Source organism: Tamandua tetradactyla, chromosome 4 (genome assembly GCF_023851605.1).
Source record: "Tamandua tetradactyla isolate mTamTet1 chromosome 4, mTamTet1.pri, whole genome shotgun sequence".
NCBI classification, from domain to species: domain Eukaryota; kingdom Metazoa; phylum Chordata; class Mammalia; order Pilosa; family Myrmecophagidae; genus Tamandua; species Tamandua tetradactyla.
This window is the reverse complement of record NC_135330.1, coordinates 193,204,663-193,348,356: the sequence shown is the minus strand read 5'-3', so window position 1 is coordinate 193,348,356 and position 143,694 is coordinate 193,204,663. Positions and strand designations below refer to the sequence as shown.

Here is a 143,694-nt window from a genome sequence, read left to right as displayed (position 1 = left end):
TAGTTTACTGGATTCCTTTAAAAGAAGAAGTATTTTAGAGAAATCTTCAGAACACCACAGAACCACAAAGCAGTGAGTCCACCAGCTAGCAGCCTTTGGAGATGAAGAAGGAAAATGCCTCCTGAGGATCTTCATGAAACAAGAGGCCTGGAGAGAAAGCCAGCAGATGCCACCATGTTTGCCATGTGCTCTTCCAGCTCAGAGAGAAATGCTAAACATCATCGGCCTGCTTGAACCAAGGTATCTTTCCCTGGACATCTTAGAGTGGACATTTCTATAGACTTGTTTTAATTTGGACAATTTCCTGGCCTTAGAACTGTAAACTAGCAACTTATTAAATTCTCCTTTTTAAAAGCCATTCTGTTTCTGGTATATTGCATTCTGGCAACTAGCAAACTAGAACACTCATCATCACTGATTTCCTTCTTTCATTTCTTCTCCAGATAAAGAGTGATGGATGGGATAGTTTATGAACTGTGAGTGCATCTTCACCACTTGTTTGACCCACCTCTCCTATAAGTAGCCTGTCTGCTCTTCTTTAAGGTGCAAGAACACTTTGGAACCCCAGCCAATAGGCTCACCATGGTCAGCTCAAACAGTGAAGAAACTCCCAGAAGAAGACTGCCAGGCACATTGTTCATCATCATTGTGTTTTGTGATTGCAACCACTTTCTCTGCATCAAGTAGGCATAATAAAAGTGGGCACAAAATTGCCCCATCATGGACATGTGTGTACCAGACTGAAGTGCCTCCATACATTCTTTGGTGCCAGATTTGGCCGTGGCTCACAGTGGCCTTGGTCATGCCAAGGACAGTGTCCACCAGAGTAAAGATATGTTCTGGGGATTGGGAATGATGTCAGTTTTCCCTTACAACTGTGCAACTCAGAAGGGCCCATTAGGATCTCACAGAAAATCTTGTCCAAGTCATCAGAAGCATTAGAGAGCAACTCCTGAAGGAAAATTTCTTGTTGAATAGAAGGTGTTGATAATGAAAGACATGAGTTGTACAATCTCTGCCTGGAGGGCAAAAGTCCCCATCTCCTCCTCTCATGGTGTACTTCCTCAGGCATCTCAAAGGAAACAAGCTGCAGATATCACAGAGCACAACAGGCTGGGACCAAGTAAGGCTTGCATGTGGCAGGAAGGCTGCACAAGGGTGAGTCAAGATTCCCCTTGGATCTGAGTTAAGCAAGTGTGTAGGGTAAGATTCTGAGAGGAAGTCAGTTTTCTTGTTTGTTTTTTTAATTTTTTACTTTTTTTAAACATAACAACATACAAACACGAACATTCTTACCATATGATCATTCCATTCTTGGTATATGATCAAAAACTCACAATGTCATTGCCATGATCATTTCTTAGAACATTTGCATCAATTCAGAAAAAGAAAAAAACTCATACATACCATAACCCTTACCCCTCCCTCTCATTGACTGATAATATTTCCTTCTACCCAGTATATTTTAGCCTTTGTTTTCCCCTGTTTTTTTCTATACCCCTTACCACTTCTTTTCATTGATCACTAGCATTTCAATCTTCTAAATTTATTTTAACATTTGTTCCCCCCATTATTTATTTTTAATCCATATGTTTTACTCATCTGCCCATACCATAGATAGAAGGAGCATCAGGCACAAGATTTTCAAAATCACATAGTCACATTGCAAAAGCTGTATCATTATACATGCATTTTCAAGAAACATGGCTACTAGAACACAGCTCTGCATTTTCAGGCACTTCCCTCCACCCTCGAGGAAGTCAGTTTTGACAGTCATATACAAGACACTAATCAGCATTTGTGGGCTCAGACATTTTCTTAAAAGCTATTGCATACATACTAATTTAACTTGTATGGTCAGTTTATTTGAACATAATGACGGAATCTTGAATAGGGCGTAAGATCTTATTGGTTTGTACAGGTTAGTGTGATGCCTGATACATCACAGAATAATTTGGACAGAGAATAAAAAAGAATTTGTAAAGCCCCCTTGGGGGACTGGGGAGAAGGAGGAAATATTTAACTTCCCCATCTAGGGAATTCCTGATACTCTGGCAAGCATTGGAGACAATGAATTTAATAGGCTGAGCCCTTGGGCCTTGCCCCTTTGAAACTTATTCCTGCAAAGGAGAAGCTAAGCCTACTTATAATTAAGGCTAAGGGTCTCCCCCAGAGAATCTTTTTGTTGCTCAGATGTGGCTTTTCTCTCTAAACCAATTTGGCAGGTGAACCCGTTGCCCTCCCATGTGGAACATGAATCCCGGGAGTGTAAATCTCCTGGGATTGAAAAAAATCTGCTTAATCAGAAGTGGGGAGAGAGAAATGAGATAAAATAAAGTTTCAGTGTCTGAGAGAGTTCAAATAGAGTTGAGAGGTTATTCTGGAGGTTATTCTTATGCATTATCCCTTTTTTAGTTTTTAGTGTATTAGAATAGCTAGAAGGAAATACCTGAAACTGTTGAACTGTAATCCAGTAGCCTTGATTCTTGAAGACAATTGTATAACTATATAGCTTTTACAGTGTGTAATTGTGTAAACCTTGTATCTGATGCTCTCTTTATCCAGGGTATGGACATGAGTAAAATAATAATATTAATAATAAGGACAATAAATAAATAAATAATGGGGGTGCATAAGGGGTAAAAACAAAAATTGCATAGATTGCAATATTAGTTGTCAATGAGAGAGAGAGGTAAGGGGTTTGAGTAGTATAATGTTTTCTTATTTCTTTTTCAAGATTGACGCAAATGTTCCAAAAATGATTATGGTAATAAATACACAACTATGCGGTGATATTGTGAACCATTGATTGTATACTTTGGATAGACTGTATGGTACGTGAAGGTATCTCAATAAAAATATTTTTTAAAAAAAGCTAATGCATACAGCTAGAACAATTGTCTCTTTACCATACAATTCTAATAGGATCGTATGTACTTAGTAACATTAAGTGCCGCAGTTTATAAGGGATGCCAAAACAATGTACAACAATCTGGGTGGCTTGAAACAACAGGAACTTATTCTTTCAATTCCAGAAGCTAGAAATCTGAAATCAAAGTGTTGGCAAGGTCATGCACCCTCTAAACCCTGGAGAGGAGAAACCTTCCTTGCCTCTTATAGCTTCTGGTGTTTCCAACAATCCCTGGCACTTCTTTGCCTGCAACTGCAGTTCTTCAATCTCTACCTCTGTGTCCTGTGGTCTTCTCTTCTGTCTGTCTGTGTTTCCAAATTTCCCCCTTCTAATAAGGACACCAATTGCACTGGATTAGGCTACCTGTAATACAGTTAGGCTTCATCTTAACTACTCATATCAACAAAGACCCTATTTCACATTCATCGGACCACAAGTTAGACCTTGAACATATATTTTTGGGGGACACAATTCAACCCATAACACTAGGCAAAGAAAATAAATGTTTATTGCATTAACTTATGTGGTACCATTAATAAATGACAATTTTTAAAAATCGAAGTTTGTAAGAGAAAAACCTATAATGTGGTTCTTCTCGGTAGGAATATGCTAAAAAAATAAAAATAAAAAATAAAATTAAAAAGTGTAGTTACTAAAATACTAGCCCATAGCTGTCCCCAAGAACATCTCCTCAATTCTCTACTCAGGTTTCCTGAGACCTAGCTCGCAGGAGGATGTGAGGAGAGTGAAAAAAACATTCAGTCAGCTGAGAAGAGGATAAAAGTGGTGTCAGGTTTTGGCTGCCAGCAACCCTGCATTTGGAGGTCTAATGCCCTGACAAGAGGTAGATCTACTATGAAGCTAATGAAGTTTAGCTGGCACAGAACCTGGTTAAGACTACTTTTCTCTTTTCATTCAGGCTTCCCTTTGTGGTGGATGATGTTGGGCATGTTGAGTTGGGGATGTATTCATTTAGTTTAGGTCTAGTGGGATATGGTGATGGGATTCCCAGTCATATCCATGATTAGTGAAGTCACTGCTAGTCACCCAGGCATAGCAATGTGCTTCTAGAAACACTCCTACCTCCCAATTCCAACTCACCATGAACCATGACCTACAGGCTCAGGCCTCCAGGTCATGTTGCAACTAAGAGCATGTGGCTTTTGCATAGTAGAGAAGAAGCAAGATATGAAATGTACAAAGCCAGAACCTAGCCTGTGGGAAATTCTTCCAAACAACAGATAAAACTGTAAATTAGAGGCTTTGTTTTTCACCAGTGTCTGGTCACAATGGAAGTCCTCTCCTGTCAAGAGATAACGTTCAGTGATCCTGAATATACAATTATAAACACACCATTCTTAAAAAAAAAAAAAGAAAGAATGGCACAAAACAATTTATCGGAATTTCTGTGTTTGGAGGGCAAAACCAGCAGCTGCTCTACAGACAGTGACCATATCCTTGTGTGAAGTCATATGTTTTATGCATCCCAATGATTGGAATGTAGTTTAGCATGTCTAACATCTTCTCCTGTGAAAGCCTGGTGGCGCAAGACAAATGACATGCAAAATTGGCACCCAGGTAGTGAAATGGCCCTGAAATCTTACAGCTCACAGATGAAAGAAAATCAGTAGACATTTCCCCAAATTTGACAACATCCTAAAATTTACATGGTAAAACTAATCATGAATTTGTGATGCAGAAATTTTTTTTAATTTATAAAACATATTAAGATAATGCCATTTGAAAGACTAAATATGTTTCTATTCTCTTTGACAACCAGAATTTTACAAAATCATTGTCATGAGAAGAGGTGATAAAAAATTATGCAGGTATAAAAAGTAGATAGAAAGTAATATAAAGGTATATCAGACAGTTAATTAAAGTACATTATTTGTCTTGATTTTATGACATCGTAGTATTTGTCAGTTTCAGAAAATCTGTAATTTGTTGTGATTTCTTTTCCAATTCTAAATAAATATTTACTTCTGTGCCTAAGTTTATATTTATAATGTTGTATTATTTTTCTTAAAGACTCTGAAATTGTGTATGATTCAGGTTCCCCAAAAACGTGGCTCTGACAGCAAGGGACAAAATACCCCAGGACCTTTGGTTCAGGATTCACTTGAAAAGCAGATACAGATATACATTCAGAATGAATAAATAAATAAAATAACAAACCCATGAGAAGGGAAACCCTCTTGCTGCTGTAGCACTATGTTCAGGAGAGGCGTTTCTAGCAGAGTGCACATGTATACTTGCATGTATTCCAGGCTCTCTTCTCTTTTCATTCCGCTCCATCTTCCTAGGTGAGCTCACCAAGTCACATGGCTTCAAATCCCATCTCCAGGCTAATGACTCCCAGGGTTATGTCTCCAGCCCACACTTCTTTTTGGACTCCAAGATATGTATGTCCAAAGCCTCCCCAATGTAATCATTCAAATTTTCACAAACATCACAAACTTAACATGTCTCAAACTGACCTCCCACTATTTCCCCAAACTTTGTCATCGCTCATCTTAATTAAGGGCATCTCCAAACACCCAGTTTCTTAAAACAGAAATATGAGAGTCATCCCAAGCACCTCTCCATTTTTCCTGACTCCTTTCATTTTATCTTCAAAATACATCCACTCTTTGCTCTTGACCTCTACTCTCATGAACTTTGTCCAAATCATCTCTCTCCTCGACTGTTGCATTAGCTTCTTACTTTGTCTTCTGCAATTTTTGGAGCTGTAAGTGGACTGATGGATGAAGAATCAGAGTGTGACCTGCCCAAGGTTATATAGCTTGCGAATAGCACAGCCAGGACAGGGAACCAGATCTTCTAATAATTGTCATGTCAGTGATTTTTTTCACTAGGAGGAGGGGAGAGAGCGTGGAATTGTAAATGCTAAGTAAGCTAATAAAAATCTTTTAGGAGGGTAAGCCATGGTGGCTCAGCAGGCAGAGTTCTTGCCTGCCATGCCAGAGATCCGGGTTTGGTTCCTGCAGCTTGCCCATGCGAAAAAAAAAAAAAAAATCCTTTAGGATATTTATAATATTCTTACCCTATTATATTTCAAGTTTTGAAGTCTCTTTAGCAGCCATTTACTTTTCAAAGGAAGAACTATTCCACTATTATTGTATAATAATTGAGCATTTTAATGTTTTTAAATTACCTATAGGAATATATATCAACTTTATTCATATTATGTTAGAATATCTTTCTATTCAAAAATTACTATGTGGATTGGATTACAAAATTTTATTAAATCTAAAGTGCCATTGATTATAAAATACACTGTTACTTTATGTAATGCTAAGTAAAAAAACTGTCTTCTGGTTTTTTTGAATTTTTATTTTATATTCATTGAAAGAGCTCTTTAAGACTCAGAAATAGATTTTTTTCCTTAGGAATACATTTTTTAAAACTTACCTATCACTCTTGGCACACCTAAAAGGGAAATGTAAGCAAAACTAACTGATTGACTTTTTTCCTAAAATTTCTTCAGTTCTCTCCAACGCTCCTGAATCATTTTGTGACACCAGGTTGTCAATGTTTGTGTCTTTCCACATAGCCCTTCTTAAGACAAACTCTGGGAGTTTCTTCTAAGCCACTGATACCCATTCTGCACCTTTTTTGTTTTGTTTTCAGTGGCTTACAATAACAACAATCCGTGATTTCTCCAGTCTACAGGGCGGCATCAGCGGGTGGTTGTCCTGCCCCCAGTGGCACCCGCTGGGACTAGTACCCGGCTGGCTACGCGGGCGAGGGGGCTGGAGAAGGGGGCTGGGGTGGGGGCTGGGGAGGGCGCTGGGGAGGGGGGCTGGGGAGGGGGTCTGGGGAGGGGGTCCAAGGAAACTAGCGAATACCCCGCGTTGCTCCTCCAGGGCCGCCCCCGCCGAGTTTCCTCTCATCTTTCCGCAGACTATTCGGCGCTGCTGCGGCGCCTGGCAGTTCCTTCCAGCAAGGAGCAGAGCCCCCGGCCCCCCCGGGCAGGCCCAGAACCCACCCGGGGGCTCCTGGCTGCGTCCCACGGAGAAGCGCGGCCCGGGCAGCTCAGAGGCCGGAGCGAGGAGCGCTCGCCCACCCCCGGCCGGAGCAGCCCCGCGCTGCGTGCTTTTGACGCTTAACCTTTTTTGGGGGTGGGGGGCTCTTAAACTTTTTGAAGTGATTACCAGGCTTTCAGGCAACCACAAATCAATTTAGATTTTTTTTAAAGGAAAAATGTTTTTCTCAGCTTATTTAATGTGAACCCTCAATCAACAAATCAACAAGCATGTTCCTCAGGGAGTAAATAAATTGCTTTCTGAAGTCTGAAAAAAGTCAGAGATGAAAACTGCCTAATTATAAGGTAAGGGACCAGGGGCTAATGGGGAGCTGCTATGTTGAGGGACAAGAAGTTTGGAGCTAATAATACTATGACACTTCCATCCTCAGCTTTCAGGACCAGCTCAGACCTTTGGTCTTCAGTTAGGAAGAAAGGAAGGAAGGAAGGGAGGGAGGGGAGGAGGGTGGGAAAGTAAAATGGCAAGGAGGAAGGAAGCAAGGAGGGGAGGGAGTGGGGAGGAAGGAAGGGAAGAAGGAAGGAAAAGAAAAAAACAGAAAGTGAGGAAGAAGGAAAAGGACCAGAGAGAGAGAGAGAGAGATGAGGAAAGGAAGAAAAAAAGGCCATTACATTTTGTAAGCCGTAACTGTGTTTTATTTTGGAGACTCAGCCTAAGCTGGCCATGGTGCTACCAATTCTTGTCTAGTCCCTTCCCCCATTACCACAATGACAGAAATAGCTTTAGCTTCACAAAAGTAATTTTAACTGATAAGATGAACATTCTGTACTTCCCTATTGTACCCTCCCTCAAGTACCCAGAAATAGCGTGTGTTTACTATCAGCTTTTTACAATCTTTCAAGAAGAACACTGCCCCCCCTTCCGCCCCCAGTCTAAAATGCAAATTTCTGATCTATTTCACTGGGACTATGGAGAATTGAATATGTGTGTGGGGAAAAAATCTGTATGATTTTAGAATTATGCAAAATTATTGTAGTAATTTTTTTATTTATTAATTTAAAAAATTTAACGACAAACGAACAAAAACATTCTTGAGATATGATCATTCCGTTCTATATATATAATCAGTAATTCACGATATCATCACATAGTTACATATTCATCATCATGATCACGTCTTAGAACATTTGCATCAATTCATGAAAAGAAAAAGACAACAGAAAAAGAAATAAAATGAAAACAGAAAAAAAAAAGATTATACATGCCATATCCCGTACCCCCCTTTCATTGATCACTAGCATTTCAAACTCAATTTATTTTAACATTTGTTCCCCTTATTATTTATTTTTTTTCCATATGTTCTGCTCATCTGTTGACAAGGTAGATAAAAAGAGCATCAGACACAGGTTTTCACAATCACACAGTCACATTGTGAAAGCTGTATTATTCAACCATCATCAAGAAACATGGCTACTGGAACCCAGCTCTACATTTTCAGACAGTTCCCTCCAGCCTCCCCATTACATCTTGAATAACAAGGTGATATTATTGTAGTAATTTTTTGATGTGAAGGTAATAGTGGCTAAAATGTTTCAGAAAAAACACTTGCCATTTTGACAATGAAGATTTTTTTTTCCATCCATGTTTCATTATGCACTTTGATTTTTATCCCCATGTCCATTAGTGGAGAATTTAAATCCCCAAATTATTACATGAGTTTAAAACATAGACAAATATGTGTCATCGAAGAGTTTAAAGATTTCAGAGGGGGACTCCCTGATGATTCAGAGTTAAAATTCCACTAGGTAGAGTCTTCAGGGCACTGTTTTAAGTAAAACCACATATTTACATAATACTGAAAATACTCTGATTGTTACAAGCTGGTACAAACAATTCTTTTTCTGGAAGAAATTTCCGGCAGCCTTTTGGTTTAACTCCTGGCTGATTTGACTGGTGATATAATGTTGCAAAATTAATTCATTTGGCAACCATTTGTTGAAATGCTTACTTAGTTTATTAAAGCTGCACTCTCCAAAACAGCAGCCACCAGCCACATGTGGCTGCTGGCATTTCAAATGTGGTAAGCGTGACTGGGACTTGACAATTTAAATTTATTTATTTTAATTAATTGAAATTTAGACTTAAAACCTGATAACTCAATTCAGTTATTGGAAAACTTTTAAGTATGTTGGAACAATCTGGGTATACAAATCTACTTTTTCAACCCCAAATTTTCCAAGTTGTAAATATCATTGAAGCACTTAAAATAATAATTTAGCATCCAAATTGTGAAGCACTGTTAGTGTAAGATACCCATTGGATTTTGAAGACTTGGTACCAAAGAAAACCAGTATGAAATAGCTCAATAATTTTAATATTGATTACATATTGAAAGGATAATATATTGGTATTTTGGTTAAATATATTATTAAAAATAATTTCGCCTGTTTCTTTTGACCTTTTAAAAATATGACTACTAGAAAATTTAAAATTATATATGTGGCTTGCAATTACATTTTATTGGACAGGGCTGTGCTGGAGACTGGAGCAGATTTGAAGATGATTTCACCTCTTCCTTGATCACAAGAAGTCAACAACGTCAATTTTAGTTAGCTCTGGACCAGTGGTTTCAACCTCTTCTTTAGCCATCAGTTATAGCAAGCATCTAAGCCAGCATCACAAGCATGTGCCATTGGGCCTAAAAATGGAAGTGGGAATGAATCAGCAAAAGTGCATCCATCCTACCAAAAAGGTCCACCCAAAGGAAATTGTGTATTGATGGTAGAATAAAAACAATTTTTATGTATGATCCCTAGTAAATTCTCATTGCTCTTGTTTCTGTTCAGCACATTACAACCTTTTCTCCTTTCATAGAATTTAATGATTTCCTACATTGACCAGAGTTCCATAAGTTTCTCAATTCATTTATTGAAGTTTGCATACAGGGTAAAGAAAGGGGGAGTGTATACATTATCTACAGCTGCTTAACGAATTACCCCCAAACTTAGCAGTTTAAAACAACGAACATCCATCACCTCTGTTTTCATGGGCGTGGTTTGGTTGGGTGCCTCTGGCTCAGGGTCTCCCTCGAGGCTTCAGTCAAAGCCAGGACTAAAGTCACCCTGAGGCTTGACCAGGGGCATGTGGCCGGTGGCAGACTTCATGTCCTCAGTGGCCACTGGCCGGAAACATCAGTCCCTTGGCACATGGGACGGTCAGCCACGTGGCAGCTGACTTCCATCAGATCACGTGAACGAGAGTGAGTGAGAGGACAAACAAGGAGTCACCTCCTTTTGTAACCTAATCAGAAGTGACATCTCACCACTTTGTCATGTTCTATTTGGTAAAAGCGAGTCTCTGGGTCCAGCCCACACTGAAGGGGAGGGGATTGCACGAGGTGTGAGTGCCAGGAGGTGGGGCTCCTAGAGGGACATCTGAAAGACTGTCACAGGGGGAAGTTAGTTGTGAATCATTTTACCTTTAGCCAAAACTGGCAAATGATCCCTTCAATAACTGAGGCTAACTTCAAGCACAAAAAGTCAGTGAATGCAGGTGACTTGTTGTTTCATTATTAACCATAAATCTGGAACTGTAATCAAATGTTTGCATATTTTTATATATTTTATTGTAACCCTAACTGATTTAAGACATTTGGTTATTGTTTGCCAGAATACTATACTTTCCAGTATTAAGTTCATTATTTAAGGGGAAAACAAAATATATGAAATCTGACCCATCCCCTTAAATCCTAAAAACATCAGAAAAATTCTTTGAAACTGGTAATTTTACATTTCCATAGTCAGCGGTGCTCAGGAGTGGTTTTAATACTGGACAAATAGATCATTCATCACCCTTAAGGACTTTCTCATGTTACTGGCAAGGTTGAAATGTGAAAACTTGTGTTTTTTTGTAGCACGAAAACTTGTGCTTTTCTGACAATGGCACCCAATTCCCATTTCAAATTAAAGCCCGCAGATAAAATTGATCCCCCTTCTTTCATTTAACTAACTTCATCTCTCAGTCTACCCCAACAGGAGTCCTTCACCTCCTCCTGACTCATCCACTGTGCTCTCCCTGCAGAGCCATCACACAGCATTCTGCCTGGTAATGGAGCCTTCAGATTTCCCTCTATCAAACCATGTAGTGCTCTCTCCTTCCTTAAAAAGTCAGCTGAAGCTCACCTTCCAAGCTAACCCCAGCAGATTTTTAATCTCACAGATTGTACTAGATTTACACGAAGGTGCAGACCATGGAGGGATGGGAGTTGCTACCATATCGGTGTGCTGAAATCTAAGATTCCAAAGGGAGAGGATTTTCAGAGTGTAACCATGGGAATGGACTGGTGGATTGTGATCAGAGTTGTTGGCAGCCAGGCTGTCCGTGTTGTCTGAGACTAGACAGTTTGATGGGCTCATCATGATGAGCCTTGCATGGGGAGGTGCAGATGAATGATGTGAGGAGCTAGGTGGGGGTCTGTTTTAGTTTCTCGGCTGCTAAAACAGATACCATGCAATGGGTTGGCTTAACAATTTAAGGAATCTGTTGGCTCATGGTTTCAGAGACCGGAATAGGCTCGCTCCCTCCTGGGGTTGCTATCTTCTGGCTGAACGGCAATCTTTGGGGACCCTTGGTTTTTTGGCCACATGGCAATGCACGTGGCAGCATCTTCTCCCTTCTCCTCTGGGTTCCATTGACTTTTATTTGTTTGTTTTTGTTTTAATATTTTTATTATAAACAATGAACTGACATGTCAACATTCTTGACATACAATCATTCTTTTTTTTAATTTTTAAATTTTATTTTTTTAAATACCAAAAAACACCAAACAAACGCAAACATTCCTATTTTGATCATTCCGTTCTACATATATAATCAGTAATTCACAATATCATCACATAGTTGTATATTCATCATCCTAATCACTGCTTGGAACATTTGTATCTATTCAGAAAAAGAAATAAAACGAAAACAGAAAAAATAAACACACCATACCCCTTACCCCTCCCTTTCATTGATCACTAGCATTTCAAACTCAATTTATTTTAACATTTGTTCCCCCTATTATTTATTTTTATTCCATATGTTCTACTTGTCTGTTGATAAGGTAGATAAAAGGCTCCATTGACTTTTAGCCTCCAGTTGCTCCCTGTGGCTTCTCTCTCTGTGCCCTTCTCTGCAAGGCCTTCAGTAATAGGATTAAGACCTATTAATCCTGAGTCAGATGGGCCACACCTTCACTGAAGTAACCTCATTAAAAGGTCCTGTTTACAGTGAGTTAAGATAGAAAACATATTTTTCCAGGGTACATAACTCCAAGTCACCACAAGAGGCCACAGCCCCTCAACTCGAGTCAGGAAATGAAAAGTTGTATAAGAGCTTACAGTTAGAACGTGGGGCCGTGCCTAAGGGAATACATGAAGTACCAGATTTTAATAAAACACATGGTTTGAAGAAGTGACCAACCCAATAAAGACTTGCCTACATGACTTATCCTGAGAGGCATACCCGGGTTCTCACCTCCTGGTGCCAAATGCATAATCTATCATCCTGAATACAGGTAGCATTTTTCCATCCTGAGCTTCTCTTAGGAACACACAGAAACTCGCAACTCTGAGGACATAGAAAAATAAACTTTGGGATGATAAAAAAAAAAATCTACACTAAATCACAATGTTAATATTTTTATACAGTCTAATACATTTGTAACCGTTATGTTTTTTGTGTTTTGTTCATTATTTGAGGTATTTGATATGTCTAAGAGAATCTGACAGATTTATGCTTATAAGTAAAACACTTAGAAAGATTTAACTAATTAAGTTTATAATCAAAGCATTTAGGAGAATCTGATTGGTAAATCTACAAGTTTTATCTAATTATGCATGCAAATACTATTTAAATGCTGAGGAACTTTGATTAGATTTAATTAGGTGTTTGAAGTACTAAAGGTGAATAAATCTACTCAATGTGTAACTACAGTTTGCAATCTCTAAGTGATTTTGGTAAGAGATGTTAAATGTTAAGAGATGCTAAAAATTTAATAACTTATTCGATGATTGAATATTAATGAAAAAATCTAGTAAAATTAGCATTTTAGTTGCAAAACAATCATACTAGATTTATAAATAAAATAACAAGATCTGTAAGTTATTTTGATCTCCCCCAAAAAAGACCCCTCCCCTGCAAAAAGACCAACCTGCCCCCAAAATATCTTCTTACCAGTTTGCTGCAGTGATTGAAATTCCTCCATTGAATTCTCCCCTTAGAGCACTGTCTCCAACCAATTCACTCTTAAACTCTATTCATTCCCAGAAATGGCAAAATGATGATTGCTGTTGAAATTGAATGATGGATGCATGTATCATTATATTGTATACCTAATTTTGCATATGTTTGAAGTTTTCTATAAAGTTTTTTAAAACCCTGCCAAAAAGAAAAATTCAACCAGTCATGCAGCAAAATATTTATTGATTTATGAGCACGTGCTATATGCCAGTCCATGTTAAGGTGTGAACAAAAATTGGGGTATGGGTGGAATGTGGGTGTGAGTGAAACAAACATACAGACTAAGATTTGCAGCTCAGAGCTACAAACAGAGATGAACTTAACTCGTAGTTGGGATGGGTTGGGAGAGGGGCAGTGATAGAATATTCATGGTCAGAAAAGGACAATGCTTGAGACAAATCTAAATGGAATTTAGAGTTAGCCAGGCAGATCAGAAGGGACAAGAGAAATGGGGAAGGACACAGGGAGAAGCCAGAAGTCACTGGGAAACCAGAAGAAAAAGGAGAAGACAGCGCCTTGTGAAGTAAGGCAGGGATAAAGTCAAGGAATCCCAAGGATGGCCGGCAGTCAGACTGAATGTTAGACTTTGTGGAGAAAGCATCATCTTGCTGATGCCTCGATTTGTACTCCTCTAGCCTCAACACTGTGAGCCAATAAATTCCCATTGTTTAAGCCAATCCATTGTGCAGTGTTTGTCATAGCAGCCTGGCAAGCTGATACACCCATCAACCATCTACCCATCTGCCTCAGCTTATCCATTGATGACTTCTGTCTAAATCAGCCACCTCTGTGATGGTGGCCAAATGGTGACATGATAGCATGGAATGGCCATCATCATAAACTTTATTGAAAAGAAGCAATAGGATCAGACTGTGTTTTAGAGAGCTCATTATAGTAGCAGTGTGAAGGGGACAGTGAGGGTGGCAGTTAAGAATTGTGAGGGCGATTGGAGTTGGGGTAGAATGGAAGGGAGGGAACTTATTTAGAGAAATGTGGGCTCCAGCTCCTAATCTAGACCTGGTCACAAGTTGAATGTGGAAACGTAAGAGGAAACGTCACAACACGGCGGATACTTGCCAGGGTTAGCATGCTTCAGGGGAAGCACATTTTAGTCATTTTAAAACTGGGCGTGGGAAGGCCTTGATTCTCGCCCCTACAAAACTTACTCCTGCAAAGGAAAAGCTAAGCCTACTTATGATAATGTCTAAGAGTCACCCCCGGAGAACCTCTTGTTGCTCAGATGTGGCCTCTCTCTCTAAGCCAATTCGGCAGGTGAACTCGCCTCCCTCTCCTGCCGCGGTCCAGCCGCAGCAGAGGGAACGGGCTTGAAGGTGTGGAGGGTCATCGGCGCGAGAAGAACACCAAGAGCCAGCTTAGAGAATTTTCCTCTGAGAAGAGTTGCTTAGATTTATTTTTGCTTAACTGATTTTATACCCTTATTTTTGGCAAGGAAACAGGTATCACAGGATCATGGTTGTGTCATGGCTTACGTTTTAGGTAAAGTTACAGGTTCAGGGAAGCAAAGCGAAAGTACACGTTCTGATTTTCTTAGGAAAATTTACACAAGATTTCAATAGCAGCAAGATATTGGCTTAAACCGCAGACATTGTGTTTGCAGTTTTCTGAGTTTAGACTTTCTTTTCCTATTATTCTACAGGTGAGGCAATATGTCAAGACCTATTTTAATCTGGTTAAAGGTTAGCTTGTTTTGATTAAAAGGTTACATTGTTTACTTAGATTTTTTATTGTTTCATAGCAATGGACCGGTGCCGTGGTGGGGAGTAAATTTCTAGGATGGCTCAATGCAGGGTTTTTTAATTGTAAGTGTTTACTTTCTATGGGGTACTTTTCTGTGACTTGTTCTAAAAGCACTTCTGCCTGCTGCATCTGCAGCATGACTTGCTTAATGGGGGCGTCCCAACCTAATTTTTCCCAAACAGTCATTAATAAAGTTTTGCAATTTGTACAATTTGTATCATTTTTTCCAATTCTTTTGCTTTCTGACTCGTTTTGATATAATGCTTGGAGCACAACCAGCAACAAGAAACACACAATTAGTGTCGTTAATCCCAGTATTTTTCTATTACACCATTTTATGCCTCGTCCTCTTTTGGGGCGTTGAAGGCCTTGCCACCGCCCTTCCTTCCAGGGAACCGTGTCAAACCGGGGAGGAAAAAGAGGACGCGGCACTCTCCTCAAGGAGGACATGACTCCCAGAGGTGTAAATCTCCCAGGCAACGTGGGACAGGACTCCCAGGGATGAGCTGGGCCCTGGCATCATGGGAGTGAGAAAGCTTTCTTGACCACAAGAGGGAAGAGAGAAATGAGACAAAATAAAGTTTCAGTGGCTGAGAGATTTCAAATAGAGTTGAGAGGTCTTTCTAGAGGTTATTCTTATGCAGTATATAGATATTCCTTTTCAGTTGGTGTGTGTGTGTGTGTGTACTGGAGTGGCTAGAAGGAAATACCTGAAACTGTTGAACTGTATCCAGTAGCTTTGATTCTTGAGAACAATTGTATAACTATATAGCTTTTACTGTTTGTTCTAGTTTGCTAGTTGCCGGAATGCAATATACCAGAAATGGAATGGCTTTTAACAAGGGGAATTTAATAAGTTGCTAGTTTACAGTTCTAAGGCCGAGAAAATGTCCCAATTAAACAAGTCTATAGACTGTCCAAATTAAGGCATCTGGAGAAAGATACCTTGGTTCAAGAAGGCCGACAACATTCAATGTTTCTCTCTCAGCTGGGAGGGCACATGGCAACATGGCGGCATCTGCTGGCTTCCTCCTGGCTCTACCACAAGGGACTCTCTCCAAAATGTTTCCTCTTTTAAAGGATTCCAGCAAGCAACTCCACTTCAGTGGGTGGAGACATACCTCCATGGAAATCATCTAATCAAAATTACCTTTTGTGGGTCACATCCTCATGGGAACAATCAAAATGCTCCCACCCAGCAATATTGAATGAGGATCAAAGGGCATGGTTTTCCTGGGGTCCACCACAGATTCAGACTGGCACACTGTTTGACCACGTGATTTTGAAAACTTTGTGGCTGGCATTCCCTTTATTTAGTGTATGGACAGATGAGTTAAAAACTAAGGATAAAAAATAAATAAATAATTGGGGAGAGATAAAGGATATGGGATGTTTGGGGTGTTCTTTTTCCATTTTCAGTTTTATTCTTATATATCTTTTTTGGAGTACTAAAAATGTTCAAAAATTGATTGTGGTGATAAACGCACAACTATATGATGATACTGAAACCTCTATACACTTTGGATGGTTATATGGTATGCAAATATATCTCAATAAAATTGCATTTTAAAAAAAATGGTGTAGAGTTGGTGAGAAAGGTATCAACTGTAGGTAGAGAACCTGGAATCTTTGGTGTACAGGGCACTGGGCAGGGGTGAGAGCAGGAGGAAGGCTGAATGGAGAGGGAGACAGAGATGAGAGTTTAACTCACTAAAGCACCAACATTTCCGGGAGAAGAGGGGATGGAGCCAGCCAAGAAGACTGAGAAGGTCTGGCCAAGAAGACTGAGAAGGTCTAATCAGAGAGGCAGGAGGACAGCTAGGAGAGGATGGTTATGCTAATAACACGTTAGCAGGTTAGCTAGCTACCACCTAAGAGAATGTGCAAGAATGGTAAGGCTTTGCAAGGGGGTGGAGGAAAGCAGGGAAAGAGAAGTTTTAAAAAGCCCCAAAGACAATGACAATTAAATGCAAGACATCATCCTGGGCTGTATCTAATAATGGAAGAGAAAATACCCAAAAGGACATTATTAGGACACGTGAAAAAAATTGGAGTATAGAATGTATGCTTTGAATCAATGTTACATTTTTTTTTAACACAATACCTGCACTTTATGTGGTTACAAAAGCAAATATCTTTCTTCTTAGGAGCAAAGCTTCCATTTAATACACCGAAGCATTAAGTGCTTGACAAAGATGAAGTATGCAGCCTACTCTCAAATGTTTAGAAAGTAGATAGACAAATAAGTCGGGACATAGCTTGACTGACGGACAGAATTTGGACAATGTGGAAAAATGTTAAAAGTTGGTAAATCTGGGTAACTGTGCAGGGGGTATGTTGGAGTTCTTTGTCTTATTTTGTATTATTTCTTTCAACTCTCCTGTGAGTTTGAAATTATCTCCAAATAGAATGTCTTATAAAAAGCCCAGAGGCAAGTGCCTGGGAATGTGGAGCTGTGTTCCAGCGGCCGTGGTTCTTGAAGACGGCTGTGTGGTGATGCAGCTTTCTCAGTGTGACCATGTGATTGTGGGGCCTTGTGTCTGATGCTCCTTTTGTCTGCGGTGTGGACAGATGAGAGAAACGTGTGGATCGGAGGTGAATAAATAATAAGGGGAACAAATGTTGGAGTAAATTCAGTGGATTGAAATGCTAGTGATCAACGAAAGGGAGTGGTAAGGGGCATAGAAAAGAAATAGGGGAAACAAAGGCCAAAATGTATTGGGTAGATGGAAGTGCTGGCGGTCGGGGAGGGGGAAGGGTGGGGGTACAGTATGTGCAATTTTTTTTTTCTTTTTCTGGAGTCATGCGGATGTTCTGGGAAGTGACTGGTGATGCGTGTACAGCTATGTGATGATGTTGTGAGTTACTGATTATATACCAAGAATGGAATGATCGTATGGTAAGAATGTTCGTGTTTGTATGTTGTCAGGTTTTAAAAAAATTTTTTTTAATTAAAAAAAAAAAAAAGCCCAGAGGTGATGAAAATGTTTTGGCAGTGGATGGTGAAGACGGTGGCACAATATTGTGCCTGTAATCAATAGCACAGCATTGCACACATGGGAGTGGTTAAAATGGGCAAGTTTGTTGGGTTTGTGTTGCTACAATTAAAATTTTGTTGTTTAAGTCTTACGTGTTCAAGAAGCAGCCCCAAGATGGGAGTGAACAGGTTTGGGTAAGAAGCACTTGAAATTGACGGCTCCTTAAGGTTTCCTTGTCCTGCATCAGCTCCTGGGTCCCACGCTTGTTCCACTTGGCCACCTCTCAGACCGCAGTGTCGTTTTCCTTTCCTCCCTCACGACCTGGACCTGTTCTTCTCGGCTCTCCCCACCCCCCACCCAACCAGGACACAACATGTTACCAGCTTTCTTATTATCTTGTTACCAAACCCAAACCCATTTTTATATGCTTAAATACTGAATTCAACAGACACTACAAGAAAAACAAAGCGAATAACACAACAAAAAAATGAGAGAAATGGGGCCTCAAGATCTCTGAGACAGTCCCTTGTTCCTTATGTCCCCTCTACGTGTACGTACGTGTCAGTGGGCTCTCAGTCCCCTCTCCAAAGCCCCTTGGGATGCCCCCAAGGTTGAGAGCCACCAGCCTAGTAAACCTTAAGGAGCCGTCGATTTCAAGTGCTTCTTATCCAAACCTGTTCACTCCCATCTTGGGGCTGCTGCTTGAACACGTAAGAGGGTGAGTTTAGAGGGTGAGTTTCCTTAGTTAGGTTGGGTCCTAACTATTCCTTTTTTAAACACAAGGTTGTTTCTGTCACTGAATTTTGCACAACGTTCAGGTTTCTTTTCTAAGTTTTAACAAAACCTATTTATTGAGATGTAATTCGCACACCGTAAAATGCACAATTCAGTGGTTATAGTATAAGTTTAAAAATTTTCATCATCTCAAAAAAGAAACAGCTGACCCATAGGAGTCGTTCCCCACTCCCCACCTGCCCTAAGAAATCACTAATCTACTTTCTGTATCTATTGATGGCATATTCTGGCCATTTTATCTAACAGTGTTCTAGTTTGCTAACTGCCGGAATGCAATATACCAGAAACGGAATGGCTTTTAACAAAGGGAATTTAATAAGTTGCTAGTTTACAGTTCTAAGGCCGAGAAAATGTCCCAATTAAAACAAGTATATAGAAATGTCCAATTTAAGGCATCCAAGGAAAGATACCTTGGTTCAAGAAGGCAGACGACATTCAATGTTTCTCTCTCAGCTGGAAGGGCACATGGCGAACATGGCAGTATCTGTTGGCTTTCTCCTAGCTCTACAAAAAAAGGAACTCTCTTCAAAATGTTTCCTCTTTTAAAGGATTCCAGCAAGCAACTCCACTTCAGTGAGTGGAGACACACCTCCATGGAAATCATCTAATCAAAAGTTACCACCCACAATTGAGTGGATCACATCTTCATGGAAACAATCAAAATGCTCCCATCCAGCAATATTGAATGAGGATCAAAGGCCATGGTTTTTCTGGGGTCCACCACAGATTCAGACCAGTCAGTACAAACGGAACCATTTAATATGTGGTCATTGTGTCTGGATTATTTCACTTAACACAATGTTTCAGCATTCATCCTTGTAGCATGTATCATTGCTTTTTATTGCCAAATAATATTCCATCATGTGGATATATCACATTTGGTTTATACATTCATAAATTAACATTTGGGTTGTTTCCAGATTGAAGCTACCATAAATATAATTATAATGCTGCTAAGAACATGCATATACACATTTCTGTGTGGACATTGCTTTCAATTCTGTCAGATACATACCTAGGAGTGGAAATGCTGGGAACGCTATGCTTAACATTTTGAGGAACTGCCACACTGTTTTCCCAAGTGGCTGCACCACTTGACATTCCCACCTTCAGTGTCTGAGGATTCCAATTTCTCCACATCCTCACCAACATTTGTTATCATTATCTTTTTGATTCTCAGTTTCTTTCAATCAGTGCTCTCCGCTCTTCTCTCTGGATGGGGTATTGGCCCCAGTAGGCATGCAGCATCCTCTAGTGCTTTTGAGACCTGTGGAAAAGAAAAGCAAGTCCCATTCTAGTGGCTGGAAATCCACTGCCAGGCTTAGTGACACTTTCTTGAAGTCCTTCTCCCTCGCTGGGCTCCACATCAGTCTCTGTCCCCCTTTAAGGTCTTGGCTTCTCAAATCCTTTCCCCCTTTTCTGGAGACAGGCCCTTAGTGTCACTTCTGGTCTTCCTTTAAGTGGGAAAGGGTCTGACCGCTCTCTCAGTCCCCTCCGAAGGCCCACTATTTCTAGTCCATCTGTCCGAAGGATGTTGATTAGCTGGGTGTTAAAGACTTATTTTGCTGAAACGCCACCCCTTCATTTCATTTTGTTTATTGTTATTATTTTCTATGTTGTTGCTAATTGAATTTATGATTTCTTCCTTGAACCAAAAATTATTCAGCGGAATGTTTATCTCCAAGATTTTGAATTCAAATGTATATTCATTTCTGACGTTACTGCTTTGTGATCAGAGGGCACGGCATATACTTTCTTGGGATTTATTTATGTGAACTAGTGATGATCGATATTTGTACAGGGCCATAGAAGTCAAAAAAGAAGATGCTTTCTCTATGTGTAGGACTTAAATTTTATGTAGCTGTGCTCATTTTTTTCTTGTTCAAATCCTCTAAGTTCTTAGTTATTTTTGACCATTTAAGAGGGGCTTAGTGGCCTGTATAACAGGTGCCACCATCGTCAAAATCTGTCTTCTTTTCACAAACCCAGTCTCCTTCTCTCATTAGACTTCTTTGGGATGGGAATGATGCCAAATCTATGGGGCTGTCACAAGGATCAAATGAGATAATAATTATAAAGTGAGTATTACAATATTTGGCACATCATAGGCACTCAAATGGTGACAATTATTATAATGAGCATGGTGTTATAGAAAACGGGGCGGGGGGGGACTGAAATCTCCTAAATTCATTCCAATGTGCAGCCAAGGTTGAGAACCACCAGCCAAGAGTCAGCCACCGGGGCCTGAACTTGCGGGCCAATCTGGCTGCTGTTGGGACTTGAGGATTCGCTCCCAGACCCACAGAGCTCTAAGCCAAAAGACATCAGTATCAAGTCACTGAGCACCCAGAAGCAGCAGAGTCCCCAACATGGTTGCCCAACCAAGCACGGGAGAGGAGAGGACGGGAAAGGAAGTATAGAGCAGCTGCCCGTAAGCCATTTTCTCAGCTTTGCTCCCTCTATTAAAGATGGACTGTGAGTAAAATATAAATAATGAACATCCTGCTGATCAGGCAACCTAAATTATTATTCTCTTTCTTAGCATCCGAGCAACTGTTACTTCCTAGGGTGAAAGGAAACATTGACCTGTCAGTACATTACAAAGGGTAGACTTTAACAGGAATGCATACATAGTTGGATGGCTTCTAGAAAAACAAGAGTTCAAGAAGAGTATTGTTGCTTGAAAGAACTTTTTTAAACGTATTTTTCATAAATTATATCTGGGGTAAAAACTGAAGCAACTGGTTATCCTTTTCTTTCACATACGCCCACTTATGCTGCAAGTCTGTCCTGTCTGAATTACCAGCAGAACTAAGAATCACTTTACCACCCAGCAGAAAAAACTGCAAGTGAAACCTTACATACGTATATTTCAGATGCATTTACTTATTAAAAAAACAAGAAACTGTTGAGCTGATTTGGCTATAAAATAATCTTGTTGAATAATATAATCTCTTGGAAATCATGAGATACTATGAATCTGATGGCCAATATCAGAGGTGATAATGTAACTGATTAAGCAGACAGCAATAACTTGTCTGCTGATTATTCTGAAACATTCAAGCAATAGCTCTATAGCGTCTACATATAGCATATTTTAACATTGTAAAGTTTGGCAATGATTAAAGCAATATGTGTGCAAATGAAAATCAAGATTCTCTTTTATATGGCTTATACTGTTCATCAGAACATGATGGTTGTGTATTGAGTGTTAAAAATTAGATGTATATTTTTATCCATTGTTCTTTACTTATAAGCACCTTAAAATAACAATAATGTACTCTTTGGTAATGATTCAGTGTTGATATTAGTTATTATTCATATCTGACCTACTGTAGATGTTCTTTCTTGATGACATTTTAATGCAATTTTATTGAGATATATATTTATCATATGATCATCAAAATTGTACAATCAGTGGTTCACAGTATCATCATATAGCTGTGCATTCATTAATTGATTTTTGAACATTTTCATTATTCAAAAGGAGAATAAAAGTAAAACTAAAAATAAAAAAGATCTCTCAAACATTCCATCCCCCACTTCCCTCTATTACTTATTTATTATCTTTTCTTTTCCTTACTCCTCTGTCCATACACTGGGTAAAGAGAGTGCAATCACAAGGTTTTCACAATCACACGGTCACACCTTAAAAGCTCTGTTGTTGTTCAATCACCTGATGACATTTTACTTGGAAAAAAATGAAAACAAAGCAGAGGCTTTGGCTGCAATTCCATCTCCACCTCTGACCAGCTGAAAGGTCTTGGGAAGGTCACCTGAGAACCCTGAGCCTCAGCTTTCTAATGGAGAAACCAGTCCCATTTCACTCTTAAGGCCACAACAGAGACATGCTGCCTTTCAGTCTTTTGGGTACACATATATACAATTTTTTAAAAATCTAACAATGGTTGTTTTAGTTTCTTAGCCACTAAAACAAAAATCATACAGTAGGTTGGCTAAACAACAGGAATTTTTTGGCTCATGATTTCAGAGGCTAGAAGGCTTGCTTCCTCCCAGGGTCAGTACCTTCTGGCTGGCTGGCAATCTTTAGGGTTCCTTGGCTTTTCCAGCATATGGCAATGCACATGGCAGCACCTTCTCCTTTCTCTTCCAGGTTCCCTTGACTTCTTGGTTCTTCAGCGTCTGACTTTCCTTCTGCTTATAAAGGACTCAAACAATCTGATTAAAGCCCAACCTGATTCAGTGGGGATCACAGCTTAACTGAATAACCCCTAAGAGATCTTATTTCCAAAGGGCCCACATCCACCAGAATGGCAACCAAGATGAAGAACACGTCCCACCTGGAGCACGCAATCCAACCCACTACAGGGGTCATTCCATATAGTTTTGTAGCCTGCTTTTTTACCTTCAATTCTTTGAGAGCATAAATTTCAATGGCTCTTATTTTTTAGTTCACTTCTAGAAGTTACCTGTGTTTTATTTCTTAATCAAAACAAAATATCAGATTGAAATCTATTTAATATAACAATCAACACCTAATCTACGGAAGAATAACATGGTTTCATTTCTAGGTCCTGAGTTGTGGCCAAGAACTCTAAGGAGGTGATTATTTCAAAATCATCTTTGACATTAACAAATTTCTGCTGCTGGAGTTTTGCAGTTCACTGGTGTGCATCATGGGAACAGTTTCCAGAGTTATGCTGTCACCATGTCATTTAGGTGGGTTAGTAAAATGACAGTAAGGGGCAGCTGATGGGGTTTAAAGGAGGACAGTTATCTTCCACACAGTCGGGATAACTGAACTAACCCATTATTTCAAACTCTTTTTTTTCCCAAAATCTTTTTATTGTGGAAATTTTGAAAGAAAAGTTTAATGAGTGTCTACGTAACTATCACCCAGGTGCAATATTTACTCACACCTGGTCAATTTTGTTTCCTCCACTCACATCCCCTACCTCAAATTATTTTGAAGAAAATTTCAGACTTCATATAAGTTTTAGTAGCTTTACTGAGCTCTAACTTTATGCCATATAAGGTCAGCTATTTAGCATACAATTCAATGGTTTTTAGTATATCTACAGAGTTGTGCAACCATTGCCATAATCCAACTTTATAATATTTTCATCAGTCCAAAAAGAAGCCCTATCATTCCCTCTTTCCCTCTCAACCTCCCTATTTCATATCATTTTATCTGTGACTATTTCATGTGTCTCTAAAAGACAGGAATTATTTTAAAGAATACAAACCACCATATCACATGTAAAACATTTTCAACAACAATTACTTAATATCAAAGATAAAATCAGTGATCATTTTCCTGATTAGCATATAATTTTTCTTCCACTTTACCTGAATGAGGATCTAAATAAATTCCTTATACTGCACAATGAAATTGCTTGCTGTATCTCTCAGGTTCTTTTCATCTACAGGTTACTCGTCCATCTTGCTCACTCTGTCTTTTCTTCCTTACAAAAAGAAGAAACCAGGCTATCCTATAAAGTTTCCCAGGGTCTGGAATTTTCTGATCGTACCCGATGGTGGTGTTTAATACGTGTTGTCACTGTCCCATGTATTTCTGGTCAATTGGTCGTTGGGGCTGGGATCTCAGCCAATTCAGGTGCTCTCTGTTCACTTTGCTAAGACTACTTCCTAGGTGGAGGTAGTGCGTCAAACTTCCTTTTAAATTTTCTTTAATTGAGAAATATATCATATATAAAAGTAATTATACAGTTAAAGAGTAGAAATAAAATGAACATTCAGTACCCACCACACAGGTTAAAAAACAATAGGGTATTGCTAGTATCTTAGAAATCCCGGTTTTCCTCCCTCATGAAATCTCCTCTCTCTATGCTGTATTAGATTTATCCTGACTTTTGTGGTAAAGTCATTTTACTTTCTTTATAGTTAATCCCTTATGAATGTATTCTTGGGAAGACTATTGTGTAACAAATGTACCACACTATTGCTATGTATTAATGATAGAGTAGTATATGGGAACTGTAGTTTATGCATGATTTTCCTATAACCCTACAAGTTCTCTAATAAAAAAAAGAGAGAATATTGTTTGGCTCTGCCTTTTGGTCTATTATTCTATGAGTTGCTTTTCCCCCTTCAACATTACATTTTTGAGATGCATCACATTATTTCTGATTAACTGTAGTTTATTTCATTTCATTATTATATAGTAACCTATATGATTATACTATAGTTTATCCTTTTGTTGGTGGCTATTTAGATAGTCCAATTTTTTTATATTACAAACAATAATGCTATGAACATTCTTGTACCTGATTCCTGGGCCATGTGTATAAGAGTTTCTCTAGGGTGTATCTAGAAGTGAAATTGCTGGGTTTGTGCATGTTCAATGTTACTAAGTAATGACACAGTACTTTTCAAAATTGCCTGTACCAATTTGGACTCCCAGCAACTGTGGGTGAGAATTCCTGTTGTTCCATATTCTCGCCAACACTTGGCATTGTCCTATTTCGCAAATCAGTGGATTCAAAGTCCCTATTAATAAAAAAATGTATAAAATTGTATTATATCATTGATATTTCAACTAAATTCACAAGAATCCTATTCAAATATGTTTTTCTTTTCCCTTATTTTTCAGAAAGAGAAAGCTTTGTATTTTACAAATATTAAAGTATTTTGCCTGTGAATTGTCATTGAAAATATGTCACAATTTTTTAAAAGAGGAGAGAGATTGTGTAATTTATGGGTTGAAAACATGATATCAAGATATCCATAACAAATGACCACTTACCCAAAGTTATATAACAGCTTAGCCATATGGTGCTAAGAATTTAGATAAAATACATCCTTTGTTGGGCTATCACAAACACTCCATTCAACCCCAAAACTCTTTTCTCTTCTGACTTCTCTTTTTTCTCATTCCTGCTAGTTGCTTCTTGCCCCTTTAGAAGCCCCTTTATAATAGGCTTCATACCATGAACTCTGGAACTCAAATTTTACAATTGGGTTGCACAACTGGCTGTGTAACTAGAGCAAATCAACTAACTACTGTAAGCCTACATTCCTTTATTTTTAAAAACAGAAACAACAGTATCTTCCTTAGAGTCTTGCTGTGATGAATAAATTCGATATCATATTAGATCCAACTCGGCACAATTCAAAGAATGATGGGCATTATCTCACCTTCTAAATTTTAGCCTAAACCTCATATTCCAAAATATTTCAGTCTATAAAATTTGCTCTTCATAGAATTATTTTGATCCATCAATTTTCAGGGGGAAATTAAGTGTCCACGGAAACCATTCTTAATTTCTCCTTTTCACCATCCCATCTCATTGAGATTTCCACTTGTGTCAAAGATTCTTTGAAAAGTAATATCTTTATAATTTTGTGTCCTGACCAACGTGCCACCTAGGCTGATATTTTGCTGACTTAAAATCATCAGTTTCCTCTTCAGCTTACAACTATCCGGCTTTAAATAAAGGGTAATGCATTACATTTGGGCATCAGAAAGTTCCCAAGCTCTATTTCCTTCCCATTGCCAGCCTGCTTTATTGCTTTATCCCATCTCACACTCACCTGAGGCCTCCTTCCTCCAGGTCAGTTTCTGACCTGAGGCGGACATTTTTCATGTTTCTAACTGTCATGCCCTAGGAAGGGAAATTATTGCAACATAGACTACAAATGACTCCACGACCAAGAATGAACACTGTCAAATATCATGCTTTATTAGAAAATGATTAAAATAATCAAGGGCATAGAATTGCTAGAGCTGGAGGGGACATTAGAAGCGACCTGGTCTGACCCCTTCATTTTACAGGGGAGTGAACTGGGCCTTGGAGAGATGAGCTGGCAAGTTAGGGGAAGAACCAGAACATATGCCCAGGTTCTTCCACTCTTCAAATGAGAGCAAAGGAAATGCATTTCAGTTCAAAACGTTATGTGATGAAGAACAAGAACTACAGACTGGATGATTCAAAACATCCTCAATTTTAGCCTGGGATGCAGGTCTGTGTGTTCTGTTTTGTTTTCACCGCTGCTTTTTAACCTCCCTACTTGCCTTGGCTGACACAGAAACCGAGGGCGTTTTTCCTGATCTGACTGGGCACCGGCACCCAAGGAGCTGGAGAGGGACTCAAAAAACACCAATCCACAGTTGGGATCCAGGAAGCGCGGGACGAGACCCTCCGGCTCCACGTGGGCCAGAGTCGCCGGTGCGAGGCGCGGCTTTAGCGCCCTTCGCGCGGCCTCGGAGACCCCGGCGCGCAAGGGGGACGGGTCCTGGCTCCCAGCTGTCTCCACGCTCCCGACCCAGAACTAGGGCGCTGGGGACTCCCGGGGTGGGGCTGCCAGGCTGCTCATTCCAGGCCTCCCTGCCTCCGCCGGAGCCGCGGAGCCCGTGGAACTTCCCCGGCGGGATCGCGCCCAGGCTCCCCCGCCGCAATCGGGGAGCCCCGGGCGCCGCCAGGCTTCGGCTGCGGACCGCCGCGGGCACGTGGGCTCGGCCGCAGCGCTGCTCCGGGCACCCGCTCCCAGGCTCGGCCCAACCTCCCCGGCTCCTACCTCGGCTCCTGCCCGCGGGGAGAGGGTTCCTCCCCCTTCCACTTTGCACCAGTTACAAGGGGATCTGCGGTCGGTGACGCGCGTCCTTCGGCGAGCCACCTGCAGCGCGGGGCGCGCGAGGCCGGGCGGCATCGCAGGCTGGGCCGGTGGCGGCCTGGGGACCCCGGGCTCTGGAGGCCATGCCGGCGTGGGCGCAGCGCCGCGGCCACCTCCCGCTGCTCGGTAAGCCCCTAGCCCGGCCCGGGCCGCAGCCCCTCCCGCGCCCACCCCTCTCGGTGGGATCCCTCGCGCGCGCCTCTCTCCTCGCGCGCTCCCTCGCTCCTCCCCTCGGCCTCTCCATGCATGGTCTCCCCGCCCTTGCCCTGTCGGGCTCCCGGCAGTCTTCCAGGACTTGCCCTCCGCCCCTGCCTCTCCGCTCCGGTCGCTCCGCCGGCCCCGGCCGTGGTCTCCGGCGGGTGGTCTCGGGCGGGTGGCCTCGCCCAGGCACTGGCTGCGCGCGGTCGCCGGGGCAGCGCCTCCCCCCCCCCCCACCCCGGGGAGCCGGCGAGCGCGGCCCTCGAGATGGGTGCCCTGGGGGTGCCAGCCGACCCCAGGCTACTGCAGACTCCTGGGCGGCGCCTTCGACTCTTCTTTTGCTGTTCTGATTTGTGGGGTGTGCCCTGACGGGAATGCGTGCCGGCTTTCGCTCCCAAAGCGATTCATCCCAAATAGCAGCCCCCTCCCCACCCAGCCCCCCGACCCCCCTTCGCTGGCATCAGCGAATAGTCGCTTTGGGAATGTTATGCAAATAAGAATTAATAGATTAAAATGTTCGCAGTTCTCTCGTCCCTACGCTTGCTCTTTTGATCCTGGCATTAAAACCTCAAGGGGTTTTCAAGGACTCAGAGGACAGTTCCCAAAGAATCTGCTCGGCAGAATAGTTTTTACTGGGGAAAAAAAAAAATCCCCTTCGAATCCAGATCGTGTCAGGTTTCTACTTGGAAAGATGAGAGGGTTGATTCCAGTTGGGGTGAAGGGAGAATTGTGGACCGCGGGAACCTCGGGGCTCTGGCTGGTCCCGCAACCGTGAGCCGGCCCACATCACCGCAGGCCTCTGGGCCGCCGCGGTCGAGGCGCGGGTCCCGCAGCGTCTCCTCCGGCTCCAGGTTCCTCTTAGTGCAATTTAAAGAAAGCCTCTGTGGCAAACAGAAAATATTTGCGATATAGACATGCTGGAATTATTTCCAAAAGCTTCTGTTGCAAATAGCTCAAAAATAAAAAGTAAGGAGCATAAACAAGGGGTGGAAAAACAAAGAGTTTTAAAATTTCTTGAAGATTTCTCTTTAGTTGATAAATACGTAAATTTAAAATGTATAGTAAAATATGTTCTTAGATTCTTTTACTAAGGCAAAAGTCACTAGCTGGCTGTTTTGTATGCACTTTTCAGCAGCCCACAGAAGCTTTCTAGAAGTATAAAACTCAGCACACGCGACTCTTTAAACCGCACTGAGTTCTTTAATCTGTAGGAAGCAGCTCGGAAATTCCTACATCTTTCCAGATTTTTCTAACGAGATGTCATTGGCATACAGTTAATATGCACACATCTTCAGGGTACAATGCCATTTGTTTTTATGTGATGTAGGTATCCACTTGCCCGTGCTGCAGCAAGATACACAACAGTTCTGACTTTGTCCCCCTCATGGACAACCCCTTCGAAAGTAGCCACTCTTCTGACCTCTCTCATCATCTATGAGTTTTGCCTATTTGGGGACTTATGCAAAAGGGACCATTGTGCAGTCTTTTATGTCCGGTTTCCTTTGCTCAATGTTGTGATTATGAGATTTGACCATGTTGTCTGTGGGCTTTTTGTTTTTTTAATTCTGGGTGTTATTCCTTAATGTGAATGCACTACACTATTTATCCATTCTATTGTTGGGGAGCATTTAAATTGTCCAGTTTTGTGAAATTATGAATAACACTGCTGTGAACATTTTTTACATGTTTTTTTCTTTTTCTTTTTTTTTTTTTTGACAACATAAACACCCATTTCTGTTAGATTTATACCCAGGAGTAGAATTCCTGAGTCCTAGGAAAAACACATATTCTGTTTTAGTAGATATTGGAAAATAGTTTTCCAAAGTGGTTGTACCAATTTACATTCCTGCCAATGGAATGTAGTGAGAAATTAAGAGTGAAGACTTTGAAATGTTTTAAAACTTTAAATCCTTGAATTATGAAGTGCTAACCCCATTTCCCTTATATTATAAGCTTCACCTTTTATTAATAACATGACACTTTTTAAGTGCCATTTGAAGAAGGAGAACACACTCCATGGCCTTATCTCCATTGTGCTCTGATACTGGGCAGATGGTGGAATATTTGAATATTTTAATAACTGTCTTACTATCTATTTCATTAGTGTCAGAAAACTCTTGCCCAAGGCCCTGAGCTACATAATGTAGCAGCTGTCCTTTGCCCTCGTTGCTTATTTTACTCTATTTGCCTTCTTGTGTACTGCTAGCCTGATGGAAGGGATTAGGAGGAGGTAGAGAGAAGGGATTCTAAGCAAAGATTGTTTTGATTGAATGGCACACCAGATCTGGGGATCTGATGTTCAAGTCTGCTCCCATTTTAAAAGTCTAGCTCTGGTTTTTACACCCTACAGGTGTAGATTGGCCATTCGGTTCTTCTAGGTACTTTACATCCATCAATAATTAGTTAGGTTTAGATGAGAACTACTTGCCATCCAACGGAGATCCAATGAAGAATGGATCTGCTTTTACTCATTGTGAAGTCAGTCTTAGGTATCAGGAAAAATCTTTTTGTTGAATATGCCTCTTGTTCAACTGAAAAACAATCAGGTAATGAGACATTAAATGTCTGGAGGAGGAAGACAACTTGTCTTCCCCAAAGATTTTAGATAACAAATATGATGAAGAACAAGAATGAGGAAGAATAAAAAAAAATTTTTTTTTATTTAACAAGCATTTATCAATAACTATTTCTGTGCTTGGTATGAGAAGTACAAAGATGAAAGAGATGGGGTAGGGGAGCGTAAGTATAAATAGCTAATCCCATTCTATTTCAGAAATGAGTGGTCATTGCTTTTCTCTAAGAAAAGCATTTTAGCAAGATGCTTCCTTTTAGTTAGTGAAACCTTCCAATGCAGCTCTTATGATCATTAAATATCTGCAAATGAAAACATAGTAGGCTTTGATGAAAGAAGCTTCACCCAGGTCTGAATAGAAATCTTAAGTCACCCCTGCCACGCCCCCCCAAAAAAATCCTAGTTAAACATGAATATACTGTATTTGATGCTTGTGGAAAGAAAATTGTTCTTCCATTTAAAATAAAATGAATGGACTACTCTAGAGTATAACTGTGGCTATTCTATAGGTCTTGGGAAGATACAATTTTCTAAAAGCCTCTGAACAAATTTGTTGACTACATTTGATGCCCACAGAACATGCTGACTTGCTAGAGAAGCCGCTTCCTCAGTTTCTCCACAGTTCTCTGTGTTTCTCTCATCTTGTCGTTTTCCTGTGAAACTCAGACAGCTGTGTCCCAGGCGCCCCTCTCACTGTGTTCAGGATTACCATCTAGCTAACTCCCCACCAGAGAGTACATTAAACTTAATCTCAGAACTACTGTATTTTATGATTTTTCTTGACCTTGAAGACAATAGGAGTAAGTATGTAGAGAGAAGAAATTAAAGTGCTGGATAATTAACTTAACCCCTTGATAATTTGCTTAACATGGTCTTGTAATGATTACAATGTGACTGAGTAATGATTTGGGCTTTATTTGCTCTGAAACAGCAGATTCCTGCAAATCTTAGAGGAGGGGGAATAACTGTCCAAGAACTTTTGGGTTTCATCAGGCTGCTTTGTGATCTTAAGATTATTTTCCCAAGAGTACCCAAAAGTATTAGCCACATCTCAATTAGGTAGACATGGTCATATGGCTGCAGGTTTTCCCATCTCTCTGAGCCTTACACGTAGGAATTTAATTACCCTTGATCAGTGCCTTCCGTGGCTGCACAATCAGTGGCCCTAAAGTGATGAAAGCTGTTGTGGAATTCACTGATAATTGTTAGTATGAACAACTTCTCTTCTCTGGGTACCAACACATCTGAAGGAAATTTAAAAATAATATAAATTGCACCACAGTGTTTTTTTGTGGCTAGAGGAATTGCACAAGATCTCAAAAGAGGAACTGTTGTTATTTACTAGGTTAAGCAGTAAAATATTTCTTTCCACTGCTGTCATTATAAGGGCAATTGGTAGCCAAGAGTCCTTCACAGAATTATTTACAGTCTACGCTAAAACAGGATATTGTCATTTTTTTCTTTAAAAATATTATGTTCATTAAATTCAATATGCAGATACTTTGCTATTTGAATGATGAGTTTCCTAATGTTAGTTATTCTGTCCTGGAGGCAGTGCAGATAGTTTAAATATAAGAACAAGCCAGTCAGTTGGGAAATATATTTTCTTTTTTTTTTTTTTTTAGTAATTAAAGAAAAAAAGAAATTAACACAACATTTAGAAATCATTCCATTCTACATATGCAATCAGTAATTCTTAACATCATCACATAGATGCATGATCATCATTTCTTAGTACATTTGCATTGGTTTAGGAAAAGAACTAGCAAAACAACAGAAAAAGATATAGAATGTTAATATAGAGAAAAAAATAAAAATAATAATAATAATAAAAGACACAAACAAACTAAAAAAAGCTATAGCTCAGATGCAGCTTCATTCAGTGTTTTAACATAATTACATTATATTAGGTGTTATTGTGCTGTCCATTTTTGAGTTTTTGTATCTAGTCCTGTTGCACAGTCTGTATCCCTTCAGCTCCAATTACCCATTATCTTACCCTGTTTCTAACTCCTGCTGGCCTCTGTTACCAATGACATATTCCAAGTTTATTTTCGAATGTCCATTCACATCAGTGGGACCATACAGTATTTGTCCTTTAGTTTTTGGCTAGACTCACTCAGCATAATGTTCTCTAGGTCCATCCATGTTGTTACATGCTTCATAAGTTTATTCTGTCTTAAAGCTGCATAAAAAATATTCCATCATATGTATATACCACAGTTTGTTTAGCCACTCGTATGTTGATGGACATTTTGGCTGTTTCCATCTCTTTGCAATTGTAAATAACGCTGCTATAAACATTGGTGTGCAAATGTCCATTTGTGTCTTTGCCCTTAAGTCTTTTGAGTAGATACCTAGCAATGGTATTGCTGGGTCGTATGGCAATTCTATATTCAGTTTTTTGAGGAACCGCCAAACTGCCTTCCACAGTGGTTGCACCATTTGACATTCCCACCAACAGTGGATAAGTGTGCCTCTTTCTCCGCATCCTCTCCAGCACTTGTCATTTTCTGTTTTGTTGATAATGGCCGTTCTGGTGGGTGTAAGATGATATCTCATTGTGGTTTTGATTTGCATTTCTCTAATGGCCAGGGACATTGAGCATCTCTTCATGCGCCTTTTGGCCATTTGTATTTCCTCTTCTGAGAGGTGTCTGTTCAAGTCTTTTTCCCATTTTATAATTGGGTTGGCTGTCTTTTTGTTGTTGAGTTGAACAATCTCTTTATAAATTCTGGATACTAGACCTTTATCTGATATGTCGTTTCCAAATATTGTCTCCCATTGTGTAGGCTGTCTTTCTACTTTCTTGATGAAGTTCTTTAATGCACAAAAGTGTTTAATTTTGAGGAGCTCCCATTTATTTATTTCTTTCTTCAGTGCTCTTGCTTTAGGTTTAAGGTCCATAAAACCGCCTCTAATTGTAAGTTTCATAAGATATCTCCCTACATTTTCCTCTAACTGTTTTATGGTCTTAGACCTAATGTTTAGATCTTTGATCCATTTTGAGTTAACTTTTGTATAGGGTGTGAGATACGGGTCCTCTTTCATTCTTTTGCATATGGATATCCAGTTCTCTAGGCACCATTTATTGCAGAGACTGTTCTGTCCCAGGTGAGTTGGCTTGACTGTCTTACCAAAGATCAAATGTCCATAGATGAGAGGGTCTATATCTGAGCACTCTATTCGATTCCATTGGTCGATATATCTATCTTTATGCCAATACCATGCTGTTTTGACCACTGTGGCTTCATAATATGCCTTAAAGTCCGGCAGTGTGAGACCCCCAGCTTCATTTTTTTTCCTCAAGATACTTTTAGCAATTCGGAGCACCCTGCCCTTCCAGATAAGTTTGCTTATTGGTTTTTCTAATTCTGAAAAATAAGTTGTTGGGATTTTGATTGGTATTGCATTGAATCTGTAAATCAATTTAGGTAGGATTGGCATCTTAACTATATTTAGTCTTCTAATCCATGAACACGGTATGCCCTTCCATCTATTTAGGTCTTCTGTGATTTCTTTTAACAGTTTTTTGTAGTTTTCTTTGTATAGGTTTTTTGTCTCTTTAGTTAAATTTATTCCTAGGTATTTTATTCTTTTAGTTGCAATTGTAAATGGGATTCGTTTCTTGATTTCCCCCTCAGCTTGTTCATTGCTAGTGTATAGAAATGCTACAGATTTTTTAATGTTGATCTTGTAACCTGCTACTTTGCTGTACTCATTTATTAGCTCTAGTAGTTTTGTTGTGGATTTTTCCGGGTTTTCGACGTATAATATCATATCGTCTGCATACAGTGATAGTTTTACTTCTTCCTTTCCAATTTTGATGCCTTGTATTTCTTTTTCTTGTCTAATTGCTCTGACTAGAACCTCCAACACGATGTTGAATAATAGTGGTGATAATGGACATCCTTGTCTTGTTCCTGATCTTAGGGGGAAAGTTTTCAATTTTTCCCCATTGAGGATGATATTAGCTGTGGGTTTTTCATATATTCCCTCTATCATTTTAAGGAAGTTCCCCTGTATTTCTATCTTTTGAAGTGTTTTCAACAGGAAAGGATGTTGAATCTTGTCACATGCCTTCTCTGCATCAATTGAGATGATCATGTGATTTTTCTGCTTTGATTTGTTGATGTGGTGTATTACATTAATTGTTTTTCTTATGTTGAACCATCCTTGCATACCTGGGATGAATCCTACTTGTTCATGATGTATAATTCTTTTAATGTGTTGTTGGATTTGATTTGCTAGAATTTTGTTGAAGATTTTTGCATCTATATTCATTAGAGAGATTGGTTTGTAGTTTTCTTTTTTTGTAATATCTTTGCCTGGTTTTGGTATGAGGGTGATGTTGGCTTCATAGAATGAATTAGGTAGCTTTCCCTCCACTTCAATTTTTTTGAAGAGTTTGAGGAGAGTTGGTACTAATTCTTTCTGGAATGTTTGGTAGAATTCACATGTGAAGCCGTCTGGTCCTGGACTTTTCTTTTTAGGAAGCTTTTGAATGACTGATTCAATTTCTTTACTTGTGATTGGTTTGTTGAGGTCATCTATTTCCTCTTGAGTCAAAGTTGGTTGTTCATGTCTTTCCAGGAACCCATCCATTTCATCTAAATTGTTGTATTTATTAGCGTAAAGTTGTTCATAGTATCCTGTTATTACCTCCTTTATTTCTGTGAGGTCAGTGGTTATGTCTCCTCTTCCATTTCTGATCTTATTTATTTGCATCCTCTCTCTTCTTCTTTTTGTCAATCTTGCTAAGGGCCCATCAATCTTATTGATTTTCTCATAGAACCAACTTCTGGTCTTATTGATTTTCTCTATTGTTTTCATGTTTTCAATTTCATTTATTTCTGCTCTAATCTTTGTTATTTCTTTCCTTTTGCTTGCTTTGGGATTAGTTTGCTGTTCTTTCTCCAGTTCTTCCAAGTGGACGGTTAATTCCTGCATTTTTGCCTTTTCTTCTTTTCTGATATAGGCATTTAGGGCAATAAATTTCCCTCTTAGCACTGCCTTTGCTGCGCCCCATAGGTTTTGATATGTTGTGTTTTCGTTTTCATTCACCTCGAGATATTTACTAATTTCTCTTGCAATTTCTTCCTTGACCCACTCGTTGTTTAAGAGTGTGTTGTTGAGCCTCCATGTATTTGTGAATTTTCTGGCACTCCGCCTATTATTGATTTCCAACTTCATTCCTTTATGATCTGAGAAAGTGTTGTGTATGATTTCAATCTTTTTAAATTTGGAAATATATGTTCTTAACACAAGCAGGGAATTTCTCTGCACTTAGGTTTCCTCATTTGGAAAGAAAAAATTAGTAAGTGTTATCTTACTCCTTGAGCAAATAGTACCTGAAAGCACAACTTTGCAGTAAGAGGGGAATGTGAAAGCCCAAAGAGATCATTAAGATTTGGAGTCATAGGATTTCTTTTCCTCCCTTGTTTCCTCCTTCCTTTCCTTCTTCCTTCCTTCCTTTCTTGGGCATTTTTCAGTACTGTCTATGTCCAGGATCTGTGTTAAATGCTGAATAATACATGGTACCTGCCATCACACAGCTCACCGTATAATACTTAGAGTATAGGTGGGAAAAAGTCAGGGACATAAAAGGAAAAATGTAATGAATTATGGAAATCTGCGCACACTCTAACCTAGGCTGAGATAATAAGGCAAGCCTTCCAGGAGGCGATGATGCCAGAGCCATGACTGGGAAAGTAAGTAAGAACTGACAGGGAAAAAAAGGAATTGTAAGTATATCCCAGGCAAGTAAGACAGCAAAGATAAAGGTACAGTGGTGAGAAACATGGAGTAGATGGAAAACTATAATTCCATTCCTGGTTGCCTGAGTGTAATGTGTAAAGCCACCAAAATTAGAGAAACTATCATTTAAATAGTTGTAACCCAGAAAAATATTTTAAAGGCTGCTCAATGGATAGATTTATTTTTAGTTTTGTTATAGTAAAATTATATAGCATAAATTTGCCATTTTAATCATTTTAAGTGTACAGTTCAGTGGCGTTGATTCACAATGTTGTTCAGACATCACTAACACCCATTTCCAAAATTTTTTCATTACCCAAACAGAAACTCTATTCTAATTATCAGCCTCTGATAACCTTTAATCTACTTTCTGTCTCTATGAATTTGCTTATTCTAGGTCTTTCATATAAGTGTAATCATATATGCTTTTTTAAAAATCCATTCAGCTAGTCTCTGCCTTTTAAGTGGGGAGTTTAATCCATTTACGTTAAAGTAACTACTAATAATGCACTTGGCTCGAGTCCACCTTTTGACAATTGTGAATAATGCCACTATGAACACTGATGCGTAGCTATTTGTTTGAGATCCTGCTTTCACTTTTGGGGGGTATATACTTAGTAGTGGGATTGCCAGGTTATATGGTAGCTCCATACTTAGCCTTTAGAGGAACTGCCAAGCTGTCTTCCACAGTGGCTGCATGATTTTACATTGCCACCAGCAATGAATGAGTGTTCTTATTTCTTCACATGTTCTCCAACATTTGTTATTTTCTCTTTTGCTAGTAGCAGCAATTCTAATGGTGTGAAATGCTATCTCATTATGGTTTTGATTTGCATTTCTCCAGTGCCCAGTGATGTTAAGCATCTTTTTCTGTGCTTTCAGGCCATTTGTATGTTTTTTGCCCATTTTTTAGTTAGGTTATTTATAGTTAAATTGAAGGATTTCTTTATATATTCTGGATATTCAACTTTTATCAGACATGTGGTTTCCAAATATTTTCTCCCATTGTATAGGTTATTGTTCTACTTTCATGATAAACTACTTTGAGGCACAAACATTTTGAATTTGGGGCCTATTTATCTAGTTTTTTCTTTCATTGCTTGTGCTTTGGGTGTAAAGGCTAAGGTCCGGAAGATGCTTCTCTACATATTCTTCTAGGAGTTTGATAGTTCTAGCTTTTATATAAGGTCTTTGATCCATTTTGAGTTGATTTTTTTTATATATGGTGTGAAGTAGGGGTCCTCCTTCCTTTTTTGAAAATGGAGATCCAGTTTTCCAAGCACCATTTGTTGAAGAACCAGTTCTTTCCCAATTGAAGTCATCTTTGCCACATTGTCAAAATCAGTGGACCCTAAATGTGAAGTTTGATTTCTGACCTCTCAGTTCAATTCCATTAGTCTATAAGTCTGTACCTGTGCCAGTACCATGCTTTTTTGATTACTGTGGCTTTGTAATTGTAATAGGTTTTAAGATCAGGAAGTGTGAGTCTTTTTCTTTCTTCTTCTTTTTCATTCTTCTTTTTCAGTATGGCTTTAGCTGTTCACAGCTGCTTACCTTTCCATATAAATATGATGTCATGAGTGGCTTTTCAATTTCTGCAAAGAAGGTTGTTGGAATTTTGATTGGAATTACATTGAATCTGTGAATTGCTTTGGATAGTATTGACAATTTAACTACATTTCGTCTTCCAATTCATGAGAGTGGAATGTCCTTCCACTTATTTAAGTCTTTGATTTCTTTAGCAATGTTCTGTAGTTTTCTGTGTACAAGTTCTTTATGTCCTTGGTTGGATTTATTCTTAGATATTTGATCCTTTTAGTTGCTATTATGAAGGGAATTTTTTTCTTGATTTCTTTTTCTGATTATTCATTGCTTGTGGATATAAACACTAGATTTTTGGGTGTTGATCTTGTACCCCACCACTTTGCTGAATTCACTTATTAGCTCAAGGGGCTTTGTTGTAGACTTTTTGAGGTTTTCTGTATATAAGATCATATCATCTGCAAATAGGGAAAATCTTACTACTTCCATGTAAACTTGGAGGGCTTTTATTTACTTTTCTTTCCTAATTGCTCTGGCAATGACTTCCAGTACAATGTTCAATGACAGTGGTGTCAGTGGGCATTATTGTCTTGTCCTCATCATAGAGGGAAAGCATTCAGTCTTTCACAATTAAGTAGGATGTTACCTGTGGGCTTTTAATACATGCCCTCTATCATGTTAAGGACGTTTCCTTCTTATTCCTATTGTTATAAGAGTTTTTATCGTGAAGAGGTGCCAGATTTTATCAAATGCCTTTTCTGCATTAATTGAGATGATCATCTCTTTTTTCCCTTAATTCTGTTATGTGGCATTTGTATTACACTAATTTATTTTCTTATGTTGAACTAACCTTGCATGCCAGGATTAAATCCCACTTGATCATGGTGCATAATTCTTTTAAAATACTGTTGGAATTGTTTTCTTAATATTTTGTTGAGGATTTCTTCATTCCACTGAGGTCAGAGTTTCTTTTTTTGTAGTATCTTTAGCTGACTTTGGTATGGGCCTTATAGAATGAATTAGGGAGTGCTCCCTCCACTTTAATTTTTTGAAAGAATTTGAGCAGAATTGGAATTAAGTCTTCTTGGAATGTTTGGTATAATTACCCTATAGTACCATCTTGCCCTGGGCTTTTCTTTGTTGGGATGTTTTTGATTATTGTTTCAATCTCTTTAGTAGTAATTGGCTTGTTGAGATCTTCTTGAGTCAATGTAGGTAGTTTATGTGTTTCTAAGAATTTGTCCATTTCATCTAGGTTATCCAATTTACTGGTATACAGTTGTCCGTAATATTCTCTATAGTCCTTTTTATTTTAGCAGAGTTGGTAGTAATTCCCCGTTTTCATTTTTGTTTTCGTTACTTGCATCCTGTCTTTTTCTTTGCCAGTCTGGCTAAAAATCTGTCAATTTTATTGATCTTTTCAAAGAATGAGCTTTTGATTTTGTTGATTCCCTCTATTGTTTTTTTGCTCTCAGTTTCATTTATCTCCGCTCTAATTTTTATTTCCTTCCTTCTGCTCCTGTTGGATTTACTTTGCTCTTCTTTCTCTAGTTCTTCCTGTTTTGAGGTTAGGTGTCAGATTTGAAGTCTTTCTTCTTTTTAATTATAAGCATTTAGAACCATAAATTTCCCTCTCAGCACTAACCTTTGCTGCATCCCATACATTTTGGTACATTACATTTTCATTTTTCTCAAGATATTTTCTAATTTGTTTTTCATTTTTCTAACTTTTTGTCATGGGCAGGCACTGGGAATCGAACCCGGGTCTCCAGCATGGCAGGCAAGAACTCTGCCTGCTGAGCCACCATGGCCCACCCTCTATTTTGCATTTAACTTCCTCTTTAACCCATTGTTTGTTTATGAGTATGTTTTATAATTTCCACATACTTGTGAATTTTCACTTTCTCCCTCTGCATTGCTTTCTATCTTCATTCCACTGAGGTAAGAGAAACTACAGTGTATAATTTCAATATTTTTTAATTTGTTAAGCTTGTTTTGTGACCCAAAATATGGTCTGTCTTGGAGAATGATCCATGTATACTTGAGAAGACTGTGTATTCTGTTTTTGTTGGGTGAAATAGTCTATATATGTCTCTTAGATCTAGTTGATTTAGAGTATTCTTCAAGTCTTGTAATTCTTTATTGATCTTCTGACTATATGTTCTATCCAATATTGACAGTGGTATATCAAAGTCTCCTTTCTACTTTTTGTTTGTTTGTTTGTTTTTTGTTGTTGTTGTTGTTTTGGCTTTTAAAAAGGGGAATTTAATAAGTTGCTGGTTTATAGTTCTAAGGCCGAGAAAATGTCCCAATTAAAACAAGTGTATAGAAATGTCCAATCATAGGCATCCAGGGAAAGACACCTTGGTTCAAGAAGGCCGATGAAGTTCAGGGTTTCTCTCTCAAGTGAGAAGGCACATGGTGAACACAGTCAGGGCTTCTCTCTCAGCTGGAAGGGCACATGGCGAATACGGCGTCATCTGCTACTCTCCTGGCTTCTGGTTTCATGAAGCTCCCCAGGAGGCATTTTCCTTCTTCATCTCCAAAGGTCGCTGGCTGGTGGACTCTCTGCTCCGTGGTGCTGCAGCATTCTCTGCTCTCTCTGAGTCTCCTCCTTTCTGCTTTTTTTGCCCTTCACTTCTGTTAATCCCTACTCTTGTATTTTTCCTTTTTTTTTATGTACCATAGTGAGTTTGTTCTCATTTCAATCAGGATATATTTTCCATCTGTTCTCTTTGTGGTTACCATGTGGCTAAAATTTAACATCTTAAATATATCAATCATATTTGGCTCAATGCCGACCTAACTTCAGTATCATGCACATTTATTTTCCTATATCCCTCTGTTCTCCTACCATTTTTGTTTACTTGTCAGCACTTACATCTTTGTACATTATATGTCCAAAAACATAGATTTATCATTACTTTTCATGCATTTGTGTTTTGGCATTGTAGAAATTAAGAAGTAGAGTTACATACCAAACAACATACTATAATAATACTGGCATTTATAAGTACCCAAATAGTTGCTGCTGGTCTTAATTTCTTTATTATGCTTTGAACCACTCACTGTCCAGTGTCCTTTCCTTTTAGCCTGAAGAACTTCCTGTAGTATTGCTAACAGGGCAAGACTGTTGGTGGTGGACTCCCTCAGCTTTTTTTTTTTCCCCCTCTTCTTCTTTTTTTTTTTTTATTAATTAAAGAAAAAAAAAGAAATTAACCCAACATTTACAAATCATTCCATTCTACATATGCAATCAGTAATTCTTAATATCATCACATAGATGCATGATCATTGTTTCTTAGTACATTTGCATCGATTTAGAAGAAGAGCTAGCAAAACAACAGAAAAAGATATAGAATGTTAATATAGAGAAAAAATAATAATAATAATAGTACAAAAAAAAGGCAAACAAACAAACAGACAGACAAAAAAAAAAAACCCTATAGCTCAGATGCAGCTTCATTCAGTGTTTTAACATGATTACTTTACAATTAGGTATTATTGTGCTGTCCATTTTTGAGTTTTTGTATCTAGTCCTGTTGCACAGTCTGTATCCCTTCAGCTCCAATCACCCATTATCTTACCCTGTTTCTAACTCCTGCTGGACTCTGTTACCAATGATATATTCCAAGTTTATTCTCGAATGTCAATTCACATCAGTGGGACCATACAGTATTTCTCCTTTAGTTTTTGGCTGGACTCACTCAGCATAATGTTCTCTAGGTCCATCCATGTTATTACATGCTTCATAAGTTTATTCTGTCTTAAAGCTGCATAATATTCCATCGTATGTATATACCACAGTTTGTTTAGCCACTCTTCTGTTGATGGACATTTTGGCTGTTTCCACCTCTTTGCAGTTGTAAATAACGCTGCTATAAACATTGGTGTGCAAATGTCCATTTGTGTCTTTGCCCTTAAGTCCTTTGAGTAGATACCCAGCAATGGTATTGCTGGGTCGTGTGGCAATTCTATATTCAGCTTTTTGAGGAACCGCCAAACTGCCTTCCACAGTGGTTGCACCATTTGACATTCCCACCAACAGTGGATAAGTGTGCCTCTTTCTCCGCATCCTCTCCAGCACTTGTCATTTTCTGTTTTGTTGATAATGGCCATTCTGGTGGGTGTGAGATGATATCTCATTGTGGTTTTGATTTGCATTTCTCTAATGGCCAGGGACATTGAGCATCTCTTCATGTGCCTTTTGGCCATTTGTATTTCCTCTTCTGATAGGTGTCTGTTCAAGTCTTTTTCCCATTTTGTAATTGGGTTGGCTGTCTTTTTGTTGTTGAGTTGGACAATCTCTTTATAAATTCTGGATACTAGATCTTTATCTGATATGTCATTTCCAAATATTGTCTCCCATTGTGTAGGCTCCCTCAGCTTTTGTTTAATAAGAATATCTTAATCTCTCCCTCACTTTTTTTTTGCATAGACAGGCACCGGGAACCGAACCCGGGTCTCTGACATGGCAGGCGAGAACTCTGCCTGCTGACCCACCGTGGCCCGCCCTCTCCCCACTTTATCGGATATAAAATTCTTGGCTAGGCAGTTGTTTTCTTTCAGCACTTCCAGTATTTCAGTCCACTGCCTTCTTGCCTCCCTGGTTCTGATGAGAAATCGGCACTCAGTCTAATCGGGGCTCCCTTGTATGTAACACATTGCTTTTCTCTTGGAGCTTTCAGAATTCTCTGTTTGTCCTTTGCCTTCAATAGTGTGATAAATTGAATGCACTTAGCAGGATGTACTTTTCTTCATGTTACCCTGTGCTTCTGGATGTGCATATTCATGTCTTTTGCTAAGTTTGGGAAGTTCTCTGTCATTATTTCTTTGGATAATCCTCCTGCCACTTTCCCTTTCTTCTCCTTCTGGGAATCCCATAGTGCATATACTGTTGCACTTGATGGTGTCCCAGAGGTTTCTCAGGCTCTTTATGCTTTTAATAATTCTTTTTACTTTCTGCTCCTCAGTTGACTCATTTCAAGTGTCTTGTCTTCAAGTTCACTGACTCTCTTCTGCCAGCACCACTCTGCTCTTGAAACCCTCCTGGGGATGTTTCATTTCAGTTATGGTGCTACTCAACTCCAGTAGTTCTGTTTGGTTCCTTTTAAAATTTCTATCCCTTTACTAAGACTCTCATATTACACCTTCGTTGTTTTCCTGATAGCCTTTTATTTATTTTATGTATTTTTTTCCTTCTTTTTTTTTAAGGTATTATTTAGTATATCCACATTCTCATCTTCTTTGTTGGTATTTTCTGGATTTTTATCCCCTTTCTTTGGATGGACCATCATTTCCTACTGCTTGTTGCACACTATACATTTTAATATTTTAAAAGGTTTACTCTGGGATTTATTCCCTGAGATGTCTGTTCCTTGGTTTTCTAACCTGGCAGAGATTTTCTTGAGCTTTAACTCTTCTTTCTAGAAGGTCTGCCCAAGGCAAACACAGTATGCAGGGTTTTCTCTTTCTGGTCCTCTGTCTCGTCCTGGGCTTTTGCTTGGTAATTGTCCTGTTTACAGGAGTTTGGTTGCCCCCTCTGCTTCCCAGGGACAGACCTCTCACTCCAGGGCATTTGAAGCTGGCAGGCCTTTGTCCCAGATTGTCCACCTCTATAGCTTTCATACTTTTTCCATTGTTTCACACTGCTTTTACCTGGAGGGCAAATTCTGAGAGGAGGGCACATTGGAGGGGACTTTCCTAGATCAGTCTTTCCCAGCCCAGACACGGCCAGGGACCCAGGAGGGGGTGCAGATCAGCTGCAGAGCACTCTGGGCGGTCAGCATGGGCTCCGAGAGCTTCTCTAACGGCTCCTCAAAGCTGAGCTTTCCTGGCCTCCCAGCAAGTGCCTGCCCAGCTCACTGTCCCATGCGGCCCTGAGGAAGTGCAGGGTCTCCAGGTCTCCACTGCCACCACCCCTGTCTGGAGTGAATCAAAACAACAGCGGCTGCTGCCTTTGTCCAGGTGGGTGAAAACAATGGCTGTCACCGCTGTCAGAGGCAGGTGAAGACAGTAGCTGCCATCAGAGCCAGGCCCCCAGCAATCTGAATTCACTAATCAGAAGTCATGGCCAGCCATCAGCTGTGCCCACCCCTGGTCTTGGGGTAGGAAGATTTGGATGTGAACTAGCCAGGGCTGGGCCCCATGGTGCCCTGCCATGTGGAGAGAGTAAGTTACTGTTCTTCACTGCCATTTATTGGCCCCTCCCTCCTGTTCTTCCCTGGATGCTGAACGGTATTATTCTGGTCTCCAGAATTTCAGAACCACTATTTTAAACAGTTTCTGCCTATTTAATAGCTATTTTGGTAGAAGGACTGAGTCCTAGAGCTCCCTACTCTGCCATTTTCCCACAACCCCCTGCACACTATTCTTTTTAATATTTTAAAGATTCAATTCTGGGATTTGGTCCCTGAGCTGTCTGTTCCTTGAATATGTATATAACTGAGTGATGTGATGGAGATTTCCTTGAGTGCCAGGAGACAATGAAAACTAATAAACCAATGCAAGCAACACCTTCCACAGTCCAGGTAAATCAGCCTGGCTTTGGGTGGGCCTCTCCTTCAGACTTAATCCTCCCAGCAGCTCCTGTCAGCTGGAGGTGAATGTAAAGGGCACGGTCCTCTCTGTCCTTTTGGAGTCTGTGTCTCATCCTGGGCTTGTGCTTGCTTTTTGCCTTAAGAAGTCCCCCAGTTACACGTTTTTGCCCTTTCTTCTCCTATGAAATGTACTTTTCCCCCAGCAGGGTGCCCTACTGTATGACTTAAGCAGGTAATCCTTTGCCTGCTTTGGAATAATTATTTCTTAAACAGCTTTAGGTGTCTCCAGATGCATTTTCCTGCAGGGCAAGTTCTAGGAAGACAAGGTAGTGATGGGTTTTCTGGTTCAGTCTTTCAGGCTGCACCTGATAGATTGGCAGTGACATAGAGGGCCTCTAATATTTGTACAGGGGGCCCTCTACTCCCTTGTGAACAGGGAAAGGGCCTCACAATATGAGTGCAGGCTGGTCCCGTACCACACTGGGGGCGGGGCAGTGGAGAGGCCAAAAAGGGTAGCACAAGCTTCGCCTTTCACTTTATAAACATGCATTATCTTGATTCAGCACTGGCCCAGCTACTGCAACCCATTAACGGCTTTCTGGGTTACTAGGAAAATTGCTCTGCCAATTTTTGCTAGTTGTTCAAAGATTCTGTGGGGAAACAGCACCCTGGAGTATCTTACACAACCATCTTGGTCAACCCTGGTTAATTTATTTTTGACAAATATATGGAAGCTATTCATTATAGAAATCATAGTCTTTTCAAGAAATGGTGCTGTAACAATTGGATATTACAGGCAAATATATTCATATGCATAGTTTTGATCCATAGCTCACCCTATCTGCAGAAGTTAACTCAAAATGTGGTTTATAGATGGTACCAAAAGCATGAGCAATAAAAGAAAAAATAGACAAATTGGACTTGACTGAAATTAAAAACCTTTGTGTATTAAAGGACATTACCAAGAAAGTGAAAAGACAGAACAGAATGGGAAGAAAATATTTGGAAATCATATATCTAATAAGGATTTAATATCCAAAAAATATAAGGCACTCCTACAATTTAACAACAGAAAGACAAACCCAATTAAAAATTGGGCAATGGACTTGAATAGACGTTTCTCAAAAGATGATATACAGATTGCCAAGAAGTATGTGAGAAGATGCTCAACATCATTAGCCACTAGGGAATGCAAATCAAAACCACCATGAGACACCATTTCACACCCACAAAGATGGCTCTTACTAAAAAGTGAAAAATAACAAGTGTTGGCATGGATGCGAGGAAATAGGAACCTGCATGCCTTGCTGTTAGGGATGTAAAATGGTGCAGCTGCTGTGGAAACGTTTGGCAGTCCCTCAGAAAGTTAAATGTAGAATTACCACATGACCTGGCAATTCCATTTTTAGGTATTTTCCCCAAAGAATTGAAACCAGGGACTCAAGGAGATATTTTATGCCAGTGTTAGCACCTTCGCAGCCTTATTCACAATGGCCAAAAGGTGAAAGCTACCCAAATGTCCATCAGTGGATGAGTAGATAAGCAGAATGTGATGTATCCATACACGGAATATTATTCATAAACCGAAATGAAGTTCTGACACATTACAACATGTGTGAATCTTAAAGATGTTGTATTGAGTAAATAGGCCAGACCCCAAATAAGACAGACAGTATGATTTCACTTACATGAATTACCCAGAAAAAACAAATATAGAGAGACAGAGAGTGGATTACAGGTTACCAGTGCCTGGATGGGGGGTGGGAATGGAGAGTTATTGCTTGTTGGGTGCAGAGTTTCTGTTAGGGATGATGAGAAAGCTTTGATAATAGATTGTGGTGTCGGTAGCACAATGTTGTGAATGTAATTAATACCACTGAGTGGAACACCTGACAGTGACTAAAATGGCAAATTTTGTGTCATATCTATGTTACCGCAATAAAGCAACAACAACAAAAATAGATTGTGGCTATATGTAAAACCTAAAACTGTAGAACTTACAGGGGAAAACCTCACTGACGTTGAGGTGGGCAAATAGTTTTCGGATATATTGCCAAAAAGCATGATCCATAAAAGGAAAATTGGTGCGTTGGACATCTTTAAGATTAAGAAATTGTGATCTTCAAAAACTAGCCATACATTGCCTGAGCTCTGTGGGCTCCAGGCAGGCTCTGCCAGCTCGAGGACAACTCTGCCCTCACATCTCCTGGTTTCTGGTGGCTCCAGGCATGCCTTGGCTTGTTGCTGCATCACTCCAGTCTCTGCCTCCACCTTCACATGGCCTCTCTGGGATGTCTTTGAATTCTCTTCTCTTCGTTCTCTTCAAGGACTCTTGTCACTGGATTTAGGGCCCTTCTGGGTGATCCAGGATGTCCTCATCTCTCAAGATCCTTAATTCATTATGTCTGTATTGATGCTTTCCCCAAACAAGGCCACATTCACAGGGTCCAGGTATTAGGACATTGTTCTAGTTTGCTTAGCTTTTGGAATGCAAAATAACTGAAACAGAATGGCTTTTGAAAGGGAGAATTTAAAGTGTTGCTAGTTCTATTGTCCCAATTAAAGCAAGTCTGTGGAAAGGTTCAATCTAAGGCATCCAGGGAAAGATACCTTGGTTCCAGAGGCCGATGAAGTTCAGGGTTTCTCTCTCATCTGGAAAGGCACATGGTGAACCCAGTCAGGGCTTCTCTCTCAGCTGGAAGGGCACATGGCGAATATGGCATCATCTGCTAGTTTCATGAAGCTCCCTAGGAGGCGTTTTCTTTCTTCATCTCCAAAGGTCGCTGGCTGGTGGACTCTCTGCTTCTCTGCTCTCTCGGAATCTCCCATTTTCCAATATGTTTCCTCTTTCATAGAACTCCAGTAAATCAATAAAGACCCACCCAAATGGGTGGAGACCTGTCATCACCTAATCTAGTTTAACAGCCACACCTTTATGAAATGGGATTTTGATTGAAACTTGGCTTTTCTAGGGGGCATGCATCCTTTCAAACCAGCACATTCCACCTTCTGGCCCCTTAAAAAAACGTTTCTCCCATATACAAAATATATTAATTCCATAGCAATATCAAAAATCCTTAAACCATTTCAAAAGCAATACAAATGAAATACAAAGTTAGAAACAGTACAAACTCCTATCAAAGTTAGTTACAGGCATGGTCTGTTCTAAGGCAAAGTTCTCTGGCTCTGGATCTTTGAAAACTTATAACAAGTTATTTGCTGCCAACATACAAAGGAGGACCAGTCATGGAATACATATACGCATTTCCATAGGAAGGAAAGAACACAGGGGTCACTGGACCCATACAATTTCAAAAACCCGCAGGGCAAAGTCCATTAGATTTCAAAGTCTGAGAATCATTTATCCTTGGGGCTTCTGAAAGCGGCAGTCCCACCCTTTCCAATTGCCTACACGGAGGCCTGCCTCTCTCTGAACACAACCTTGGGGGAATTTGGGGAGACCACCTTTTTCTCGGCTCCACTCTCTCCAAGCATTGGGGCTGCACCCGGGCTCCCCGCCATCTCCTGGGCACACACTCAACCCCTCCATGTGGTGGCAGCCAGGCTCTCCCCAAACCCCAAGGGAGATGCTTCACCCTTTCCAAGGCCTGAGACGGCATGACTCTTCCACTGCAATGAGGTGGAAGGCCCATCCTCTGCCTTCGGGGCAAACTCACCCTCTCCACGGGCTTGGGTGGGTCACTCTCCTGGCCTGAGGCTTCCTGACTTCATTCCTGACTTCAGACCTCAGCCTCCATGATTTTGCCTCTGAAGTTATTTTTCCTCCAATGTGTCCTTTCTCTGAACCCCCCAGTCTAGACTAGGAGCAGCTCTGTTTATACAGGTCCCACAGCACTCTCGTTGGCTTTCTAGGCAGTAGCCTTGGATGCCCATCAGACATAAGGAGTTTCCACAAATTCTTCCTGGATAACTCCATGTCCAATCCTGGCTTTCTCTGGAATGGCTGACTGGTCCCACATCTGGTCAAATCTTCACTTGGAGCACTATTCTCTGGGGTCTCCCTTCCTGGAAGCCCAGAATTTTCCCAGACATCAATTTCTGGTTTCTTTGTACTAAAGAGTTCAGTTTTCAGCTTATCTCTCTCTGTTGCATTTCGCTCTAAGCTGTGAGGAGAAACCAGGCTATACTTTCCACATTTAATTTGGAGATCTCTTCTGCTAAGTATCCAAGTTCATGGCTTTTAAAATCTATCTTCCAACCAAAGCCACTAGTCAATTTTGCCAGATTATCTGCCATTTTAAAGCAAGGATTGCCTTCCTTCCAGTCTGTAATGACACATATCTCATTTCTGTCCAAGACTTTATCAGAAATGTCTTTAGAGTCCACATTTCTACCAACAGTCTCTTCAAAGCATTCTAGGCCTTCTCTATCAAGCTTCTCACATCTCTTCCAGATTCTTCCCCTTATCCATTTAAAAAGCCGTTCCAACATGTTTGATATTTGCAAGTCACAACAGCAACACCCCGCTCTCCAGTGCCAAAATCTGTTCTAGTTTGCTAGCTGCCAGAACGCAATATACCAGAAACAAATGGCTGTTAAAAGGGGGAATTTAATGAGTTGCTAGTTTACAGTTCTAAGGCCAAGGAAATGTCCCAATTGAAACAAGCCATAGAAATGTCCAATCTAAGGCAGAAATGGACATTAATTTGGGGGGACCACCATTCAACTCACTACAAGATATCGTGTAAGCACCTGAAAGGAAGCTAAACATTGTTAGTCAGTATGGAAATGCAAATAAAAACCACAATGAGATTCTGCAAGGCAACTATTAGAATGTCTAAAATTTAGATGCGTCATCATACCAAGTGACAACGATGTGGCACAAACAGTTTCCATTCACCGCTGATGGGCGGGAGAAGCTCTTTGGAAAACAGTGTGACATTTATTGAAAAGTTAAACGTGTTCCTACAGTATGACCCACGCTTTCCACTCCTAGGGAAGTGAAAGCATATGCCTGCACAAAGACGTTTATGAAAGTTCATGACATTTTTATTCGTAAGAGCTCAAAACTGGAAACACCCCAAATGTCCATGAACAGGTGAATGGCTTAAAATACTGTGTTGTATTTATAATCAAATACTGCTCAACAATTAAAAAGAATGAACTACTGTTATTTACTACAGCATGGATAAATCTTAAGAAAATGATGAGTAAAAAAAAGCCAAACAAAAAAGAATTTATATGATTTGATTCCATTTGCACAAAAGTCTAGAAAGTTTAGACTAATTTATAGTGACAGAAACAGGTCAGAATTTTCTTGGGCATTGGAGAGTGGGTGGGAGGGAGGGATCATAAAGGGGCCTGAGTAGCTTTTGGAGGTGATGGGTAAGTCCTCTGCTTGATCTTGTGATGGTTTCACGGGTATAAATATATTGTTGAAATTTATAAAATTGTGCACTTAAAATACATTCAGTGATCGACATTCGAGAATAAACTTGGAATATGTCATTGGTAACAGAGTCCAGCAGGAGTTAGAAACAGGGTAAGATAATGGGTAATTGGAGCTGAAGGGATACAGACTGTGCAACAGGATTAGATACAAAAACTCAAAAATGGACAGCACAATAATACCTAATTGTAAAGTAATCATGTTAAAACACTGAATGAAGCTGCATCTGAGCTATAGGTTTTTGTTTTTTTTGTTATTTTTTTTTTACTATTATTATTACTTTTATTTTTTTTCTGTAGTGCATAATCTAATTCAACCTATCTGTATAGCTCATTTGAACAATTCAAACACAGGGAGGACAGAATATGAAAGAGGTCCTTTAATCCTGTATAGATTATTGTAATACCTGAATACATCTTACAGTATATTAAGCAAATAATAAGTTTTGTCAAAGTCCCCTGAGTGATGGGAGAAATATGGAACTATTAAACCTTGCCATCAGGGAATCCCCTAATACTCTGTCAAACTTTAGGGATACCCAAATCAATAGGCCATGCCCTCGATCATGAGGCTTCCTCTTTGTGAAGCTTATGTGGGTAGCAGAGAAGCTTAAACTACCTATAGGCATGCCTAAGAGTTACTTCTGGAGGACCTCTTTTGTTGCTCAGATGTGGCCTCAGTCTCTCTAAGCCCAACTCTGCAAAGTGGAATCATTGCCTTCCCCCCTACATAGGACATGACATCCAGGAGTGAAAGTCTCTCTGGTGGCATGGGAGATGACTCCCAGGGATGAATCCAGACCTGGCACCGTGATGATCAACAATTCCATCCTGACCAAAAGGAGGGAAAGAAGTGTAATTAATAAAGTTTCAGGGGCAAAGAGAGTTCAAATAGAGTGGAGAGACTACTCTGGAGGTTGCTCTTATGCAAACTTCATGTAGACCTTGCTACCTGTCATAACCTGCCAACCCCCAACCAGGATCATTCCAGCCAATCCTAAGGAACACCTAGGGCAATATATAAAATTCCACAAGGGTTCCAGGCACTGGAGTAACTTTCCAGAAACCTACCACCTCCAGATGTGTCCCTGGTCCAGATAAGTCCTGAAACCTAGCCCAGCCTCTCCAGAACATCAGATAGTTCCATCACCCTACCATGTATTAGTGACAAATCCTTCCAATAGCAAAAATTTAGAAATGCTGTAGCCCAAGCACCCCTAAAGAGAGGGATGGAAAGATCAAAGATGATGGTGGAGTTGTACAGAAAAGATAGGATTTAACAAATGAATATGAATGCTGAATCATTACATTGATCTCTTTTAATCTCCAGTATTTTAGAGCAGTTAGAAGTAAAAACCTAAAATTGTGAAATTGTATCCCATGTCAAGGTCTGAAATATGTTCTACAACTAGCTGTGTTGCAGTGCTTTGAAATTTATAGCTTTTTTGTATATATGTTATTTTTCACAAAAAAGAGGGGAAAAAAAGTCAATTGTGATGATAAAAAAAATATTTAAGGGCGGGCCACGGTGGCTCAGCAGGCAGAGTGCTCACCTGCCATGCCAGAGGACCCGGGTTCAATTGCCCATGTTAAAAATATATATATATATATATATTTAAGCCCTCTGGCTGCCTATATTCTGGAGCAGCTAGATGGAAAAATATGAAAGGATCGTATGGTAGCTGATGACAAACTCTGGGATCTGTCCTGTAACTACTTGTTGAAGAGTGCTTTGAAAACTATTGCTTTTTTCTTTCTTTGCTTTGTATATATGTTAATACTATACAATAAAAAAAAGTTAAAAATAAAAATAAGTAAGTAAATAAAAAAAAAAAAATCCAGGGAATATGTCTTAATATCAGTTTCCATAGCTGCGCTACTGAGGTTTTGAAGCAGGATGCAATTGTTTCAGATTAACATGGTACAAAGATAGCGTTTACCTCCCACCCATCTCTACCAATATTCCATTCAAATGCCGGTGCAGAAATTTTTAAGACTACATAAATACATAAAGAAAGAAGGAAAGAGAAAATAACAAAATTTTGAAAACTAGAAAGCAGAAGAAAAAAGCTGAGTCATGACCTGGAGATTGGGAATGCTGAAAGCAACTTGAGTTGTACCGCAGGTTCCCGGGAGCACACATATTGCCGGCACCAGCTCCCGCATCACAGCAGCAGGTAAAAGAGAAGGAAGTCTGCAGACGGTCGGCAGGTCACCCTGCACGCGCAGAGTTTGTGGTTAGCATTAAGTGCCTCATTCTTATACTTAGCACACTGTCAAGGATCACCAGCCATTTGAGGAAAACACCCAAATAAGAGGAGGACAGGGAAGGAATCAGAGGAATAATCCAAGAACATTCCCCCAGACGGAAGGAAATGAGTTTCTAGATTGAAAAAGCCACTGAATCCTCCAACACGATGGATGGAAATAGACTCTCACCAAGGCACATAATTTTTAAAATTTAGGGCACTGGTTACAAAGAAAGGCTTTTCTCTGAAAAATCAATTCCTCAGTCATAGTGGCCTCATTTTCAACGCTCAATGGCCACATGTGGTGAATGGCTAATGGGAGCTAGCACAGATAAAGCACATTTCCACCACTGCAGAGCATTCCTTTGGACAGCCTCCCCATGCACCTCTATTTCTGATTTATAGTAAGAGTTACCTTTTCTGAAATTACGTTTCCTACATACTTTAGTGTTGGCCACTTTCTCTTGACTTCATTTCTTTTCATTGAAGATGGATACATATTCTCTTTTTTAAGGTGTACATGTATCAACATCATTGTTTCTGTTTTATTTTGCAGCTGTTTTTTCAGCAGTGATATTTGGGAGTCTTACAAATCAAGATCTGCCTGCAATCAAGTGTGTCTTAATCAATCATAAGAATAATGATGCAGCTGTGGGCGTATCATCGTATCTCACGGTAAAATAATATTAAAATATGGATTGTGATAGTTTTAGGATTTAGGTTTAAGTCCCATGGTTACTACAAATAAAATATTGGATATTATGCAGTTTCATAGAGATAGAAATTAGAATACTGATTGCGTCCCTAATTTCCAACTGCCTCCTGGAAATCAATTTTCCAGTTGCATATTAATATCCATGGATGAAATTAATTTCCTTTCTACTTCCCTGAGTCTACCCCTATTCTCATATGAGCAGATTTCTCTTCATGGCCTTGCCTACTTCCCAGGTCTGAGAGCTCCACATGCTGTTGGACTACTTACTTCCCCTCCCTCAGTTCCCAGGTCTTGTCAATTCCCTCTCCTGAGGATTTCTCGTATACCCACTTCATATTCTCCAGTCTCACTGCCCAAATTCAAGCCCTAGATAACTCCCCATCATGCAGTAACATCCCGAGTGACCTTTTCCTCCCATGGCCCAGCTCAGCGATGGCAGCCAGCCCAGCCCTCCTGCAGCGCGGCTCTGACGCTTCACTGCTCTGGGCAGAACCTCGGTGGCTCCCATCCAGACCCCTGCCCAACTTACTAACTAAAAAGTCATGCTCAGCTCTGCACTCTGTTCTACAGCCAATTGTTGCATGCTTTGAAATTTATTGCTCTTTTGTATATATGTTATTTTTTACAATAAAGCCATGCTCAGAAAAGATTTACTCCCTACTCATCCCTATTCCCAAGTTTCCGCCCCCTTCCCACCTATCTCCTGGATTTGAGTTTATTATTCCTGTATTTCTTTTGCACAAATGTGCAGATACATGTATATTTTCTTAAATCCCCTTCTTTCTTATAGGAAGTGTTGCACACTTGAAAGTAGATGTGTTATGCACTAAACTTTTTTCGCTTAGCTCTCTATCCAGGAAATCATTCCAAATCAGTTCATAGAGGTCACCTCATCTGTTTTCCCAGCTGTATAGTACTCCACTGTGTGGTTGTTCCATAGTTTATGAATAAACCATAGTTTATTCAACCAGGCAAGTAGAGTGCTTCCAATATTTTGCAATTCATTGTTGGAGGTATTTATCTAGAAGTGGGATTGCTGGCTCAAAGGCGAGTGCATACGTTACTTTATTAGGTATTGCCAAATTCCCCTCGTATTCTCACCAACAAAATCTGCTATCAGACATTTTCATTTTTGCCAGTCTAATAGATGAGAAGTGGAATCTCAGTTTTGTTCTCATTTATAGTTCCCTGATTATAAGTGAGTTTGAGAGCCATTTTAAATTTTTTTGTGAGATGTTTATTCATTTGTTTTTCCCATTTGTCTACTGGGTATTTGTTCCTCTATCCCTCAGTTTTTAAGACTTCTTTATATTTTATAGATATTAGCCATTTATCTTGGCATGTGCTGTGAATATTTTCTCTTTCTTTAGCAGTTGTTTTTTTTACTTCGCTTCATACCCATCTTTTAACATTCAGTTTTATTGCTGCCCATCAATGATACATTCACAAAATTCCCAGCTGGCAGTTGCCTATCTTTCTTCCAAAGTCCTAGTGCACTTCATTTTTTACATTTCAAATAATGGGTATCTTTTTATGGGGAACATTGCATTTCAGCTTGTGCCTTCGTCGTTTCTTCCTGTGAGACTCAAAACTCTCTAGGATCAGTATCTTTTCTTTCTACCCCTATTGTTCCCAGCTGAGTGTCTACCACTGTGGTAGTTAGGTTCAGGGCTCAACTTGGCCAGGTGAAGGTGCCTAGATCTATTGCTGTGAACATGAGCCAATGGTACATGAACCTCATCTGTTGCTGATTACATCTGCAGTCGGCAAGGAGGCGTGCCTGCTGCAATGAATGATGTTTGATTTAATTGGCTAGATGCTTAAATGAGAGAGCGCAACGTAGCACAGCCCAAGCAGCTCAGCATTCCTCATCTCAGCACTCGCAGCTCAGCCCAGGCCTTTGGAGATGCAGAAAGAAATCACCCAGGGGAAAGTTGTTGGAACTCAGAGGCCTGGAGAGAAGGCCAGCAGAGATCACTCTGTGCCTTCCCGTGTAAGAAAGAACCTCAGTGGAAAATGAGCTGCCTTTCCTCTGAAGAACTATACATTTTTGCTAAATAAATCCCCTTTTATTAAAAGCCAGTCTATCTCTGGTGTGTTGCACTCTGGCAGCTTTGGCAGACTAAAACAACCACTTATGAGTACTGAATGTGAACATAGCAGATATTTGCTGAACAAGTGAATAAATAAAAAACAGAAATATGGCTATGACCAAAAGTGCTGCCCCAGAGGGGTGTGTGTGTGTGTGTGTTGCACCCTTCTTGCTCACACATATTGGGGAGGTAGGAGGTCAGGGGTCCAGCCACAGAAGTAGCCACCACACCCTCCCCTCAATAGAGCTCAGCTATTTAAAGTAGGTAGGGAATGTGGTGGTAACAATGAGCCTGTGGGGACATCTGCCCAGCAAATAATTGTGTGATTCTTTTTTTTTTTTTGATTCCCTCTGACAGATGCCAACTTATAGCAAACCCTTCACATACCAATAATCATAAAAATTATTTGCCTATGTATTATGAATTTCATAATTATAGTCTGTGAAGCATTTTAGAAACATAGCCTGAAGTTATTTATCTTTTCTTTAGGGAATCATGATTCATATCGTTTTTAGTCACTGATATGTTCTCAGTGGTTTACAATGTGCTTGGGTGTCGGGTATGGTATGTAAAAGTACAGGCATCAATAACAGCTGCAGCTAAAGAAGAGGACACCCTGAACATGCAGCTGCAGCAACTTCATGTGATGCTCTCTGCAATGTAGGTGCCGGAGTCCACAGAGGACCTTGGGTGCTCGCTGCAGCCTGAGAGTGCGGGGGCGGTCTACGAAGCAGCTAAGGTGGAAGTCGACATTTCTGCATCCATTACCCTGCAAGCGACGGTCAGCGTCCCCGGGAACATTTCCTGCCTCTGGGTCTTTAAGCACAGCCCACTAAGCTGCCAGCCAAGCTTTGATGGACAAAACAGGTAAGCAAGGGGGTTGTGCAGTGCAAGGATTTCTGGTAGAATACCAAAATGCCATGTACTGTGGTTCACTTGGAATTTCCTTTCAAGTTTCTCACCATGCCTGATGCAACTCTTATCTCAAATGAAATAAGGAACTGAAAATGTAGGCAGAACCTAAGAAGGTAGGGAGCGCCTGGCAAAGTGTAAAACAAAAGTAGTAGAAATAATGTTTGGGATTTTTAAGGAGTCTTGATTTTTAATCGGATGTCATATTGAAGATGAGATTTCCATGTCAATTTTAGTTCAAATGGTAAGAAGCGTCTTTCTGGAAATGCTTGGGGAAAGAACATTTGACTTTATCTGTTTTGTTTCACTATAGGATGAGCAGAATTGCAATGGTAGGCGGTAATAGCATACTGTTTTAGTAAAAAATTGATCAGTATGTGGGGAACATTAGTCTCATAATCCAAAAAACATTTCTTAGCCAAAATATGTGGATAATGTTTGAGCCTGATTGCTGCCTCCTGCTGAGCTCACCCTAAAGGGGAGACCAGGGAGGGGTGGAAAGCAGGGGACACAGGCCATTTACATCGCCGTGTAATGATTCTAAGCTCCCTTTCTCTAATTCTTGGGGAAGTTCCGGTACCCCATTGCAGAGGGAAGCCATTGTCTTTGCAAAAACCATGAATCGATGGCCTCCAGAACTGAAAGGACTGATCTTGGGGACCATCTCCGAGAATCACTTACGTCATTTGTATTTGTATCTGTTTCTTTAGAGTCAAACAAATTCAAGTAATTTTCAGGAGAGTGGCTATAATTTTGGAGTTTCATTCTCAATCTTGGAGCGTGGTTGGTCATTCCTTTCTTCTTTGGAGACTGTATCCCTCGCTCCTGTTTGCAGTTGCTTTTATATTGAGGTTAAACCAAATCGCTCTACTACTCAGAATTTTGGCTTAATGAAATGTCCCTAGGATCATATTAAATTTTATGCCACAGCAGTTCTCACCAGATCAAGACCAAAATCAGAGTAGAAAAGTAGGGTTCTTTCACCCCAAAAGAGTTTACCTTTGTAACAAGCAGCCCTGTTTGTGAGCTAAAGTGGTAGTCCGTGTGGGTTAGTGAACTTAGTGCCAAAGCATTTTTAGCTGCTTTTTTTTGCAGCAGAGATTCACAGAAATTTATATCCAAACTTTGATTCATAAACAGAGCAGTTGAACACCTCAACTTTGGTAACTGTCTCGTCGTTTTGCATGGTGTGCACAGGAGTTCACAGGTGACCCCAGGAGGGAGGTGGTTCCATGAAACACATCACCAAAATAGCTGCAGAAGAAAATCACATATATGTATGATATATAAATATATAAATTTATGTATCATATATATACACAACTAATTCACTGCCGTATGAATGCAAGCACATATACTACAGCTGTGCTGCCCAGTGCTCTGATGCCTCCTTTCTCACCTTTGCATGCTCATTTGTATGGTGCTGCCAGGGTTCCTGTTAAAATACAGATTCTGGCTCAATAGATTGGGGTGAGACCCCCAAAATTTGCAGTTTTATCAACTCCCAGGTGATACTGCCAGTGATGGCCCACATTTTGAGTAGGAAATGTCCACAAGTCAGAAAACATATAAACCCAACATTTCTCAACAAACTACTAGAGATTATGTTTCCCATGAATGAGAATGGGCATCAGTGAAGACATATCAAAGTCATCTCCTCGAGGAGATCACCATGGTAACTGTGACTTCATAGGAAAAGGCCTCGTGTCAGATTCGGCTTGAATTCTTCCTTTTAGGGTGCGGGAGGCAGCAAAGGACCTTCCCTGAGACAAGCCGAGGAGTGCACAACTGGGGGGCGGCCCCGGCCTGGGAAGGGAACGGGACGCTGCGGTGCGGGGCTGGGGGGCGCCTTGTTGCTGAGAAGAAGGACATGCTGGCCCCCGAGGCTGGCGCCCTCTGGGGGACTGTCTCTTCCAGGGGGCTAGGGGCCAGGCGAGGGCCCCGGGACGGGAACCACTCACTGTCAACGTGGGGATGGTGACAAGCCAGGGGTCAGACCAAAACTGGCCGGGCTGAGTGCTGAGCCCAGGGGCCCCTGCAGAGATCCCCCGGGGAGCCGCCCAGCCAGCCTCTCACTCCCTGTGAAACCTTATGTTGTCAGTTTCACACGTTTTCCAAAACAACAGGTTCTCTTCCCTGTTTTGCAGGGGAGTTGTTTCCATGGTCATTTTGAAAATGACAGAAACCGAAGCTGGAGAATACCTCCTTTTTATCCAGAGCGAAGCCACCAATTACACGATATTGTTTACAGTGAGTATAAGAAGTAAGTTCAGCTCGCTGCAAGGCGTTTGCAGTATCCCAAAGGAGTTGTTTAGAATCCATTAGCTTCTTTTTAAAATATAGTTTTGTATTGTGATAACATATATACAGTATAACAGTTGCCGTTTTAACCACTCTCAAGTTTATAATTACATTTACAACGTTGTGCTACCTTCGCCACCATCCGTGACCAAAATTTCCCATCAGCAGAAACTCTGTTCCCGTTAAACATGAGCTCCCCAGTTCCTACCCCCACCCCAGCCCCTGGTAACCCATATTCTAGTTTCTGACTCTATGAATTTGCTTGTTCAACTTATTTCCTATCGGTGCGGTCATACAATATATGCCCTTTGCAGTCTGGCTTGTTTCCCTCAACACTGTGTTCTGAAGTTCTCCCCTGCTGCAGGCACACATCCTTCCTACGGGTGGGAAATAATCCATTGTGGTACGTGCCATATTTTGTTTATCCAGGCACCTCCAGATGGACACTTGGGTCGCTTCCCCTTTTTGGCTCTTGTGAATAATGCTGCTGTGAACACTGGTGTACAAGTATCTGTTCAAGTCCCTGCTTTCAGTTCTTTGGGGCATGTATCTAGACGTGGGATTGCCGAGTCATATGGTAGTTCTAAACTTAACTTTCTGAGGAACTGTCAGTAGCGCCAGAATCCAATAGCTTTACCAGCCACTCTAGACACACCATGAGCGTTCCCCTGGTTGGATTCACTTTAACCATCCATAAAATCTGCTGAGAATCTCTGATATGACCTGTGGGCTCTCAGCACGACAGTGCCATTCAGAACTCGAGACACCCTCTATTCAGGACCTCCGTTTTTCAGTGACAGATGACTGGAGATGGGAACTTAATCTAAGCGGGAAACCTTGAATCAGAAGACCTGGGTTCTGACTCTGGGTCTGATACTCCCGCCTGGGGCAGGTAGCACAAGCTCCCTGAGCCTCAGTTTCCTTATCTGTAATGGGGATACAACTACACACCTTGTGGGATTGTAGGGTCTCAGCACTATACAGAACTTTTGGAGATGATGAGAATATTCCTTGTCTATGCTATGCCACAAGTGACTGTTGAACACTTGAAATGTGGCCAATGCAAATGAGGAACTGAAATGTAAATGTTACTTGATTTTAATTAAGTAAAAGGTAAATGTGAATAGGCGCATGTTGCCAGTGGTGCCATTTAGAACAGTACAGGGTTATAGGGATGCCAGGTCACTGTGGGAACTGTAAAAACAAAGTGACACTCTTAACCAGAGAGGCATCTGTGCAGGTGGCAAAACTGCCCCCTGCCTGTGTTTCTGGCTCCTGCCCACTTCATCCTGATCACGTATGGAACTGGCACTTGCACAGATTGAGCCCCATCCCTGAATGCGCTGTGTCACCTGCAACGGCTTAACAGGGACTACAGAGAGGTCCTCCTGAGCTGGGGGCCAAGGCAGTTCTCGGAAATCTCTGGGCTTATGCAATTTTAAATTAGGTTCCCTGGCTGCACATTAGCCAACCTTTCAGGCTCTCCTCTTCCTCTGGGGCTCAGGGTGTGTGCATGCAGCGCCCAGAAGTGCTGGGGGTTAGGGCAACCCCAGGGACCTCTTTTCCTGGGGATGTTCCAGGCAAGCTGCCCCAGATCACATGGCTCTCCTGTATTTGAATAGGTAAAAAATGGACACTCCGGCAACGATGGAAATCTGTACACTAGAAACAGGTTTCAACCCGTGTGTCCGCTCTCTGCACCTCGCTCCACGGGCTGTGGTATGTGAATGTGTGGTCTGGCAGCCAAAGCTATTAAAAGCAGAAAGCACGGGGGCGTGTGAATTGCCAGGCGTGTCCTCTTACTGGGGTGAGAGGTGGGTGGTAAGGTTCTAAAGTCAGCCCACATGGCAAAACCAGGGGGATTCAAAACCGGTTCTGAAAAGTCTTTCAGTTACTGTGAAATTAATAGGATCCGCGCTCTAGAAGCTCGAAAGCCAAGAACTGCTTTTGTTGCTCTTTGATTTTGATGTTTCCCCTTCTCACCCCGCCTCCCTGCCTGTTATAGGACCGTAAGTACATGTTCCAGAAAGGTCCTTTCTTTCCTTCCTTCTTTCTTTCCTTCTGATTGAATTTCTGTAAGATAAGTGGGCATCAGCTGTGTCTCTATGATAATGTATCGAGCATATCCCTCTTCCAGCTAAGATTTACAACGTAAGAATAAAACAGTTATCCTTCAAGTAGCTTGCAACATTTTTAGCATTGGGCTGGATTGTGGGATCAAAAAACAAGTCTTGTGATAGGGGACGTGGCAAAGTCAGTGTGACGAAGGGCAGAGGGTTTGGTTGGCCACAACCTCAGTGTTATCCTACAGTACGGCATGGTCGCTAACAAACAGTAAATTTGAACTTTGGTGGTGTTAATAGAAATGTGATGTTTAAATTAAGAAAGTTAATATCAGTTTCTTATTTTCAGTTCTACATTTTTCAGATTAATATTGACCAAACAGAGTAACCAGCATATTGAAGAACTTGGAATTCATTAAATTATGTGCAGTTGAAGGAATTGGGAACGTTTAGCACAGAGAAAGAAATATTTTGAGGAGAGAAGATTGATTGGAGTGTTATCTGAGGAATTCTTCTGAGACATGAGTCAGGAAACCTGGGCTAACTAGTTGAAGTACCCTGAATGCTAATTTTCTGATCTGACTGCCGTTTCTGATTTTAAACGTTGGAGTTTTCATGTGGAAGCAGACCTAGACATTAAAAAACAAAAAATTTCTCTAGAGGGTGGAATTGGGACCAGCCATTAAAAATTATAGGAAGTGAAAGTAAACAGCACGAAGTGGGAAAAGCTACTTGCCATGTATATAATTAACCAAGGATGAGTAGTCGTGATGTGTGAGCACTTCTGCAGATCAATAAAAAGAAACAGAAAAATGAACAAAAGACGTGAGCAGGCATTTTATCTTCAGAATAAGAAACCTAAATGGTCAAGAAACATGTTTAAAAAATGTGCAAGCTCATTAATAATCAGAGAAATGGAAATGCCATTTTATACCCACTTGACTGGCAAAAGTTGAGTCTTGGGGAATACATAAAGCAATGGGGAACTCGCCTATCCTGCGGTTTAAGTGTAAATTAGTGGAACCACTTTGGAAAGCAACTTGTCATCATGTGTAACGCTGAATATGTTCATACCATATAAATCAGCAGTTCCATACGTAGGTATTAGAGAAGTCACTATGCATATGCCTCAGTAGACAAGAGCAGAATGCTCACAGCACCGCTTTTGATAATACAAAAAGATTGGAAACAGCCCAAGTGTCCACTGCAAAAAAATAAAAAGAGAGAAAATAGATTGAAATGTATTCACTGGTGGAATACCATATAACAGAAGAAAATGAATGAGCTACAGCCACATGCAAAACCATGGATGAATGATAAAAACAAGCCATCGAAAGAAAAATGCACACACTACACACAATAGACACCTAGAGAGCTCAGAGAGGTGAGGTGCACAAACGTAGATTCAACCCTAGGCATTACTATTCCAGCTTTTAGGTGGGATGTGAGTTGGTGGGTGTTTTTATTATTATGCTTCAAATTTTACAGTTCATATATTCTTTTGTTTGTATATCAAACATTGCATAATATTTTTTAACAAAATGTACTATAAGGAGGAAGATTGGAATTCAGTGTGAGGAAATTTTCTTGCAAACAAGGTTGAAAAATAGAATGCTCTTCCTCGGGGTGTAGATAACTCCCTCCCTGGATGGGGCCAAGCAGAAGGAGAAAGTTGCTGTGTGGGGCAGAGCTGAGAGTGGAGGTCGGGGTGGGTGAGAGGGGGAAGGTCCAGGTGTGAGTGGAAAGGTAAATGAAACAAACTCTAAATTCTGTTCTACCCTCCTTTGTATCCGCATTTCTAAATCTCAATATATTTTAGCCTAATTCTATATAAAATCATGGAAAGAAAGCTGGATTTTTAACTATATCCTATTGCTAGTTTTCTTTTTCTTGTATGTATCAGTATTTATATTTTCACTTGCCTTCACTCCACTTACTTTAGTTGTCAGAAGATTTGTGCAATACCCGAAGAAATTAACCAAGAGAATAAATATGAAAGTTGGAGTTTCAGGAGAGTTGAATTTAATGGGTGGGGGAGACAGAAGACATTGCTATGATATAAAGTATTAACTTTTCTTAGTGAGATAGAATTCTCTTTTGGGGGGGGCTGTCAAAAGAATTATTTTTTAAGAATATCAAGAATTCAACTTGGGGATATTTAATATATTTAAATATTACAATGTTAATAATTTATGGTGTTTTAGATACACTGCTCTATACATTAAGAAGACCTTACTTTAGAAAAATGGAAAATGAGGACGCGCTGGTCTGCATATCTGAGAGCATTCCAGAACCAACTGTGGAATGGGTATTTTGTGATTCCCAGAGTGAAAGGTATGACCTGAGAAAAGATCACTGCTATTATTATTTTACTTTTTCATCTTTTCTAATATAGTTGACATCATATTGCATGTAAAATTTAATTTATTCCCTTTAAACAGGACGCTTTGGCTCCTTAGACTTCAGGAGTGACTAATAGGGGTTCCCGTGGGGAGCGGGGTTTGGAATGCCTGAAATATTATCTCACGCGGAAGCAAGGTCTTCCTTGAGCTTGTACTATGCAGATAAACCTGTTTTTAAAGCTATAGGACTGTTTCCTCCTTGAGCATCTCGTTGGGGGTTAAAAATTCATTATGAATAAATGTTTAATTTGTGATCATTCTGTTAATTCTTGAAAAAAGGATATAGAATCTAGAGCGAGACCACCCGGGTTTGAACCTTGGCTTCCCTGCTAGCTGTGTGGCCTTAAGCAAGTTACTTAACCTATCTGTGCCGCATCAGAAGAATGGGAATGATAAGAATACTGAGTTTGGGGTGGGCCACGGTGGCTCAGCAGGTAAGAATGCTTGCCTGCCAAGCCTGAGGACCTGGGTTCGGTTCCTGGTGCCTTCCCATGTAAAGAAAAAAAAGAATACTGAGTTTATAGGATTGTTATGAGGATTTAATGAACTGATATATGTAAAGCACATAGAACAGTGCCTGGCAGATTATACAATAAAATCTGAAATCTTTGCTTTTGTTATTCATGATTGCCACAGCCAGGTTCTCACAGAGCAAGAATTCATACATTTTGAACTCAAGTTTATCGAACTTTAAAAAAAAAAAAAAATAGGTCTAAAGAGAAGCAGAAAAAAGTAAAAAAGTTACCAAATGATATGACTATGATCTCAAATTTTAGAAGAAAAAGAAATTACATGTAGATATATATGTAATGTGTACAAAGGAATAAAAAAAGATTGGAAAGATAAACTCTAAAATGATAGCTATTGTTATCTCAGGGTGGTAGGAATTTGGGTGATTTAAAATCCTTCTCTTTGGGTTGTCCTGTATATTCCAAATTTTCTACACTGAACCCAATTAGTATTGCCTTGTACTAAGAAAAAACTAATCAAAGGAATGATGTGGAAACCGAAAAAGGATACACTTGATTCAAGTGATATGTAGACAAAGCAGAGCGAGTGAATCTATACAGACCACCAAACCATTATCTGTTCTGGCAAAGGTAATGGGGACACTCATGGGGAACCAAAGCTGGGGTAGAACCTTCTCCCTCCCGAGTGATGCCACCTGTACTCTGCCTGGTACAGGAACTCTGTGACTTTCCTGACTGAGGCTCTCCCCTCGCCCTGGAGAGCCTTTTCTGTGCTTCAGAGCAAGAGATACCTACCTTCTTAAGCAGTATTAAAACCCAGCCATACTTTTCCTCTTCTCTCTCTTTTTGCTTCTCTTTTCCCCCTTTTCTTTCTCCTTTCTTATGAAAAAAAAAGGAAAAGAAAAGAAAAAGGATCACCAAACAAAAAATTTTTGAAGTTTTATTGTGTGACTCTCTCCGGTATTACTTTAACTAATTGAGATAACGAGCACAGCAGCTGGTTCCCTAAAGAACCCTTTGTTGAAACCATAGATTTAGATTTTTTGCCTGTTGACCTGCTTTTTCCTGGGCCCCCTAACTTTGTTCTCGGAAACATTCATTTATACTTTTGTAATTTGATAATGTGTTTAGTCAAATCGCTCTTCTTTTCCTAATGCAGCTGTAAGGAAGAAGGTCCAGCTGTTGTTAAAAAGGAAGAAAAGGTACTTCATGAATTATTCGGAACAGACATTAGGTGCTGTGCAAGAAATGAATTGGGCAAGGAATGTACCAAGCTGTTTACCATAGGTAAAATCATAATATGATGTGCTTTTATTTTAAGTGACTATTATTTAGAAACTCTCTAGTTAGGTAGTCCTTCAACTCCAGACATTCTGTTCTTTTATACCATTTAAAATGCAATGTGAATTCTGCAAATGCTGATTTCTTCATAAGTAGATTCCTTTACTAATGTGGGTTTTTTTTTAGATCATGTCAAAATCTTGTTCTTCAAAATGTTTGGAATATGCTTTGCAATGAGGAAAAATCACTTTTTCTCTTCTTGGGATGTTTTCATCTTCTAGATCTAAATAAAACTGCTCCGACAACACTGCCCCAATTATTTCTCAAAGTGGGGGAGCCATTATGGATCAGATGCAAAGCGGTGTATGTAAACCACAGATTCGGGCTCTCCTGGGAAATAGGAAACAAATCCCTCAAGGAGGTAATGCGCCCAGGTTGTATTCCAGTGATGCAGAACAATGAAATAATATGGTTGAAGCCATTCCATTCACAGTTTGTTTTGTTAAAATCTAGGGGAGCTCCTTTGAGATGAGTACCTATTCCACAGACAGAACCATGATACGGATTCTGTTTGCTTTTGTATCGTCAGTGGGAAGAAATGATACTGGATATTACACCTGCTCCTCCTCAGAGCATCCCAGTAAATCAGCTCTGGTTACCATCGTAGGTAATGCTGGCTGCTAATGCAATCTTTATCCACGTGTTTTAGTTGCTTTGCTCGGTCACATGAGGTATTAGTGCGAATCCCAATCTCAATATAATGTCAGTGTCAAAGCGCTGCAAATGACACTGAGTTAGAATAGATTTCCTAATATGAACTGCCGAGTGCCTTCCTTTCCCAGTGAAGCTGGGCCCAAGGGAACAAGCTGTCTGTGCACTTGCCACGTTGTCATCGATTTTCTGCTCTGATAGACTGTAGGTTTCTTAGGGACAGGAGCCATCCCTTATATCCTGTTACCTCCAAAGCCTGACGTCCAGCAGGTGCTTCATAAATACCTGCTGTTCTGAGAGCCAAAGGAGAAGGCTGTGGCAATGACTGAGAAAGCTGTCCAACCCCTTAGATGAATTGCAATGTGTGTGGATTTGAAAATAGCCAAAGCTAGGTCATCTCAAATTATGTGACATCCTCAGCCAGGACAAAATGCTGAGAAATACAGCAATTCACTTGGCGAACAAGAAGGAAGTGTTCTCTCAGGGAAGCCTGTGAATATTGCTGGCCAGATTTGCTTTTTTATCTTGGGTTTATTTTATGTGGGACCCGTCACTGGGACTGACGTGGTCTAGCTGAGAGCAGGGGCTTCTAAACTCTCCCAGTAGACTCCTAGTGTGTACTTGGCCTGGCATGGGGGAGCCCTTGAACTCCTTGAAATTGTCTGCAAAATTTGTGAGTCTACTTTCGCATTTCTCTGGGAAGAGCGTCCATTGCTGGCATCCAATTCGTAGAGGAACATTCACCAAACTGGTGTGAGCTTGGCTTACAACACCTGAGGATAAGAATCCTGTGTTTTGGGTTGGACTCTCAAATTGGACCTGCAGCCTGTCCACCTCTGAGTTTTCCTGCATGAAATTCATAAATTAAGATTTATCATCTCAATGTATTGTCATATTAGTCTCATGTAATTTGTAAATGTGTATTTTTTGTTTGTTTGTTTCACAGAAAGGGGATTTATAAATGGTTCCAGTTCAAATGAAGATTATGAAATTGACCAGTCTGAAGAGTTTTGCTTTTCTGTTAGGTTTAAAGCATACCCACAGACCAAATGTACATGGACATTTTTTCAAAAATCATTTCCCTGTGAACAAAAGGGTCTTGAGGATGGATACAGGTGAGCGGATAAACGGTACCTAAGGCTTATGGCCATTTTTAGCACAATTCTCCCTCCTGCCTGTCCTGGAGAAGCCCAGTTTTGTAGTTAAGAAAGAGGATTCACTTAGGAAGAGATCTGGATGTTCTTGGGTTGAAATGGAAGAGTAGAGAGCAGAGAACAGATGAAAGGACACAGGTTGCAGACGTATAATCAATTCCAGTAGTAAAACCTACAACACGAAAAGCGAAAAGCGGAAAGAGTCCTGTGAGTGTGAGCCTGGGGCTGTGGCGTTTCTGAGCCACAGACACTTCCTATTTGAGAGTTCTGCCCTGCAGGGCACTGCCTCCCCTTAGCACAGGAAGTAAAACTCCTTCAAAACAGGAAAGCAGTACCTTGGGGGTATTGATTTATGTTCATAGGTCTTGGCCAGGGCTGTCCAACAGGACAGACCCGCCAGCTATGGCCGTGAGTACGTGACAGCTGCAAGGGGGACACACACATTGGGTTTCAAAGACCTGGGGTGAAAAAGAAAGTGTAAAATAGTAATACTATTTATATTGATTATATAGTGCAATGAGCGTCTTTGGGATGTACTGGTTAAGTTAAATCTATAATCGAAGTGAATTTTACCTTTCTTATATGGCTAACTAGATATTTGTAACTGAGGTAGGTGGCTTGCCTCAGTGGCTCCCGCTGTGTTTTGTTGGACACTGTGGTTTAGGGGAAGAATGAAAGTTGGCTGTTTTCCCCTTGATTCATCTTGGGGTTGGTTTCATGATTCTGGCGCGATTCCTTACACCCCAAAGTGACCCTGTAACTGACCCTTGTTCACTATTTTTCAAAGACGCGTCAGACAGGATTTGCATGAAACTGTCTTCCCTTCTTGCTGCAAACCCCTGAAGTTCAAAGTGTTCAGGTCATTAGGAAAGCAGCCTTCGGGCCGGCGCTCCTTAGAGCAGCATTTCTCAGCAGCGCACATTGGGGCTAGAATGTCCTTCACCTTGGATCATCCTGTCCTGTGCATTGCTGGAGGGCTAGCAACTCCCCTGCCTCCACCCTCCAGATGCCAGTAGCAACCTCCCCCCACACTCCTGTCTGAGGGGGGCAGTACCAAGTCTGGTACTGCCAGGCTGAGGCACACAGCCCTGTTGGAGCACCCTGCAAGCCCTGGAGAAGCACCCTGCAAGCCCTGGAGGCGCATCTGGCAAGCCCTGTTGGAGCACCCTGCAAGCCCTGGAGGAGCGCCCTGCAAGCCCTGGAGGAGCGCCCTGCAAGCCCTGGAGGAGTGCCCTGCCAGCCCTGGAGGAGCACCCTGCAAGCCCTGGAGGAGCGCCTTGCAAGCCCTGGAGGCGCGCCCTGCAGGCTGCAGCTTAGCCGGCATTATCAGACTGAAAACAGAAGGTCCGGGGCTCAGCCCTTCCCTCCCCAGGTGAACTGACCGCCGCAGCCCACGGTCCCACAGGACAGCAGCAGTGTCCCGGCCCCTGCCTTCCTCCGGTTGTGCCCAGGCGTCACATAAGCTCTTAGCATTATGGGATGCTCTTTCAAACCCGACTCAGAGAGATAAATGCTCACTTCAGTGTAGTTCAACACACATCCCTTTACTCTCTCCTTGATGGCTTTGACGCTGTTGAAGTGAATGGGATCATGTCTCTTTCTTCCCCACCCCCACATTGACCAGGCGTGCTCCGGGGCCAGAGGGCATCTGGGGAGCTCAGTGGCACTGTGCAGGTGACAGGACCTTTTGAGATTTTTCAGAATAGCTGGCTAGAGGCTCATGTCTCTGGCCACGGGCAGTCTAAAGGACCAGTTACTTTGGTTCCATTCCAGGGCTGCAGTCCTCACTCCTTACCCGAAGCAGTTCTCCCATAAAGGTAGAAAGATGAATCCACTAGGGCAGACCCTGGCTGCTGTAGTGTTCTGGACCTCTCTCATTCATGCTTCCCTGTTCGGAGCATTACCTCTTTGTACGTGGAATCTCACCAGTGGGTTTATAAGCTCACTCAGGACAGGTGCGGTACCATTTCTCTATGTACAACACTTTGTTCAGTAAATGTTGATTTAATCAACAAATGAGTTCATCATCACCCCTGGAAGGCAACTCAAAGTGCACAGCTTAGGCCAAAGAGAAACCATTCACATCCACTTTGCACGAGAAGAAATACGTACACAGCACTTACCGCAACATCCCATAATAAGGGTTTATTTTGTTTAAGAAGTTCTGAAGAGCTGCAATGCTTGCTGGTGATGATGATGGTGGAGCAGGTATTAAGGTATTTCTTTGCCTTAATACCAAATGCAAAGAAAAGATAGAGTCTCTTTCTTCATGCAAAAGATGCTCAACATATTGAACAGAAAATGGACAACAAAAAATTTGAGCATCCTTCCAAGGACCCTAAATGTCCACTTTCTCTCACATGGGTTCTGCACTGAAATGGAAGATAGCAGTCTAAATAATCTGAGTTCCTTTCCAATTTTTAATACCAAAAAAATGTCAAACTTACTAATAAGCCAAAAGGAGAGCACAGCAAGCATCTTTTTACTCACTGCCTAAGTTCAACAATTGAATCTAACTAAATTTTGTTTGCAAGGTACAGTATTTTAAACATGAGATGATTTATAGGTGAAATGACATGAGTTTGGTTTTCTTTTTTTTTTTTAACATGTAGCCAAAAGCTCTGTGTAATAATACTACTCTTGAAAAAGCTTGGTGTGGTCACAGTGTGCATGCCAGAAGCCAAAGCTTCCCCACCTTCACAGCTTCATTTCTCCAATTTACTTCCCCAATGTCACACTCAAGTTTTTGGGGACTTGCCTTTGTGTGTTTACAATTTTATCAATTTTTAATTCTCCAAACGTCCTGTTTTCCTGGTCTTATTAGTTTGCAGGGTCTTTCACTTGCTAATTGGCATAATTTCCTCTCTTTGCAGACTTCATCATAAAGACCAAGTCTCGCTAAGCTTTTCCCAGTTTTGTGTTACAAAAGCTTCTTAGAGTGTTAACATTTATTTAGCAATTTCTTCTAAGATGCTCTCTTTGGTCTTGTCCAATCCTCCTATTTTCCTTTTCCCTGGACTATTTCGCTCTCTGACCCTGTGAACCTAAGTTCTGCCCGTCACAGACACCTACAGCCTCTGGGGTGAGATGCTCCTTCTCAGGAGCAGACAAGGGAGCAGCTTTATCGGATCTGATGGAGGATACATGATGACGAAGCTTATTGAGTCCATTGGGGAGCTTTTTTGTTTTTTCCTGCAGGAGATGAGCCTTGAGCAAATACAGAAAGAAAGGGAAAGATGTGAAATACCAGAGCCCCCAAACGAATCCTGGACCCTTTTGCTCTTGCTGCTGGTGAGGACTTTCCAGAGTCATTCCTTTTCTTCCAGAGGCCCCACTCAGTGGGAAGTTACTGACCACATCACCAAGAATGAAAGAAACTTCTTGGAGTGCTTACTCTGTGCAGGCAATTGCTATAGATTATCTCATGGAGTCCTCATTTTATGAATAAGGAAACTGAGGCTAAGTTACTTGCCAGATCACATCGGGTAAAGTAAAAACACTTCATTCACTCCTTTGTTTTCTGAAATTGCCCTTTTTAGAAAAAAAATTGGAAATAACACCCTAGAGCTAACACTGCACACTTTTTCTGTGTTCCCACCATGCATGGTTTATTTAAATATAAAAATATTGATTTTTTTTTTGTACACAAACATGAAATTGTGGCATTTGTTACCTGATCATTCACTTAAAAATACATCATGAGTGTCTTTCCATGTTAATAGGTATATATTTTCATTATCATTTTAATGGCTGCATAGTATTCTACTTTTTAAGATAATTTGTTTTAACTTAATACTGTTGGGAGAATTTACTTTAGGGTTTTTGTCCTTTTGTATCATCCATTTTATTTTAATGTGATTTCCTCACTTACTATATACCCCAGAGTAAGGCCTCTAAGTTTCTTTTTTATTCAGAATGATCACTGAACTAACAAAATGATCATTAGATTAACTAAGGATAGTAGAATACATACATTGTGTCTATTATGTGCTTTATGTGTAAGTGTCCTCTTATTTAAAAAAATTCTCCAACAACCATGTGAGGTAGATACGATTATTATCTTCATTTCACAGAGAAGGAAACTGAGGTCAGAGAGGTTTTTAAGTTGTGCAAGGTCATGCTCCTAGGAGATTGCAGAGTTGAGACTCTGGCAGAGACAGTCTGTCTCCAAAACCTGCGTTTGTAACCATGTCACTATCCTACCTCATGACACCATTTCAAGTTTCAAAAGTTTGAAATTCTCAAACCCGGTGTCTAAGAGGAATACACGTGAGCTCTTTGGCTCTCCAGAAATCTCCGTGGCGTCTCGCAAGCCAGGCCTCCTTAGCCCTGTGGCCCTGGCGGTCACATCCACCCTGGCTGGTCTGTGCCCCCAGAAGGAAGTAAGCAGCCAGCCTGCTGTTATGCAGAATAATATAAAGCCATTGCCCCTCTTCCCCTCGCACTATGTTTACCTAACTCAGGACAGGAGTGTGAACAGATCCGATTCAGCTTCAGCCAGGCAAATCCAGTACCCCCAAATCCTCAGGGTCTGAGGGAGGTACTGGCACCCTTGCCTCCCGCTCGGGTGTCTTTTCAAGCTGCGTAAAGCCACTTTCTCTGCCAGCTTTCTATTCTCCTGTTTCAGAAGCACTCAGCTTTCCCAACGCATGCTTTATTATTTTCTGCATTCCGATTTGTCTTTGATCTTCACTTGCTCTTTGGAGTAAAGCATTCTTTGCTTTATAGTCGAATCGTTCCCTGAGCCTGCTGTTTACTCGATTCCTCCCCTCTAGATGCTATGTAGTAAAAAATGACCTGCATTTTGATTGTCCAGAGGAGAAAGCACTTTTCATAGTCGTTAACGAGAATGCTTCTTCTTAGTCACCAAGATACGACTTCACTATAAACTCAGATTTCCTGGTCTCCTGTCTAATGCCAGCTGTCCAGTTTTAGAGAAATCCTAGGGGAGAGATGAAGCTTTGAATCTCCTGGTCACCTAATTGGCTAGAACCCTTGGATGCCCCTGGGGGCGTCCAGCAAGGCGCTGGTTGCTGGCCTGGGGTTAACTGCCATGAACTGGAGGGAAAGCCACGTACAGCAACCCAGATGCTGTGCCCATGCTATTTCTGAGCCCAGTTTCCTTCCTGGAACATGCTTAGAAGAGGGAAAGCATTTCAGGTGCTGGCTTGTCTAAACCATGGCAAACCACGTTCCATTAAAGCCAGCACAAAGGATAGAGGAGAGAAGAGTTGACGGAGCATTTTGTTTTGGTCTGCGAGATGATAAATAGTTGCAATTATAATTTATTTTTCCACCAAATCGACAGGTGCTTTTGGCTAGCTCCCTGCCTCACTGAGCCAACTGTTTCTTTTCTTCTTCCTTTTCACTAGCCACTGCACAGCGAAAATCACAATTTCCCTTTTGGATGCTCAGATCTTTCTTTTCTTGGACCATCTAGTCTGCCTTCCTCGTGTCTGGAAAGCACAGATGACTGTACTTGTTCTTCTTCTCCCTAGGGTTGTAATCTGGCTTTTCCCCAGTCTTTCTCTCCCTTCCACTTCACCAGCCATTTCCTTCTTGCTCAGAAATAGGTCAGGATAAAAAATCCCCCCTTCTTTTTTTGTTTTTTCTTCTTCAGCCTTCTTGTTAACAAAGCAAATTTAAAAATAGGTTAAACACTCAGCTTTTGACTATGAAACTTTTGGTAGGTCAGAGAAATGCATTCTCCCCTCACTGTACACACTCAGAATTATCTTTTAGCAAAGGACTTAAGGGCACAGGGCATCGGTGTCGGATAAGCATGGGTTCAAACCCCCTTGTGTGGTTTGAATATTTGGGATCATACGGAATTTTCTTCTTGTCTTCATCGTCCATATTTGATCCAGGACCTGCTGCTTCCTTTATCCTCGTGTCTCTTGGGTTTGATTTTTCCTCTCCTTTCCCATTTTCTCTACCTTAGACAGCGCTCTCATCTTTTCATGCTCTGAGCCACTCGGAACTTTTACTTCTCCTCCCGCAGCTCTTACCATACCATACCGTGCCTGCTTGTTCACTTGGCCGCCACTACTACCAAACTAAATTCTGGAACAGCAACCCTATCTATCCAACTCACCTTTGTACCACTAGTTCCTCCCCAAACAGGCTTTATTGTTCACAGCTGAGTGAATGTGCGAACTCCTGGATTACTACAACTACCTCCAGATCTCCCTCCAATAAACTTTATCCCACTACCATCAGGTTAATCTGGAATACTGCTTTCATCACAGTACTCTCCTGCAGAGATCTAAATGATTATCCTTGTCTTTCAAGGTCCTTGGGGAGTTGAGCCCACATTTTCCATTTAACCCTCTTTCCTACTCCTTCCCAGCATGCACCTCTGCTGTGGCTATGAAAGCCTCAAGGCTCCTCTCCATTGCCAACCTACGAATTCCAGTCGCCATGTCTCAATTCCAGTCGCCATGTCTCAAGTCATGCTGTTGCCTCCTTCTTGGATGACGTTTATTTTGTTCTTTCATTAACACCATCTCATCCTCAAAGTTTGAGCTCAAGTCCCACTTCTTTATGAAGCCCTTTGATCTTTTCTTATCTACGCTGAAATCTGCTTCTCTGATTTTCTACTGAGCTTCAGTTCCATGCTCTTATGTAACTGGACTGTAATATCTTCAGGACAGGAGCCACATTTTATGGGTCTTTTGCTTCCTACACAGGTCCGAGATTAGGGCTGACCCCCCACCCAGCAATTCCTGCCCCTGCGTGGCCATTTTCTTTATTTCAAGTTGGCTATAAAGAGATGGCTTGATTAAATATCTACTGACCAAACCTTAGATTTTCTTATTCTGACTTAAGGGCAATTTAAAAAAAAAAAAAAGCATTTTAGTCTTCCATGCAGGAGACCCGGGTTTGATTCCCTGACCGTGCACCCCCTAAAAAGAGCATTTTAGACTATTTCAAACTTGCAGGACAGTAGCAAAAATAACATAAACCCCATAAACAGAAGTCCAGCATACCCTCACCACCACTCCTCCCGAATATCCAGATGCACCAATTTTAGCAGTTTCTCAACTTTGCGGTATCATTTATTCTGTCTGTCCATCTAGCAGTCCGTTATCTAGCCATCATGTATCTAATTTTTTTAACATCTGAAAGCAGGTCGTTCATATCATACTCTGTGAACACATAATGCTTCCATGTACATTTGCTATGAATAAGGATATTCACTTATGTCATTATCAAGTTCAAGAAATTTAACATTGATATAAAGCTTGCATTCTATATTCCAAGTTGTTCTTATGTCCTAATAATGTCCTTTTGAGCTTTTTCTCCTCCATTCTTAGATCCCATCCAGGATCATGGGTTACATGTGTCATCTACTAGTTTCTTTTAATTGTGAAAGCATATAGACAACATAAATCTCCCATCCCAACCCCTCCCAACTGAATCATTCAGTGAATCAGTCACATTCACCATGTGGCAGTGCCCCTGCCACCTTCCATTACCAGAACTTTCCCTTCACCCCAAACAGAAACTCTGTAATCATTTTGCATTAACTCCCCACTTCCCCTGCTCCTTACCCCTAGAAACCTATACTCTACTTTTGTCTTGATGAATTCGCATGTTCTCTGATATTTTTCTTTGTGCTTACATAGTAATTTAAATTTAAAACCCTAAATCTGTAACAATCTCATTTGGTTTGATACCAAATTAACTTTAGTCACATGCATAAACTATATTCCTGTATCCCTCCATCTTCCCACCTTTACGTAGTTCCTTTCACAAATGACTTACTTTTACACTTTGAGTTCAAATCATTGATTTATTATTACATTTTATGCTTTTGCCCTTTAGATCCTGTAGGAATTAAAAAGTGGAGTTACAAATGAAAAATACAATATTACTGGTATTTATATTTACCCACATCGTTTTCTTTACTGGAGATCTTTACTTCTTCATGTGGCTTAGATCATATGTCTAGAGTCCTTTCCTTTCAACCTCCAGAAATCCCTTAGCAGATCCTATAGGGAAGGTCTAGTGGTGATGAATTCCCTCAGCTTTTTGTTTATCTAGGAATGTCTTAATTTCTCCCTCATTTTTGAAAGACCATTTTGCTAGATATAAAATTCTTGGGTGGCTGTTTTTTGCTTTGACCCCTTTAAATATGTCATCCCATTGCCTTCTTGCCTCTGTGATTTCTGATAAGAATTTGACACTTAATCTTATTGAGGTTCCCTTGTTCACGACATGTAGCTTCTTTCTTGCAACTTAAAGAATTCTTTCTTTATCTTAGGCTTTCAACAATTTGATTATAGTATGTAGCAGCATGGGTCTATTTGGATTTATTCTGTTTGGAACTCGTTGAGTGTCTTGGATATATATTTTCATGTATTTTGTTAAATTTGGGAAGTTTTCAGCCATTGTTTCTTTGAATATTCTCTCTACCCTTTTCCCTTTTTCTTCTTCTTCTGAGATTCCCATAACATATATTGGTACTCTTGATAGTATCTCACAGCTTATTCATAAAGACTCTTCCACTGTTCTTCATTCTTTCCTCTTTCTGCAGCTCAGACTGGATGATTTCAATTGTCTTAACTTAAAGTTCACTGATTCTTTCTTCTACTAGTTCCAGTCTCCTGTTGAACCCTGCAAAGGAATTTAAAATTTCTGTTACTGTGGTCTTCAGCTCTGTCTGGTGTCTTTTCATACTTTCCATTTCTTTATTGATACTCCCTTTGTCTTCATCTACAGTTTCCCTGATTTCCCCTAGTTCTTTGTGTTTCCCTTTAGCTCTTTGAGCATGTTTTGCACCATTTTTAAAAAGTCTTTGTCTGCTTATGCCCCACATTTGGTCTTCCTCTTTGACAGTTTATAATGCTTTAGTCTTCATTGCCTGGACCATCAATTCCTATTTCTTTCTTTCTTTTTTTCTTTTTTTTTGTAGTCTTTTTGTTGACTCCTGGACATTTTGATATTTTAATGTGTCATCAGTGGAATGCGGACTGTGAGGCAGCTGTCCTTAGACCTGTATCCACTTAGTGCTATGACAGAGCTGTCCTTCACTGACAGGAGCAAACAAACAAACAGAAAAGGAAGAAAACAAAACACCTTTCTCAGTCTTTGCCTTCCCTCAGAGTTTATCCATTTCAATGTGTTTAGAAAATAGCTTCAAGCCAAACTGTCCTTTCTGTACATGTGTCTTCTCTTGGGCATGGGCATTTGAACCTAGGAATTCACCTGTTTACTTGGATATGAATGTCCCCTCTCCCTGGGAAGCAGTTTCCTCACAGTCCTGGGCATTGCGCTGTATGTCCAATAAGCTGAAATCCCTTGCCCTGGGCAGTCATGTCCTGCCTCCTCCCCACAGCATTCTGTAGGAGAACCCTAGGAGCTGCCTTCTACATGTGCAACAAGTGTCCTGGCTTAGTCCTTTAGGCTGCCACCAGTCAGATTGTGCCAGACATGCATACCCCCAGTATGTACGCGAGGATCACTCTGTTCCCTCTGGTTTCAGGACCAGAGACCTTCACTGGGCGTGCAGGCTGGCTCGGTGCCAAGCTGGTGAGGGGAGGGTGGAAGGCTCAGCCAGGGCACTGTGAGCTCCATCCGCTTTTATTTATTTATTTTGTATGCTGTATGGCAGGGTCACTTTTCATTATTTTTCCGTGTGCATATCCCATTATTGAAGCACCATTTCTTGAGTTTTTTGTTTGTTTGTTTGTTTTAGTTGGTTTTGCTTGTTTTTTTTGTTTATTTGGGAAGTGCATGGACCGGAAATCAAACCCAGGTCTCCCGCATGGCAGGTGAGAATTCTACCACTGAACTACGCTCACACCCCCAAGATCCATCTACTTTTAAGCAGTCTTTTTCTTGATTCCACTTGCTCTGTTTCTTCAAGCCTTTAGCTGTTTTCTGGAGCTGTAAGAATGATGGTTCTCCCAGTTCTTCCTGGTTGTTGAAAGCTTCTGGGGATAGACAGAGCCTAGAAGCTTCTCACTCTGCCATCTTAATTGGGGCTCTCTCTCTGGGAAATTTCTTTCCTTTCTCCAATATTTGAATGTTGGGTGTATTAAGACATATCCAGTAGCTCCTTTGCTCCCCATCTCTCCTACAATATCCAGCATCTCATATACCTGGCAGGCATGGTGGATGCTCCTCAATATCAAATTACCCCCATGTCAAAATGTGTACAATGTTTGATGAACACTGCAAGTATATACTTGAGCCTGCTGAGACCATGCAAAGAATTCCATATAAACTTGGTGGGTTTGAGCCCCCATCACTTTCAGTTGCAATGTAAATCAAGGGTTTGTCATAGTTCCTGCCTTGGAGCAATGTCAGAGAACAATCCTGTTAGGAAGCAGTTAAGGGCTCGTCCACCTGAAGGCAGACCAGTCTGGAAAGTAACGAACAGTAGGATCAGGAATTCCCTTGTCCCTATGAGGATTCCTGGCCTTGGTCAGAGTTTCTCAAACTCAAGTGTGCATGTGAATTCCATGGAGGTCATCTTTAAAAAAATTTTTTTTTATTGAGTAACATTATATGTACACAAAGCAAAGAGAGAAAAAAGCAATGCTTTCAAAGCATGCTTCAACAAGTAATTACAGGACAGATTCCAGAGTCATCTCAGATTTTTCCTTCTAGCTGCTCCAAAACACTGGAGGCTAGAAAGTATATTAATACAGTGATTCAGCAGCCATATTTATTTGTTAAATCCCATTTTCTCTGTTATTCCTCCTTCTTCTTCTTTAATCCTTCTCCCAATCTATAGGAATTTTTGGGCAATGCCTATTCTGACTTTTTCATGTGGAGAAGGGGTGTCCACAGTAAAGGATGGGGGAATGTAGTTAATTGATAATCCTGGAGAGGCTGGTCCTTCTGAGTTTCAGGATTTATCTGACCTAGGAACCCTTCGGGAATTGTATATTCCAGAAAAGCAAACCTAGTGCATGAAACCTTTATAGAGTCTCAGTTCAAGCCCTAGGTGTTCTTAAGAGTCAACAGGAGTGATGTTGGTTGGGATTTAGCAAACCATGGCAATTAGCACTATCTAACTGAAGCTTGCTTAAGAACAGCCTCCAGAATAGCCTTCTGACTGCATCTGATCTCTCTTGGCCACTGATGCCTTATTTATTACACTTCTCTTCTTCCTTTTGGTCAAGAAGTTGTTGTTAATCTCAGGGTACCAGGGCCAGACTCATCCCTGGGAGTCATACCCTGTGTTGTCAGGGAGATTTTCACCCCGAATGGCTTGTTTCACATAGTGAGGAGGGCAAAGATTTTCCTTGCGGAGTTGGGCTTAGAGAGAGAGAGGCCACATCTGATCAACAAAAGAGGCTTCCTGGAAGCAACTCTTAGGCCTTATTATGGTCTTAGCTTCTCTCTTACGGAAATAAGTTTCATTAGGGCAAGCCTCAAAATCCAGGGCTTGGCCTATTTTATTGAGAGTCCCCAATGGTTGAGTGGTGGGTTAGGTTCAGGTGTCAACTTGGCCAGGTGAAGGTGCCTAGTTCTGATGCTGTGGACATGAGCCAATGGTAATGAACCTCATCTGTTGCTGATTGCATCTGCGCTTGGCTAGGAGGCTTGCCTGCTGCAGTGAATGATGTTTGACTTAATTGGCTGGTGCTTAAATGAGAGAGCGCAATGTAGCACAGCCCAAGCAGCTCAGCATACTTCATCTCAGCACTCACAGCTCAGCCCAGGCCTTTGGAGATGCAGAAAGAAATCACCCCGGAAAGTTGTTGGAACCCAGAGGCCTGGAGAGAAGGCCAGTAGAGACCATTCTGTTCCTTCCCACGTAAGAAAGAACCTCAGTTGAAAGTTGCCTGCCTTTCCTCTGAAGATCTAACAAAATAAATCCCCTTTTATTAAAAGCCAATCTGCCTCTGGTGTGTTGCATTCCAGCTGCTACAAACTAGAACAAGTGGGTACCCAGGTTTCCTTTCAGATCCTCAAGAAACTCTACCAATACTTTTTAATTATCAGCCCACCATAGTCTGAGATGTATCCTGGTGTTATATTAAGCTATAGAGAATTCAAGGTCTCCTTCCCATTCTGGACCCCAGGAGTTTGAGTTGTTTAAATGAGCTATACAGAGAGGTTGATTTAGGTTGTGTGCTGCAGAAAAGTTAGGTTCTAGACATAATAAACTTCTCTGCCTTTGATCTCATACAGTAGTTAAAGGTTTAGAGTACAAATACACTATATCATCTTTTACTTTGCATTCTCATTTGCCTTAGACCCAGCAGGATTAGCTTTGTTTTAAACTGTAATTGAGGCCTGATCTCTTTTTTGGCGACTAACTGTTCATGGAGGTCATCTTTAAATGAAGATTTAAAAGAAGGTTTGAGGTGGGCCTGAAGTTTTGTATTTATCACAGCTCCCAGGTGATATCGATGCATGGGCCATGCTTTGACACCTTCTTGTCCCTTGAATTTTGACGAGTAGAGAGCATCTCAAGGAAAACTTCCCCCATCCCCCATGCACACTGTCATTCATTTTACCATCTCCTGTAAGAATCTGGCTAAATCTGTCTTTAATTATTTTTCAAACAGCATGTCTACGTTTTGCAATCACAAATACCAGCCAGGAGAATATATATTCCATGCAGAAAATGATGATGCCCAGTTCACAAAAATGTTTACGCTGAATATAAGAAGTAAGTTGCCTTGTCAAAAAAATTTAATTTTTATCTTATGACTCCTTAATTCTTTATTAACCATGGCAGAGAGAACCAAGGAATGGCTCAGCAAGAATACAACAAAACTATTTTCAAATGCTTAAGTGTTTTGAAATTATACTGTCATGCCTACTGGCTTCAGTTACTTTTCTCTCTTCCTGTTTTTACCCTCAGAAGCTAAGAGACTTGGTTCATGTACTTCACTGTTGTGTCTTTATTGACTTTCATACTTTGAGAGTTCATGTTAAGGAAAGGCCAAAAGTCATATTACTTTCCGTTTATTTGTTTTAATCTTTTAAATTTATCTAGTATACGAGTTGAGAGTACATCTCACTCAGCCTTTTGCAGATAGCTTCTCCTGAAGCTAAGAATCATTTTGAAGTTTGCCAACAGAAGCATTCTATGCCTCAGCTTCTTCGAGGGAAAGCCTCACCATGGAGAAGGGACAGGTTCAGCACACAGGTGTTAGGCTGCCTCCAGTAAGCTCAGAGTCCATTAAAGAAGGTTGCATGAAAAGAGGGAAAAATGGAGCAGTCGAGGAATGATGGGAGAGGGCATGAGTGCAGGATCCTCCCAGAAACCCAGACTACCCTTGAGTAAATGGACAGCCTGTCCTGGGAGCCAACTTTGAAACTCTTCCCTACAAAGTACTGTCCGATGTGGGCTCATTTTCCATGTTGTTCCCTGCAGGGAAACCTTATGTGCTGACGGAGACATCTGTGAATCAGGCTTCTTGTTCCTCTGAGGGATACCCATTGCCATCTTGGACCTGGAGGAAGTGTTCAGACAAGTCTCTCAAGTAATAAAGATACTGGCTTTTCTTATGACCCAAGGATAGGAAACTCACACTCTCCCTGACACATTGACTCTTCTTCAGGAACACAATTTAACAAGGAATGATAAAGATTTTAAATGCATACCTTCTGAATCAGCCATCATTCTTAACGGTCATAGATTATTTCTGATGACTTAGAGTAAAGGAACCTCTCTGAGAGAAACCCAAACATCCCATCTGTTTCAGCCCCTCTTATCTAACATCTCTCTGTCTGCCATCGCTTTTCAGCTGCACAGAAGAAATCACAGAAGGAGTTTGGAATGAAAAGACTAATGGGCAATTATTTGGCCAGTGGATCTCCAGCAGCACCCTCAACTTGAGCGCGGCGGTCAGGGGGTTCCTGGTGAAGTGCTGTGCATACAATTCCCTCGGCTCATCCTGCAAAACCATCCTTCTAAACTCCTCAGGTATGCAGCACGCAGCTACGAAGCAGCCCCTTGGGAATTCCCCACTGAGTAGTTAGTCCCTGTTGCTGACTTATATTTGGGGGATTTTACGAGAGAAAGTGGGCCCAAGATATGAGAAAGGAATGTGTTTTGAGTCAAATGAGAATCCCCACGGACATATACTGTTCTGTAGTTTAGGAACAAAGTAAAGTTCTATGTATGGGATTATGACTCATGCATTACAACAGCGTCATTAGAACCATAAACCCACAGTGACATGAGCATCAACCAAAATATCAAATTCTAGAGTAACCGATAAAGTTATTTGGTGACTCTATCATTTTTCCTTTCAATTAATCTTCTTATTTGCCTCTAACCTGCTGTTTTATAATTCTTAGTTTGTTTCTTAGAACCCTCTTAAAGTAAACAATTCTGAAACCTAGCTGCCCACATTAGTAGTTTACAATCTCCAGCCTCCCAAAACTAACTTCATTTCATGTGATATCTTCTCAGAGGAGACACAGATTTCTTTTTAATATGACTTGTGTATGCTGTGTATTTAAATAGATGCGTATCTTAGAACACTAGTAGATGAGTTTTGAAAGTGTGTTTAGAATCATTTAAAGTTTTCCAGGGAAGAAACAGGTTTTCAATCTGTCCTTTATATGAACATCGCCTAATATTCTGTGGGCAGTGGAGAGAGGTAATGGCTACTCAAACGGGATGGGAGAGACTACGCCGTGCCAGCCTTCTGCTTACCCTATCAAACCAGTGACCTTGGTCACTACTTAGTGACTCTCTTTTGTTCCAGGCCCTTTCCCTTTCATCCAGGACAACCTGTCTTTCTATGCAACAATTGGACTTTGTCTTCCCTTCATCACTGTTTTAACCATGCTAATTTGTCACAAGTACCGAAAGGTAAAAGCAAATGTAAAAATTCACCATCCTTTCACTGCTCTGCAGAACTGCCTATTCTTAACTCATTATTTCTTCTCTGAAGCAACTGAGGTATGAGAGCCAGATGCAAATGGTCCAGGTGACTGGCTCACTGGATAAGGAGTACTACTACATTGATTTCCGAGAATTTGAGTATGATCTCAAATGGGAATTTCCAAGAGAAAATTTAGAATTCGGTAAGAATCAAAGGTTGCGAATATTGCCGTAGCATTTCCTTTCTGTTGGGAAATCTTGAAAGGGAACTCACGCACTCACCGTTTGTGTTGCAGGGAAAGTACTAGGATCGGGTGCTTTTGGAAAAGTTATGAATGCCACAACTTACGGAATTAGTAAAACAGGAGTCTCAATTCAGGTGGCAGTCAAAATGCTGAAAGGTACGTAAAGTGGAATCATGCCAACAAAGATGCCCAAAGTTGGGCAGCTCAGTCTCCCACTTGCTTCTTCTCCCCTTTCCCATCATTTTTATGGTGATTGCTTGCCATGCTTTAAAGTTAAAAAGGGAACTGGCTGGGTTAGTATTAATCAAGCGGTGAATACAAAATAACTTCCTCTTCTCTTTTCTTTTGGTTTTTATCAGTTTCGTTGTTTGGGTATATATTTGCTGCAGGCAGATGTTGTTTCTTACATTATTGACACAGTGTGAGTAGAAGAGCAAATTGGAGCTTTCTGTATCGTCACTTCTCGCTCATTGCCCCATCCACTCCACTCTGGCATCCACCCTCATCAGTCATTGCACTTAACTGGCTCTTGCTAAGGTGACCAGTGATCTTCAATGGACTAGGCCAATGGGCATTTTCAGTTCTCATGTTACTTGATTTTTCAGTGTAAATCAACACTGTAGACTACCCTCTCCATCTAGAATTCCTTTTTTCCTTCGCTTTCCATATCACCATATTCTTCTCATTTTCCTCCTACCTCTCTGTTTCTCAGACCTTCGCTAGCTCATTGTCTTCTACCTAGCTTTTTGTGTGAAGTTCCTGAAAGCTTGCTCTTGGGTCTCCTTCCATTGCCACTCCATCTGCTCATCATAGGCGGCCATGCCATGGCTTCATTCTATGCAGCAGTGATTCTCATGATGATGGCCTTTTCCTAGCTTCAGGGCCATAGGTCCAAATGCTTAGATCTCTCAAAAATCCCTTTAGTTCAGCTTATCCAAAGTCAACTCCAAAAACCCAGGCCCTTGACCTGCTGCATCTCTTAGTGAGTGGTAACTAGTACCAATGATCAGTGACATTCCACACATTTGAGCAAACCAGAAACCTAGGACTCATTCTTGAGACAGTCATTTCTCTAACACCCCTCTATTGAAGCCATAAATGTTCTTATCAGTTTTCCTCCTAAGTGTCTCTTAAATCCAGCCTTTTCCCTCTATTTCTATCACTGCCACCCTAGTCAAATCTCTTTCCTGAACTGCAACAGTAGCCTCCTGTCTTAGTTTCCCAGCTGCTAAAGCAAATACCCTACAGTGAGTTAGCTTAAACAGTGGGAATTTATCGGCTCACAGTTTGGAGTCTAAAAGTCCAAAATCAACACGTCATCAAGGGGAAGCTTTCTCCCCAAAGACTGACATTCTGGGGCTAGCTGCCTGGGTTCCTCGGTCCTTGGCTGTCCCATCATGTAGCAATGCTCATGGCAATGTCTTCTCCTTTCTCTTCCAGGTTCCCTTAACTTCAAGCTTCTACTCCTCCCCGTGGCTTTCTCTCTCTGTGTCTGAATTTCCCTCTGCTTATCAAGGACTCCAGTAGTGGCTGAGAGAGTTCAAATAGATTCTAGAGGCTACTCTGGAGGTCACCCTTACATAAGCTTCAGTTAGACGTTGCTACCTGTCATAACTTCCCAAACCCCACCAAAACCATTCCTGCTGGCCCTAAAGAACACCTAGGGTATTATATATGAGTCTACAGAAGTTCTATGCATGAAGGTTACTTTCCATAAACCTACAACCTCCAGATAAGTCCTGAAGTGCAGAGGGCCCAGCCTCTCCAGAACATCAACTACTTCTATCCTCCTATCGCATATTATCAACAGCCCCTTCCAACATGAAAAAGTTAGAATGGGCATAGCCCAAATACCCCTAAAGAGTGGGGGAAAGCTCAAAGGTGATGGTGGAGTTATACAGAGAAGGTCGGGTTTAACAAATGAGTATGAGTGCTGAGTCATTATATTGATATTTCTTTGAATCTCCAGTGTCTTGGAGCAGCTAGTAGTAAAAACCTAAAATTGTGAAACTGTAAACCGTACCAAACTCTGAAATCTGTTCAATAGCTAATTGTTTGGTGTACTTTGAAATTTATTGCTTTTTTGTATATATGTTATTTTTCACAAAAAGGAAAAAAAGTCTGTGACGGCAGATGCACAGCTACATGATGATATTGTGAACTATGAACTGTACACTTTGGATGATTACTTGGCCTGTGAATATATAATATCTATCAAATTAAAAATGCTAGAAGAAAAATAAGGGCTCTGGCAATCACGTTAAAGCCCAACCTGATTCCTGATTCAATTAAGCCACACCCTAGCAAACAGTCCATCTGCCGAAGGTCCTATTTACCATGAGTTCACACCCCCAGGCGTGGATTAAGATTAAGAACATGTTTGTCTGGGGTACATAATTCAACCCACCATGCCTCTCAAGCTGGTAGCCTACATCTACTCTTACCTCCGTTCGGATTCTCTATACTGAGACCCAAGCAAAGGTTATGAAATGTAACCATTTTCCTACTTAAAATTTCCAGTGGCTCTCAGATACTCTAAAATGTCGTGCGCAGCCCCGTGTGACGTGGTCGCCACTCCCCGCACCCGCACCCCAGCATGCCAGCACCAGCTCCTGATCACCGTGCTGCCGCCCTACCTCAGGGCCTTTGCACAGCTGATCCTCTGCCTCCCCTCCCCCTTTCCCTTAAATATCTCCTACCCTTCCTTCGGGCCCCAGGGAAGACTTCTCTGACCCCACAGGTGAGCTGAGCCCCTTGAGCTATGTGGTCTTAGCTCCCTGTGAGCTCTTTCCCATGGAGTTTGTCCCAGTTACAATGACATACTTGTTTAATTATTGAATCACTGTCTCATCTGCTGAATTAGTCTCAAGCCTCCTGGGGTGGGCTCCTTGTGTGCTTTGCTGCACTCTTCTTCCTCCACCTTTTCCTCTTTGGTTATGTCGGCCTGGAATGTTCTCCTTCTTCCTCTCCACACTGGTCTCTCACCTCCGAGACCCTATTTTTGCTTCAGGTACCCACCCAGAAAGTGGGTGCCCTTCCCCCACCCCCTCCCAAGCCCGCTCCTGTGGTCCCCCCGTGCCCCCCCACTCATTTGCACATTGCACTTACTGCATCCTTACTGATGCACTTGTCGCCCTCTTCCAGGAGACTGTAAGCTCTGGAAGACAATTCTGGGTCTAGTTTGCCATTCATTCCCCAATGCCTGATGCATTGCTTTATACACAGGAAGCACTCAATAAATACTCATTGAATGAATAAACGAAAGAGATAATGGTATATGAAAGTGCTTTGAAAAGTTAAACACAGTATAAAATATAAGCTATTACTTTTACTCATGGGCATCAGAACATGGACCATTGAAATCCGTGAGACTATAAAAATTTGAAGCAAACAGAGACATCAGGTACTAGCGGGTGCCAGTGTACACAGAGGAGTGACCGCTGCCCAGGCAGGATCACGGCAATGAGGAGACCCCATGGCGTGGCTTCCTGGGGCCGCCGTACCACAGACCGGGGTGTTTCCAACAACAGGAATTTAGCCTCGCAGTTCCAGAGGCCGGAGTCCAAAGCCAAGGTGTTGGCAGGGCCAGCCCCCCCTGAATCTTCTGGGGACGAGCCTGGGCCCTGCCTCTGTCCTGCTTTTGGAAGTGGCCAGCGACCCCTGGTGGTCCTTGGCTTGTGGCAGCATCGCCCAACCTCTGCGTCTGTCTTCACTTCTTTCTGTGTGTCTGTCCGTGTCTCCTCTCCCTTCTAAGGATGTGAGTCCGAATGGATTGAGGTCCCACCTACTCCAGTTTATCCTCATGACAACTTAACTGATTCCGTGTGCAGTGGCTCTGTACTCCTTAAGGTCACATTCACAGGTACCAGGGGTTACGACTTCAGCCTGTCTTTTTGGGGGGTTGTTTAACCGCTAACGCCCTGAGCGCTCACACAAGTCAAAAACCGATGGCATCCACACTCGGGAAAAGCCACCATAAAGGGTAAGATGGCTTCGGTCAAAGAGTGTGACTTGAAAATCTAATCAAGTCTTGATTGAAGGTAAAGAAAAGTGATTGTCCTGTAAAAAGAAGGGATGTGTTAACAGAGGGTGGGCGTCTAGTGCCTGAAGCCTGAAGTGGGAAGTCCACAGGCCCCACCTTGCCCTGGGGTGCTCTGACCTCTGGCACATCAGCTTCAAAGACACAAGCCCTTGACGTGCAGCAGTGATTACCCTTGACCCTGGCCCACCATGACCCTGAGCGAGATCACAAATTCGGTTGGCCAAGCTCCCTAGACTTCTCTTCAGGGAGGACGCACTGGCCCTCGGAGCCTGCTTACCCTTCTCACTGTCGTTTAGTGAGCCTCTTGACAACGTGGTTTGCGGGGCTTGGTTCTCTGGGCCCCTCCCTGCTGGACTTAGTGACAATGAAGCTTCTAGACCCACCGAGCTGGGGCGGCGAAGCCTTGCTGTCCCTCCCGTGGCTCACCAGGGCCACAGCAGATCCAAGTGTCAAAAAACGTGTCGCTCTTCAACCTCTCTGTTAACTTCTTCTGTAAAGGAAAATTGTGTATTTTTACCTCTCAGTTTCTCACTTTGTATAATTTAGAATCTGAATAAAGAAGAACTCTGAACTGAGGAATAACAATTTTTTCAGTCATAGAAAATTCCTATTTTCCTTTAGTTTTTCATGGTTTTATGCTCTTCCCTTAACAGAAAAGGCAGACAGTTCTGAAAAAGAGGCTCTCATGTCGGAACTCAAAATGATGATTCACCTTGGGAACCATGAGAATATTGTCAACCTGCTGGGGGCGTGTACGCTGTCAGGTAATGTGTTCCCACTAAAAACGCCTGATCAGGGCGGTGCGATGGTGGCTCAGTGGCAAAATGAGTCACTGCCATGCCAGAGACCTGGGTTCGATTCCCGGTGTCTGCCCGTGCAAAAAAGAAAAAAGAAAAATATCCCATCAAACACATTTTAGCCCGAGGACATTTGTTGTCATTTTATCTCGTTTCTCATCTCAGTGGGCCCTAAGGCCCACGTGGAATTAGACAGCGAGCGCTGCATCCTACAGACAGCTCAACAGAAAGATGCCTGTACTGCACCTGTGTCACTGGCTATGCACTTCCTCCACCCCACCCAAAGGCAGCCGCGCTGCAAGGGCGCATTGTGGTGTCTGATGCGACCTGTTCAGATGTGCTCTTCCCCAGAGGAGCCACCTTCATGCGGGGGTGAGAAGGGCCACAGAGCTTGGGCACTGCCCCACCCGGGCTGTATTCAAATGCGACAAAGCCGAAGCTGGGTTTCAAATGTCATTTTCCCCCAGTTCTCTGGGGCGTGCTTTCAGATCCTTTCTCTTCTGCCTAGAAATGCCCAAACGACATGCCTGGGGTCATTCTTTCCATAGAGCACTATGCATGGCGTCCTGGGACAGTCCGCCTGGAGCTGGCTTAAAAACACAAGAAAAAGAGGAAGTGCATCTAAGGGGTGCTCGGGGATCTGCTTCTCCTTTCTCAGGCAAACCCCAGGTCTGCAAACTGGAGAATCCCAGTGGCCAGTGGTTATCGGTGAGGGCTACGTCTACAGTAAGGGCCAAAGCGGAAGGCAAAATGATGCCCCTTTCCAAAGGAGTTTGGGTAAAAAGCTGAAATGGAATTTAAAATATGACAAAAGTACTTTTCCAAAGCCAAGGAGAACTGAGCTCTCCTACAGGGTACTGACGATCACACAGACTTGGGAAGAAAGTTATTTGGTATTTGTGTGCCTAAGATTAAAATTTATCTATTTCAGGACCAATTTATTTGATTTTTGAGTATTGCTGCCATGGCGATCTTCTCAACTACCTAAGAAGTAAAAGAGAAAAATTTCACAAGACATGGACAGAGATTTTCAAGGAACACAATTTCAGCTTTTACCCCACTTTCCAATCACATCCAAACTCCAGGTAAACAGCTGCACCAAGGTTTCGTGATGACACATTATAGAACACAGGCTAATGTGATGGCTCAACATCCCCCACACTCACTAGGTTTTAAAAGTTGCAATCCAGCGTCAGTGGTCGGTGGATCTAGAGTCCTAGAGAAGTCACTTATCATTGCTATGGTTTCCTTGTTGGTTTTGAAAGTAAGACCTTTCCTTTTCCTAAAGCGCTGGTACTATAGCTGAGCCAACCTCTCTCCACCTGTGCCTAAATCACACCTTGGACACATATTAGGTTTTGGGGAAAGTGCGCTATTAACTCTTTCAGGCCTCCTGATTAGCACAAAGCCCTTGACTTATTCAGAGGGAGTAGCTCGGACCCTGGGAATATGGTACAAAATGGTTCTAACCCACTCAGTTGGATTGTAAAGAATTAGAATGGATAGATTGGCATAAGGTGATGGCAACAATTGTCTGTACATTCTACACTGTATATTTTTCCATTGGCTGGATCCTGAGTGAGGCTTGTATATTGGCTTAGTACACACCAATGCAGCTTTAGGACTTAGGTGGGATGCTCAGCGTATCCTTGGAAATTTCTTCTGATTACTTGAGCATCTTGACTCCTGAACCCCCTTCTCTAAATGAATTCACAGGCATTCTGAGCACAAAATTCCTCAATTCACAGTGCCCCCTGGTCCCCTGCCTGTCTGCCAGCCCTCCGCTGTTCTGAAAGCATAGTGATCCATCAGAGCTTTTTATCTTTGTTGGGGAACTTTGGATGGCACATTTCAGATTTCCAGCCTTGTTTTCTTAGAAGCTTCTGTGCAAGCTTTTGGCCTTCAAGGTCTGAGACAGTGACTCAGCATCTTAGGAGGAAGGTCCTGCAGAGATCACCAGGCAGCTGGCCTTAACCACCTGCACTTGCCACTCCCTTCCCAGTTCATATTCTAAGACTGAGCAAGTTCCATGATGTCATCCATCTTCTAGAACAGTTTGTCCAATGAGTCAGTGATAACTAAACTAGTATGCTACGCTCCTTTGGGTCATTCCAGACCCTAGGGTATTAAATACTCTCTTGGAATTTCTGTGATCTGAGCGCATCAAACCATTTTCCGAAGATAAGGAAATTGCCTATCGGGATAAACTTGCATGTTAGAATAATTGAATCACTATCTATATAAAGTGCACAAAATTCCTCAGTAAAGAGTTCTATGTTATATACCCTAAAAGAGATTTTCACTTTTACTGTTTGTTGAGTTCATGACGGGAAAAGGAAATGAGCTTTTATAAACGCAAACCTGAAAAAGAAGGTTGGTAGGGCTCCATAGGTCTTTATAGAGGATCTGCACGGCGCAGGCTCTTCGTGGGAATGTGCTGAGCTGAGCGACAGAAGAGCCTGGACAGAGAGTCCCGGTGTCAGTGTTTATTCGCCTCGGAACATCAGCAAATCATACCTACTTCATGCAGCTCAATTTCTCCTTTATAAGATGGAATTTTAACACCCACCGCATAGAGTGTGGGTAATGTTGTGAGATCCTTTTTGAACAATAAGACTCTACACAGAAAACAGGGATGGCTCTTGTCCTATTTAGACTGGAAAGTTCAATTACACAGATGTTTTTAGTGTACGCACCCCAAAAATGGACAAGTTCATGGTGTGCCTTTAGTTTAAGAACCCATTTATAATTAGTATCCGTTTCTTTGATGAATTAATACGTTTTGTAAAGTGTCTGCACGGAAGAAGAATGTAAATAATGAAAAAAATTGGTTTTAAATAGTATGCCTGGTTCAAGAGAAGTTTGCATCCATCAGGATTTGGCTCACATCTCAGGGATCAACGGGAACTCATATCATTCGGAAGGTAATATTTTGTTTCTAATTAATAGCACTTTAAATAGAAATGGATACAAGAGTTTCCTGTTAGCTATTTTTAAAAGCATGTAAATGCAAAAGCATTTTTTCTTTGCTATGTGATTTATTATCTTTATTAAAGCATATTTGCTTTAAAGATAGTTAAAGCCAGCCATTTATATATTGTGGATTTTATGTCAATGTTCAACTAATAAATTCTGAAGGCTATTTTATTCGTTTTTAACCTTTAATTATAGTATACAATAAAAATTGTACAAAACTCAAAATTTCCTATTTTAGCCACCTTTGAGTGTACACTTCAGGGGTATAATATTGTGCTACTATCACCACCATCCATCACCCCAAATTTGTCAGCGCCTCAAACAGAAATTCTGGACCCATTAAACAATACTACCCCTTCTCCTCACCCCCAACTCCCAGTAACCTCTACAGGCATACTTCATTTTATTGCATATTGTTTTATTGAGCTTTGCAGATGCTAAGTTTTTTTTACAAAATTGAAGGTTTGTGGCAATCCTTCATTGAACAAGTCTATGGCACCATTTTTTCTAACAGCATGTGCTCACTTTGTGTCTCTATGTCATGTTTTAATTAAGGTACGTACATTGTCTTTTTAGACATCATGCACTTATTAGGCTACAGTACAGTATTGCAGTGGTCTAGAACTGAACCCACCATATCTTTGAAGAATGCGTGTAATCTGGGTATTTTCATATAATCAAAGTCGTACAATATTTGTTCTTTTGTGTCTGGCTTTTTTCACTCAACTTGATGGCTTCGAGCTTCACCCGTGTACCAGCATGTATCAGAACATCATTCCTTTTTACAACTGAGTAATAGCCCATTGCATGGATACTCCACATTTTATTTATCTGTCCGTCTGCTGGACACTTAGATTGCTTCCAGCTTTTGGTCCGGCCATTCTTCTGGAAGTAGTCAATGAATTAGAACCATCCTCTTACCTGATGAGTGGAAAAGATCATGAGTTCTGGAAGCAGACAGAAGAGGGTTAACTTTTGGTTTTGTGTGTGACTTCGGACAAGCAAATTATTTAACCATCCAAGTCACAATTTTCTCATTTGTAGAAAGGTCCTATACCACCTTCCTTCTAGAACTGTTAGAAGGATTACATGGAAGAATATTAAGAGCACAATAGAGTCATAATATGTGGCAGCCCCTCCGTCAATGCTAGTTCCTTTCCCAATGTTAGTTCCTTTCCCAGTGTGACAAAGGTACCCAGTGCCAAATAAGATCATCTAAGCTCCTGACTCGTTTGCAGGCCATCTATCACCAAAGCAGCGTGGAAACTTTTTCTCTCTACTCAGAAAGAACCAAGAAATCCTTCCAAGACTGCACAGCCCTCAGTAGAAATAGATCAGCTGCGGTGCTGGCCAAGAAATGATGCAATAGCGTCACCCCAATGTCTTATCCCCTCTGACTAGCTTTAATAACCTCCTAGAGATCTAGTCGGGCCACTTCTTAGTGTGTTAACAAAATTGAATGTTGGTTCCACTTTAACAGATGAAATTGAATATGAAAACCAAAAAAGGCTGGATGAGGAAGAGGATTTGAATGTGCTTACATTTGAGGACCTCCTTTGCTTTGCATATCAAGTCGCCAAAGGAATGGAATTTCTAGAATTTAAGTCGGTAAGCCCCTCCTAAAGAAGAAACTAACATCAACAACAGCAAAAAGATTTAAAAAGTAATTATGAACAAGAGATATGTTTTTATATTTTTTCTTGTTTATTTAAAGTCTATTCCCTACCCTTTTCACGGTTGGAATCCTGTAGAATGTTATCTCGGCTCCTGGTGAATTGCATGTGTGAGCCGGGACCCCTCATTAGATAGCGGCTCTCACAACCCCTCGCCCCCCCATGCTGTCCAAAGTGCCCTGCAACTTCCAGGGCAGAAGGTCAAGTTTGGAAGTCCTTGAGAATCCCTCCTTAAAACAAGGTGCAGCATTGTCAGGGCCTCCTTGCACAGTTGTTCAGGTCATGGCCTGTGCAGGGCATTTATGAGCTAAAATCCAGCGTACTCTACTTGCCAAGCCAGAAACCCTGGGCACGTTGGTCTAATTCACCCCCTGCCTCCATAGTCGCTAATCCCAGTTCCATCAGGGCCACTGAGGTAAGGCCACTGAGCCCACCTCAGTGCGTCTCCACCCCCAATTTTGTATTCTTTCTCTAATTGCCTTTCAGCCCTGCTGTTCTCTCCATTTCAAATGTCTCCTGCTTACATGCACATTAAAACCATTCCTGCCACCTTCTTTCTTTCCTTATTTTCATACCGCCTATTACTTCATATCATTTCCCTTCTTTCTTCAAGTCTCCTATTCTCCTCTTCCTTCCCCTCTCCTCCACACCCCTCTCTTTGCCTCCTTTCTGCTCTCTTCTCCTGGAATTTGGAGGCCAGTGTCAATGGTATTTTTTTTTAATTACTGTCTCACTAATAGTGTTGATTTGAGTTTTTTCCTTTTCCATCTCCAAGGCATGTTCTTCTCTTCATCGTCCCTGCCTGCTAGTTGGACTCTCCTTTTCCAGTTTCCCGCACACCTTGTTCACCCACACATCCACAGCCAGCTTTCATGAACACTTTTATAGATGTTGGAAGGCATCTCCCAAGATCGTCTGGGCCAGTTTGCTGCCTGTATTAAGTAAACACTTAACCTACTTACAATTGGAGGCTGAGGGACATGGCTTTTTCCCCTCTGGGCTTGTAATAATGTGAAATTTTTAGAGAATCTCCAGGTCCTTAGGTCTTCCCTATTTTGCTTTCACTTTAGGCCCTTCCCTTCTGATCTTGCAGGTCACTGTTTCCTCTTTTCCCTTCCTACATCTCTGGTTACTCCGCAAGTTCCTCTGCAGGCTCTTTGGTCTCATGAGACATTTGTTGACTGCCTACTGCTTGCGAAAACTGCTAGATGCTAGAGATGCAGAGTCAAATATGGTATGATTCTTGTCTTTGGAGATCTTAGGATTGATAGGGAAGAAAGAGGCAAACCCGGCAGCACAGCAGAAATTCCCTTGAAGGTGTGATTGACTTTGTGAGCAAAGTTCAGGTTAACTAGGCCAAGGTTAAAGCCGAGGAGAGGGTTTCAGAAGGAGTTCATGCTTGGGCTGGAGGAGCTTTTGAAAGAGGCCAGCCAGTAGGGCACATGGGATCAGGAGGAGATTTGGGGAAAGGGCTATGAGTTGGATGTGGTGAATGTGCTGGGCCTTGGGCAGCCCCAGGGAACTGCATCCAGGAGATGTCTGGATCTTCCTTTCTGAAGCTCATGAGAGGTTGGTCTGGAGCGGATCTCTGGGTGATGGCAGCTGCATCCCCAGGTGTGGATAAAGTGGCTGCGGTAGGACGTGGCATGAGAGGTGCAGGAGGTGTGAGAGCATCCTAGGGACAGTAGGCTGGGCACAGAGCACAGGAGGACAGAGGAGCTTCAACTGCAGGAGGGGCAGCATGCAGGGTCCACAGGAGGAAGGGCCTAGAGGGGAAGGGGGTCCCTACCAGCCACGGGTGCCCCACAGAAGTTAAATCACATAGAAACTGCAAGTGTCCACTGGAGGGTGCTAAGGGAGGCCATTGTAGGCCCACAGGGAAGTTTTGGGGGACACGAGGGAGGTGGAGGCCAGTTTGCAAGGGCCTAGCTTAAAGAGGGCAAAATGCAGGTAGACTGCACTCTTAGAAAGCTTGAACATGGCAAGGAAAGTCAGAGAGCATTGTGGCCAGGAAATTTCCATTTGTATGTGTGTGTTTTAAAGATTGATGAGACCCCATTGGACTTTTGCTACCAGTGTCCTGTTCTTTGTGGTTGTTAAATCTCATTGTGGTAAATGTACATACCACAACATTTCCTGTTTCCCCATTATTAAGTATGCAATTCAGGGGCGTTATTTCCATCAGCAGTGTTGTGCGACCATCACCGCCATCCATTTCTCAAATGTTTCCATCACCCCAAACAGCATCTCTGCACCCATTAAGCCCTCACTCCCCATTCTTTACCCTATCCCTGGCCCTGGGAACTTCTAATCTTCCTTCTATCTCTGTCAGTTTCAGTGTCCTGTTCTTTTTTTTTTTTTTTTAATTAATTAACGGAAAAAAAGAAATTAACCCAACATTTAGAAATCATACCATTCTACATATGCAATCAGTAATTCTTAACATCATCACATAGATGCATGATCATCGTTTCTTAGTACATTTGCATCGGTTTAGAAGAACTAGCAACACAACAGAAAAAGATATAGAATGTTAATATAGAGAAAAGAAATAAAAGTAATAATAATAGTAAAAAAAAAAAAAAACCCTATAGCTCAGATGCAGCTTCATTCAGTGTTTTAACATGATTACTTTACAATTAGGTATTATTGTGCTGTCCATTTTTTGAGTTTTTGTATCTAGTCCTGTTGCACAGTCTGTATCCCTTCAGCTCCAATTACCCATTATCTTACCCTGTTTCTAACTCCTGCTGGACACTGTTACCAATGACATATTCCAAGTTTATTCTCGAATGTCCGTTCACATCAGTGGGACCATACAGTATTTGTCCTTTAGTTTTTGGCTAGACTCACTCAGCATAATGTTCTCTAGGTCCATCCATGTTATTACATGGTTCATAAGTTTATCCTGTCTTAAAGCTGCATAATATTCCATCGTATGTATATACCACAGTTTGTTTAGCCATTCTTCTGTTGATGGACATTTTGGCTGTTTCCATCTCTTTGCAATTGTAAATAACACTGCTATAAACATTGGTGTGCAAATGTCCATTTGTGTCTTTGCCCTTAAGTCCTTTGAGTAGATACCCAGCAATGGTATTACTGGGTCGTATGGCAATTCTATATTCAGCTTTTTGAGGAACTGCCAAACTGCCTTCTACAGTGGTTGCACCATTTGACATTCCCACCAACAGTGGATAAGTGTGCCTCTTTCTCCGCATCCTCTCCAGCACTTGTCATTTTCTGTTTTGTTGATAATGGCCATTCTGGTGGGTGTAAGATGATATCTCATTGTGGTTTTGATTTGCATTTCTCTAATGGCCAGGGACATTGAGCATCTCTTCATGTGCCTTTTGGCCATTTGTATTTCCTCTTCTGTTAGGTGTCTGTTCAAGTCTTTTTCCCATTTTGTAATTGGGTTGGCTGTCTTTTTGTTGTTGAGTTGAACAATCTCTTTATAAATTCTGGATACTAGACCTTTATCTGATATGTCATTTCCAAATATTGTCTCCCATTGTGTAGGCTGTCTTTCTACTTTCTTGATGAAGTTCTTTGATGCACAAAAGTGTTTAATTTTGAGGAGCTCCCATTTATTTATTTCCTTCTTCAGTGCTCTTGCTTTAGGTTTAAGGTCCATAAAACCGCCTCCAATTGTAAGTTTCATAAGATATCTCCCTACATTTTCCTCTAACTGTTTTATGGTCTTAGACCTAATGTTTAGATCTTTGATCCATTTTGAGTTAACTTTTGTATAGGGTGTGAGATATGAGTCTTCCTTCATTCTTTTGCATATGGATATCCAGTTCTCTAGGCACCATTTATTGAAGAGACTGTTCTGTTCCAAGTGAGTTGGCTTGACTGTCTTATCAAAGATCAAATGTCCATAGATGAGAGGGTCTATATCTGAGCACTCTATTCGATTCCATTGGTCGATATATCTATCTTTATGCCAATACTATGCTGTTTTGACCACTGTGCCTTAAAGTCAGGCAGCGCGAGACCTCCAGCTTCGTTTTTTTTCCTCAAGATGTTTTTAGCAATTCGGGGCACCCTGCCCTTCCAGATAAATTTGCTTATTGGTTTTTCTAATTCTGAAAAATAAGTTGTTGGGATTTTGATTGGTATTGCATTGAATCTGTAAATCAATTTAGGTAGGATTGACATCTTAACTATATTTAGTCTTCCAATCCATGAACACGGTATGCCCTTCCATCTATTTAGGTCTTCTGTGATTTCTTTTAACAGTTTTTTTGTAGTTTTCTATGTATAGGTTTTTTGTCTCTTTAGTTAAATTTATTCCTAGGTATTTTATTCTTTTAGTTGCAATTGTAAATGGGATTCGTTTCTTGATTTCCCCCTCAGCTTGTTCATTATTAGTGTATAGAAATGCTACAGATTTTTGAATGTTGATCTTGTAACCTGCTACTTTGCTGTACTCATTTATTAGCTCTAGTAGTTTTATTGTGGATTTTTCCGGGTTTTCAACGTATAGTATCATATGGTCTGCAAACAATGATAGTTTTACTTCTTCCTTTCCAATTTTGATGCCTTGTATTTCTTTTTCTTGTCTAATTGCTCTGGCTAGAACCTCCAACACAATGTTGAATAATAGTGGTGATAGTGGACATCCTTGTCTTGTTCCCTGTTCTTTTTTAAATCTTCTAGCTTGAAGTTAATTTTCTTGTCAGAGCACTTTGTTGAAAGTCATGTCTTCTCAATTCAGGGCCTCCTTCTAAGTCCACTTCAGTCAACCTCCCCCAATGCCTGCTCAGCTTTCCCACCCCATGAGCTCGTTTCTCCTCGCAGTGTGTCCACTCATCCTCTTGGCTGTTGGTTCACTTTGTTTTCTCTGGTATTGCTCCTTTTGACCCCGCAGGCAATTTCCCAATTAGCAAAAAGAGTCTTGCCCTCACACTTTAAACTGCAGGGGCCCTTGAAACCCCATCAGACATTCCAGTAAGGTCCCCCGTCATTGTGCCTTTTACTTAGAGTTGACAATACGCGATTGGACCTCCTTCTGTTAAGGTTTCCTCTTTGACATCTGGGAATGTTCTAGAAGCAGCACAATAGATTGCAGCAGCAGCAGCGCGCGCATTTGGTTACACCGCGTGATGACTGTTCATGGCGCAATGAAGATAAGAGACCTTGAGGAACTGTCCATTTCCTTCACCAGAAAATCCTATTTTGCTTTTTGACTAGAAGAAAGATTCCCTGCCTCCCCGGCGCTAACGGCGCCATCCTGCTCTCCCCAGTGTGTTCACAGAGACCTGGCGGCGAGGAATGTCCTCGTGACCCGCGGGAAGGTGGTCAAGATCTGTGACTTCGGCTTGGCCCGGGACATAATGAGGGACGCCAACTACGTCGTCAGGGGCAACGTGAGCTGCCACTTTTCATGTGTTTGCAATTGTTGTTTTGGGTTTTACAAGCCACGTTCTGTCGTTATTACAGCAAACATCTTACTCGCTGTAGCTCACTTTTTCAAACTTTTTAGTTGAAATCGTTTCAAACTTACAAGACAGTTGCAAAATAATACAAAACTCATGCAGAGAGCTCCAACGCCCCCCCCCCTTCGCCCAAATACCCAGACCCACCAGCTTTTAGCATTCTGCCACTGAAATACCTTTTTGACTTATTATGACATCAAAAACCTTCCTCGGGGGCACTTTTGCTTTCTTATGCTTCAAAGCCCCCCCCCCCCCAGCTTCAGGGAATATTCCATCTATAATAAAATTTGAACAAAATAACATCGAATCTATCCTTTGGGCTCCTCAGAATAGAACAATTAGGAGCCTTTGAGTGTGTGTCTTCACTATAGAAAAAATCCCATTACTTGCACTTATTCCAATTCCCTTAGCTATATAAAGTAGCTATTGAATTGTGTTTCAAGTTACAATACAGCTCTTTCAAAAATGTACAACATACATTTAACAGTAAATATAAACTTTTAAATGCACAATATTTAAAATAAATAGTAATTAGTGAATATTTGTCATTTTATTGCTGCCGCACAGGGAGATCTAAAACATGATCGAATCTGCTTTTAAAAAACAAGCAAGAACTAAGGATAGATTTGTTATTTACAAGAGAATTATTGGGAGTAATAGAGTATCAAACTGTGTAGGTGAAAGAGGGTGGTTTTTAAGAGTTACGATACCTGGGTTTCAGCCCCCTTCTGCTTCTTTGGGACTACACACTTTTTGGGACTTCTCTCTGTATTATTGTCCCTGCCCATGAAATAATAATAACAAATGCTGATATAGTGCTGACTGTATGCCAAATGCTATTCTAAGTGATTTTCATATATTAATTCATTTAGTCCTCAAAGCACCCATTTTACAGATGAGAAAACTGAGGCACACCAAGGGAAGTGATTTGCCCCTGGTGACGCAGCACGTGGATCTGAACAAGTGGTCAGTGTCCCGCATCTATAAACAGCTTCTAGGAATTAAAACACCCCTCATGGGTGCTGTAATTATAACAATCGCTCCTGGGGTTGTGGGAGTAAACCAATAAAACCAACATGAAAGCGCCTTTCCAGGGCAGACATTCAGTAAATGTTAAAAATAAAATTAAATGGTAATCCCACCAGAATCAAATAATCACTTTAGCTGGTTTTAGATGTATGTCTCCATCACTATAGCCAACCTCATACATGGGATGAATGCTCATCTATAGTTATTCAGTTTCTACGCTGCTAGGTTGACTCTTATCTGGAAGGTGAATTCCATTCGGAACCATGGTGAATTCCTTTAATTCCATTCGGAACTAGTCCACTTGATGCAATCAGCTCATCATTTGGTACCTGATTTTCAAGTAGGATTTCTTTCTTGAGCTTTGATTTTACTTGGCAAGTAAAGGGTACACTATGAAGGTTCCCTCAAGCCATGGAAAGAAAATGGATACAAAGTAACCTTGTGCCATGGAAAGAAAATGGATACAAAGTAACCTTGTGTCTTGATTCTAGTCTGGCGCTGTGCTAAATCAGCCTGAACCCCGTTCCATGCTGTTGCACATTATTAAAGCCACCAAAGCCCAGCCTGGTGTCATTTCTAGAAGTCACGAAACTACGCCATCCTCACCACATTCTGGGGGATGGTATTTCCCCTAAAGTTCTTCCAGGAAATGCTTGACCAAATATGCCACCAGTGCCCCAGCACCTGGCTCTGGGCAGCTGCCTGGCTGCTCTCTAATAGAAAGTGGGTGTCTACTGTTGAACTTAGCAATCGTGAGCATAAGCCTTTGCTCAAGATGAGCTTTCAGGAGAAAAGTTCTTTTGAGGTCCACTATTTTCTAACGTTAACTGGAAAGTGGAACTCTTCCACCTCAGGAATGTGGTTTCCTAAGCTAAGCATTAAGAGTGGCCTTAGGAAGGCAATAAATACCATCACTCAGCTAAGGGGAGGAAAGAAGTACTTTGTGTCAGTGGAAAATTCACCTCGTCTCCTCTTGGGTTTTACACAGGCCCGTTTGCCTGTAAAGTGGATGGCTCCTGAAAGCTTATTTGAAGGGATCTACACAATTAAGAGCGATGTCTGGTCGTATGGAATATTACTCTGGGAAATATTCTCACTTGGTACGTTCTGCAGCTTGCAGCCATTCCAGCCCTGGGCCTTTGTACATTCTGCTCCTCTGCATCCTGCTGAACCCTCCCCTGCTTGGCTAACCCCTCAGTGAGCGGGTTCAATGCCCCCTGGAATGTGCTTCCTACCTCTTTCGTAGCCCGGGCCATCCTGGACTTGATTTGCTGGTGTCTCTCTTCCCTGCTGGCCTGTAACTCACCTGGAAGCAGGAGCTGTGACTTCTCACAGTTACAGTCCTAGCACCCAGCAGTGTCTGTCCTGGGAGTTCTCAGGACATGTTTACTGACTGAATGAATGACTAAACAAATGAATAAATGAATGAATGAACGCGTGGTTATACGTCTTGAATGTTGTTCTCAGGTGTGAATCCTTACCCGGGTATTCCAGTTGATGCTAACTTCTACGGACTCATTCAGAGTGGATTTAAGATGGATCAGCCATTTTATGCTACAGAAGAAATGTAAGTTTAGATCACAGTATAGCTGATTGAAGTAGAAATTTACAGCGTGTCTTGTTCCAAATGCATGGCAAAAGAAAATTTTTTAACTCTTTAATGCAAAGTTTATACAATTTCTCTTAAAAAAAACAGAAAGAAAAAGAAAATTCTCCCTTTTAATAATCATGGAGCCTTGGAAGGAGATTTCTAGACAAAATGGGAAGCCTTCTCTGTCCTCAATGGCACCACCTTCCCAGTGCCCTTTCCTCTGCCTGGGGGGCCTGGGGAATAACAGCGCCATCTCCCGGCCTCCGCTCCAGGTTGCATTGCTTCAAGTGCATTTCTGCCCATCGCCGCATCTGAACTCAATGTTTGTAGAGTCGCTGCCACGGAACAAAACATGCCGTTCTTTAGCAGCCCCGCCACATTATTGGTGTGTCACTGCATGGAGAATGATCCGTTTTGCTTCGTTCGCGTTTACTCGCCTTGCTCCTTGCTCTGTTGCTTTCACAGATACTTCATAATGCAATCCTGCTGGGCTTTTGACTCGAGGAAACGGCCGTCTTTCCCAAATCTGACTTCATCTTTAGGATGTCAGCTGGCAGATGCGGAAGAGGCGGTAGGTAGCAACATAGTAGTTTATAAAGTATCAATCTAAAGGGAAACAAAATCACAAAATGCTCAGGGCTGGCTTCCTAAGAACAAAGGAACTAAGCTGTCTTTTTCACCACAGTTTGTCTTGGTTGCCCTCTAAAAGTTAAAGAGGGTGAAAAATATTTCCTGATAAGCATTTTTATAGGAAAAAATAGTTTTTCCTAAAGATTTCAGCCAATTGATGAATAAATGAAAAGCTCTTAAGTGTCCTATGCACTGGACTAGATAAGCAAATAAACTTAATCCCTGACCTCCAGAAACTGCTGACCTTTCCTAGTTCAAGGTGCTTTTGCATGGAATAATTATACAAATCAATCATGGACATGAGAGAAGGGAAAAAGCACTGACTTGGGGTCATAAGAATCTGTTACGGCCTCTAGCTCCTAATGCCTCTGTCAGTTATGGCAAATCACTTTACTTTTCTTCTTGGCTGGCTGCAAAATGGGTTGTGAAGCTAGATGATCCTGGAACAGAGGCAGAGCTGTAAAAAGATGGTTAGTGCCAGTTGTTGCTAGGGGCCTGGAGGAGGTAGTGTTTCTAGACACAGTTCATAGGAGTAAAAATAAGTCCAGCCTCTCTGCAGGACAATCTGTCAATGTGTATCACAATTCAAATGTGCATTCCCTTTGACTTAAAATGTGCATTCCCTTTGACCTAGCACTTGTACTTTACTCCTTTATCCCAAAGACAGTCGAGGTCAAAGGTGCACATTTCTGTTGTATTATATAACCAACCCATCAACAGGTTAATTATGGCACATCAGTGCTATGGAACCCAAGGCTGCCATTTAAAAGATGAGATGTAGCCATATTTGGTGAAAAGCGAAAATTATAACATATCTAACATATGAACAGTATAGTAGCGATATATTTGGTATTTCAAAAATAAGATTCTAAAGGAATGTCATTATTGCAGGGTGCTGAAAATAGGTGATAAGTAATACTTTAAAATGTCACCTTATGTATGAGACTAAAGCAAAAAATGTTTATTTGTTGCAAAATTTAGATTTTGACTAGAGCATTTCCTAATATAACTCATGTAGATAGTTTGATTGAATGTCATAAGTACCTGGAATCTCAGGTAGCACATGAGATTTTGTTAGTTTGTCCAGAGTGATCCCCCAATGAATCCCAGAATGATTTGATCAGTGACTGGAAAAGTATTTGCAAGCCCCCTTCGGGGAATGGTGAGGGTGGGGAGAAATTCAACTTCCCCAAGTTGAATTCTTGATATTCTCACAAGCAGTGTGGACAACCAAAGCTACAGGCTGAGCCCCCAGTCTTGGGGGTTGTTCACATAAAACTTGACCCCACAAAGGATAGGTCAAGTCTACTTAAAATTTAGGCCTAAGAGTCACCCCCAAGAGAGCCTCTTTTGTTGCTCAGATGTGGCCTCTCTCTCCAGCCAACATGACGAGCAGTCTCACCACCCTCCCCCTCTCTGCGTGGGACATGACTCCCAGGGGTGTGGACCTTCTTGGCAACGTGGGACAAAGATCTTGGAATGAGCTGAGACTCAGCATCAAAGGACTGAGAAAAACCCTAGAATGAGCTAAGAATTAACATTCAAGGGATTGAGAGAACCTTCTCGACCAAAAGGGGGAAGAGTAAAATGAGACAAAGTGTCAATGGCTGAGAGATTCCAAACAGAGTTGAGAGATTATCCTGGAGGTTATTCTTATGCATTAAGTAGATATCACCTTGTTGTTCAAGATGTAGTGGAGAGGCTGGAGGGAATTGCCTGAAAATGTAGTGCTGTGTTCCAGTAGCCATGTTTCTTGATGATGAGTGAACAATGATATAGCTTTCACAATGAGACTCTGTGAATGTGAAAACCTTATGTCTGATGCTCCTTTTACCTACAATATCAACAGAAGAGTAGAACATATGGAATAAAAATAAATAATAGGGGGAACAAATGTTAAAATAAATTCAGTTTGAAATAATGGTAAATGAAAGCAAGGGATAAGGGGTATGGTACGTATAGTCTTTTTTTTTCTCTATTATCATTTTATTTCTTTTTCTGTTGTCCTTTTATTTCTTTTTCTAAATTGATGCAAATGTACTAAGAAATGATGACTATGCAACTATGTGATGATATTAAGAATTACTGATTGTATATGTAGAATGGAATGATATCTAAATGTTTTGTTTGTTAATTTTTTTAATTAATAAAAAAAAGTTAAAAAATAAAATAAGGTTCTAAGACAGAATATATGGCTTGTGTCCACTGACACAAAACTGTGTATTTAGTAAGAGGGTCTATGATGAAAATGTGGAGAAAGAGATGTACCTATTTCACTGTTGGTAGGGAAGCTGAGCGGTACAGCCTCTTGGAGGGCAGCGTGGTGGTACCACAGAAAGCTAAGTCTAGGGTTGCCATATGCTCCTGCAACCCTGTCGCTCAGTATATACCTGGAGGAACTGAGTGTGGGGACACGGAATGGACATTTGCACACGGGTTTTTGGTGGCATTGTTTGTGATTCACAGCAGATGGAGGTGGCCTAAGGGTACAACGACTGAGGAATGGAAGGGGGAACTATTGTGTATACATACAATGGACTACTGAGCGACTGCAAGAAGAAATGAAGTTGTGAGGCATGCAGCTAAGTGAATGAACCTTGAGGATAGTGTGTTGGATGAAATGTCAGAAACTAAAAGACAAATGTTATCACGTCTCACTCATATGGACTAACTATAATATATAAACTCAGAGAATTGAAATAGAAAGCATAGGTTATCAGGTTAAGTCCTATTGTAAGGGTCCTAGACTGTAAGCTCTTACAGTAGTCATATTTATTCCAGAGTTGTAACTGTTATTTCTAAATTCTGAGATACTGAACTATTTGTGCATAACTTGGTCATTCCCTGAAACTTCGGGTATTTATGTGACACCTGAGACTCAGAGTAAGAGCTCTGAAGCTGTGAAAGTCACATTACACTACAGAGCAACTGTTTAAAAAGTTGAAAAAGTGACCAGACTTCAAATAGAGATAAAAAAGAAGCTGATCTGGATAGGACTAAGGTAAACCAAAACAGAGAGTGAAGAATGGTAGGGTTTATATTTTAAAATTTCAATTTCTCTGTGAGACCAAATGAAGAAATGTTTATTTGGTGCAAAATTTATATTTTGGGTGGTGCATTACCTAATTTAACTTGTATGATCTGCTTATTTGAACATTATAATGTCATGGAATCTTCAATAGGGCGTGAGATCTAGTTGGTTTTTTCAGGGTAGTGTGATGCCCTAATACATCCCAGAATAATTTGGGTAGAGAATTAAAAAGTATTTGCAAAGTTCCCTTGGGGGCTGGAGAGAAAGGAGGAAATATTCAACTTCCCCATCTGGGTAATTCTTAATATGTTCTTGCAAGCACTGGGGACAACCAATTCAATAGGCTGAGCCCTCAATCTTGGGACTCGTCCCTATGAAACTTATTCCTACAAAAGATAGGCTAAGCTTATAATTATGCCTGAAACACCCCCAGAGAACCTCTTTTGTTGATCAGATGTGGCCTCTCTCTCTAAGCTGACTTGGCAGGTGAAGTCACTGCCCTCCCCACTGCATGGAACATGACTCCCAGGGGTGTAAATCTCCCTGGCAACGTGGGACAGGACTCCCGAGATGAGCTGGGACTTAGTATCATGGGATTGAGAAGGGCTTCTTGGTCAAAATGGGAAAGAGAGATGAGAAAATAAAGTTTCAGTGGCTGAGGGATTTCAAACAGAGCTGAGAGGCTATCCTGGAAGATATTCTTGTGTATTATATAGATATCCCTTTTTGGTTCATGGTGTATTGGAGTGGCTGGAGGGAAGTACCTGAAACTGCTGAGCTCTGTTCCGATAGCCTTGACTCTTGAAGAAGACTGTATAACTATATAGCTTTTACAATGTGATCATGTGATTGTGAAAACCTTGTGTCTGATGCTCCTTTTATCCAGGGTATGGACAGATGAGTAAAAAAATAAGGACAAAAATAAATAAATAATAGGGGGTAGATAAAAGTTTTAAAAAATTGGGTAGATTACAATACTAAGTGTCAATGAGAGGGAGAGATAAGGGGAAGGGGATGTGTGAGTTTTCTCTTTTTTCTTTTTATTTCTTTTTCTGGAGTGATGCAATTGATCATGGTGATGAATACACAACTATGAAATGAAAAGAAAGAAAAAAAGGTCCATGAGGATGACTACCTCTAGTGATTTTTAGCTTTTTTCTTCATATCTTCTGTGTTGCTTAAGTTATTACATGAATATGTAGAACTCTTAGAATCAGAAACAAAGTAAAGCTATTTTCTATTAGGAAAAAAACACCACTGTGCTCCCAAGTGAAACCTAAAGAATCAGTTCCCTGTATTAATTGTATCATGAGCAATCATTTTTATGTGGCCTTTCTTTTTTTAAGGAGTCTCTACATTGCTTTAGATTTTCTAGAGTGACATGGATATCTTAGAGTGGAAACGAAAAAGAAGTAAAGCATTTAACTGTGGTTGATTTCTCCATTTATTACTAAGGCCCAAATTGCTTTGCCAATGAATTTGTAAAATATCCTCTAAGACCTATGCATAATAAAAGTAGCGATTTAAATTAAACAATCATCTCATTTAAATACTTTATGATACAGGCGCGTAGTATATCTCTTGATCAGATGATAACCAGTGTATTGTCTCTTTCCCATGCTCAGATGTATCAGAACATGGATGGCCGCATTTTGGAGCGTCCTTCCATCTACCAAAACAGAAAACCTTACAGCAGAGAGGGGGATTCAGAGCCCCTCCGTCTGCAGGCTGAACTTGAAGATTCACCGAGAAACAATTTGGTCTTGAAAGAGCTCACCCCGTCTCCTTCCCTGAACAGTCTGTAGATTGCCAAATCAAACAAGATGAATTTCGTCACGAAAAGAGAAGGTATCATTAACTGCTGCTTCGCTGGATTTTCTCTAGAAGCTGTCTGTATTTACTCTTGTTTTTAAAGGGACTTTTTGTAAAATCAAATCATCCTTTGCACAAGGCAGGAGAGCTGATTATTGACTTTCTGGGGGCACCAATACCTAGAGGCCTTCCCAGGCCGGCTGAGTGAGAATCGGGTACCTGGAGAATAGCAGACTCTTGTAAAGACATAAAACAAAAGCATTTTGCTAAGAAGAAGCAAATATGATTTTTTTTAAATCTATGTTTTAAAATAATATGTAACTTTTTCAGCTATTTAGTGATATATTTTATAGATGAAAATAAAATTTCTACTATACAAATGTTTGTTAATGATTTCTTTACATGGTATGTTTAGGGTAAGACTTCATTGGAGTACATGAAGCCACTGGAATCGTATGCATGTGTGCTTTTTTTGCTTCTGTTGAGAAGGCTCATTCTCTCATCAGATACTTAAAAGGGTTTGTGACTCCTGCTCACAAGCTAGGTTAAGAAGAGCTGATTCTGGGTGTCTGCTGTGTTCTCCAGAGCACTCCGAGTTGTCTGCTGTCTTCTCTGGAGCACTCTGGGTGTCTGCTCTCTTCTCTGGAGCACTCTGGGTGTCTCCTGTTGTCTTAGAGCATGCTGGGTTGTCTGCTGTCTCTTTTGGAGCACTTTGAGTGTCTGCTGTCTTCTCTGGAGCATTCTAGGTGTCTGCTGTCTTCTTTGGAGCATTCTGCATGTCTGCTGTCTTCTCTGGAGCACTCTGGGTGTCTGCTTTCTCTCTGGAACACTCTGAGTGTCTGCTGTCTTCTTGGAGCACTCTGAGTGCTGTCTTCTTTGAAGCACTCTGGATGTCTGCTGTCTCCTTTGGAGCACTCTGGGTGTCTGCTGTCTTCTCTGGAGCACTCTGGGTGTCTGCTGTCTTCTCTAGAGCACTCTGGGTGTCTGCTTTCTCTCTGGAGCACTCTGGGTGTCTACTGTCTTCTCTGGAGCACTCTGGGTGTCTGCTGTCTTCTCTGGAGCACTCTGGGTGTCTACTGTCTTCTCTGGAGCACTCTGGGTGTCTGCTGTCTTCTCTAGAGCACTCTGGGTGTCTGCTTTCTCTCTGGAGCACTCTGGGTGTCTGCTTTCTCTCTGGAGTACTCTGGGTGTCTGCTTTCTCTCTGGAGCACTCTGGGTGTCTACTGTCTTCTCTGGAGCACTCTGGGTGTCTGCTGTCTTCTCTGGAGCACTCTGGGTGTCTGCTTTCTCTCTGGAGCACTCTGGGTGTCTGCTTTCTCTCTGGAGCACTCTGGGTGTCTACTGTCTCCTCTGGAGCACTCTGGGTGTCTGCTGTCTTCTCTGGAGCACTCTGGGTGTCTGCTTTCTCTCTGGAGCACTCTGGGTGTCTACTGTCTTCTCTAGAGCACTCTGGGTGTCTGCTTTCTCTCTAGAGCACTCTGGGTGTCTGCTTTCTCTCTGGAGCACTCTGGGTGTCTGCTTTCTCTCTGGAACACTCTGAGTGTCTGCTGTCTTCTTGGAGCACTCTGAGTGCTGTCTTCTTTGGAGCACTCTGGGTGTCTGCTTTCTCTCTGGAACACTCTGAGTGTCTGCTGTCTTCTTGGGGCACTCTGAGTGCTGTCTTCTTTGGAGCACTCTGGGTGTCTGCTTTCTCTCTGGAGTACTCTGGGTGTCTGCTTTCTCTCTGGAGTACTCTGGGTGTCTGCTTTCTCTCTGGAGCACTCTGGGTGTCTGCTTTCTCTCTGGAGCACTCTGGGTGTCTGCTGTCTTCTCTGGAGCACTCTGGGTGTCTGCTCTTTTTCTGGAATACTCTTTGACTGTTCACTCTCAGTCCCCTTCACCACTTGAAACTATGTTGTCTCCATTCTTCCCATCCCTCATAAGCTGATAAGGTTTAAGCTGTCCTTGTCCCCTACATGCAGATTATCATCACTTCTGCCTTGTCCTTCTTCCTGTCCTCCCTTCTAGCATAGTGTATAAGGATATAGGCTCCGGAGCCATCTGCCTACCCTGGAATCCTCTTTCCACCACTTCTTGCCTGTGCACCACTGGGCAAGTGACTCACTTCCCTTGGCTTCAGTTTTCTCTCCTGAAAAATGGGATAATAAAGGCACCTGTCTCGTAGGGTTGTCAGAGGATGAATTAAATATGTAACAGATATGCTACAAATATATATATATGTGTACATATAAATATGTAGCGTATTGCCTGGCACATCAATGTGACCTTGCGTTATCATTTGTCCTTCTCTTTCTGGATTTTGTATTTCATCTGGCTCTGGCCTCCAAACCCCCTTTAGAGTCCTCCAATTGCTCCTTCCCTCACTCCCTCCCCCAGTCTCTCCTCCATCCGTGTTTTCTGTACGGCACAGCCAGACTCATTTTCCTAAAGTATTGTTATGTGTGCGTCACTTCGCTGCTGGAAGCTTTCAGTGGCTCCCTAGTACCTATCAGAAAAAGTCAGATTGTCTTCCCAGCATCTAACACTCCCATGGTTTGGCCCCACTCCGCCTCTCAGTACTGGACTGTGAAAAACTGTCTCTCTAACCCGAACAGCACACTCAGGTCCAGTGGTAATGTCCTGGGCACTCCCAACTCCAGTTTCCCTTTTCTTTACTCTCCCTCTTCTGAAGAAGCCAGCTCCCTTCCCTTCCTTATTTCATGAACAAAGAAGCTCCATCTTCTCCCGAAGGTGTCTCTCAGCTCCCTGGCCTTCTCGAATGGGTTCTTCTACCAAAATCATGTGAGGTTATCAGTATCACTCAGCTGGCTCTTCACATAAAGTCTCCTGACCTCATGGTACTATTTTTAGTCTTAAGTAAATGTCTTATCTTTTCAATTGGATTGTTTTTTTCAATTGGATTCTAAGATGTTTAAAAGCAGATCTGATGATTTAGGTCAAGTTTTGTGCCTAACTCCTAATTGTGTGTTCAGTCAGGACACAATACGTTTATGTGTTCAATTGTTTTTTACTTACTCAAGTAAAAGCATAAAAATATGCTAGAAGTTAAAAAATGCAAATAGTTTTGTATTTCTATTTGTAGTAACAAGTAAAGTTCCCCATTTACACTACCCAACCCAAATCCCAAAGTGCTTCCCCTGCTCAAGTCTGAGGTATATTTTTCCCTTCTTGTTTAATTTACAATGCTCCTACTTGCATGCATACACGCACACACGGAGTTCTTTGCTTTTTATATAAATGGAATCACACTCACAATACCACCACCTGATTTTAGTTCTTCACAGTGTGCCACTATTTTCCCAACTACACGTGTACATCAGGTGCTTGTTACGTGCTGGGCATCATGCTGAGAGCTGCTGTGCAGCATCCATTTAATCTTCTGGACTGGGGTCTCAGATTCGATCAATTTCTTATGTGGAAACTGAGACTTAATGACTTGCCTCTCTGAACCCCTGTGAACACTTACCTCGAGGTTTGTCTTGGGTTATCTGTTGTCTGATGAATTGTGTTTGCTATTTTTAGGGCCCCTGCTGGAGTGAGCATGTGTTTCTTTCACCACCCAGTGCCAGTTCCCATTCTCTCACTAAGGGCACCCTATTTTGGAAGAACTCTTCCCTATTATGTGCAATTTTGGGTGGGACTTTTCTTAGGTTTTCTTTTTCCCTTCTAGCCATGGAGGGTCCTTGACCCAAGCTGGGCTTACTAAAGTGGTGAGTCCGGGACCTTTGACAAGGGGAGGAAGGGACCACGAGATGGCAGCAGCACACAACAAGCGTCATTTGGGCAGCACTTGGACAGGGGAAGTTCTCCCTTCAGGAGACCGGCCAGGCACGGTGCCTGGGGCCACCCCCAGCAGGGCAGTAGGACAAGGAAGGGGATTGAGAGGAGGCTGATGTGTCCGGGTGAGACCACTCAGCAGCAGTGGGAGTCTCTGAGTCAGAGAGCTTGGAAAGCACAGCAGTCTGGGGTCTCTGGTAGTTTGTCTTATCTATGGCTAGCGGATGGTGGGTGCACTTTCTTGAGGTATGCAAATCAGGCAGGCTCTAAATGCTGAGAAGATGCTTATGGGGCCATATTCAAAACAGTTGGATGCGTATGAATTTGATTTTGACACCAGTGGGCTTTGAGCTGACATTCCTAGCCTGCTGACGTAAACAATATAGGGGCCATCTCTGGCCCATTCATAAAACAGCTAGTGAGCTTTCTCTCTAGTTCTGGGCTTTAAATCTCGACTGGATTCAGTCAAAGATGAGAAAAGAAGGTGGAGCTTATTCATACAGTGACAGTGTTCTGACAACAGGGACAAGCAGTTCTGCTTCCCAGATCCCGGGAGCTGCTTTGGTCCTTGTCCTTTCCCCACCCCTGTTCCCACCCCAGGATGCTTTTAGGAAATCCCTCTGAGCCGCCCCTGTTGCTTACAACCGGACCCCCATGACTGATACGCTCACACCCTCAAACCCCTCCGAATTGGGATCCACTTTCAACTTAGCCTCATCTGCCTCAAAGTCTCTAGAAGCCCCTTTCCGTTCTAGTCCAGCAGTGGTCTTTCCCCCAGCTATCCAGTGATTTTATTTTTTTTTATTTCCATGTTTATATTCTTTTCTTATCTTAGTTGGGATGGAAGAGGGAGTAGAGGCACAGACATTTGGTAAGACCATTTGAATACCTTGCCAAAAAAAGTGTCTGTTGGTAGTAAGGTAGAAAACAAAAGTGACTTAACATTTATAGAAATGTTCTCCTTTTCCTCCTACCAAAGAGATTTTGGTCAGCACCTACACACATTTTGAGAAGTGACTTCAACGTGAACGGAGCCAAACAACACCTCTAATCTGGGGCCACCAGGGGGGAGCCCCTCTCGCTGAATACATTAGCACAGCACAGCATCTGTTTCCTTGAATATGAACATTCTCCCGTTCGTGAGCTTTGTAAAAATGGTAGCATACTCTGTGTAGACTTCCAGATCCTTCATCCTTCATCCTGTGTAAAGATATCAAAATTATGCTTTTAAGATCCATTCACGGTATCACATGGAGCTTAAGTTGTATGAATATACAATTGCTATCTATTCATTCATGTACTGATGACGTTTAAATAGGGTTTTTTGGGATTAGGCTGGGTAATGGGTTCACATATGCTCAATATATTATTATATTTTAAGAGACAACTTTTGTACATACCAAATATGATATTAAGAAAGCAATAATCTCTGTGGAATGATGACATTTAAAGCCCTCTTAAAAGAAAGTGAAATTAGACTCCAGGGTGGTACAACTGTGGCTCAGTGGCAGAGTTCTCGCCTGCCAAGCCAGAGATCAGGGTTCGATTCCTGGAGCCTGCCTGTGCAAAAAAAAAGAGAGAGAGAAAAAAGAAAATGCAATTAAACTCTATTAAACCCAACTCTCATCAAACTAAAACTTAGATTATAGTTTGGATCAAGTTGTGCCCCTGACACACTACACATTTTTCACATCATGTAAGAATACAACACACCAACACTGTTTTTGGAGAAACAAACTGTCGCCTCCAACAGGCCCTTCTATTCACCCTGCCGGCAGGTGTTGTCCGAGGACCGCTATATTTAATCAATCCCAGGCAAGACTGATTTCATCACTACTCTGTGCCCTCTGAAAAGGCAAATTTAAGAAGCAGTATTGAGAGAAAGGTCAATCAATAGATTAGGACAACATCAACAAAAAGAAATCCTCTGCACAGATAGCTTCCTCTCACTTATTTAGCATCCACGTGTTGACTATGATAATGATTGTGCATTTTATGTGCATTAGTTAGCACATTCCAAACCCTGGGAAGTCTCTGGGGTCACCAGGTCAGGTCCTTTCAGAGGGCGGCATTTCCCCACTCCATCCTGTACTGTGCATTAACCTGCGCAGGGTGCTGCCTTTAGAACTGATCTAAGATGATTCCTGCACCATCCTCTGTCACGTCGAGTTGGCCAAGCCTGGAACGGTTTCCTACATTGAGAAAGAATCTGTATCTTCCTTAGAGATTTTCAGGAGTCAGAAAACCCCCAGGGCTGTCCACCTACGGGGGTGGGGGGGAGATGTCCTGGATGACCTCCCCGCACCGCCTCTCCCACCCGCCCCCCCGCCCCCGCCTCCCGCACCGCCTGTCGGCACCGCCTGTCGGCACCGCCTCCCCTTCTCCTCCCTCTCCCCTCCTCTGCACTTTTAGTTCTCCCCGAGGGTCTCTTTCACTCTCCTCTGCCTTTCATGAAATGCCATCCCATTCCCATTCTCATTTTCTTTTTTTGCCCAAAATGTCTTTTTATTTCCAAAATAAATACAAGGTTGGTATTTACATTTCATTCTGTCTATGCCACAACCACCATCAGAAACGAACAAAAAAATGGTCGGATTTTCACCAAAAATATATATATAAACGTCTTTTTAGTTCCTAGGGGTCCAGCATATATGAAATTCCAAATTATCTCAGTGAGGAAGAGAAGGCTTTGATGAATTTTTTAATACAAACTTTCATCAATAACATACCGTGCTCTGGAGCTGAGCTAAGGCTTCAGTCCTCGGCCCATCAAAGGGGCTGGTAACAGCAAGATGAAATGAGCGCCAACACCCAATTTGCCTCATATTTAAAATGTATTTGTATGAAAGCAATATGTCTCTCTGATATACTATTTAAAAAATACTTTTGCTTAAATCGTCAATCATGAAGTGAATGGCTGTAGTTGAAAAGAGCAGACATGCAAAACATTTGAAGCAAAAGTTTGTGGCAATTTAAGATTCTTTCTGTGCTACTGAAACAATCTATCTTAAAAGAAAAATTGTAATAAAATCAAATGTAATATATTCTGTTAGCGGAATGAAGAATCATATATTAAATGATTTTAAAAAATCATGAGGCTACATCTATATATAAATTAGCTTTAAAAACAACAGGTTTATTTACATATAATTCACATACTCTACAATCCAATCTATTTAAAGTGTGCAATTCAAATAAATTAGCTTCGTGCTTGCAGGAAAATTGCCTTATTTCCCAATCACCTTACATCTCATTGATTGATTTTATTAGTGAGACAGTCAAACAGGAAAAGTTAAACCCAAGAGTGCTTCTTTGGCATGAGTGGCTGAGTTCCATGTTAATTTGTTTAGTTTTTGCCAGTGTTGCTTCTATACTCATGACTATTCAATTGCCTAACTGTTTGTGTTTTAAAAGTTCATGTATTAGGAGGTTATTTGGAGTTCTACTATTATCCCACACACGTATTGTATAGAAAGAGGTTAGATTTCCAGTCTAGCAGAGAAAAGCATATATAACTCAATGTACAGAAATGTAGTAGTAGCAGTAGCAGCATTTCTGTATGCCAGGCAAGTGTTACCCTGCAAAGCCAGATTACTGTCTTCTGCCAGAGGAACTGGGAGTCTCCAAGCTTCAGCCACAGACAGGAGAAGCTGCTATGACACTGGAGAGACTACACTGTGCAGGGGTGAGTCCCAAAGAGCCATGCAACCAAAAGCCCCTTCGCCCTTAACTGCTGCTCTTCCTTCCTTTCCCACCTAGAGCAAGCCCTGGAGCGAGGGCGGGGTGTAAGGCAGAGGTGGTGGGGAAAGCTGGGGAGTCTGCGTAGGTCAGGACACGGGACCCCAACAGACCACGTCTTCCCCTTCCCCATAAGCTTATTCTGACAGGTCATGACTGTGATTAACTTAGACCTATGGTGCCACGGTGCCAGGGGAAATGGATATTGGGCTGTTGGGCTCTTTCTGTGGCAAAATCTGCTCAGATGAGGAAAACAGGGTATGTGACTCTTTGGTGGCAAAAAGGGAAGAAAAAGAAAATTTTGTGAGTGGTCCAAATGGAGAGATTGTTAGCCAACATCGATGTAATACTCTGTGACAAAAAGGAAACTGTCATAAGCACTTTTGCATATTAATTCATTTAATCTTTGTAGAAATCCTATCAGGCAAATACCATTATTATCTCCATTTCATAGATGAACCTACTGAGATACAGAGACACTCAATAGCTTGTCAAATGCCAGATGGTAAGCGGCAGAGCCAGGATTAGAACTCAGGCTCTCTGACTCCTGAGCCCATGCGCCTTCCACTGTGCAACATGGCTGGAAGCGACATAAACCTGCATGGTTCACGTACTGCTTCTTCCTTCATATTTGAAAGCAATACTGGCAGTGGCTGTTCTTCCGGCCCCAGGTAAACTGGCAGATTTCATCAGCTTCTCTTTAAGGGATGAAGTCTTGGCCATGACCCCATGACCCAAAGAGTCAAGGAAGGACCAGGCTAGGGAACTGTCTACACACAGAATGAGGACAAAGCCTGTGGCTGCTAGGGGGTTGTCGTGGGTCCTGTTGTCCACTTTCTCTCATGGACCATGGGGCAAATGCGACTGATTCACTACTGATCCTGATGCCGTCACTCTCTGTGACTTTTAATTCAGATGGGCATCAACATGTGACTGAAAGAACTTTCAGAAATATGTTTGTACTTTCTGTTCTAAAAGGAAATGGCAGCAATGTCTTTATTTTTAAGTTCTGACCCTTCCGTTTCTTTGACTTTACCATCCGTATTATTTTTGTTTGGTGGATACATAGGAACCATCAGGGTGTGAAATTTAATCTGTTAAATTAACCAACTCATTCATCCAGCAAATGTTTATTGTGTACCTCTCTTGGACTCAATTCTAGGCACCCAAGAGAGCCAGGCTCAGGCAATCAGTGGGAGCTGAGAGATGATATGCAAATAAAGAAGATAAGATAATTTCAGATAGGGTAGGTAAATTAAAGAAGAAAATAAAACCTAGTGATGTTTGAGAGACTACTGAGAAGGAGGTTATTCCTAAAACACCACATCCTGTTTAAGGAGCATTTATTAAGCACCTATTGTGTTACGAAAAAAAGAAAGAGCAAAACACAACACCTGTCCTTAACAGTAGCAACAACAGATAGGAAACCAGGTTCCAAGTGGTCTGACCTTTCTTTGAATCACCAGGGAAAACTCCATTGGAATGAGGATGACATAAAAATGTTGATAGCACCTGGCTCAGTTGCTGAGAGAGTTGCCCTTCAACTAGCAGGTTAGCAATTTCCCTGCAGAGGTCTCTGCTCTCTGGGTTAGAACCTTATTGTGTTTATTTATTGCATAAGCATTCTAGATCAGTTTTTCCCAGAGGCACATAAAACACGCTAAGCCAGTATTGTGTAAAAAACAAGCTTGTGCGGTCAGCAAATAAAACTTGGTGAAAACCTCTGCCTGGTTCACTCATCTGGAGTGGAGTTGGAATTCTGCTCTGCCTCCAAGTTGAATGCAGGCAATGGACATTGAGAAGGTCAACTCCATGGACTTTGGGGAATTTGTAGATGTGTTTGGGAATGTCATCGAGAGATGTCCTCTGATTGCAGCTGCCGTTTGGTCCCAGCGCCCATTCTCTGATTTGCAAGATTTAGAGAAGCATTTTTTTGCCTTTATCGATGCACTTCCACAGTCAGGTAAGATTGTAGAGTCAGATGTGAGGCTTCTCTGCAAAGGGGTTTCAAATGTACTTACCAAGATATCTTTAGATCTTTTAGTCTAGTTGCTTGTAATTGATATATCTAGCTAGTTATTTTTATTGTGAGGTCCAAGAAGTTTCCTAAGGTTTGGTGAGGAGGGAGTAAATACTTGCAGGGTGTTAAACCCAAAGTGGAATGAAATGAAATATATTGGTGAAGGTAAAGTAGTAGAACTAAGTCACGTGGAAGGAAGGGCAGGAGCTGTCTTTTTCCCAGGCCAGGGCCCCAGGGCCTCCCAGTGACTCGGAGGCCAAGGGTTAGATCGAGGACCTGTTCTCTCTCGGCCCCAGTATGTTCACTTTGAGAATGTCCTCTATGCAAGAAGGAAGACAGCTGGATATCGGAAGATCTCGGGAGCCTAGGGGAAAAGTGCAGATGCTGACATTTTCACCAGGAAGGGCCAGCTTGTACTGGATTGCTGAGGAAAACTTCAAATCAGCAGCTGCCTGGGGGAATAGGGGTGGGGAATAGGGGTGAAACATTGAAGGAATCCTGGAGACAGGGAAAAAGACTGTCTCTGTTGACTTCTGTGAGATAGAGGTTTAGGCAGCCCAAGTGACTCAGCAAGTCAGAGGTCAAGGGTCAGGCTGTCTGTCTATTGGGCCCTGTGTGGAGAAGTCGGAAATGAGAAGAAGGGCTGCCTTTGCAGAAAGGGTTTCCACAGAGACCTGGGGCTGGGAAGAAAAAAATGTCTTCTCTCTTTTCTTCTATAATAGAACCAACAAACAAAGGATGTTTTCCAACCAGCAGATGGAAAGTCTCCAAAATAAGGAGTTCTTTTATGTTCATTTTAGGCACGTCTAGGAAAAGTAGAGTGGTGCAAAATCAGAATGACAAAATATTGAGGCAGCGCGGACAGTCATCTAAGTTTCTTAGGACTTCTCCAAAACTCAGCTGTTCAGCTCAGCTGCAGGGCTCAGGCAGAAGGCGTTAGGGACTGCTGGTCGACCCCAGAGTTTTTTGACCAAATGACTCAAAGGAAAGAGCAAAAAGCCAGCCAAGCCCATGTTCAAAATGTTGACAGGAAAATAAAGGAAGCAAGAGGAAAGCCTTATAAGCCAGAGGGGGAAATTATTTTTAAAGGACATGAATCACCTTTTCTCAAAAAGGAGGAAAAACCCTTTGATTCCTCTTAATACCCAAATAGCTGGGGATGGGCTGTATTAAAAGAGAAGGCTAGCGTAGGTTTCAATCTCTTTATTAATTTGTTTATATAATTACTCAACAGATATTTATGTTGCGTTTACTCTGTACCAGGAACTTAGATAATAAAATACAAATTTCTCTATTTCCATCTTCTTTTCCACCAGAACCTGCCCTAATCCATTTGACCAAAGTTTCTAGTCAAGGTTAAATTCAGTCATGGATTTAGCGCAGGGGGGTTGGGACAGAATCTGATATTGCCTTATCAGGCCTGAGGCTTATATTTCATCTTCCTCCGAATCTGATGGCATCTCTGTATTCTGGCCCAGTGTGAGTGAGTAGGACATTGGGACTCAACAGAGTTTCGGTAAATGAATGAATAAGGTGACCTTGAAAGATGATGGATCCTAGTTATACTTCTCCCCCATACATTGTAACTGAGATGACTACATGGGTCATCTCAGTGGTGGGTCATGGGACAAAATGGCTGGATGCAGTTTGGATGGACTGTAAGGTTCTTTGCTTCTGCACTAGACCCTGTTCTTTGGAGAGACTTCCCTGCTGGCACAGCTGACTTGTCTGCCCTCTGCTGGTGTCCACACTTGACTCAGGCAGAGGGAAGTGGGCCTCAGTGCTGTCTGGATAGCTGCTCTGAATCTAATCATCTCAATATGTTAGCTATTGTTAGCAACTGTAATAGTTATAATAGCAATAGCTAAAATGTATTATACCCTCACTACTGGTCTGTTACAGGCATTTTCCCAAACATTTTACATTAGATAATGATTTAATCTTCATAACAAACATGTAAAAGAAGTTTTATTATTATCTCCATTTTAAAGATGAGAAAACTGAGGCACAGAAAGACAAAATAACTTAAGCAAGACTACAAAGCTAAGAAATGGCAGGACTAGGATTTCAAACCCTGATAGCCAAGCCAATAGCTTTTGAAGAATTTCCAAAGGACCAAAAAACAAAGTCTAAAACCAATTTCTAAGGGTGTCACTCATTCATTCACTAATTTACCCAATTCACATTCTTTCTTGAGGCTCCTGGCCCCATATTTGGTTGCATAGTCTAGTTTTACTCCTTGAATAGTAAGGAACATATTGGGCCTCATAGAGTCTTCAGATCATGAACCTAGAAAGTAATATACCTGGCCAAGGGCTACTTTTAGATGGTTTACAAAAACCCTACACTCTTAAGGTAAATCTGAAAATCCTTATTCTAGAGAAAACCAAGCTTGACATTCCATGTGCTATGATGACTATTGACCAGTAGATGGCAATCCAGGATTAAATATTCAACTCCAGCCCTAGCCCACAAAGTATATCCTCTCTAGCCAATCAATTCATAAAGACTGAAGACGAGGAAGGGCTTTCCAGGCAAGAGAAGGTTGAAACACACATACCGGGCCAACAACTTGAAACAATTCAGGATTGATTTGTGTCAAAAATCAAAGAGCGACATAACTTTCAGAACAGAGTTAATTATATATCCCTTTGTGGCATTTTGGAATTGCAATAATAATGCCACGATTATTTTACTTAAAATGCATTACAGAGCATAGTCATATTTGTTAAATAAATGAATGAATTAGACACTAGCGATTCCCTTACAATGCAGGCTGTAGGATTTTAGACGCGGCTATTAAAACGTTTATTTATTCATTCAAAAAAACAATCTGTAATACTCCTTCCCAAGAGTGATAGATTGGTAATGAATACTGAGTACCTACTCTGCCCCAGGCGTTGTTCTAGACACAGCGGATAGGACAGTGATAGGACAAGTGCCTGCCCTCAAGGAGCTTACATTCTAGTCAAGAGAAACACAGGATTAAAACAATGAATAAAATGATCTCAAAAGTTATTAAGAGGAAAACACATAATAAAGGAAGACTTTTTCAGCAGGTTGAAAGCTGAAGGATGAGAAGGAAGCAGCCAAAGATCTAGTAGAAGACAACTCTAAGAAAAGGAATCTGAAACTGGAGTGAACTTGACATTGGGGGTCACGGGAAGATCAAGGTAGTTGGAGAAGAATGAAGAGTGTAGGGATATGAGGGAAGAGGCAGGCAAGGGCTGAATGATGTAGAGCTTTTGGGGGGATAATAAGGAATTTGTATTTATTCCAATTGCAGTGAGACACCATTAAACTTCCCCCTTAGAACAATCATGGAAGGACAGCGTAGATGGAGTGGCTGCAGTAGTAAAATTGAGAGATGATGGCCACTTGGAGCTGGTTGTACTCCTGAGATGGGGAGATGTGGTTGGATTCTATACTGTATTGTAGAGTTAGAGCCAACAGGTTTAGCTGAGGGATTTGAACAGAAACAAAGAGGAATAGAGGGCAGCTCTTAAATTTTCAATTGGACAACAGAGTGGATAGCGGTGCCATTTTCTGAGATGACAGAGGTTTAGCATGGAGAGGATGAGAACTTTCAGGTGGCGAGAGCAACAGGGCCTAAGACTGGGAGCTGGGAATTGTCATCTGCAGTCTCCAGTCTCTTTAGGGTTTATGCGGTGGGAGTCGGGGTAGGAGTGTGTTTGGGATACAGCCTTGGAGGTGGAGCTGGGTGCTCACAGGCTGGGCTGGAGGCAGCGCTCCGGGGTCAGTGGTTTGGGGCAAGGAAGATGGCATCTTTTAACTGAGCTGGATCAGGTTTTCTTTCTCCCCATCCACCATCCCAAGCTAAGCCGGACTCCCATACTTTCGTTCATTTTTTATTTTTTAGTCCAAGTTCCTCTTTTTTTTTCAGTCACCTCTTTCCTTCCTTTTGCTCTGATCTTTTCTCGACTTCCTTTCCTCTTCGATCCTCCGCTCCTCTCCTCAAAGAGTGGACAATGCCAGCTCAGGCTTAGGCAAATATGAACCGCAGGGCGGTGTTGTTAGGAGAGCAGGTGCACCCCAGAGGAGTGAGGCACAAAGGGCAAAAAGGGCAAAAGGCGGGTCTGGTGCGCGGGGGACCACCGCCTCCCGCCCGGCAGCCTCCCTGCTCTCCGGCTCGAAACGTGGGGAGTCTGGTAGGGTGTGGTTAGGGACAGCCCCTACCCCAACTCCCTGCCTTCCACCCCTAGCTATGCCCCCCATCTCTTCCCCTGGTCTTTGGGAGTAAGAAATGCAGGGGGTGGGGGCGGGGTGGGGGGAACCTCTCAGAAGACTGGGTTTGAAACATTGCTTTGACGATTGGGGAGACTGAACTGCTGGGCGTGGGCACTCAAAGCTGGACATGCCCCTCCCCCCGCCCAGCCAGGACCATTGAGGGGGCAGTGGGGGTGGCTGCAGAGGGGATTGAGGCTGGGTGTCAGCTCTGGGCCGGGCTCCCCGGGGCCCATACCCTGCATGTGGGGAGTTTAACTCCTGCATTTTCTTACCACCGGGACCAAGCCTGAGGGAGGGAGCAATAAGGAACCGCTCGTGTTTGCAACGCCGAGGGGGCAGGATCCCTGAGGTCACTGGTGTCCTGAGGTGCCCCAGAACCTGTTAGTCACCTCTTTTCTTCGTTTTGCTCTGCCCAGGGAGCAGTTGGGACCCTGAAAGCACTTGTGGCTTGGAGTCCAGGTTCCAAATGCAGCTTCTGACATTGGCAGGGCACCTCACCCTTTCTGAGTCCTCTTTGAATCTTTCTTTAGAGGAGACATAACCCTCAGTGTCTCCCTACTTCTTGGGACAAGGGGTTCATGAGTTGGATAGTATGACCCCAAACATTCTTTCATTGGACAGGACCTCTGCTAGGTTTGGGTAAAATGAGGTTATACGATATTTAAAGGGATTTTTAAACGATCCCTTTTCCAATAGCACCTCATGCTTATTCCCAGCTCCACACAAGGCAACCGCTTTATTGAGGCGCAGTGAACTAGATACTTCTAACCACTCTGGCGGGGAAACACCTCAGTCCGGTTCCACTGGATTTACTACTACGAGCAGGAATCAAAACTCCATTTAGGCATTAGGCTCTGTGTTTCAGGTACATTAATTGTCTGTAATTCTCACAACTCCTCTGCAAGGTAGGTGCCGCCATCCTCATTTTACAGATTATGGCTGCCTGGTTACCATATCTGCAATCTTGCCCAACTCCACCCCTTGCCCAGCCCAAGGATTCTAATGTTCTCTTTAGAGGACAAAGTGAAAATGACGTGTCAGGGCTCAGGGAACACCCAGGTATGACACCAAGAGTTTCCAGTCTTAGGTCTAAGAGATGATGGGAAAAAAAATCTCTTCCAAGGAAACGTTATCTTCTGCAATCTCTTTGGGGTCTGTAGTCGGAGGAGGGAACGAGACGCGGACAGCGAGGGTGGTGGGAGGGTGCAATTTTCCTAAAAGGAGTAAAGCCACTTTAATTCAAAGAGCTATATGGGAATTTAGGCTGGAAATGGGTTTCCTAAATAAATCGTCTTCGAAGCTCTTTGGATGCCTAAGTCCATAAGCCCAAAACCCACACTTAGAGGCCACAAAATCCTGGACACGTATTCGCTGAGCTCCGTGGGGGTGACAGCCTTGTGAGTCCGCAGGGCTCCTGCCCTTCTCCTTTGCAGCCGCGAGAAACCCGCTGCCTGGCTTCTGCAGGAAGTCTTTAGGCCCTTGCGTCCGGGCCCCATTCGACATCAAAGCACCCCTCAGAGCAAAGGACTTTGAAAAGATACGAATGGCTCAGGCTCCTTATCGCGTCCCTGCTCTCTCCCGAGCAAGTCATAAATTCCGAACCTCGAAGGTCTCTCTCCCTCTCCGCTCTTCTCGCCCCAAGGTCTCAAAGGACAAACGTATCACTCCCCGCCCCGCCCCTCTGACCTGGCCGGAGCCGAAAGAAGCGAGAACCCGGGCACGTTAGAGGGGCGGTCGCCATGGGCCCCCCTGCGCCGCCGGGACCCCCGTGGATGGCCTGACCGGCCGTCCCGGGACTCTGTCTCGCTCCCCCAGCCTCCATCGGCGCCGGGCCGGACCGGGCCGGGCTCCGCTTGCCCCCGCGCGGCGACTACGCGGTGCCGGCAGCCCGCAGCCTGGCGCGCTTTGCTCTGCTGCCGGCAAGTGTCTGTGCTTCTCCGCAGGCCAAGAGGGCATCCTGCGCTGCCACCCGGACCTGGCGGGCCGCGAGCTGCAGCGGGGCACGCTCACCGCCGAGTCGCAACGGGAGCAGAGCGGCGCGGGCCTGGCGGACCTGGGCGCCGACGAGAGGCTCCGGCTGGCGGAGCTCAACGCGCAGTACCGCGCGCGCTTCGGCTTCCCCTTCGTGCTCGCCGCGCGCCTCAGCCCCGGCGCCGCCGTGCCCCGCGAGCTGGAGCGCCGGCTGCACTGCCCGCCCGCGCAGGAGCTGCGCACCGCCCTGGGCGAGGTGAAGCGGATCGGCCGCCTGCGCCTCGCAGACCTGCTCGGAGCCGACCCAGCCAAGCTGTAGCGGCCGCTGGAGCCGGGCACCCGGGCGCCCGAGGGGACGCACCCGCACCGCTGCCTGGCCTGGGCGCCCTGGGCGAGAGGCTCCCGCGGGGCTGGAGCTGCGTCCACACACCGCACGAAAGAAACGGGAAACTGGGGGCAGTTATCGAGTACTTAGCCCTTTTGTCACCGCAATCGGCGCCGTCCACCCTCGCGCGCTCGCCTTGCCAAAGTATTTGCACGGTTTAGTGCTTTGTTCCCAATTTATTCAGCGCGCTGCTTCCATTCTTCACCCCGTTTGCGGCCCAGTGACACTAGGCTTTGTGGATTCCAGCTCTTGTTGACTGCCCTGCTAAGCCCGAGCTAAAAGACAAAAAAAAAAAAAAAGACGGAAAGGGAATCTTTTGTGTCACAGCGGTTTGTGTGTTTTCGTTTTTTCCTTCTCCCATCTCATTTTCTGCTACCCGACATTTACATGAGAGCGGAAGCAGCTTTCTCCTCTGGGGCACCCACGGGACTGGAGCAAAGAACGGGGCTGAGTGCGGGACGCCGGGGAGCCTCGGGACGGGCGCGGTGGGTAGCAGGGACAGCGGGGAGCCCGCGGAGGGCCAGCCTCGGGCAGGCCGCTTTCGGCCCTAAAAGGAGGGTGAAGGGGGAGTCTACAAGCTGAATGGGTCCTTGGGCAGTTGACTCGGCAGAAGCTCAGATTGCCGCAGGAAAACCATAAATCCACTAAAAACAAAAACAGTAATACTCATTGAGTAGCGCTGTGCGTTGTGGGCCTCGGATGAAGGCGGGACAGAAAAGCGCTGATCCGGCGAGCAATGCAGGGAAAGCAGTGTCTCTCCCGGCAGAGAAGGCCACTCCGGAGAGCTGGGTAACCCCGGGGCTCCGCAGCCCCAGCTGCCTGGGAAGCGCCCTGCATTGCTGCCAGAATGTCCCCTGGGAAAAGAACAGTAGCGTCCTGCAGGTTCAGGAGAGGCAGCACCTTCTCTCTCTCTCTCTCTCTCTCTCTCTCTCTCTCTCTCTCTCTCTCCCTCTCTCCCTCTCCCTCTCCCTCTCACACACACAGAGAATCTAAAGACCCTATACTTAAACTACTGTTGGCAAAAGAGAAAGCATCCCATGTTCCTCACCCCAAAAGCAGATTTTACCCTTTTGAAGACAAGAACCTCTGCCAGTGGCCATCCTCAGTCCTTAGCAGCAACAAGAAAGTCCTTTTTCCATAAAGAGAGCTGTGGCTGGACCCAAACAGTTGGAATTCCCCCCAGAAAGAACTCACTGCTGGAGCACTAGACCTGTTAATCAAGAAGCCTGGTTTCCCGGTTCCCTGTCTTACAGGTGTAGGGGTTGGTGGTAAGCAGAAAAGCTGGTGATGGAGCAGATGCTGGCGCCCCATGCTGCACCTCCAGCCCCCAGCAGAGCATCGTGGGTCCGGCCTCGGGGACCTGGGCCTGTGGTGGAGCTTTCTCTGGGTGTAAGGAGCCCAGGTACACGTCACCATGAGTTTGACAAGCACTTCCTGTGCCCTGGGTCCCGGCAGCTTGGGATGACCTGGGGCCTAAGGCTGGGTGCCTTTCTCCTTCCAGCCCGGGGAACTTGGGGGCTTTCCTGACTCACACCAGAAACCTGCTGCTTGGCCACGATAATTTTCTGACCCAGGATCCAAGCACCACAGGCTGGGGCTGTGACTCAGAATAACGCACTGTGCAGAAGGCACCCTGCCCAAACCTGGGGCTAGTCCAACTTTTTTAGATCCATGAGCCGCCCAAACAGAGAGTCTTGGCTCTTTATGAGAGTGTACTCAATGTAAGCAGCACGCGACCCATCTGGCTGTTCCCGGGGTATTTTTAGCACGACTGCAGACTTGGTGGGACCTCTCAGGCACAACTCGGGGCTCGGTACTGTAATCACATGGTTACATTTCAACAGTTGGAAGCTTGTTGGGGAAATTGTTTATTCCTGCAGGAAGGGGTGCGGGTGGTGGTGGGAGACTAAGGATCCGCCCATTTCAAAGGAGCTGGGCAGGGGAGGGGGGTGGGGGCCTCGCAGAGACTCGGGGCACTTGCAGCCGGGAGGGGCGCGCGCCCTGGGCCGAGGGCCGTGGCGGCCCTGGACGGTGATGCGAGCCTGGGAAGGGCCACGGCAAAAGCCACCGCAGGCTCCTGCTACCCCCTCCCCGGGGAGCGACGGGGAAGAGGCCGCTCCCGGCGCGGTGGGGCGACCGAGGTCTGGCATCGCAATAATCTCCGGCCACATCTGGGTTCAAACAGCCTCACGACCCTGGGCTTCCGCCGGCCTGAGCTTGGAAGAGAGGTTTTCTCCTTTCGGTCTTCCCGTGCGCAGCATGCGGGAGACAAGCCGGGGCCACAGGGACCGCGGCCGCCGACTTCGACCTCCGCGCCCCGGTGAAGGCGGTGGAGGTGAGGAACCGCCTGGGGGGCGTCCTGCCAAGGTCTTCGCGGGCAGAAGTGGCTGGTGCTGATTCCGGGGTGAACAATGAATATTTTATTTATTAATTCGTTAGTAAAATAACGGTGGTGACTCCAAGAAGAGTTGGAGGGCGAGGAGTGATAGACATTTCTGTAACCGACAATCCTTCCGTGCGCACGCTCCCACCATGTGGGGGGGCTGCTTCGTGGATTCCCGTTTCCCCTTGAAATGTCAAGCCCGGCGGGGCTCATGCTCCGAGTTAAAGGAACCCGGAGGGAATTCACGGCGTGATCGTCAGCTTCATGCGGCCGGGACGCTGAGTGGGGCCTGCCTTCTATTTAACCGCAGGGGTAGGCTTTGGCACGTGCACCCCAAAGTCTACTGATATTATTAGGGGAGACAAGGGGAGGGCAACATTTAGTCTTATCTAGGAATTTTCATTTCAAATTTGACACATTTCCAGACATTAGCCAAAGAATCGCTTCCTTTTCAAAAAATAAAGAAGAGCTCTTTTCAGAAAAAAAGTGTTTACCATGACACTAAAGTATACCTTCTTTGGCAACTGGAGAAATAACTGGGAGGGAAGTTGTGGAAAATTCACAGGTAACAATTTAGTAAACGAATAAACCACAGTTAGCCGGTGCATATAAGAAAGGGAAATAGATAGGATAGGGGGATGTGATCAGAGCTCTCCCAGCACCACCGCCAAGATTATTCTTGCATGTCTGGGTTGGAGGGGACAGGGTGCAGATACTAGCTCCTTGAATCATGCCAGGTGGCTTTGTGTTGGGGAGGCAAGGTTTCCTGGGTGGCTGCAGCAGTTGTGGTAATACTCAACATCTGTGCAAAGCATTGGGGGTTGCAAAGAAGTGCACACATAGTATCTCATTTAATTGTAAGGACTGTGCAACCTAGGGAAAATCACCAAACCTTTCTGGTTCTCCTCTAGGATGAGCGCCTCACCAGTGGGCCCAGTGACTCTGTGCCAGCCGAATCTGAGTCCATTTTTGGCCACATAAACTCATCCTGTAGAGCTTCCTAGAAACATATTTTCATATAACAAACGAAGGTCATGCCAGGCACGAGACAATGGAGAATGAACAAATGTTCATTGAAGTCCTTCCACATCGAAGCCACGTGGTAAAATTTGGCTAGTGACCATCTGATCTCCCCAGCATCAAGTATTCCCTCAGGGATGGAAGCTCCACTCCCGGAGGGGGTACCAATCTGTGGGACTCCCAAACTCTCTCGGGGCTTTGAATTATTCTCTGTACTCATCCCACTACATAGAATTAGAGTTTGTTACGAAACGCCCAAACGGTGCCCAGAGACCCTAATCTCAGAGGAAATGAAAAGGGAAGAAGAAAATGGGCAATTGCCATTTATTTGCTTAACTTTTACACCATGAGCAAAGCCAGACTTCTATACCCAAATACTATCCCCCTCTCTTGGGACTATTTCCCTGGATCTCCCGGCTTTGTGAGTAAATTTTGGATGGAACAGAAAAAAGAAAAGTGTTTTCTCTGCCTTGGGTTGGAGGAAAACTTGGCCATCTCTCCATCAGAGAGAACTGTTTTCCTTGTGGCACCCTTCCTGTTCCCTGGCTCCCAAGGGGTACAACAGATCTACCAAAGGGTTCCCACGAGTTCTGAAACTTTTCCTTAGGTAAAAGGGGCCAGACACCAGGCGGGGCGTCGTCTGCGCCTATGAATGGTGTTGCGGCAGCTGGGGGCAGCTGCGGCCCCTCTTGGCCCCTCTCTGGTGCTGGGATGAGTCCCGCGGGCTTCAGCAGGGCCCAGGGGCAGGTGGTGGTCTCTGGGTTGGCTGCACAGAATGGACACTGTTATCGATTTCCTTCCCAGAGATGTCAGCCGAGAGGACTGTGGCAGGGCAGAGTGGGGGGTTGTTGGGGTCAAACCGTCCATTACTGAGCCTTCCTTTGTGTGCGGGGATTGCTGATGGAGTGCAGGGAGGGCGGACCTTGGAAACTCCACCCTACATGGAGATAGAGCCATGTTTCCATAGCAGTCTCTACCTCCAAGTTGAATACATTTCCTTCTCCCTCTGCCTTAATTATACTGCTCAGTGCAGGAGTTAGGACCAATTGGGGATGGGCTGCATTATTTGGGTCAATTTCCTTGATCCAAAAGGGAATAAAAAAATAGACTGGCATGTGAAGGCAGGTAGAGACCGCCCAGTTCTATACGGCTTCCAAGGGTCATGAGCTCTCCCAGTTTCCAGGAGCCCCAACTCTTACGCAGAGCAGGCTCCCCCAAGCCAGAGCAAACCCAGGGGGACCTTTGAGCAGGGAGCTGCGTCAGTGATCTGTGGATTCAAGGAGTGTCTCATCTGCCCTGCAGAGCAGCCCGCCCCTTCCGGCCTCCGCCCGCTCCCCACCCCCACCCGCCGCCCCTGCCCTTGCCACCAGCCAGGATCCCGGGGGCCGGGACCCTTTCTAAGGAATGTGGAGTGGCCTCTGAAAGCTGCAGTGTCAGTAACAAAGAGACTTCCCTTTGATAACCTGGTCGAGGCTGCCCGTACAGCCTCTGCACCCCACCCTCCCACCGTGCTTTATTTACCTGGGTTTTTTCCCTTCCCACCCTCTCCTGCCCTTCATTTAAGGCAGGCTCCATGTCTGGCCTGGTGGGGCCCAGCTGCGGCCCCAGGTCACCCCTAGTCCCAAGGTTCCCCTGTGAGTTTGTCTCTCCCAGAGTGAGTTCACAGGTGGGAAACTCGGCCTGGCCAGCAGGTAGAGGTCACAGGGCAGTGGGAGTGGGTCCCTTCCTGGAGGCAGCACCGCTTGGGCTCCAGGGCAGGCCGCCCGGCTCTTAGAACACCACCCAGCACCTCAGGCCCACCAGCATGGGGCCCCGATGCCGTGGCCTTCCGCCGCTCCCCAGGCCGCACACCTGTACTCCCAGCAGGAGGAGCCGCCCCTGGTCAGGGTGGGCCTACAGATGACAGGCACCGGCCATCCGCCTGCCGGCCCGCCACTGTCACATAAAAGTTCGCTGTGACACAGCACACCCCCCCCCCGACCCCCGTCAGCCATCCAGCCCCTGCAGGGACCCAGCCAGGCCTACTCTTGACTGGGAGCACCACCGGGATGCGGGGGCGACGTTTCTACTCTGGGGAATCTGTCCAAGGACATCCTTTGCCGGCTCCTTTATCCTCACCGAACAGCACTGAGAGCCTGGGCAGGGGCCAGGCTACTGCCACTGGGGCCTATTTTTGCAATGAGGGACACCAGCTGGTTTCCACAATGGGGTCCTTTCCCCCAGCCCCGGCCCTGCCCAGTCTGGGTCCTGGCGTGACCCGCAGGGCCAGAGCCGCCCTGGCCGCTCCCCACCCAGATGGGCGCGCAGGCCACAGCCCATTCTCTTCTGCAGAGCACAGAGACACAGCTGGAAAACCGGGACAATTAGCCAGCGGCCGGCGGCCGGGGCCATAAAAACCCAGGAAGCGGCCACCGCAGGGCGGAGGGGACGGCTGCCCCCAATAAAGCGATTGTTCCAAAGAATGCCCGGATTCCGAAGACACGGGCCCGCGCCCCGGCCGCCTCTTGGAGAGCGCGGGCCTGGGAAGGGGCGTGGGGGACAGAAGGAGGGGTCGTGTCTCCAGGAAGAGGAAGATGTTTGCTAGATCAAAAGTGCACAGCGCTCACCAGTTAACCGCCCACATTCCCAACCCACCTGGACTGTGGACACCCCCTTTCTTTCCTCATCACTACCCAGTGACCTGGGTTCTGTAATAGGGTTTGCAATTTATTTCTGATTTTTTTTCTCGCAATGTCCTATGGCGCTTAGTTGTGCCTCTTGAATGCTCCCCTCCTCCACTCTTGGGTGAGGCAGGGTTGAATGCCCCCCACCCCCACCCTTACCCCTGGCTGTCTCCAACTTACCCGTTTTCTTTAAGAAACACAGAAGCCTGGAGGAAGCAGCGAGCACGCGATTCTGAGGCCTGGGCTAGTTCTGATCCCTGTTGGGCCTGTTCACAAGATGCACCTTAGGGGCTGTCACCTGTAAAATGGGGAGGGTAACAGCGCCGGCCTTGTTCCCGGTTCCAGGCAGATGTGAAGATCGGGGGAGATAAAGGGGGGCCACTGGAAAGCCCTCCAGAGATGACAGGATGAAAACGATGGCGAGGCGTGCGGGAGAGGAGCGCTGGACACTGACCACGGACAAGTGCAGGCCTGGAGGACGGCAGCTAGAGCGCGGGGTCGCAGAGCGCTCAAAGCCACCCACTCAGCCCGCCCGGCCGTCAGCGCACACCCGAGTCTAGCAGCGCCATTCGGGGCTGCCAAAGGAGACAGACCACAATCGCTGGCTCATTCCACGTGGTCCCTAAATGAACACAGGCGCGCAGAAGACAAATCTCGCGGCCCAGGTGCCCGTGCCCAGGCAGTGTCCAAGCCGGGCCGCGCAGCGCCCCTCCCCTCCGCGGCTGCCTTCAGCTCTGGGTCCTCGGACACCCCGCTTTGAAAATTTGAGGAGACCCTTTGCCAACCCTTCCCCACGTTGGACCTTCTCAGAAGCGATATTCTTATATGACTTGGGATTCCCTTCCCATCCCTTGCATAGGAAGAACAATTTTCCTTGGGGGATGTTTTACTTTGTAACGGAGAAAGTGTTTTCGTTTTTAAGACATAGATGTGTAAATAAATTCTAGGTGGTATTAGCAAAAACTAGGTGGTATTAGCAAAAACTCTAGGCTTCTTTTTCCTTGATTTTTACGCACTCATTTCAGTATAGCAAACATGTGAGTGCAGCTGGCTGAATTTTCACAAACTGAACACACCGGGTAGTCAGCACCTTGCTCAAGAAGATCATGGCGGCACCCTTCAGTGCTGCAAGCCTGACTTTACTACATGCTCCTTGGTTCTGTAGTTTAAAAAAAGACTTTTGACTCTTGAACTGTAAGTGCTTTATTTTTAAAATGTATTAATTTAACTGAAATCCCAGCAGGCAGCTAGGGTCATAATTTTTCTCGTGCAGAGGGTGAGGGATTTCCTTGAGCAAGAAAATAAGGAATTCATGGTGACAGTTGTCTGCGGGCTTGCAGTCGCCTGGGGTAGGCGCGCAGGGCGTGAAGTAACCCGCCCACCTCTTCTGGCTCCGCTGTCAACTCCCGAGTGGGTCAGAAACGTTCTCATCAAAGTAGTAGCTTCCTTTTTCTTTTCTCTTTGGGGTAGAAGGAGTTTCCTGGCCGGCCCCTTCCCTGCAAATGCATAAGCAAGACATCGCCTGTCTCCAACCCGGATTCCCACCAAGATCGCTCTTTCTCTCGCGCTCTCTTTTGCAAGTCTCTTGATTCATTCTTTGAACCTGTGATTGGAGGTTAAAGTGCACAGGGCTGGAAGGAGGAAGCTCTTAACAATAAAGGTTTAGCTGTGATCAGGTCGCTGCCCTCTCGCGAGCTCCCCCCTTATCTTTTAAAATGCAAATCGTGTTTGGGGAGGTTGCGTTTGGGGTGCGCGCTGCGCCTCGACGTCTCCAGCCATTGGTGTCTGTGTCATTACTAATAGAGTCTTGTAAACACTCGTTAATCACGTAAGGACGCTGGCCAGGGACTCCGCACGGCAGCCTGTGGCGGGTCTTCCCCGCCTCTGCAGCCTACTGGGAAGGAGGTGGGAGGAAAGAAGGAAGAAAAAGAGAGGGAGGGAGGGAGGAGGTAGGCCAGAGGGAGGGACCGCCTCGGAGGCAGAAGCGCAGCGAGGAGCCAGCGGAGCAGCACCGGCTGAGGCGCAGCCACCCGCCGCTCCTGGCACCCCCTGCCCCCTTCCCTCCGCGCGCCCTGGCAGCCTCCAGCATCCGCCCCCAGGCAGTATGGTGAGGTCTGCTCCTGGACCCTCGCCACCATGTACGTGAGCTACCTCCTGGACAAGGACGTAAGCATGTACCCCAGTTCCGTGCGCCACTCCGGCGGCCTCAACCTGGCGCCGCAGAACTTTGTCAGCCCCCCGCAGTACCCGGACTACAGCGGTTACCACGTGGCAGCCGCGGCTGCGGCGGCCGCGAACTTGGACAGCGCGCAGTCCCCGGGGCCGTCCTGGCCGGCAGCGTACGGCGCCCCGCTCCGAGAGGACTGGAACGGATACGCGCCGGGGGGCGCCGCGGCCGCCGCCAACGCCGTAGCGCACAGCCTCAACGGAGGCTCCCCGGCCGCCGCCATGGGCTACGGCAGCCCTGCCGACTACCACCCGCACCACCACCCGCACCACCACCCGCACCACCCGGCCGCCGCGCCTTCCTGCGCCTCGGGGTTGCTGCAGACGCTCAACCCGGGACCTCCCGGGCCCGCCGCCACCACCGCCGCCGCCGAGCAGCTGTCCCCCGGCGGCCAGCGGCGGAACCTGTGTGAATGGATGCGGAAGCCCGCCCAGCAGTCGCTGGGAAGCCAAGGTAGGCGGCGGCGCCCCGCGGGAGGGCGCCTTGGGAAAGGGCCTGCCGGCAGCTGACTGCCGGGTGGCCGGCGCGACCAGCGCGCACAGGGGCGCCAGGACGCGTTCTGGGAGTTCTGCAGCAGGCGCGGTGGGGGGCAGATTCAGGGCCTCTGGTCCTCGGGGCTACTCTCGCCATCGCGCCTGGGCTGGCGGGGCGTCGGGAAGTGTACAATTTGGGTCTCATAACCCCGTGTTCTGTTTAGAGTAAAGGCGAGAGTGGGGGAATCTCCCCCTTTCCAAGGGCTCTTCATTCACAACGCGGGACACCCTCGGGCAGCTCCTGGGAAAGTTGGTGTGAGCACTGCGGGACCCGAGCTGAGCCGCGTCCTCCCCACTTACATCCGCCCGAGATCGCCCCGTGCTCAGCTCCCCGCCGCGGAGAACAGGGAGCCTCTAACTCCCCCTACCCCCAACCCCCGGACGGGGCGGGAGGGCTCTGGCCCCTTTCTCTCTGTGTTCTCTTTTCACATCTGAGCCACCGAAGAAGGAAGGTGGCCTGGGCGCTCGCCTTATGTGGGGCTCAGGGTATGGAGCCTGAGACTGCGCGGGCCAGGTTTGGCAACTTGGGCCAATTCAAGTGATCCCTGCGAGGAGGAGGGAAGCCGGGGAAGCTGCTGCCGCTGGAAAGAAGGTGCCGGTCCCAGGATTAAAGGGAGAGGGGGCGTTCTCCAGTCTCAGAACCTTTGATCTGCCAAGGAGTTATTCCAAGGAAAAGCTGGAGGGCTAGGAACAAGGGTCCGGCCGCCGGAGTGCTCTCGCGTCTGCCGAGAGAGCAGGGGAAGGGGCGGAAACCCGGTGGAGACTAAGGCGAGTGAGGCGCTGCTCCAGATGCGTCATTTCTCCCGAACGTCTCTCTCAGAGAGCGTGGGACTCTGTGCGCGCGTAGGTGTGTGTTTTCCAGAAGCTTGTTGGGAAGATGTCCCCGCAAACTCCCTGGGCTCGCCGGACATTGGCTCCGCGTCTGGCGTGGGGCTGGGAGTCTAGGCGGGCTGGGAGCGCGAACCCGGCTGGTGCGGGAGTCCTGCCGGCGCTCCCCTTCGGTTCCAAGGCTCTTCTCCCCCACCCTCTGCGCTTCCGCTCCCCGCCCCCTCCTTGCGGGCCCAGCCCGCCCCTCACGCAGGTTATGGCCGCTTTTGCAGAGGTTTATGGCCAATTACAGCCGTATAAACCTGGGCAGCCGTTGGCGGCTGTCTCTGGGCATTCTGCGTCACTCGGCACATGCCGGGGCAGAAGCCCCCAGGGCGAGGCCTCGCGTGGGCCTCGCAGTAGCGACCTGGGCCCTTCCCCAGAGAAGGAGCCCCCACGCGGGTCCGGCTACAGAGCCTGGCGCCGGCGCGGCTGGCGGGGGGACGCGGGCGGCCTAAGGGACACAGTTTTGCGCGTCCCAGAAGAGTGTCCCTGGGGCTGGGGCCGGGGCTGAGGCGGGGTGGGGGGTGGGGAGCCGCGGGAGCCCAGGCCGCGGGGTCAGCAGATGAGAGAGCGCTGTGAAGTCCCGCGAGGAGGTGGCAAGGCCGCGGTCGGCGCCGGGCGCCCTTGTGATGTTAATGTGGGGAGGCCGCGGCCCGCGGGCCAGAGCCTGACTCCTCTGCGGAGCGTCATCTGTCAAGGGGCGGAGGGGGAGTAGGGGGCGGTGTGCGGTCCGGCCCGCTTTGATATACACCTTCCCAGCCCTGCCATTGTCTCTTTTAGGGCCCGGAAAGAGGGTGGTGACTTTCGCAGTCAATAATGAATTCTGACAAGTCCCTCTCATCCCTCCCCTCCTCCAGTCCCCTCCTTAGTTCCCAGGGGGTGCGGGGCGCCTCTTTAGGCCCTTGGGACGTGGGCCACTGAGAGCACAGCGTCGATTTCACCGCGTTCCTCAGAATTGAAAGGGCAGCCCTCGAGCAAGTATCGCTCCCGGGGTGTTGGCCTACTCGGTAAACTTCCCTGCGTCCTGTTCTCGGGCCCTGGAGATGTCCCTTGTGACTCCAACCTGGCGCCAGTGCCAGCTCCGCCTTACACTATCCGCGTGACGTTGTCTGAGTCTCAGTTTCCTCGTCTGCGCAGAGGGGCCAGCGCCCGCGGCAGCCTCGGGTGGGCTTGGGGCGGGCCGCGTGGGGCCGCGCCCACCAGGCCGAGGGCGCTGGGGCCGTGTCAGGGGCCTTTACTGCCCTGGCCGGCGCGGGGTCGGGGCCGCAGCGCCCATTCAAATGCGCCAGCCCCGCCGTGTTTATGTTAATGTACCCGGCGGGAGGGGATGAAAGCCGGGCCGCCATTTGCTCAGTAGTGGTAATTCAAACAGAATGCGGTGGTTATTAAGGCATTGAAAGGGCTTTTCTTTGATAAGATCGCCTTGTCCTGCATTGTTTGCGGCTGTGTTCCCCTTTCAGCGGCTCGGGGGAGCTCCCTCTGATCCCGCCTGTATCTTCCCAGGGCGCTTTTGTTGTGGGTTTGCAAAGGATTTTACCTGAACAAAGTCGGCCCGCGGAGCATTCTACACCTCCAGGCACCTCCCAGACCCCTCAGATCCCCCGAAGGGCCGGGGCGCCGGGAGATCGGTTGAACCTGTTCTGCTGCCCGCAAACCCCGACCCCGGGCCGAGCGCGGGAGAAGGGCTCCTGCCCGGGCCAGACTCCGCCGAGCGTCAGCCCCGGCCTGCTCCCAAGGCGTCGGCACCACATGTCAAGGTCCTTCAGTAAAGCGATCAATCCAAGATTTAATATGTTGACTCAATCCAATGAACAGAGATCACTGGTTAGGATGGCTCTGGCTGGTTTGCAGTGGATATTAGTGGGGGATTAGAAGGAAAAAGTGCCAATCCCCAGACCTGGTTCTGCCAGGTAGAAATGGTCCCCAGTGGGAGGCGTGGGTGCTTCTGCCCCCTGGCTTAGCTCAGAATCCCACTGGGTGGGCCTGGGGCTGGGGGCTGGGGGTGGTGAGGGTGTTTCTGGCGACTTGAGGGAACCGGTCCGTTCCTGCACCCCACTTTCCTCTTCTACTAAAGCAAACAGAACATAAACAGCCTCCCTCCCCCCCCCCACACACACACACGCATGCACACGCACAGACATACATCCACCACCGCAGCTGTTTTCGCCATGGGCTCCCTTCTCTGGCAGGCCTGAAAATCTGCGCGGTCCTGGGAAGCCCGCTACTCCACCCCACCCCCTCTTCCCTTTGGGCTTAGAGCCGCCAGCCCTATTTCGGTTTACCAAAAGGGTGGCTGTGTCCTGCTATCTTCTGTGTCGATGAGGTTTTGTGTTTCTTAATTTTTAAAAACCACTTAACCTCAAGGTGAGTTTTGTGGCCCCCACCGACCCCATCCCCTCCCCCGAGGGCCCACTAGGGGGTCGTGTCAGACTTAGCAGGAAACAGCCAACCCCAGGCCCCCCGGGGTGGTGGAGGAAGAGAAATGGCCCTTGGGTTAGGGAGGTTTGTCATTACCCGTGACTGATGGGCCGCCTGGTGGTTCTCGGCCCTAACTTCTCTGTCCTCTGCAGTGAAAACCAGGACGAAAGACAAATACCGCGTGGTGTACACAGACCACCAGCGGCTAGAGCTGGAGAAGGAGTTTCACTACAGCCGCTACATCACCATCCGGAGGAAAGCCGAGCTGGCCGCCACGCTGGGGCTCTCCGAGAGGCAGGTGGGGACCTCGCGGCTCCCCGGAGCCTGGGTGCTGCCCGCAGAAGGGCACAGCGGGAACTCCAGCGGGAATTAGAAAACTAGGTCTCAGAATCCACGTCAGGGGACAGAAATCCTAGAATGAGCTGGGACTCAGAATCAAGGGATTGAGAAAAACTTCTCAACCGAAAGGGGGAAGAGAGAAATGAGACAAAATAAAGTGTCAGTGCTGAGAGATTCCAAACAGAGTCAAGAGGTTATCCTAGAGGTTGTTCTTACGCATTATACAGATAATCCCTTTTCAGTTTAAGATGTATTAGAGAGGCTGGAGGGAAGTGCCTGAAACTAGAGCTGTGTTCCAGTAGCCATGTTTCTTGAAGATGATTGTATAATGATACAGCTTTCGCAGTGTGACCATGTGATTGTGAAAACCTTGTGTCTGATGCTCCTCTTACGGTATGAACAAATGAGTAAAACATATGGATTGTAAATAAATAAATAATTGGAGGAGCAAATATTAAAATAAATAGAATGGAAAAAAAAAAGAATCCATGTCAAAAAAGTGGGTGACTTCAAGCTGGAGGGGGGGAGCGCATGTTCCCTCTGATTCTTTCCTCCCAATTCTAGTAACATATGCCACCTAAAATCTTTTTTTAAAGCCTCCCTTCACCTTTAGTTGTTTTCTGATGTTTATTGAGTATCTTTTTCTTTCTTGGGAGATGTGGGAGGTGCAAGACAAAGCCTGAGAGTGTTAGTTTAATCCAGAACTTTATTCAGGTCCATAAAGTCTTATTAAAGACCTATTCTGTTTGTGCCAAGAACTGTGCCTGAGGAAAAAAACATATATAAGACCCAATCCCTGCTCATAAAAGCTAAAAGAGCAAGGTTTGCTTAATGAAAACGTTATAGTTGGGGGTGGGGGGGAGGAAACAGGCCAAATGCATAGCTAGGACACCAAATCTCATGTTCAGTTCCAAGGTTTAGCCTTGAGGGGCCAAAGGTTGTCATTTGAAGTGCACCCAGCACTGGCCTCCCTCTTGCTTGTTGTACAGAGGGACTTGGAGTTTCAGTTTTCCTTGGTTCTGAGGCTCTGGGCTTTTCCAGTAAAGATGCAGATAAAGGGTGCTTTGGAAAGGAACCAGGGGAGCAAGGAGAGAGGAAGGCTCTTTGCACGAGGCTGAAATGGGCTTGGGAAGGGCTCCAGTACCAGGCATTTATGGGGCTATTCAGTAAAAAAAAACTTCTGGGTTTGGGGTCTTTCCTTCTCTAGTTGGAGGGGGGCCTTGGTGGGTGATCTTGGTACTTGCCCTGGGTACTGTTCCTCTTTTTCCCTCATGCCTCCTTCTTCACCACCTTTTGTCTTTTCCACTTCTAGGTTAAAATTTGGTTTCAGAACCGCAGAGCCAAGGAAAGGAAAATCAACAAGAAGAAGTTGCAGCAACAGCAGCCACCGCCACCGCAACCCCAGCCCCAGCCCCAGCAGGGGCCTCTGCGAAGTGTTCCTGAGCCTTTGAGCCCTGTGTCTTCCCTGCAGGGTTCAGTGCCTGGCTCTGTCCCTGGGGTTCTGGGGGCGGCTGGGGGGGTGTTGAACCCCACTGTCACCCAGTGACCCACGGTGGCCTGCAGTGGCAGAGCAATTCCAGGCTGAGCCATGAGGGGCACGGACTCTGCCTCAGGGGAGGCCCCCCAACCTCCTGCCCCCAAAGGTCCTCCTCATCTAACTCTCGAAGGAAACCTAGGTGTCGGCAGTAAAGACAAGTGGGGTTGGGGTCCTCAAGGAAGATATCCTCCCAGATTTTGACTTTTTCCCATCTGACACCTCTGGCGAGTGGGGAGACAAGAAGTGACCAGAGAGGCTTCATTCAGTTTTGGCAGAAACATCTCCTGGGCCAGCTCCGCAGACCAGACTTTCAGCCCCCTCCTTCCCAGCTGTGCCTGCAGTGTTGCATCCCTGGTGAGCACCGAGAAGAGAAACCTACTGTGGGAAAGGCAATGCTGTTTGCTGAGATGCCTGCTGCCTGCCCGCTGCCTTGGGAGGGCCGGCTGACCCCCCTGCCTGAGGGGACAGGCCACATTTAAACTGTGGGGACCAGAGGCGGCTCAGATGGAAACCTGGGCCTAAGACTGCAGAACCCCCAGGTGGCCTGGCTCTTTCTTCCCCTTCCCAGACCAGGCTTGGCTGGTGGACCTGGGGGGTGTGGCGGAAGGGGGCGGCGACTGGACTCCAGACCTGGCAAGGGGGCCCTGGCAGGGCCTTGTTTAGAAAGTCTGTCACCAGAGCCTCTCTGGGCTGGATGTATGTCAGTGCTATAAATACCAGAGCCAACCTGGACTTCCTGTCCCTTCACAGTCTCGGGTTGATGAAGAAGGGGGTGTGCGGTGTTTGTTGTTTGTTGCTCCTGTTTGGGTTGTTGGTCTGTGGAACATCCAAACCAGCATTTTTAAAAGCCTTCTGGATCCATGGGGAGAGGAATGATATGGTGAAGGGACATGGGGGTATTTCAACACAATTGAATTTTTTCTAAAAAGGGGTGGGGGGAGAAGAGAGAGATAAATGAGCTTTCCAGATTTCAGATGCTGTATTTATCTTCGTCGAACTCTAGAGTGATCTTTTTTTTGTTTTAATGAAATGCTTCCTCTGGTTGCAAACTGGAATTAGAAAGGTCTGGCAGGGGGTGGGGAAGCTTATCTGGACTGCCTCTTTTTACCCCAGAGCCTCAGAAGCCTGAGGGAGCAGGTTCTGTGCCCTTCCCTGCCCCCAAGGCAGAGCCCAGCCCTGGACTGCGGAATGCTTGGTTCTCCTGGGGGTGCCTTTGGGCGAGATGCACATCTGAACCGTCAATGGTTCTCAGCTTCCAGGAATTACAGTGCCCCTCATAGCATCTCAGCAAATCCGCACTGAGGATTGCCAACACCAGGCAATTTCCTTCATCCGTGGCTCCCTCCCTATGCCCCACAGTCCAGCCATTAAGTAAAAATGATTTTTACCCATGTTTTCTTAAGGCGACATGTCCCGGCAATATACTTTTCTGTGACTCGTGGCCACCTTTACTGAATATTCCCTTGAGCCGGGACTCTTAACAGCCGCACCCGGCTCCCGCTGGGTTTCCTGTCCCCATCCCTCCCAGCCTCTCCACGGACAGTCGAAGAGCCAGCACGTACACGAGGGTCCTGTCAATGGTGGTTGCTTGTTATCTCCTGACCCCCATGGCCCGGGCTGCACTCCCTGACGTTTTGGGTCGTGGAGGTCGTTGAACTGCGCGCTCCCAGCGGGGCCTGGGGAGAAGGGCCTTGTCCTCCTTTTCATCTTTCCACAAGCACCTAGGAGGCTTAATCAGCCCTCACCCGAGGGAGGAGGCCACCCGAGGGAGGAGGCCCCCCGAGGGCCGAGGAGGATGTGCAGAGCCCACAGCCTGCGGAAGGCATGAACACCCCCCACCCCAGCCCGTCCCCACGTGCGCAGCCCTCCCGGGTGGCGTCGTATTCCGCGACGCATTGAGAAAGGGGCTCTGCGGGCCGGGCCCGTGGGCGCCGTGGGCCACCTCCCGAGGGAAGAGGAACCTGTTGGGAGTCTGCCGGGCCAGGGCTCCGGTTTTTCGTGGCGGCCGATCCCTGCCACGCCCCGCACCCGGGCCGCGCCGCCGCCGCGGTTGCTATGCGTTGCCGTGAAACGCCTGTCAATAAAGCCTGTTTGGACAGTGGAGAGCACAAGGGCTGTTTACTTAGTGGTTAGAGGTTCAAAAGTCGGCATTGTCCCGCTGCAAGCGATTTCAAGTCTCTCCCCTGCCCGGGTCTCAGCCACTGCCCGACGCCCCCGCCCCTCGCCGGCGCGCGCCGCGGGCCCGGGGCGCAGGGAGGCCGCTCAGCCTGCTCTCGGCGCCGGGGCCCGGCTCCCGGCAAATTCCCAGCCTCCGGCAAGTGAGGCCACCGCACCGCGCCGAAGGGACACGGCGACAAGGCGCAAGCGGGCAGCGCCGCGTGAGGAGGTTGGGGGGAGGGGAGGGCTGCGCGGGGCGCCCGGGCGGGGGGAGTTTGGCAGGAGGATTCGGCGGCCGGCGCTGCCCACCTGGGCCGAGGTAGGGGCCCCGGGGGCGCCTCCCGCTCCGCTCCGGCCGCCAGGGGGCGCGCGCACTCTGGGAAGAGGTGGGGCCGAGGGCGCGCATAGGGCACCTGGCCACTGGCGTGGATCGGGAGAGAGCCCCGGGTCTGATGGCGCTGGAAGGTACAGGCTCCTGCGCCTCTCCGCGCTGGACTACCCCTAAACTTGGGCGCGGCGCAATGTCCCGGCCATAGCCTTGGACCTATTCAAACTAAATATAATAGGGCGATGCAAAAGTTTTGGTAACGGATGGTGGTGATGGCAGCACAGCATTGTGAGGGTAATTGACGCCACCGAATTGTATATTTGAAAGTAGTTAAAATGGGAAAGTTTGCTTTATATGTATGTTAACACAAAAAGAAAAGGTAATTCAAACTAAGGCAAGATTCTTGGATTTGTTGACTATTTGAGGGAAGCAAAATGAGGGAGGGGGAATGGCTATTTATCCTTCTAAAAAGGGTCTCTGCACGAAGTGTTTTGAAAAACAGTTATATGGACACGGTACCAATTTATTGGAAAGACTGGGAGATTAGGATAAATCTTGGAAAGAAATGTATCAGTATGGTGGAACTCGGGTTAAAAGGATGTATATAGAGAAAAAAACAGCTCAAGACTTTTTTGCAGGTAACAATCGTGGCTTTATCATATCCATCCTTTTTGGGTGCTAACCATATTAGTCTAGCAGCAATGAAAGTTTTAATGAGTTTTACTTTCTTTTTTAAAGAATGCTTATTGTAAATGGGATAGTCTCACGGAAAAAGAATGACCCCCACCATACAGCACACAAAAATAAGTGCTTATTGTGCTAACATGTACAAAACACGAATTTTCCCATTTTAACTACTTTTATGTGTACATTTCAATGATATTATTACGTTCACAAATCAGTTTCACTTTTCAATAATATCTAATAAGATGGCAATAATAATCAAGAAAACTAATCTTTGATAGCAACAATCATGACATTATTATACACGACCACTTAGATGGGAGAAAATAAGAGAGGGCACAAGCAGAAAATGAAAGGAATCTGAGCTACAGAGTAGCAAGAAGGGGTTACATATTCTTCTAAAGGACTTTGAGTTTGGTCCACCGTTTGCAGCTTGTTTTAGAGAATGTGCTGCTCTTTAGTAGCTGAATGACTTTGGGGATTTATAACCCCGACCTGCCATTCCTCATCTGTAATATGGGGATCAAAATTGTAGGTAAATGTATTTTTACAGCATATTTATGACTAGGCCCCAATAATGATATGAATTTTTACTTCCTCTACCATGAACCATCTATTTCAAAGTGCTTTTGAGGGTCCTTATTCAGAAACTGTGAACAAGGTAAACTTCCCAAATCACAGTACCAAGAAGTTTTTCTAATATACTCAGTTTTGCTTACTTTGTTAAAATTGCCTGTCTTTTGACTCTTGATTTCTACTGCCTGTGCCTCTGCATAAAATCCCATGGCGAAGCACTAATAACATTCCAGATGAGAAGAAGAGTTACTGATCTGCCTGGTTTACTTGCTCATCTCCCAGAAGAGATGCCCCAACCACTTCCTATATTTTGAAAACTGGTGGAGGTTGTAGTTGGGCCAGTTTGAAAGGGAATCTCCTTATAGCTATCAGAACACACTTAACTGAAAAGGGACAGATACTCTTAATTACATGGCCTTGAAAGTTTCTTTAGTTTGATACAATCCTCTCCCAACATCTCAATAGCAATTCTGTACTCTCCCAGGAGCCACACCAAGAAGTTGCTCTGGCTGTAATTCTTTAAGGCTGATTCATCCCTTATTTCTAGTCCCCATGATTTCCCCTTACATTGCAACTACAGCAGCAGATTATGTTAAATCATTTTTGTTTCGGAGAAGGGAAACATTCATATCTAAATCATGTAGATTAATTTGTATATATTTAAAGAGAACATTCATTTTCTTTAATACACAGACTGTATTAACTTCCAACCCCCATAACTCTTACCTTTAGTCCTTCCTTTTCCTTTCCCCTTTTCCCTCCGGCTCTTCTTTTTCAACAAAATGCATTACAATTCTAGGAAACCAGGCATGCTTTAATGATGCTAGCTAGGGGCTAGCTGAGTGATAGTGGGGCCAAAACGATCAATATCTTCTCTCCTTAGCTACAAATCAGAGGGAGAATACCTCTTATATCACATGTCATGACTATCTTGAAGATTATGAAATTAGATCTAGAAAAAAAAAAACTCCAAAATTCCAAATAAGGAAAACTGAATCTGTCAGTTTCAGAGATTATACCAACATTTGCCTTGACATTCTTCTTGGACGACTCAGTTCAGAGAAGGTGGGGGCAAACTCACAGGTGACCCCCTTAAGGCCTTATGTCTTTCTTACCCAAACATTACCTTTGTTTTGAACAACAGCATTTCCAAATTGGAATTTGTCTTTAACTGCAGTGGATACGACAATATCAACTAAGTTGCCAGAGCCCCGAAGTTAAATGGCCACTTTGTTAATCTTTCTGCAAGATCTTGGTGATTCTGCCCTGGAGAGCTCATGCATAAACCAGAGCACAACCAGCTTTAACCCATGAAGAAAACTTTCCTAAGAGGAAATGATGACCAAATTGTCCCATCACACACTTAAAAAAATAGTTTTCTTGGGGATTCCCAAAGAAGGCTGATCAGATACGTTCAGTATCTTGTTGGGAAATAGGCATCTCAGTCATTTCATGCATTTGAGCTTTAACTAAGAAAGAAAGCTTTTCTCCTTGCTCTGGTATTATCTCAGAACTTTCAGGATTGGCAACCTGCTATCATAGCCCTTTGTATCTACAATATGACAATAACAGGTTTTATACAAGTGGGAGTTCATAAATTCCTCTCCCATCTAAGGAAAGCAAACAATGAAAAAAATGTGGGAACTGAGGTCATTATAGCACAAACAGACAGTAGCTTGTTGTGTGGCCCTTAAATAATTTTCATCTATTGATTATTACTAGAACCAGCAACAAGGATTAAGTGCCTAAACCACAGACTGGAAGCTGTTAAAGGTGACCCTGGCAGGCTCTGCTTTTTACTACTGAAAAACAGTGTGTTGTCTTTCACTTTGTGTATCTAAAAGCAACAATCACAACAAAACTAGACACATTGGATTCTTTTTTCAGACCTCACTACACTTATGCTAAAATATGTGTGCTTTGCAGGAAAAGAAAGAAAAAAAAAAAGCACAGAAGAACGAGGCAATTAAGCCAGAACCAGGGGCCATTGTCCAATAAACAGCAATATAGAAATCTATGGGAGAACAAAAAGACTGATTGTTTGGAGGGAGCCCACAAATACAAACCATAAAAACACAGTTTCTCTCAACCCTCTTTGTTAAAAAATGCATATTTCAGAAATATAAACTCCTTCAATTATTCTCATTTGTTCCATTGTAATTTTCTTCGTATCTATTTCACATAACCATTTCTATTCTTTCAGAGATCTGTAAATGATACATTTTTATATGCATGGCCCATTAGACGCTAATTCAGATTCCGGAGAATGACGGGTTTCGGGCATGCTCTTAGGTCCACAGAAATCCAACAATATTTAAGTGAACAAATAAAACTCATTTCTACTGTTAGAGTCTTGAGATGAACCGCCAGTGTTGTGATGAGATGGCCAGAAGGAAGAACTAAAAAGCTATTCACCGAATGAACACGCCCTCTGAAGGTATGCAGTGGGTGAATTTTCAGCGGATTACTGGAGGAAACAGGGGGTTACTTTTGCAAATCCAAAATACCTCGGGGAAGCGCTGGGCCAGGTGACCCGCGCCGTGCGCCGCGCAGGTGGCCGCGGACTCCCCCTCCCGCTCCCGCGGCGCGACCGGCTGGCACCCGCCTGCGTCCCACGCGGCCTCGGGCGCCTGCAACCCGCACCCGGCTCTGCCTATAGCGCACCCCCATGCCAAGGGCCTCCCGGGGCGCGCCGCAGGCGCCGGTTTCCCGCAGGCAGCCCCGCCGCTGGCCCAGAAATCGGGCTCCAAGACGCCGGCGAGACCTTGGGGACAGTTTGGTTGGAGTGGACACGCTCTGGCTTTCAAGTGGCGCGCGCCGCGACGTGGGCGAAGAGGCCGAGGCCGGGGCCGCGGGGGCTGGGAGGGGCTTTGCGCGGAAGGGCGGCGCCCGGAGCGTGGGGGAGCGAGGCCCAGCTCCCCGCCGCGAACCCACCGCCCCGCCCGCGTCGGGCGCGTGCTCCTGGGCGCGACGGCCGCGGGACCCCGAGACCCCGGCAGGCGGCGCTGCTGCTCCGGCCCCGCGGGCCCGGCGGACTCTGCCCCCTCCCGCCGCGCGCCCGAGGCCGGGCCGGGGCGGGGGCCGGGGGCGGCCGCCGCGGGAGGAAATGCCCCCAGCCCCCAGGGCGGCCCGCGCCGCCTTTCCCTGACCTCCCGCCGAGGGCCCGGACCGAGGGTCGCGCAGGGGCTGTCGCTCCGGGCGGCGGAGGCGCGGGAACCTGCACCTGTCGCCTGCCCCGAGCCGCGCCTCCGCGCTTTCGCGCCCTGGGAGAGGTGGCGGCCGGGTGGGGGTCCCCGCACGCCCCCCACGCGCGGCTCATCTCCGGCCAGGGGACGCCTCCCTCGTGTGGCCCTCATCAGATTTCACGTTTTCTTCCTGGTTCGGAGGAACCAGGGTTCTCTTTCTGGCTTAAGTGCTTAGTGGGGGGCTGGACCGACCTGGACACCTTTAGTGGGGTGGGGAAAAGACAAGAGCAGAATTTCTCTTAATCTCGTGTCCCAGCTAAATAATTGACCCAAGGTCCCCTCTGCCTGCCAATGGCCTTCCCCGCACACTCCCCTTGACTTCCTGCTTTGTGAAATCCGGGGAGAGAAAGGCCAAGTCTTAATAAAGTTAATATTAATAGTGGTGGCGGCGCCGGGTGGGGGGTGGGGGTGGCTCCTGCACCACCTCCCCTCCCCCTCCCCCCTCAACCCACCTCCTCGGGTGACTTTTTCTGTTTTTTTTTTCAAATTGTATTCTGGGACTGAAACTTTGGGGTACATTCCGGAAATAAGGGCACCCGGGCCACGTTCTCCCCAAACCACCTGCTCCTTGGGCGCGGAACGCAGCGAAGGTGGAGGCGGGCGCGCGCACAGAGGTGGCCCGCAGGAGCCGCGCCCGCCCGCGCGCTCCCGGCCCTGAAACCCGGAGTTGCGAGATAAGAGCGCAGGGCAGGCTGCAAGTCTGACAGGAGAGAGACTTGCAGGAAGGGAACAGGCAGAGCAAGCTAAGGAGAGGGGGTAGCAAAATTTACCAGTAACGGGGTTACTGGTAAAGGTTCAATACACACATTGTATTGAATTAAAACACACACTTATGTATTGAATTTAAAAAGGCAACAAAGCAGTACTGTAAAAACAAACGCTTTTATTAACGCAAGCTGAGGGCTTGCACAAGTAATTCTTTGCGGCAAGTTTGAGCAATGCAGAGGCGTGAACAGAAAAAGTTAATAATTTCCCCTCCATCCTTCCATAACCATCCCTCTGGGTTAGCAATGTTAGCAGTCTGGTGCATGTCATTCCAAGAATTCTTTTGTGCTTATACAAACATATATTATTTATAATCTTGTTCTTCATTTCTCTCTCTACCCCGGCTTTTTTTTTTTTTAAAGCAAACAAAAATGAAATCATACCTTACTTTGTCTTGCTTTCATCATTTTACAATATAAGCGGTTCCCCCAAGTCATTACTTGTAATTACAACTGTTTTTTTATGACTGCGAAATTTTATAAATAGGTATATACGAGAATTTTACTTATTCATTCAATAATTTATTTATTTATTTTGTTTATTTATTTATTTATTATTATTTTTAAACTTTCTTTATTGTATAGTATGACGTACATACAAGCAAAGAAATAAAAACCAATAGCTTTCCAGGCACTTCAAAAAATGGTTACAGGATAGTCCCAGATATATATAAAGCAAAGAAATTAAAAAAAAACAATAGTTTTCAAAGCACTCTTCAAAAAGTTGACACAGAATAGATCCCAGAGTTTGTCGTGGGCTCATACTTTTCCTTCTAGCTGCTCCAGAATATAGGAGGCTAGAGGGCTTAAATACTTTTTTATCATCACATTCGAATTTTTTTCCTTCTTATTTTGTGACGCTATAAATTTCCAAGCACAGCACCACAATTAGTTATAGAACATAACTCAGACTTTGACATGGGTTACAATTGGACCTTATGGTTTTTGAGAGGGTTAAATGTGATGTAGTACATATGAGAGCCCCTTGTTCCTAACAGTCAGGAGACGTCTGCATCCATCAGAAGGTGTGTAACATATGGAATGGCTTGGTGACCCCTAGGCCAAAAGAGGGCTTTCCCTTAGAAACACAAGAAAATTTACATCTTCTGACCATCAGTGTGACAATAGAATAAGTATTTTTTTGTTGTTGTTGTTGTTTTTAGGGCAAAGTAAAGTTAAGATTATTAAAATGTGACATTCTGGCAAGATATTGCATAAGTATAAACAAGCCTATTCCAAAATTTATATGGAAAGGCAAAGGGACTAGAACAGCTAAAATGATTTTGGAAGAGAAGAATAGAGTGAGAGGACCCACTCTGATGCTGACTTCCTGTATAGCTGCAGACCCAGCCTAGAGCTTCGGTACTCCGTGCAGGGGGGACTGCTAGGCACGGAGGTCCTTGGAACGGACCCCAGAACCCAGAACCAGATCCAAGCAAATATGCCCAACTGATTTTTGAGAAAGGGGTAAAAGTAATTTGATGGAGGAAGGGTAGTCTTTTCAACAAATAGCATTGGAACAATTGGACATCCATAGGCAAAAAAGAAGCAAAAAGGAACCTTGACCTAAACCTCACACTTAGACAGAAATTAATTCAAATGGTTTATGAATTCAAATGTAAAAGGTGAAAAGAGTATCTCAAAAGGTTACATACTGTATGATTCCATTTACACGACATTTTTTGAAATGACAAAACGATAGAGATGAAGAGATTAGTGGTTGCCAGGGGACAGGAACTGTGTGTGTGTGTGTGAGTGTGTGTGTGCGTATAAAGGGATAGCACAAGGGAGTTCTGTGGTGGTGCTAGAACAGTTCTTTATCTTGATTATGAATAATTTATTTTGAATAATACTGTTCTAAGTGTTGGGAAATAGCAGCAAGCCACACAGTTAAATATCTCTGCTCTCAAGGAGTTTATATTCTAGTAAGGAGATGCTGAAAATAAACACATTTATTCAACTATTTCCCTATTGTCAGACACTCTGTTTTCAGTGTGTTGCTGCTACAAACAGTACAAAAGTAAATATATATTTACATATATTCTTTTGTACTTTTGTATTT

The 143,694-nt window shown here is 43.7% G+C and overlaps 3 protein-coding genes across 4 annotated transcripts; all 3 read left to right on the top strand.

Annotated features, from left to right (window-relative positions):
- Nucleotides 1–27,347: 27,347 nt before the first annotated feature.
- FLT3 (fms related receptor tyrosine kinase 3) lies at nt 27,348–104,116 on the top strand. Its single transcript, XM_077158931.1, has 24 exons — nt 27,348–27,431; nt 52,128–52,246; nt 55,044–55,246; nt 57,439–57,554; nt 61,860–61,989; nt 63,687–63,814; nt 64,090–64,229; nt 64,322–64,475; nt 65,466–65,634; nt 78,204–78,307; nt 79,019–79,127; nt 79,392–79,570; nt 80,361–80,467; nt 80,550–80,682; nt 80,776–80,880; nt 85,420–85,530; nt 86,495–86,648; nt 88,405–88,487; nt 90,020–90,147; nt 95,465–95,587; nt 97,674–97,785; nt 98,153–98,252; nt 98,742–98,847; nt 103,563–104,116. The coding sequence occupies exons 1-24, from the start codon at nt 27,389–27,391 to the stop codon at nt 103,740–103,742; spliced, it is 3,036 nt and encodes a 1,011-aa protein (XP_077015046.1). The 5' UTR covers nt 27,348–27,388; the 3' UTR covers nt 103,743–104,116.
- Nucleotides 104,117–112,947: 8,831 nt separating this feature from the next.
- URAD (ureidoimidazoline (2-oxo-4-hydroxy-4-carboxy-5-) decarboxylase) lies at nt 112,948–120,181 on the top strand. The gene is made up of 2 exons (XM_077155876.1): nt 112,948–113,227; nt 119,476–120,181. The coding sequence occupies exons 1-2, from the start codon at nt 113,044–113,046 to the stop codon at nt 119,820–119,822; spliced, it is 531 nt and encodes a 176-aa protein (XP_077011991.1). The 5' UTR covers nt 112,948–113,043; the 3' UTR covers nt 119,823–120,181.
- A 7,559-nt stretch (nt 120,182–127,740) lies between these two features.
- CDX2 (caudal type homeobox 2) lies at nt 127,741–135,724 on the top strand. 2 transcript variants are annotated; one of them, XM_077155875.1, is made up of 3 exons: nt 127,741–128,634; nt 132,155–132,296; nt 133,654–133,892. In XM_077155875.1, exons 1-3 carry the CDS (start codon nt 128,091–128,093, stop codon nt 133,790–133,792), a joined length of 825 nt encoding a protein of 274 aa, XP_077011990.1. In that variant the 5' UTR covers nt 127,741–128,090; the 3' UTR covers nt 133,793–133,892. The 2 variants fall into 2 exon arrangements, with proteins under 2 accessions (XP_077011990.1, XP_077011989.1); XM_077155874.1 differs by having other exon boundaries at nt 127,747–128,634; nt 132,155–132,300; nt 133,654–135,724.
- Nucleotides 135,725–143,694: the final 7,970 nt, after the last annotated feature.

Coding starts and splice junctions, on each gene's coding strand:
- FLT3 (XM_077158931.1), top strand. CDS start 27,389: ATGCCGGCGTGGGCGCAGCGCCGCGGCCACCTCCCGCTGCTCG. Junction 55,247..57,438: donor AGCTTTGATGGACAAAACAG/GTAAGCAAGGGG, acceptor CCTGTTTTGCAG/GGGAGTTGTTTCCATGGTCA. Junction 78,308..79,018: donor GTTTACGCTGAATATAAGAA/GTAAGTTGCCTT, acceptor TGTTCCCTGCAG/GGAAACCTTATGTGCTGACG.
- URAD (XM_077155876.1), top strand. CDS start 113,044: ATGCAGGCAATGGACATTGAGAAGGTCAACTCCATGGACTTTGGGGAA. Junction 113,228..119,475: donor CGATGCACTTCCACAGTCAG/GTAAGATTGTAG, acceptor GCTTCTCCGCAG/GCCAAGAGGGCATCCTGCGC.
- CDX2 (XM_077155874.1), top strand. CDS start 128,091: ATGTACGTGAGCTACCTCCTGGACAAGGACGTAAGCATGTACCCCAGT. Junction 128,635..132,154: donor GCAGTCGCTGGGAAGCCAAG/GTAGGCGGCGGC, acceptor TGTCCTCTGCAG/TGAAAACCAGGACGAAAGAC. Junction 132,301..133,653: donor TGGGGCTCTCCGAGAGGCAG/GTGGGGACCTCG, acceptor TTCCACTTCTAG/GTTAAAATTTGGTTTCAGAA.